This window comes from Staurois parvus, unplaced genomic scaffold, assembly GCF_062004578.1.
Source record: "Staurois parvus isolate SC_StPar_1 unplaced genomic scaffold, SC_StPar_1.0 ptg001411l, whole genome shotgun sequence".
NCBI lineage: Eukaryota > Metazoa > Chordata > Amphibia > Anura > Ranidae > Staurois > Staurois parvus.
The window spans coordinates 124,769-268,947 of NW_028319207.1; the positions used below are offsets into that span (position 1 = coordinate 124,769).

The window sequence follows — 144,179 nt, forward strand, 5'->3', positions numbered from 1 at the left end:
GTGCGAGTAACAATTCTGTGGCCCTAAGTAACAGTTCTGTGGCCCTCAGTAACAATTCTGTGTCTGTCCCTGAGTAACAATTCTGTGGCCCTAACTAAAGTTTCTGTGGCCCTAAGTAACAATTCTCTGGCACTCAGTAACAATTCTGTCTGTCCCTGAGTAACAATTCTGTGGCCCTAATAACGTTTCTGTGGCCCTAAGTAACAATTCTCTGGCACTCAGTAACAATTCTGTCTGTCCCTGAGTAACAATTCTGTGTCTGTGCGAGTAACAATTCTGTGGCCCTAAGTAACAGTTCTGTGGCCCTCAGTAACAATTCTGTGTCTGTGCGAGTAACAATTCTGTGTCTGTGCGAGTAACAATTTTGTGGCCCTAAGTAACAGTTCTGTGGCCCTCATTAACAATTCTGTGGCCCTAAGTAACGGTTCTGTGGCCCTCAGTAACAATTCTGTGTCCCTGTGTAACAATTCTGTGTCTGTGCGAGTAACAATTCTGTGGCCCTAAGTAACAGTTCTGTGGCCCTCAGTAACAATTCTGTGTCTGTCCCTGAGTAACAATTCTGTGGCCCTAACTAAAGTTTCTGTGGCCCTAAGTAACAATTCTCTGGCACTCAGTAACAATTCTGTCTGTCCCTGAGTAACAATTCTGTGGCCCTAATAACGTTTCTGTGGCCCTAAGTAACAATTCTCTGGCACTCAGTAACAATTCTGTCTGTCCCTGAGTAACAATTCTGTGTCTGTGCGAGTAACAATTCTGTGGCCCTAAGTAACAGTACTGTGGCCCTCAGTAACAATTCTGTGTCTGTGCGAGTAACAATTCTGTGTCTGTGCGAGTAACAATTCTGTGGCCCTAAGTAACAGTTCTGTGGCACTCAGTAACAATTCTGTCTGTCCCTGAGTAACAATTCTGTGGCCCTAATAACGTTTCTGTGGCCCTAAGTAACAATTCTCTGGCACTCAGTAACAATTCTGTCTTTCCCTGAGTAACAATTCTGTGGCCCTAATTACGTTTCTGTGGCCCTAAGTAACAATTCTCTGGCACTCAGTAACAATTCTGTCTGTCCCTGAGTATGAATTCTGTGGCCCTAACTAGCGTTTCTTTGTCCCTAAGTAACGATTCTGTGGCCCTAATTAACAATTCTGTGTCCCTGAGTAATAGTTCTCTGTCCCTAAGTATCGTTTCTCTGTCCCCAAGTATCGTTTCTGTGGCCCTAACTCTGTCCCTGTCCCTAATACAGAGCGGTCTGCCTCTGTTCAATGACTGCAGGCAAATGAAGAATTCCAAAATGGCCGCTATTTATAGCTCGACCATTACACAGTGCTAGCTGGCTGGCTGCTGATTGGCTGATGCGATCACATGTCATTGAGGAATGCATTATGGGTCAGCGCGCCTTGTCTGCGCGCCTTCCCAGACATCCCCGCTCCGTCGCCGCACATGTCAGCCGCCATTTTCGGAAAAATTTCGATTCGCGCGTCCGAATTAGGCTATTTTTCGGATTCGGCGCGAATCGAAATTTTTCCGATATTCGACTCGAATTCCACTTCGGCTACTTCGATTCGCTCATCTCTATTAATATCAATAGGGATTAGAGATGAGCGAAGTATTCAAAAATTCGATTCGGCTGATTCGGCGAATTTCAGGAAGAAATTCGATTCGATGCGAATTTATTCGCTACGAAGATGACTTATAAAAAGGGTTTCTAGGCTTCAGAGAGCCTTTAAATTAGTGCAGAACACTGTACCTTTAATTTAAATGCCCTTGGAGATGAGGAAGGAGAAGGAGAAGGAGAAGGATGAGAAGAAGGAGAAGGAGAAGGATGAGAAGAAGGAGAAGGAGAAGGATGAGAAGAAGGAGAAGGATGAGAAGAAGGAGAAGGAGAAGGATGAGAAGAAGGAGAAGGAGAAGGATGAGAAGATGGAGAAGGAGAAGGATGAGAAGAAGGAGAAGGAGAAGGATGAGAAGAAGGAGAAGGATGAGAAGAAGGAGAAGGATGAGAAGAAGGAGAAGGATGAGAAGAAGGAGAAGGATGAGAAGAAGGATGAGAAGAAGGAGAAGGATGAGAAGAAGGATGAGAAGAAGGATGAGAAGAAGGAGAAGGATGAGAAGAAGGAGAAGGAGAAGGATGAGAAGAAGGAGAAGGAGAAGGATGAGAAGAAGGATGAGAAGAAGGATGAGAAGAAGGAGAAGGATGAGAAGAAGGAGAAGGATGAGAAAAAGGATGAGAAGAAGGAGAAGGATGAGAAGAAGGATGAGAAGAAGGAGAAGGATGAGAAGAAGGAGAAGGAGAAGGATGAGAAGAAGGAGAAGGATGAGAAGAAGGAGAAGGATGAGAAGAAGGAGAAGGAGAAGGAGAAGCAGAAGGAGAAGGATGAGGAGAAGGAGAAGGGTGAGAAGATGGAGAAGGAGAAGGATGAGAAGAAGGAGAAGGAGAAGGATGAGAAGAAGGAGAAGGATGAGAAGAAGGAGAAGGAGAAGGATGAGAAGAAGGAGAAGGAGAAGGATGAGAAGAAGGAGAAGGATGAGAAGAAGGATGAGAAGAAGGATGAGAAGAAGGATGAGAAGAAGGAGAAGGATGAGAAGAAGGAGAAGGATGAGAAGAAGGAGAAGCATGAGAAGAAGGAGAAGGATGAGAAGAAGGATGAGAAGAAGGAGAAGGATGAGAAGAAGGACAGTTCTGTGACAGTTTCTGTCTATTTCTGACAGTTCTGGGACATTCACTCCATACAGCGGTTTCAACCGCTGTATGGAGGGAATGACATAGAACTGTCAGAAATAGACTATTTCTGACAGTTCTGGGACATTCACTCCATACAGCGGTTGAAACATTGTATCTATTTGTTTCCATAAATGGATCCATTTATGGAAACAAATAGATACAATGTTTCAACCGCTGTATGGAGTGAATGTCCCAGAACTGTCAGAAATAGACTATTTCTGACAGTTCTGGGACATTCACTCCATACAGCGGTTTCAACCGCTGTATGGAGGGAATGTCATAGAACTGTCAGAAATAGACTATTTCTGACAGTTCTGGGACATTCACTCCATACAGCGGTTGAAACATTGTATCTATTTGTTTCCATAAATGGATCCATTTATGGAAGCAAATAGATACAATGTTTCAACCGCTGTATGGAGTGAGTGTCCCAGAACTGTCAGAAATAGACTATTTCTGACAGTTCTGGGACATTCACTCCATACAGCGGTTTCAACCGCTGTATGGAGGGAATGTCATAGAACTGTCAGAAATAGACTATTTCTGACAGTTCTGGGACATTCACTCCATACAGCGGTTGAAACATTGTATCTATTTGTTTCCATAAATGGATCCATATAGTCTATTTCTGACAGTTCTGGGACATTCACTCCATACAGCGGTTTCAACCGCTGTATGGAGGGAATGTCCCAGAACTGTCAGAAATAGTCTATTTCTGACAGTTCTGGGACATTCACTCCATACAGCGGTTGAAACATTGTATCTATTTTTTTCCATAAATGACATTCTGCAAATACACTTAGAGGAGCTCTGCAGATACACTTTTTGCCGGCTTGGAATTAATCTTATTTTCATCCTACTTCTTCTTCTTCTTCTTCTTCATCCTCATTCTCATAAGAAGAAGAAGAGGATGAGGATGAAGAAGAAGAAGAAGAAGAAGTAGGATGAAAATAAGAATAATTCCAAGCCGGCAAAAAGTGTATCTGCAGAGCTCCTCTAAGTGTATCTGCAGAATGTCATTTATGGAAAAAAATAGATACAATGTTTCAACCGCTGTATGGAGTGAATGTCCCAGAACTGTCAGAAATAGTCTATTTCTGACAGTTCTGGGACACTCACTCCATACAGCGGTTGAAACATTGTATCTATTTGTTTCCATAAATGGATCCATTTATGGAAACAAATAGATACAATGTTTCAACCGCTGTATGGAGTGAATGTCCCAGAACTGTCAGAAATAGTCTATTTCTGACAGTTCTGGGACATTCACTCCATACAGCGGTTTCAACCGCTGTATGGAGGGAATGTCCCAGAACTGTCAGAAATAGTCTATTTCTGACAGTTCTGGGACATTCACTCCATACAGCGGTTGAAACATTGTATCTATTTTTTTCCATAAATGACATTCTGCAAATACACTTAGAGGAGCTCTGCAGATACACTTTTTGCCGGCTTGGAATTAATCTTATTTTCATCCTACTTCTTCTTCTTCTTCATCCTCATCCTCATAAGAAGAAGAAGAGGATGAGGATGAGGATGAAGAAGAAGAAGTAGGATGAAAATAAGAATAATTCCAAGCTGGCAAAAAGTGTATCTGCAGAGCTCCTCTAAGTGTATCTGCAGAATGTCATTTATGGAAAAAAATAGATACAATGTTTCAACCGCTGTATGGAGTGATTGTCCCAGAACTGTCAGAAATAGACTATTTCTGACAGTTCTGGGACACTCACTCCATACAGCGGTTGAAACATTGTATCTATTTGTTTCCATAAATGGATCCATTTATGGAAACAAATAGATACAATGTTTCAACCGCTGTATGGAGTGAATGTCCCAGAACTGTCAGAAATAGTCTATTTCTGACTATTCTGGGACATTCACTCCATACAGCGGTTTCAACCGCTGTATGGAGGGAATGTCCCAGAACTGTCAGAAATAGTCTATTTCTGACAGTTCTGGGACATTCACTCCATACAGCGGTTGAAACATTGTATCTATTTTTTTCCATAAATGACATTCTGCAAATACACTTAGAGGAGCTCTGCAGATACACTTTTTGCCGGCTTGGAATTAATCTTATTTTCATCCTACTTCTTCTTCTTCTTCATCCTCAGAAGAAGAAGAGGATGAGGATGAAGAAGAAGAAGAAGAAGTAGGATGAAAATAAGAATAATTCCAAGCCGGCAAAAAGTGTATGTGCAGAGTTCCTCTATTTCTGACAGTTCTCTGACAGCTTCTTCACATGTACAGCGGTTGAAACATCTGTATCCTAAATGGAAACTAATAGATACAATTTGTTTCTATTAGTTTCCATTTAGGATACAGATGTTTCAACCGCTGTACATGTGAAGAAGCTGTCAGAGAACTGTCAGAAATAGAGGAACTCTGCACATACACTTTTTGCCGGCTTGGAATTATTCTTATTTTCATCCTACTTCTTCTTCTTCTTCATCCTCATCCTCTTCTTCTTCTGAGGATGAGGATGAAGAAGAAGAAGAAGAAGAAGTAGGATGAAAATAAGAATTCCAAACCGGCAAAAAGTGTATGTGCAGAGTTCCTCTATTTCTGACAGTTCTCTGACAGCTCCTTCACATGTACAGCGGTTGAAACATCTGTATCCTAAATGGAAACTAATAGATACAATGTTTCAACCGCTGTACATGTGAAGGAACTGTCAGAGAAATGTCAGAAATAGCGGAGCTCTCTGCAGGGACACTTTTGCAGGCTGATCGGGAAAATTTCGATTCGCGCACCCGAAGTAGGCAAAATTTCGCATTCGACGCGAATCGAATTTTTCCTGAAATTCGTATCGAATTACGGTTCGCCTGGTTCGATTCGCTCATCTCTAATAGGGATGAGTGAAGCTGCTGGGGTTCAAATTAAAAAACATTTTGATTGAAGTACGAGGTTTGTGAACCCTATTGAAGTCTATGTGGGACAAATCTTGTTATGCAATTCTGGTCATTTATAGGTCTATTAATCCAGCTACTGTCAATTAAAGGCATGGGTAGCTGGGCACTGCCATGTGGGACATGAACCAATTTCAAATTAGAAAAAATTCTCCTTAAACAGAATTGCCAGTTCCCCCTTCATAGTTTCAATGTATGTGACAATAAGGCTGCTGGAAGCCCAAGTGTTATTTAAAAAAAAAGGGGGCAGAGTTATCCGATCCTTCAAATTATTGCCTCTTGAAACTCAGATGACCTGGGGCAAAGGCAATATGCTGCATTATAGGATATTCGTTACTTCTGGCAGCAAACCTTGAAACTTTTAGGTCAAACAAATTTGACCCATGATAGCAATGAATCCAACCCTCATCCCTAAATCTAGGATTTATATGTCAGTATTAGAACAAGGTCTCACTCTTCTCCTAATCAAATAATGATTTAGCTTCCCTGCATAGCTGACAGCTCGGAGCTATAATTGTGCCATGTGGGAAATGCTGAGATCTCTGAGGATTCCAACTGTCAGATGTGACAAGAAGCTCTGTGTCCCGTCTGTTCTATAAAACCAGTGGCGGTTCAGACATTGCTTTGAGCAGTTCCCATTCCCACAGGTTGCATATGAGACTGCAGTACAGTCCTTGGAGGATGAGAACTGGCATTACAGAGTGCTACAGACAATATGAACTGTGTCCAGGCCAATGACAGGTAATAGTCTGAATTATGAAGCTTCCACATGAAAACATAAAGGTTTCTTTCAGACAGACAACAGAAGGTTGTATAGCGTTGGTTGACAGGCCTTTAGGAGGTGCTACTGCCACTTCCTGATGCATTTTTTTATTATTCTTTCTTAATTGCTGAAAGTTTTCCCATGCACATTACATCTACATTGCACAGAATCATTTAAGTGCGTCAAATACGCAAAAAAAAAATCAGGACGGGGCACATACTTTTTCACATCACTTTAAATTGATGCTCTACCATTTTCAACCATTGCTGCATAGTGTTCTTTATGAGATGCAGAAGCCAGGGGTGTGACTACAGCTGATGGGACCTAATGGCTACATTTTGATGGGGTCCTCCTAGGCAACCTCCCTGCTGTCATGATCTTATCATAAATGCCATTTTCCAGATAACTACTACTTACAGATAAACTACTGGACTTCATGCTCTCCCACCCCACACCAAGCAAGTGCTGAAAGATGTGGTCTAGCAGTAAGAGTTGTAGCAATAATAATAATAATCACCATCACAATATTTTATATTATTCAGAAACAAAACAAAAAATTGTGTTTGTGTATGAAAATAAAATATTTAAAGAGCCGCAACTCCAGTATCAGATATTTGTCATAGAGAATATAAGTGTTTTAGTAAATGAGCTAAGCCAAAAAATGTGGGGCAAATGTGGAAATTTTTGTTATTTTCAAATTTATTTATTTATTTATCGAGTTTATATAGCGCCAAAGGGTTTGCTCAGCGCTGTACAATAGAGGGGGGGACAATACATTAAACAGTACAGTAACATCAAATAGCACACAAGGGGTAAGAGGGCCCTACTCTTTCGAGCTTACAATCTAGGAGGGAGGGGGTAGAGGTACAGGAGGAAATGGCTGTGGGGGATGGAGTGGTAGGAGGAGGGAAGGGCAGCGGCTGTTAGGTGAGGGTGGGGTAGGCTTCCCTGAAGAGCTTCAAATGTGCTCTAATGTCTAAATGTCTACTTTCATAAGTAGACAAACGTTAATCAAATAATGTATCCAAAATCCAGATAAATCACCAAAATATCTATGTGGTAAAGTCCTCTGTAATGTGCATAAAAGTAAAAGCACAATCCAATGTCAGTTCTCCTCCACCAAGATGTAGAAAGTCCGTGCTGGAATCACCACCAATGGAACAGATGTGGGCTTACAACCTATAAATGACCCTCTAACTAAAAATGTCATACACAATAGAGTTCATGGATAAAGACAGCACCAGGAACACATCACTCCTGTTGGTACTCTTCTGAAACATCAGGTATCCTCAAAGAAATCCTCCTCCCATCACCATACCAGCAGTACCCATGAGAAGATATGAAAGCAAACAACCCACATAGTGTAAAATCTTAAAAACATTAAACTATGTATTACACTCACATGGATAGCTGCACAATAAAAAAACGTTATCCGGTAGGCATATACTGCAAATCCACCCTCACTTCCAGGATCACTGGAATGCGATGACGTCAGCATGTAGCTCCTCCCTATGTGTTTCATCAGAAATTACTTTTTAGATGGTCATTTATACTTGGTAGGGCTTTTCCATTGGTGGTGGTTCCAGCTTAGACTCTCTCTGCCTTACAGGGTCTTAGAGTTCTTTCTCCACAGGATGATGGACTTTTTGGGTCTGATGGCCCTGTTTTGCATGTACTTTGGCCTGTAGGCCATATATAGGTTTAACCCTGTGTGGGGATAGTTTTGTGATGTCTAACAGATCTGGTTAGTTATTTATTTATTTTATTTTTCTAGTTTTGTATAAAATGTTTTTTGGATGCAAGATTTGTTCAATAAAAACATTTCCAGCTTAGACTCTCTTCATCTTGGTGGTGGAGAACTGACTTGTGATTTTACATTTATGCACATTATAGAGGACTTTATCACGTGGACTTTTTAGTAATTTATCCGGATTTCTGGATACAATATTTGATTAATGTTTGCTTTTGAAAAACTATTAACGCACATTTTTTTAAAAATGTTTCCACATTTGCTTCACTTTTTGTTAGCGCAGTTCATTTTTTAAAATATTTTATATTATTACATAATTAAAACTTACTAAAATTCTTTTTTTGTAGAACTGCAAACAACTATCTTGTCACTGGGCTTTTCACAGTCTGAAGAAGATTGCTTTAGACATATGCGGTTAATTTCAGTGCTGACCGAGTTGACCAGAGGGAATAAATCTACACTACAGCAGTGGCAGCTGAACACATTGCCCTTACTGCATAGCCTATAAAGGGGACCTGTGACTACAAACGATTCTGCGGTTTCCTCCTGTACGTCTGATGTCAGATCTCCTTGTTTGGAAAAGTCACCAGAGGTACAGAGTCAGTGTCAACAGCAACTTTTTCAAATCTTAAAAATACAGTACTGGATTTGTAATTTTTAAACATTTTCTATGTTTAATTTTTTCCGACAGTTCTTTTAATGGGACTCATATCCACCCCCAGACCCCATAGAAGCTATGTGGATTGCTATGGCTATTGTGACACCACTCACAAAAGCTTACATAGCTATTTCCATTGGGTCGCGCAATAAGTATTGTATATGTGTGACTTGTCCTTCGTTGTATTCGGCTTTGGTCTGCATAGTCCCTTTATTTTGTTAGTTGTGTGTTATGTCTATTTGACTTATTTTTTAAAACTAAATTTTCACTTTCTTCAGATGTGCTGCATCCAGTAATCTACGTGTTTTTGTCATATACATAACTGGTTAATATACATATGGAGCTTCATGAAAATAAGACTTTTTCTGGTTTTGTCCTGTTGGGATTTTCTGATATGCCTCATCTACTTTTGCCTGCCCTCTGCTTCTTCTTGACTGCGTATATCCTCTGCATTACAGGAAATCTGTTCATCTTTGTGCTTTTTATGTCACAGCACCAACTTCACACCCCAAAGTATGTCTTGATGAGCAACCTTGCCTTTTTGGATGTATGTTTTACCTCCATTATCATCCCCAGGGCCTTGTATGGTCTCCTGTCTGGAGACACCCACATCTCTGTCCAAAGCTGTTTTTGCCAGCTTTTTCTCTTCTTAGTAGTGGCCAACATGGATAGTTTTTTGTTGACCATCATGGCCTTTGATCGCTACTGTGCAGTTTGTTTTCCCCTACAGTACACTTTGATGATGAACAAGAGAACATGTATCTGTTTGGTGGCTTTTTCTTGGAGTATTGCTTGCCTCCACTCTACATTCACTGTTTGGGTGGCTTCTTCTCAGCTCTTCTGTGGTTGGGTAATCCAACACTTCTTCTGTGACTATCCCGTCATAATTATTCTATCCTGCTCTGACTTGCCAGTCACTTTGCAGACAGTTGACTTAGTTGCATCTTCCATTGATATCTTTACTCCAGTGCTTTTAATCCTTGGGTCCTATATACTCATAATCAAAGCAGTGTTGACCCTAAAGTCAACCCAAGGAAGTAGAAAGACCTTCACCACTTGTTCATCTCATCTCACCATGGTCATCCTCTTCTACAGCACGGTAATATTCATGTACTTTCGGCCAAAGTCCATCTACTCACCAACCTATGATCGAACCATCAGTATAGTCTTTACCATCATTAACCCGACTATCAACCCATTTATTTACAGCCTGAGAAATAAGGATGTCAAAACCTCTATAAAAAAAATTATAGGATAGACATTGTTAGTTTAAAGAGTTTAAAGCCAAACTACCCCTTTATAGCAAATAAAAACTGAAATGTGTAATTCGGAGATTTTATTAGTCTTGATCTAATAAAACTTTGGTGCTATTGAAGTGTCTATCATTATTATTATTATACAGGATTTATACAGAGCCAACAGTTTACGCAGAGCTTTACAACATAAGGGGGGCAGTACAAGTACAATACAGTTCCTTACAGAAGGAATAAGAGGACCTTGCTCATGGAGCTTACAATCTAAAGGGAGGGGGAGGTGGTACAAAAGGTAATTGCTGCAGGGGGTGATCTGAGGAAGGTGACTCAAGTACAGTTCTTAGGTGGAGGTGTGATAGGCTTCCCTGCATAAATTAGTTTTTAATGATCACCTAAAGATGGACCGGGTAGGAGCTGACCGGATATACTAGAGCAGGGAGTTCCAGAGGACTGGAGATACTCTAGAGAAGTGCCCTGTAAGAAATATTTACAGTTGGTCATTGAACAGTGTTCCATTGACCACCATAGCTTTGAAGCTACTGCTGCCAAATGCCTACCATTGCATTATTCAACAACTACTTGCATTCTTTAAAATGTAACTAAATGCAAAACCTTTTCAGTTTTTGGATACAATAGCACATGGGTTTTTTTTTATAGCTGTCTGAAAGGGCAGCAGTTGTGCATCGATGGCAATACAGCAGTTGTGCATCGATGGCAAACTCAGTGGCAAAGTTTAAAGAGATCGGCCAAAGGGGAGGGGGGGGGGGTAAAAAAAAAAAGTGCGAATACTAGCACAATAAGGAAATATCTACCTCTGCAGGAGAAAAGCCTGAGAAATACAAGAGAGATGGAGAAGGTCAGTTTTATGACTTGTAATGTTAAGGGACTAAATATACCGGGAAAAAGGCATAAGATCCTCAGAGAATTACAACAAAGATCTATTGGAACAGCATTTGTACAAGAAACACATTTATAACAGGAAACAAATGTAAAATTATATTCTAGATATTACCCAACCTGGTATTATGCTGATTCACGTACTAAGCGGGCTAAAGGAGTGGCAATTGGTATAGCGAAGAATTTAAGATTTAAATTGGAGGAGAGGCTGAAGGATCCCGAGGGGTGGTTTTTGTTTCTGAAGGAGAAATTGAGTGTACATTGGCAAATATTTACTGCCCCAACAGAAACCCGAGGCCTACCTCAAGAATATACTGGGAAGACTTCTAGATTATAAAACGGGTAAATTGATTGTGGCAGGAGATTTTAACTTTTGCATGGATCCTCAGATTGACACGTCGCATGTGCAGAGAGAGGGAAGTAGAAGTCGGAAAGCAATACGAACAATGCTATATTAGTGTCAACTAATAGATATCTGGAGGATTAAACATCCCAGAGATAGAGACTATACATTTTACCCTATGTGAAATATTCAAGAATAGTTTATATTTTGATGGAACATAGACTACTGGAGTCATTGGTTAAAGTCAATATAGAAGTCACAACAATATCGGATCATGCACCAGTTACAACAAAATTATTATGGGGTAGGGAGCAGGATAAAATAAATACGTGGAAGTTAAATGAGACACTCCAGGATCAGGACACGCAAGAGAGAATAAAAAAAGAAATAGAGCAGTACTTTGAAAAAAATGAGGCCGAAGGAATTTCAGTGGCCACGGTCTGGGAAGCCCATAAGGCATATATCAGGGGAATTCTGATAGCGATTGGGGTAAAAAAAAAAAAAAAAGGAACGGCAAAAGAAAGTTAATACGCTATTAAGGGAATTACACAAGCTGGAATAATATCATAAAAAAGAATAGCAGTTGACATATAGCAGCAAATAATAAAAAAGAGAGAGGAATTAGGCAATTTAATGGAGGAAGAAGTGCGAAAAACTTTTAATATGATGGCAATAGAGAGATATCAGTGGGGGAATAAACTGGGTAAATACTTAATGAGACTACAAAGAAGAAATCTAGGAAGTATATCGAGAAAATTAAGGATGACAATGGAGATCTGGTGTATTTGACCGCTGATGTCACTAAGATATTCAAAATGTATTATAGTAAATTATATGGCATAAACCGGAGACAGTTGAAAGGGGGGGAAGAGGAGAAAACAAGACAGAGGCAAAGGTATTTAAGAGAAGCGAATTTACCAATTTTAGGAGAAGAACTATTAAAACATCTGACAATTAGTCCCCAAATTGAGGGTATACATGAATGCATTAGGAGAAGGGACAGAGATCAGGGAAGAGTCATTGCAAGCATATATTACACTCATAATAAAAGAGGGGAAAGATGGAAACCAATGTGTTCGTTATCGGCCTATCTCATTGTTCAATACAGATACTAAATTATTCGCAAAGTTCCTGATGGATACACCGTGAGATATTACAAAACATTTCAAGGACAATTAGTCCCCAAATTGAGGGTATACATGAATGCATTAGGAGAAGGGACAGAGATGAGGGAGGAGTCATTGCAAGCATATATTAAGCTCATATTAAAAGAGGGGAAAGATGGGAACCAATGTGCTAGTTATTGGCCTATCTCACTGTTCAATACAGATACTAAATTATTCACAAAGGTTCTAGCAACTAGATTGAAAGATCTAATGCCAGAGTGGATTAATTTGGACCAAGTGGTATTTGTCCCTAGGAGGGAGGGAATAGATAATGGGTTAAGGTCATTACTCCTTATACAGAAAAGTAAGAGAGGAAAATCCCCTGTACTGATCTTGTCAGTTGATGCAGAGAAGGCTTTTGATAGGGTAGATTGGGGCTTTATGCTAGACATGTTGGAGATCCTGGGAATTGGGCCCAAGATGAGAGAGTGCATAGGGAAGCTTTATAGCCAACCTTCAGCTGCAGGAAAGGTCAATGGTTCGTTATCAGATTTTTTTTAAGATATATAACGGGACAAGACAAGGGTGTCCACTCTCGCCTGTTATTTGTGCTATCCTTAGAACTCCTCTTAGCAACAGCAAGAAACAGTATAAATATAAAAGGGGTACGGATAGGGGAGATAGAACACAAAGTGGCAGCATATGCAAATGATTTTACCTAACTTATTGAAAATAATGAATAATGAAATACTATGGAGAGATGTCAAACCTAAAAATTAACCTGGTAAAATCAGAGATATTGAATATTAACGTCCCGATAACGGAAAAAAAAATTTAGCAAAATGAATTTCCCTTCTCATGGAGGGAAAGAGAATTAAAATACCTGGAGGTTAAACTGACCTCGTCTTTAAAGAACTTATACAAAATAAATCACATCCCACTAATAAATGAGATAAAGGAGGAACTGAAAAGATTATTGGTAGGACCATCTTCTTGGATAGGACGAAAAAATTTGATAAAAATGATAATCGTCCCAAAAATCCTATATGAATTCCATATGTTGCCTATGCAACTTTCGGGGACCTATTTTAAAATAATTTAAATTATATTGAGATATATTTGGGAAAATAAAAAAAAAAATAAGCTATGAAGTATGTAGGGACAAGAATAAGGGAGGTAAACCCCTGTGTTTACTATCATGCAGTGTTACTTTCACATATTTTTTTATTGGACATAAAATGCACTGAAAAAGGCAAGAAAAAGTTGGGTGAATATAGAAAACACATTAAATGAGACACAATTGGATAAATTGGATAAGACAGTATGAATTCCATATCAATATCGTATATTAGGAGAAAGTACAAGCACTTATACATGAATTGCAATTAGGGTATGGGATATGATTCATAAACAAATGGGGTGGGGGCTTACTTCTCTGTTTATGCCGTTGGTAGACACAGATTTCCTCCCTCCAGGGAGGGAAGATATCTCAGGTAAATGAATAAGAAAAGGGAATGCACAGTTAAAGGATATAATGGATGGGGGGAAAATTTGCACCTTTCAGGAGTTAAAAAAAAGGAAGAATTGTTTTCCTCATTAAAGGAATGGAGATATCTCCAGTTAAAACATTTGGTTAGCTTGCTCCCTAAGTCCTTAAGACCAATGACGGATTTAAAATTACTAGAACAACTTTTAACACAAATAAAACATGGAAACATGGTACTTCTCGGATTTATAACATTCTTACCGAAATGATGGGGGTTGCCCCGCCTTTGTACATGGAGAAGTAGGAAATGGAACTGGGAATAACATTTGACAAGCAACAGAAAAAGAAAATATTTAGATTAGTACAAGGAGCAGTAGATGTGAGGGTGGTGGAAATGAATTACAAGTGTTTGGCAAGGTGGTACATTACACCAAGTGTGGCACATAAACAACAAATAGATAAATCACCTTTATGTTGGAGAGGATGTGGGACAAAAGGCACAATGGCACATATATGGTGGGAGTGCCCTAAAATTCAGGAGTATTGGGAAGAAATAAATTATTTAATTCAGGAGGTAACGGGGGTTGAGTTCCCGAAAGATCCAGGCACATGCCTATTCCATAAAACTGAGACTTCAGTAGAAAAATATAAGGACTCATTGGTATTTCATCTGATAAAATGCAGCAAAGGGGTTGATACCTACATTTTGTCAAGAGCGGGAAATACCAAAAAGAAAAGACTGGATAAGTAGGGTTGACTATGTACATAAGATGGAGGATGTCTAACATCAGGAAGAAGATAGAATGGAGAGATTCAGAGAAAAGTGGGAGGAATGGGATAAGTTCAAAGAGCAATAGAAAGAAAAATAGAAAGGAGTTAAGAAAGGAAAAAAGAGAAGGGAGCCTGGAGAGGGAAGAGAAAAGAGGAGAATAAAATTAGGGAGAAGAATGGGGAAATGTGGGTGGGGTTTTTCTTTAGAATAAAGAGGTATAAGGGAATTGTGTAATGTTGAATATTTTGGAATTTTATTGGTGTAATGTGATACATTGAAAATCAATAAAATATAAAAAAAAATCCCTGTATATATACCGCCATTTGTAAACGCTATAACTTTCACGTAAACCAATTAATTTACATGCATTGGGATTTTTTTTTTTTGACATGTGGCCTAAATTTATAAGGAAATTTGATTTTTTTGGCCATGTTTAATAGCAAAAAGTCCAAAAAATTATTTTTTCTCAAAATTGGCAGTTTTTTTTCTTTATAGCGCAAAAAAATAAAAAATGCACAGGTGATCAAATATCACTGAAAGAAAGCTCTATTCGTGGGAAAAAAAGATATAAATTTCATTTTGGTGCAGAGTTGCATGACCGCGTAATTGTAAGTTAAAGTAATGTAGTGCTGTAACGCAAAAAAAGGCCTGGCCAGGAAGGGGGGTAAATCCTCAGGAGGGCAAGTGGTTAAGCTATTTTTTTTGCGCATGTTTGCTAATTTATTTTGCAGTTTTCATTTACGTTTACTGGGGTCAAAAGTGCTTTAAATTTAAAGTAGCCCAAAAGAAGACCATGTACTTATTCGACCTAAAAGCTTCAAGTTATTCCTATGTGTGAACAGGCACATATGAAATATATGAGATTTTGGATGCTAAGTCTGGAGCTTTGAGCTACAAAATGCTTAGGTGTGAATGAGGCCTAAATATCTGTGTTACTGCTCACAATGTGGCTGGGCATTGTAAAAAAAGACACACCTATTCCTGAAGACTCCATACAGTGGGCTGAGTAAAAACATACCAATGGGAAGAGATTGGAGAGATTTTCTCTCATTTCCTGTTGGAGCTTTGTGACAGGAAGTAAAGGGAAATCTCAATCATACACAGGTTATTACCCTTTCTTATGTTCTTCAAAATGAAAAAAAACATTTTAAAGTATATGTCACCCTAAATAAATTTTTTTGCTATGTGTTTCTTCACATATGTGTATTTTATAAATCATATTCTTTATCATTTTTATGTACTTTTTCCATCTGAAGTACATGGTTGATCCTTTCAGTTACATTTCTTAGTTGTTCTAAACTGGGCATACAAAGCACAGAAGCTGATGGTCAGTTTTCATCCTTTGGCTGGCCATTCAGAGGTACAGGACACTGTGCAGACACACAGTATGCTTGTATTGGGTAATTTGTTCAGCCACCATACACCCCCCAACCAACCACAGCTTGCCTCTGGCTCATGCTCCCCAGTTTTTTCGTTTCCTAACGAGCATCCTTTTAAGAACAAGAGCCTGAAACCCCTTTTCTGTGTGCCTCTATGAAACTGGTCTTAAGGGCTCAACATTCCCTGATTTTAGGGCTACCCTACCCATTCTCTAGCCTCTGTCCAAAGAGTGCACCTTTATCTGCCAATGAGGCAATCGCATTGTTTACTTGGTAGACCTTGGAAGGTGGACTCCAGTTTAAAGGAAGAAACATCCAGCTTAGAAAACATAGAAAAGTGACAGCAGAAAAAGACCGAGTGGTCCATCGTTTGTTATAAATTATTTTTTTGGGGGTTGTTGGGGTTTTTTTGGGGGGGGGTTTGTTAACTTTTCCTGTCTGAGTATAAATCTATGCTTGTGCCATCCATCTAAGCAGCCTTGGACTGAGTTTTGAGAGAGGGGACAGTAAAAATTAAGAGCGGGGAAAACACAGCAGCGCTATCTGAGTGTAGTAAGTTGTTAAAGCACGGTTTATTAAAAACAACAGAGCAACTCACAAACAAAAGTTAAAGGACCATTTGTCATAGAGGTTCGTTGTCTCCCTGCAAAGTCTCTAACCAGATCGCTAGGGGTGGTGCGTCTCGCAACTCGTTCAGGTGCACTGGTGGTGTTCAGGGCTCCTATGATCATGCATGAATGCATGTACTTCCATTCCTCTGCTGACATCAGCACTAAAGAAGCTGAGGGTAAAGGTGATGGACTGGTCAAGCATGTCTCCAGACCTAAACCCTATAGAGCATCTGTGGGGTATCCTCAAACAGAAGATGGAGGAGCGCAAGGTCTCTAACATCCACCAGCTCCGTGATGTCTTCATGGAGGAGTGGTAGAGGACTCCAGTGGCAATACAAAAAAGTGGTCACTGCTGCAGTCTATAACTGGCTTTTACAGCAAGGAACATGGACAGGCATCGCATATCAAAAAAAGGAAAGAAAATACCCAGTTCAACTTGCCAGCCAGCTAGCCAACAACCAAATTAACCTGTCTAATAATGTGCATTTAAAAACAGGGTTTTAGTTAGCATTTGTAAATACATACGTGAGCCATGTCACGGCACCCCAATATTCTGTGGTCCTAACTCTACAAATTTTGAGAGCCCTCATAGTAGAGGCACTTCCTGTTGCTTCGGCTGCAATCCCATTCCTCCTTTGAATTATAAACCATGTCTGTGTTTATCTGGGCTGACATTGTTCGGTCTCCATCTAGTTGGAAGACCTATATTGGGGTCATTTGTGCCTCGCTGAGATTTCACTGCGAGACCCGCACTGGGAAGAACACCCCTCTACTAATGGTTCTGATGATTGAAAGTCATTTGTCTGTTTTCAATGTAATTGTTTTTCTATGACTTTGATACATGAATTTATATTTCAGAGCTCACCACCATTAGAGATGAGCGAAGTATTCAAAAATTCGATTCGACTGATTCGGCGAATTCGTGGAAAAAATTTGATTCGAGTCGAATATATTCGCTGTGAATTTAACTTATAAAAGGGTGTTTCTAGGCTTCAGAGAGCCTTTATATTAGTGCAGAACACTGTACCTTTAATTTAAATGCCCTTGGAGTCTGCTGGGGAAGAGAAATAATACTGTGAGTCAGTATGACATGCAGATGAGTGCCGTCGATCTTAGAATCACCGCACACTTCACTCATTTGGGCAGTCTTGGGGCCAAAACCAGAGTTTGGAGCCACAGTGTGGCGGTGGAGGCAGCAGCAATGGGAGGCCATACAGCACCCTATGACAAAATGGAACCCACCAGCAGTGTGAGGAGACCTGAAAGTGGCACATGGCAGAGTGTGGCGATGGAGACAGCAGCAATGGGAGGCCGTACAGGGACCCACGCTGCTGGTGGAGCTGCCACTGCTCCTACCACCCCACCCCTCCCCTGCTGCCATGGCAGTGGAACGTGAGCGCACAGGGCCCACAGTGTCTGAGGATGGACGTTGGCGCAGAAAGGTAGAGACCAACTGACTACATAGGTGGTTTTTATAGTACGTTATTTTGGCCTCCCTTTCAGTAGGTGTGAAAAAGGCCACCATTTTTGAACGGTAGCGAGGGTCCAACAAGGTGGACAGCCAAAAGTCATCCCTCTGTCTGATGGTTATTATTCGGCTGTCGCTACGCAAGCAAGCGAGCATGCTATGGGCCATTTGTGCCAAGGAATGCGAGGGACTCCCTGCCTCCATCTTCACAGCATACTGCCACGGTGCGTCTGGGTCCTCTGTCTCCTCCTCCTCCTCCTCTACCAGATGCTCCTGCTCCTCCACTCCTGTCCGCTGAGTGGAAAAACCACCCATTTCACTCAATAATTCCTGAGCACCAATGTCCTCCTCTACCTCCTCCTCTTCTTCCTGTCCTGCCCCCACAGGGGTCATGTGGCGTTGAGATCTGTGCGCCACGTCTACCGCACCCTGACCAGCCATTGTTAACAGCATTTGTTCCAGGACGTGCAACAGAGGAATGACGTCGTTCATCCCATAGTCCTGCCGACTCACGAATAGCGTGGCCTCCTCAAAGGGCCTGAGCAAGCGGCAGGTGTCACGCATGAGCTGCCAATGGCTGACATCGAAGTTACACAGGGGAGTACCTTTATCCGCTTGTAACATCAGGAAATCGGTGATGGCCTTTCGCTGTTCGTAAAGGCGGTCTAACATATGTAGGGTTGAATTCCACCTTGTTGCAACGTCACAGCATGAGGAGTCGGTACAGGGGCCCATGGCAGATTAGGGGCCTGGCCGTAGCAATGGGAAACGCCCGTAATCTGCCAGCACCCTATCACAAAATGGAACCCAGCAGCAGTGTGAGGACACCTGAAAGTGGCACATGGCAGAGTGTGGCGATGGAGACAGCAGCAATGGGAGGCCGTACAGGGACCCATGAGACACTGTGGACCTGGCAGCAGCGTGAGGAGGCGGTACAGGGGCCCATGGCAGATTAGGGGCCTGGCCGCAGCAATGTGAGGCCCGTAATCTGCCAACACCCTATGACAAAATGGAACCCAGCAGCAGTGTGAGGACACCTGAAAGTGGCACATGGCATGACACACTGTGGACCTGGCAGCAGCATGAGGAGGCGGTAAAGGGGCCCATGGCAGATTAGGGGCCTGGCAGCAGCTATGGGAGGCCCGTAATCTGCCAGCACCCTATGACAAAATGGAACACACCAGCAGTGTGAGGAGACCTGAAAGTGGCACATGGCAGAGTGTGGCGATGGAGACAGCAGCAATGGGAGGCGGTACAGGGACCCATGAGACACTGTGGACCTGGCAGCAGCGTGAGGAGGCGGTACAGGGGCCCATGGCAGATTAGGGGCCTGGCAGCAGCAATGGGAGACCGTAATCTGCCAGCATCCTATGACAAAATGGAACCCAGCAGCAGTGTGAGGACACCTGAAAGTGGCACATGGCATGACACACTGTGGACCTGGCAGCAGCATGAGGAGGCGGTACAGGGGCCCATGGCAGATTAGGGGCCTGGCCGCAGCAATGTGAGGCCCGTAATCTGCCAGCATCCTATGACAAAATGGAATCCAGCAGGAGTGTGAGGAGACCTGAAAGTGGCACATGGCAGAGTGTGGCGATGGAGACAGCAGCAATGGGAGGCGGTACAGAGACCCATGACACACTGTGGACCTGGCAGCAGCGTGAGGAGGCGGTACAGGGGCCCATGGCAGATTAGGGGCCTGGCCGCAGCAATGGGAGGCACGTAATCTGCCAGCATCCTATGACAAAATGGAACCCAGCAGGAGTGTGAGGAGACCTGAAAGTGGCACATGGCAGAGTGTGGCGATGGAGACAGCAGCAATGGGAGGCGGTACAGGGACCCATGACACACTGTGGACCTGGCAGCAGCGTGACCAGGCGGTACAGGGGCCCATGGCAGATTAGGGGCCTGGCAGCAGCTATGGGAGGCCCGTAATCTGCCAGCACCCTATGACAAAATGGAACCCAGCAGGAGTGTGAGGAGACCTGAAAGTAGCACATGGCAGAGTGTGGCGATGGAGACAGTAGCAATGGGAGGTGGTACAGGGACCCATGAGACACTGTGGACCTGGCAGCAGCGTGAGGAGGCGGTACAGGGGCCCATGGCAGATTAGGGGCCTGGCCGCAGCAATGTGAGGCCCGTAACCTGCCAGCATCCTATGACAAAATGGAACCCAGCAGCAGTGTGAGGACACCTGAAAGTGGCACATGGCAGAGTGTGGCGATGGAGACAGCAGCAATGGGAGGCCGTACAGGGACCCATGAGACACTGTGGACCTGGCAGCAGCGTGAGGAGGCGGTACAGGGGCCCATGGCAGATTAGGGGCCTGGCCGCAGCAATGGGAGACGCCCGTAATCTGCCAGCATCCTATGACAAAATGGAACCCAGCAGGAGTGTGAGGAGACCTGAAAGTGGCACATGGCAGAGTGTGGCGATGGAGACAGCAGCAATGGGAGGCCGTACAGGGACCCATAACACTGTGGACCAGGCAGCAGCGTGAGGAGGCGGTACAGGGGCCCATGGCAGATTAGGGGCCTGGCCGCAGCAATGGGAGGCCCGTAATCTGCCAGCATCCTATGACAAAATGGAACCCAGCAGCAGTATGAGGACACCTGAAAGTGGCACATGGCATGACACACTGTGGACCTGGTAGCATGAGGAGGCGGTACAGGGGCCCATGGCAGATTAGGGGCCTGGACGCAGCAATGTGAGGCCCGTAATCTGCCAGCATCCTATGACAAAATGGAATCCAGTAGGAGTGTGAGGAGACCTGAAAGTGGCACATGGCAGAGTGTGGCGATGGAGACAGCAGCAATGGGAGGCCGTACAGGGACCCATGACACACTGTGGACCTGGCAGCAGCGTGAGGAGGCGGTACTGGGGCCCATGGCACATTAGGGGCCTGGCCGCAGCAATGGGAGACGCCCGTAATCTGCCAGCAACCTATGACAAAATGGAACCCAGAAGCAGTGTGAGGAGACCTGAAAGTGGCACATGGCAGAGTGTGACGATGGAGACAGCAGCAATGGGAGGCGGTACAGGGACCCATGAGACACTGTGGACCTGGCAGCAGCGTGAGGAGGCGGTACAGGGGCCCATGGCAGATTAGGGGCCAGGCCGCAGCTATGGGAGGCCCGTAATCTGCCAGCATCCTATGACAAAATGGAACCCAGCAGCAGTGTGAGGACACCTGAAAGTGGCACATGGCAGAGTGTGGCGATGGAGACAGCAGCAATGGGAGGCCGTACAGGGACCCATGAGACACTGTGGACCTGGCAGCAGCGTGACCAGGCGGTACAGGGGCCCATGGCAGATTAGGGGCCTGGCCGCAGCAATGTGAGGCCCGTAATCTGCCAGCATCCTATGACAAAATGGAACCCAGCAGCAGTGTGAGGACACCTGAAAGTGGCACATGGCAGAGTGTGGCGATGGAGACAGCAGCAATGGGAGGCCGTACAGGGACCCATGAGACACTGTGGACCTGGCAGCAGCGTGAGGAGGCGGTACAGGGGCCCATGGCAGATTAGGGGCCTGGCCGCAGCAATGGGAGACGCCCGTAATCTGCCAGCATCCTATGACAAAATGGAACCCAGCAGGAGTGTGAGGAGACCTGAAAGTGGCACATGGCAGAGTGTGGCGATGGAGACAGCAGCAATGGGAGGCCGTACAGGGACCCATGACACACTGTGGACCTGGCAGCAGCGTGAGGAGGCGGTACAGGGGCCCATGGCAGATTAGGGGCCTGGCCGCAGCAATGGGAGACGCCCGTAATCTGCCAGCATCCTATGACAAAATGGAACCCAGCAGCAGTGTGAGGACACCTGAAAGTGGCACATGGCAGAGTGTGGCGATGGAGACAGCAGCAATGGGAGGCGGTACAGGGACCCATGAGACACTGTGGACCTGGCAGCAGCGTGAGGAGGCGGTACAGGGGCCCATGGCAGATTAGGGGCCTGGCCGCAGCAATGGGAAACGCCCGTAATCTGCCAGCATCCTATGACAAAATGGAACCCAGCAGGAGTGTGAGGAGACCTGAAAGTGGCACATGGCAGAGTGTGGCGATGGAGACAGCAGCAATGGGAGGCCGTACAGGGACCCATGACACACTGTGGACCTGGCAGCAGCGTGAGGAGGCGGTACAGGGGCCCATGGCAGATTAGGGGCCTGGCCGCAGCAATGGGAGACGCCCGTAATCTGCCAGCAACCTATGACAAAATGGAACCCAGAAGCACTGTGAGGAGACCTGAAAGTGGCACATGGCATGACACACTGTGGACCTGGCAGCAGCGTGAGGAGGCGGTACAGGGGCCCATGGCAGATTAGGGGCCTGGCCGCAGCAATGTGAGGCCCGTAATCTGCCAGCATCCTATGACAAAATGGAATCCAGCAGGAGTGTGAGGAGACCTGAAAGTGGCACATGGCAGAGTGTGGCGATGGAGACAGCAGCAATGGGAGGCGGTACAGGGACCCATGACACACTGTGGACCTGGCAGCAGCGTGAGGAGGCGGTACAGGGGCCCATGGCAGATTAGGGGCCTGGCCGCAGCAATGGGAGACGCCCGTAATCTGCCAGCAACCTATGACAAAATGGAACCCAGAAGCAGTGTGAGGTGACCTGAAAGTGGCACATGGCATGACACACTGTGGACCTGGCAGCAGCGTGAGGAGGCGGTACAGGGGCCCATGGCAGATTAGGGGCCTGGACGCAGCAATGTGAGGCCCGTAATCTGCCAGCATCCTATGACAAAATGGAATCCAGCAGGAGTGTGAGGAGACCTGAAAGTGGCACATGGCAGAGTGTGGCGATGGAGACAGCAGCAATGGGAGGCCGTACAGGGACCCATGACACACTGTGGACCAGGCAGCAGCGTGAGGAGGCGGTAGAGGGGCCCATGGCAGATTAGGGGCCTGGCCGCAGCAATGGGAGACGCCCGTAATCTGCCAGCAACCTATGACAAAATGGAACCCAGAAGCAGTGTGAGGAGACCTGAAAGTGGCACATGGCATGACACACTGTGGACCTGGCAGCAGCGTGAGGAGGCGGTACAGGGGCCCATGGCAGATTAGGGGCCTGGACGCAGCAATGTGAGGCCCGTAATCTGCCAGCATCCTATGACAAAATGGAATCCAGCAGGAGTGTGAGGAGACCTGAAAGTGGCACATGGCAGAGTGTGGCGATGGAGACAGCAGCAATGGGAGGCCGTACAGGGACCCATGAGACACTGTGGACCTGGCAGCAGCGTGAGGAGGCGGTACAGGGGCCCATGGCAGATTAGGGGCCTGGCCGCAGCTATGGGAGGCCCGTAATCTGCCAGCATCCTATGACAAAATGGAACCCAGCAGCAATGTGAGGACACCTGAAAGTGGCACATGGCAGAGTGTGGCGATGGAAACAGCAGCAATGGGAGGCCGTACAGGGACCCATGACACACTGTGGACCTGGCAGCGGCGTGAGGAGGCGGTACTGGGGCCCATGGCACATTAGGGGCCTGGCCGCAGCAATGGGAGACGCCCGTAATCTGCCAGCAACCTATGACAAAATGGAACCCAGAAGCAGTGTGAGGAGACCTGAAAGTGGCACATGGCAGAGTGTGACGATGGAGACAGCAGCAATGGGAGGCGGTACAGGGACCCATGAGACACTGTGGACCTGGCAGCAGCGTGAGGAGGCGGTACAGGGGCCCATGGCAGATTAGGGGCCTGGCCGCAGCTATGGGAGGCCTGTAATCTGCCAGCATCCTATGACAAAATGGAACCCAGCAGCAGTGTGAGGACACCTGAAAGTGGCACATGGCAGAGTGTGGCGATGGAGACAGCAGCAATGGGAGGCCGTACAGGGACCCATGAGACACTGTGGACCTGGCAGCAGCGTGAGGAGGCGGTACAGGGGCCCATGGCAGATTAGGGGCCTGGCCGCAGCAATGTGAGGCCCGTAATCTGCCAGCATCCTATGACAAAATGGAACCCAGCAGCAGTGTGAGGACACCTGAAAGTGGCACATGGCAGAGTGTGGCGATGGAGACAGCAGCAATGGGAGGCCGTACAGGGACCCATGAGACACTGTGGACCTGGCAGCAGCGTGAGGAGGCGGTACAGGGGCCCATGGCAGATTAGGGGCCTGGCCGCAGCAATGGGAGACGCCCGTAATCTGCCAGCATCCTATGACAAAATGGAACCCAGCAGGAGTGTGAGGAGACCTGAAAGTGGCACATGGCAGAGTGTGGCGATGGAGACAGCAGCAATGGGAGGCGGTACAGGGACCCATGACACACTGTGGACCTGGCAGCAGCGTGAGGAGGCGGTACAGGGGCCCATGGCAGATTAGGGGCCTGGCCGCAGCAATGGGAGACGCCCGTAATCTGCCAGCATCCTATGACAAAATGGAACCCAGCAGCAGTGTGAGGACACCTGAAAGTGGCACATGGCAGAGTGTGGCGATGGAGACAGCAGCAATGGGAGGCGGTACAGGGACCCATGACACACTGTGGACCTGGCAGCAGCGTGAGGAGGCGGTACAGGGGCCCATGGCAGATTAGGGGCCTGGCCGCAGCAATGGGAGACGCCCGTAATCTGCCAGTATCCTATGACAAAATGGAACCCAGCAGGAGTGTGAGGAGGCCTGAAAGTGGCACATGGCAGAGTGTGGCGATGGAGACAGCAGCAATGGGAGGCCGTACAGGGACCCATGACACACTGTGGACCTGGCAGCAGCGTGAGGAGGCGGTACAGGGGCCCATGGCAGATTAGGGGCCTGGCCGCAGCAATGGGAGACGCCCGTAATCTGCCAGCAACCTATGACAAAATGGAACCCAGAAGCAGTGTGAGGAGACCTGAAAGTGGCACATGGCATGACACACTGTGGACCTGGCAGCAGCGTGAGGAGGCGGTACAGGGGCCCATGGCAGATTAGGGGCCTGGCCGCAGCAATGTGAGGCCCGTAATCTGCCAGCATCCTATGACAAAATGGAATCCAGCAGGAGTGTGAGGAGACCTGAAAGTGGCACATGGCAGAGTGTGGCGATGGAGACAGCAGCAATGGGAGGCGGTACAGGGACCCATGACACACTGTGGACCTGGCAGCAGCGTGAGGAGGCGGTACAGGGGCCCATGGCATATTAGGGGCCTGGCCGCAGCAATGGGAGACGCCCGTAATCTGCCAGCAACCTATGACAAAATGGAACCCAGAAGCAGTGTGAGGTGACCTGAAAGTGGCACATGGCAGAGTGTGGCGATGGAGACAGCAGCAATGGGAGGCCGTACAGGGACCCATGAGACACTGTGGACCTGGCAGCAGCGTGAGGAGGCGGTACAGGGGCCCATGGCAGATTAGGGGCCTGGCCGCAGCAATGTGAGGCCCGTAATCTGCCAGCATCCTATGACAAAATGGAACCCAGCAGCAGTGTGAGGACACCTGAAAGTGGCACATGGCAGAGTGTGGCGATGGAGACAGCAGCAATGGGAGGCCGTACAGGGACCCATGAGACACTGTGGACCTGGCAGCAGCGTGAGGAGGCGGTACAGGGGCCCATGGCAGATTAGGGGCCTGGCCGCAGCAATGGGAGACGCCCGTAATCTGCCAGCATCCTATGACAAAATGGAACCCAGCAGGAGTGTGAGGAGACCTGAAAGTGGCACATGGCAGAGTGTGGCGATGGAGACAGCAGCAATGGGAGGCGGTACAGGGACCCATGACACACTGTGGACCTGGCAGCAGCGTGAGGAGGCGGTACAGGGGCCCATGGCAGATTAGGGGCCTGGCCGCAGCAATGGGAGACGCCCGTAATCTGCCAGCATCCTATGACAAAATGGAACCCAGCAGCAGTGTGAGGACACCTGAAAGTGGCACATGGCAGAGTGTGGCGATGGAGACAGCAGCAATGGGAGGCGGTACAGGGACCCATGACACACTGTGGACCTGGCAGCAGCGTGAGGAGGCGGTACAGGGGCCCATGGCAGATTAGGGGCCTGGCCGCAGCAATGGGAGACGCCCGTAATCTGCCAGTATCCTATGACAAAATGGAACCCAGCAGGAGTGTGAGGAGGCCTGAAAGTGGCACATGGCAGAGTGTGGCGATGGAGACAGCAGCAATGGGAGGCCGTACAGGGACCCATGACACACTGTGGACCTGGCAGCAGCGTGAGGAGGCGGTACAGGGGCCCATGGCAGATTAGGGGCCTGGCCGCAGCAATGGGAGACGCCCGTAATCTGCCAGCAACCTATGACAAAATGGAACCCAGAAGCAGTGTGAGGAGACCTGAAAGTGGCACATGGCATGACACACTGTGGACCTGGCAGCAGCGTGAGGAGGCGGTACAGGGGCCCATGGCAGATTAGGGGCCTGGCCGCAGCAATGTGAGGCCCGTAATCTGCCAGCATCCTATGACAAAATGGAATCCAGCAGGAGTGTGAGGAGACCTGAAAGTGGCACATGGCAGAGTGTGGCGATGGAGACAGCAGCAATGGGAGGCGGTACAGGGACCCATGACACACTGTGGACCTGGCAGCAGCGTGAGGAGGCGGTACAGGGGCCCATGGCATATTAGGGGCCTGGCCGCAGCAATGGGAGACGCCCGTAATCTGCCAGCAACCTATGACAAAATGGAACCCAGAAGCAGTGTGAGGTGACCTGAAAGTGGCACATGGCATGACACACTGTGGACCTGGCAGCAGCGTGAGGAGGCGGTACAGGGGCCCATGGCAGATTAGGGGCCTGGACGCAGCAATGTGAGGCCCGTAATCTGCCAGCATCCTATGACAAAATGGAATCCAGCAGGAGTGTGAGGAGACCTGAAAGTGGCACATGGCAGAGTGTGGCGATGGAGACAGCAGCAATGGGAGGCCGTACAGGGACCCATGACACACTGTGGACCTGGCAGCAGCGTGAGGAGGCGGTAGAGGGGCCCATGGCAGATTAGGGGCCTGGCCGCAGCAATGGGAGACGCCCGTAATCTGCCAGAAACCTATGACAAAATGGAACCCAGAAGCAGTGTGAGGAGACCTGAAAGTGGCACATGGCAGAGTGTGACGATGGAGACAGCAGCAATGGGAGGCGGTACAGGGACCCAGGAGACACTGTGGACCTGGCAGCAGCGTGAGGAGGCGGTACAGGGGCCCATGGCAGATTAGGGGCCTGGCCGCAGCAATGGGAGGCCCGTAATCTGCCAGCATCCTATGACAAAATGGAACCCAGCAGGAGTGTGAGGAGACCTGAAAGTGGCACATGGCAGAGTGTGGCGATGGAGACAGCAGCAATGGGAGGCGGTACAGGGACCCATGACACACTGTGGACCTGGCAGCAGCGTGAGGAGGCGGTACAGGGGCCCATGGCAGATTAGGGGCCTGGCCGCAGCAATGGGAGACGCCCGTAATCTGCCAGCAACCTATGACAAAATGGAATCCAGAAGCAGTGTGAGGAGACCTGAAAGTGGCACATGGCATGACACACTGTGGACCTGGCAGCAGCGTGAGGAGGCGGTACAGGGGCCCATGGCAGATTAGGGGCCTGGACGCAGCAATGTGAGGCCCGTAATCTGCCAGCATCCTATGACAAAATGGAATCCAGCAGGAGTGTGGAGACCTGAAAGTGGCACATGGCATGACACACTGTGGACCTGGCAGCAGCATGAGGAGGCGGTACAAGGGCCCATGGCAGATTAGGGGCCTGGCCGCAGCAATGTGAGGCCCGTAATCTTCCAGCACTCTATGACAAAATGGAATCCAGCAGGAGTGTGAGGAGACCTGAAAGTGGCACATGGCATGACACACTGTGGACCTGGCAGCAGCATGAGGAGGCGGTACAGGGGCCCATGGCAGATTAGGGGCCTGGCCGCAGCAATGTGAGGCCCGTAATCTGCCAGCACTCTATGACAAAATGGAACACAGCAGCAGTGTGAGGAGACCTGAAAGTGGCACATGGCATGACACACTGTGGACCTGGCAGTAGCGTGAGGAGGCGGTACGGGGGCCCATGGCAGATTAGGGGCCTGGCAGCAGCTATGGGAGGCCCGTAATCTGCCAGCACCCTATGAGAAAATGGAACACAGCAGCAGTGTGAGGAGACCTGAAAGTGGCACATGGCATGACACTGTGGACCTGGCAGTAGCGTGAGGAGGCGGTACGGGGGCCCATGGCAGATTAGGGGCCTGGCAGCAGCTATGGGAGGCCCGTAATCTGCCAGCACCCTATGACAAAATGGAACACACCAGCAGTGTGAGGAGACCTGAAAGTGGCACATGGCATGACACACTGTGGACCTGGCAGCAGCGTGAGGAGGCGGTACGGGGGCCCATGGCAGATTAGGGGCCTGGCAGCAGCTATGGGAGGCCCGTAATCTGCCAGCACACTATGACAAAATGGAACACACCAGCAGTGTGAGGAGACCTGAAAGTGGCACATGGCATGACACACTGTGGACCTGGCAGTAGCGTGAGGAGGCGGTACGGGGGCCCATGGCAGATTAGGGGCCTGGCAGCAGCTATGGGAGGCCCGTAATCTGCCAGCACTCTATGACAAAATGGAACACAGCAGCAGTGTGAGGAGACCTGAAAGTGGCACATGGCAGGGGCATGATTCATGGCGGATTTAGTCAGTTGTGTCAGGAACTGGTGGTTTGAAATCCAGACTAATCCACGCCTGATTCATTTTCACAAACGTGAGTCTCTCCACACTTTGGGTGGACAGTCGTGTCCTCCGCGGAGTTACAATACCTCCTGCCGCACTAAACACGCGCTCCGATGCCACGCTACTGGCCGGGCATGACAGCCTTTCAAGGGCAAATTCAGCTAGTTGGGGCCAAAGGTCAAGTTTCGTTGCCCAGTAGTCAAGGGGATTGTCTACCTCGGTTGGCAGGGTGCTGTCCAAGTAGGCCCAAGCCTGTTGTTTGAGCTCCTGCTCCAGGTCCACCTGATGCTGCTGCTGCTGCTGCGGCTGGTTAGTAGTTTCCTCACTGCGCTGGTGAAGAAAGCTACTCATCATCGACTGCAGACTGAGGCAGCCGCTGCTGGTGGAGCTGCCACTGCTCCTACCACCCCACCCCTCCCCTGCTGCTATGGCAGCGGAACGCGAGCGCACAGGGCCGACAGTGTCTGAGGATGGACGTTGGCGCAGAAAGGCAGAGACCAACTGACTACATAGGTGGTTTTTATAGTACGTAATTTTGGCCTCCCTCTCAGCAGGTGTGAAAAAGGCCACCATTTTGGAACAGTAGCGAGGGTCCAACAAGGTGGACAGCCAAAAGTCATCCCTCTGTCTGATGGTTATTATTCGGCTGTCGCTACGCAAGCAACCGAGCATGCTCTGGGCCATTTGTGCCAAGGAATGCGAGGGACTCCCTGCCTCCATCTCCACAGCATACTGCCACGGTGCGTCTGGGTCCTCTGTCTCCTCCTCCTCTACCAGATGCTCCTGCTCCTCCACTCCTGTCCGCTGAGTGGAAAAACCACCCATTTCACTCAATAATTCCTGAGCACAAATGTCCTCCTCTACCTCCTCCTCTTCTTCCTGTCCTGCCCCTACAGGGGTCATGTGGCGTTGAGATCTGTGCGCCACGTCTACCGCACCCTGACCAGCCATTGTTAACAGCATTTGTTCCAGGACGTGCAACAGAGGAATGACGTCGTTCATCCCATAGTCCTGCCGACTCACGAATAGCGTGGCCTCCTCAAAGGGCCTGAGCAAGTGGCAGGTGTCACGCATGAGCTGCCAATGGCTGACATCGAAGTTACACAGGGGAGTACCTTTATCCGCTTGTAACATCAGGAAATCGGTGATGGCCTTTCGCTGCTCGTAAAGGCGGTCTAACATGTGTAGGGTTGAATTCCACCTTGTTGCAACGTCGCAGATCAGGCGATGCTGTGGAATTCCGTTCTGTCGCTGCAGCTCAAGGAGGGTGTGCTTTGCGGTGTAGGAATGGCTGAAATGCATGCAAAGTTTACGTGACATTTTAAGGATATCTTGCAGTGGGATGGTGGATTTTAGGAACCGCTTGACAACCAGATTGAACACGTGAGCCATGCATGGCGCATGGCACAACCTTCCTTGACACAGAGCAGACACCATGTTCTTTCCGTTGTCGGTCAACATGGTTCCGATTTTCAGTTTGCGCGGAGACAGCCATCTGTCGATTTCTCTGTTCATTACACTCAGAAGTTCCTCCCCTGTGTGACTACGTTCGCCAAGGCATACCAGGTGCAGCACAGCGTGACACCGTTGCGCCCTGCACATGTGATATGCCGGTCGGGTAATGGGACTTGGCACGGGGGTGGCGGCTGAGGACACGGCGGAAGAAGAGGTGGTAGAGGCGGACATCTTTGCTGGACCAAGGACGTGCAAACGTGGAGGCAAAAGCGTCGTGACCTGTCCAAGTTGCTGGTGCGGCTGTGCTGGCACCACGTTCACCCAGTGGGCCGTAAATGACATGTACTGTCCCTGACCGTAGTTACAGCTCCACACGTCGGCGCTGCCGTGCACTTTGGCAGAGACCGACATGCTCAAAGACTGGCCCACCATCTCTTCTACATGTGAATGCAGGGCTGGCACTGCCTTTTTGGCGAAGAAATGACGGCTTGGCACTCTCCACCGTGGCGCGGCACAAGCCATCATTTCTCGGAAAGGTGCTGAGTCCACCACTTGGAAAGGGAGGGACTGCAGCACCAGCAACTTGGACAGGAGGACGTTCAGCTTTTGCACCGTCGGGTGCGTGCTCGCAAACTGTTGTCACTTGGAAACGGATTCCAAAAAAGACTGCTGACGGAATCCGTGAAGAGGAGTAGCAGGAGAAGGAGCATCTGAACGAGCGGAACAACTCCCCTCAGCAGAGGTGTTGGAGCCTTGACTGGCTGATAGAGGGCGATTGACGTCGGGTGACGGAGCAAGTAACGGAGCGGGGGCTGGGGCAGGCAGAACCGCCGTATCTTTATCACGGTTTTCCCAGGCCACCGAATGGCGACGCTGCATATGCTGACGCAACGCTGTAGTCCCAACATGGGCCCCCTGGCCACGCTTGACTTTCTGGCCACATAGTCGACATACGGCTACGTTTACTTCCTCGGGCGGCTTGACGAAAAATTGCCACACCGCCGAGTAGGAAACTTTGCCCCCGCTACTCCTCACTGGCTGACTGCTACTTCCTCCGTGCACACCGGCACCACTACTGGCCGTGGTGGTAGGCTGCAGTGGAGCTGGTGCTCTACTCCGTGGCCGTTTGCCTCCACTGACACTGCTGCGACCCTGCTGCCTCCTGGGCAACCCACCGACTGTTTTGCTCGCTGCCAAGCTGGCACCCTCTTCTCCTGATGATGCGGAAGAAATTGCCTGATGACGACGAGGCTGCCAAGTGCGATCAGCCTCATCATCATCAATTAGGGTCTCCGCCTCACTACTAGCCCCCTCGGCTGCGTGTGGGTCAGGAGACAGACCTGTCTCTAGACCGGCTACCGAGCCACTCTCCTCGCCAGTACTTCTTCGCCTGGCTGCTGAAGAGGCGGATGTCTCCCCCCGTTCCTGACCGCCCTCTGTTAGCTCTTCCTCACTGTACAGTGGGGCTGAGCCCACAGCATGCGATACTTCGCTTGGTGAGGGAACAGCAAACGACAGGGGCAGGTAGAGGACACGTGATTTCAGTGGGCTTGCTCCCGGGCCATGCCAACTAACAGTTGTGTCTGACGTACACACCGACCGTTGGCTGTAGGTGTCAGAGGTGACCTGGGAAGAGGAAGACGACCGAGCCAACCAATCGATGACGGTAGGGTTGTCGGTGGAGACACGACCGCTGGATGACACCGGGAGCACTGGCCTCTGGCTGCGACTAGTGCTGCCTCGACCCCTTCCTCTGCTGCCACGTCTGCTCGCTCCTAAAACATTGCCTCCTCTGCCACTCCTCTGCATGTTGTCTGACATACTCTTTAATTCAACGATTATGTGTCCCTGAGTAACAATTCTGTGTCTGTCCCTGAGTAACAATTCTGTGTCTGTCCCTGAGTAACACTTCTGTGTCCCTCAGTAACACTTCTGTGTCCCTCAGTAACACTTCTGTGTCCCTCAGTAACACTTCTGTGTCCCTCAGTAACAATTCTGTGTCCCTCAGTAACAATTCTGTGTCCCTCAGTAACAATTCTGTGTCTTTCCCTCAGTAACAATTCTGTGTCTTTCCCTCAGTAACAATTCTGTGTCCCTCAGTAACAATTCTGTGTCCCTCAGTAACAATTCTGTGTCCCCGAGTAACAATTCTGTGTCCCCGAGTAACAATTCTGTGTCCCCGAGTAACAATTCTGTGTCCCTCAGTAACAATTCTGTGTCCCTCAGTAACAATTCTGTGTCCCTCAGTAACAATTCTGTGTCCCTCAGTAACAATTCTGTGTCTGTCCCTGAGTAACAATTCTGTGTCTGTCCCTCAGTAACAATTCTGTGTCCCTCAGTAACAGTTCTGTGTCTGTCCCTGAGTAACAGTTCTGTGTCCCTGAGTAACAGTTCTGTGTCCCTGAGTAACAGTTCTGTGTCCCTGAGTAACAGTTCTGTGTCCCTCAGTAACAATTCTGTGTCCCTCAGTAACAATTCTGTGTCTGTCCCCGAGTAACAATTCTGTGTCTGTCCCCGAGTAACAATTCTGTGTCTGTCCCTGAGTAACAGTTCTGTGTCCCTGAGTAACAGTTCTGTGTCCCTGAGTAACAGTTGTGTCCCTGAGTAACAGTTGTGTCCCTGAGTAACAGTTCTGTGTCCCTGAGTAACAGTTCTGTGTCCCTGAGTAACAATTCTGTGTCCCTCAGTAACAATTCTGTGTCCCTCAGTAACAATTCTGTGTCCCTCAGTAACAATTCTGTGTCTGTCCCTGAGTAACTATTCTGTGTCTGTCCCTGAGTAACTATTCTGTGTCTGTCCCTGAGTAACAATTCTGTGTCCCTCAGTAACAATTCTGTGTCCCTCAGTAACAATTCTGTGTCTGTCCCTGAGTAACAATTCAGTGTGTGTCCCTCAGTAACGTTTCTGTGGCCCTAAGTAACGTTTCTGTGGCCCTAAGTAACAATTCCGTGGCCCTAAGTAACAATTCAGTGGCCCTAAGTAACAATTCCGTGGCCCTAAGTAACAATTCCGTGGCCCTAAGTAACGTTTCTGTGGCCCTAAGTAACGTTTCTGTGGCCCTAAGTAACGTTTCTGTGGCCCTAAGTAACGTTTCTGTGTCCCTAAGTAACGTTTCTGTGGCCCTAAGTAACGTTTCTGTGGCCCTAAGTAACGTTTCTGCGTCCCTAAGTAACGTTTCTGTGTCCCTAACTCTATCCCTAATACAGAGAGGTCTGCCTCTCTTGAATGACTGGAGGCAAATGGAGAATTCTAAAATGGCCGCCATTTATAGCTCGACCATTACACAGTGCTGGCTGGCTGGCTGCTGATTGGCTAATGCGATCACATGTCATGAATGAATGCATTATGGGTCAGCGCGCCTTGTCTGCGCGCCTTCCCAGACATCCCCGCTCTGTCGCCGCACATGTCGCCGCCATTTTAGGAAAAATTTTGATTCGCGCATCCGAAGTATGCTAATTTTCGGATTTGGCGTGAATCGAAATTTTTCTAATATTCGAAACGAATTCCACTTCGCCTACTTCGATTCACTCATCTCTAACCACCATATTGACTCTTTGAAGATTGTACAATTTGAGAATCAAAACTCTTGACATGTGCAAAATGAAAAAATTTGTCTTGTTTGGTTCCAGTTCATGGGAATGCAGGCCGCACCTTTTCTCCCTCTCCCGAATACCCAATATATAACTATCTAAATAAATAGACACACACAATCTTTAATGGCAAAATTTTGGCCGCGGCACTTTATTGGTTTAAATAAATAAAAAATAACAAATACTATAAATAATGTCACGTCTATGGTAGTGAGCTCTATAAAACCACAGCTTGGGGTTCCCCAGGGCGCGGAATCTAAGCCCCAGTCTGCTTGTTCACCAGGGCCCCTGATGGTGGGGAAGGACTTGCAGCAGGCTGGGACCAGGTCGCAGCCCCCAGGTACACCCAGCTGAGGTAGAGGAGACCGCTAGCAGGATCAGGGTGCAAGGGAATCCAATGGGCAAGCCGAGGTCAGGACAGGCGGAAATCTAGCAAGGTTAGGAATGAAGCCGGGGTTGGTACACAGATAGATAACACAGGATACACACGAAATTTTTCCTAAAATGGCGGCGACATGTGCGGCGACAGAGCGGGGATGTCTGGGAAGGCGCGCAGACAAGGCGCGCTGACCCATAATGCATTCATTCATGACATGTGATCGCATTAGCCAATCAGCAGCCAGCCAGCCAGCACTGTGTAATGGTCGAGCTATAAATGGCGGCCATTTTAGAATTCTCCATTTGCCTCCAGTCATTCAAGAGAGGCAGACCTCTCTGTATTAGGGATAGAGTTAGGGACACAGAAACGTTACTTAGGGACACAGAAACGTTACTTAGGGCCACAGAAACGTTACTTAGGGCCACAGAAACGTTACTTAGGGCCACAGAATTGTTACTTAGGGCCACGGAATTGTTACTTAGGGCCACGGAATCGTTACTTAGGGCCACGGAAACGTTACTTAGGGCCACGGAAACGTTACTGAGGGACAATAGTTTTGTCCAAACCCAATTTTGCGGCTTCAGTTGCTGCTCCTATTCTAAATGAATGTGACGTGAATCTAAATTGTTGAAGCCCTAACTTATTTATGCAGGCTTTAAAAACTAAATCAAATTGATATCTCGTAAGATGGGAACAATCCTCATGAATGAGAAAAAGACCATTACAGGTTGGACTAATAGATAAATATTTTTTATGACAACTAAGGGGCAAATTTCAGCATCCCCACATGAGTAAAGTGATATCCATGTACCTTTTTTAAACTGGTCTGTTTTTGAATGGGGAATAAATAAATGTATCCCGACTCCAAAAGAGCTACATTATGATGCATTAAACCAGCAGATGACTTTTTATTGTGAGGTAATAATTCTGAAATTCGCATGGCTCCAAAGAATGCTAATATAAATGACGTATTAAATAATACACTTTCAAATTTGGAAAAACAAATGAATGAAGTGGCTTTACAAATATTTTTTAACAAATCAATTGTAATTGGCCTTCTAGTATCTGGGAAATGATGTGACTTCTTGTAACCTTTAAGGGCCTGCTGTACTGAAAAGAATGAATTGCACGGGGCTAAATTTCAGAGTTTAAAGAAAAATGACACTCCTGCCAATATTTTTACTGTATGGCTATAGGAAAAATTCAAGTGCATTAAGGAACCTAGAAAGCTCAAAATTGCTGCCTCAGAAGGAGAATCGAACTGAAATCCAAAATCTTTGGAGAATTTTATCCATTTATCCCATGCGGCTGAATAATCAACCCATGTACTCATGTGCTACTGAATTTTTTATAGATTCTGTCAAGACTTCTAAATTAAGTCCCATAGATGTTCTGGACACACGAAACCTTCCTTGTCCACACTGGGCAGCAATTGCCGAAATCTTGATATCTGAAATCGAGATAAAGCATCCGCAGTTTGATTCTCCTTCCCTGGTATATGTCTAGCTTTCAACCAAATATTCCAACGTAAACATAAAAATAGTAAGTGCCTCAGTAATTTTATAACAAAAATTGATTTGGATGATAAGCAATTAACTGAGTAAATGACTCCTTTATTATCTAAGTGTATTAAAATCCTCTTATTAGCAAAGTGCTCTCCCCAAATTTCTAATGCCACTACTAAAGGGAATAATTCTAATAATACTATGTTTTTATTCACTTTCGTGTAAATCCATTTAGCAGGCCATTTTACCACAGCACCAATTCGTTTTCCAAATGGCAGCAAATCCACATGACCCTACCGCATCTGTGAACAATTCCAAATATGATGAAATTATAAATTCATCCTGAAAAAATGACTTATCATTGTAAATGTCAAAAATTTTTAGCCATACTAGCAGGTCCTCTTTTAAGTCAGCAGTTAATCTGACATGAGAAAATGGTGATTTAAGACCTGACATAGCTAATGAAAGGCGTCGAGAAAATATCCTGCCAACTGGCATAATTCTTGTTGCAAATGCTAATAGTCCCATTAAAGACTGAAGCTCTTTTAACAACACTTTCTCCGTTTTCTATTTTGGACAAAGGCAATTGAAATTGTAAAAGTTCCCAAAAATTAAATTTTTTTAGATGGAAAAATTGTTTTTTCTGTGGCCAAAGGTACGCCCAAGTGCAGCATGTAATGGAACCGGACTCCGACTGCACTAGGGTATTTCCGTTGAACTCCCACTTCCCTGTCTGAACACAGATCCACGGACGCCTCCGCTGACTATACAAGTCTAGACAAGGCCAGTCTTGAAATAAATCAGGAAATAGACTCCTTTATTTTAACACAGATACAAGATATATACACAGGGAGGGGCAATACAAACTCAATAACAAGAAACACATCAGCAGACAGTCCCATCAGGGGGAAGGGCTGCCGGAAACACCCCCCACCAAGCCAATACACAAACACATACATCACATAATAGTTTGCTCCCAAGCGAGACACACAATAGAACAATGGGATACAACCACATGGCATTAAACAATGAACAACCCCCACCTATACATGTCTGCACAATATCAGGACATTTCACACTGCACCCCTAACAGGCACAGGGTGACTTACACATAATATGGGGAGCTGAGACAGGGGTCTCCCCACCTCTCTAAAGTGAGCTGTGTTCCATAGGCCCCCCACCCAAAGTCACTCCCGTCACACTGCGTGACCATATTAAATAATTGTAACATGAAAGAACAAAGATGATTCTGCTGGATTCAAATCCTGCTTCAAAAGAAACAATCCATTGAAGAAAAGTAGCACATTTTTCAAATTAAGCACACGAAATAGAGCATCCCATAGGAAGACACTTGTCATAATATTCTCCTTCAAAATATATTCCCATATAATTAAAATAAGAAGGGGCTATTGGCAACAGGCGGAAAGCCGCCTTAATATCAGCTTTTGCAAGTAATGCTGCTTTCCCAAATTTTCTTATCTTATACATTGCTTCCTCGCAAGTACAGTAAGAAACAGAGGACAACTGTAGATCAATTTCATCATTTAGAGATGATCCTTTGGAAAGGATAAATTATATATCAGATGGAATGAATTTGGCTTTTTTTTTTGGTATAACACCAAGTGGTGATATTCTAAAATTTTTAAAAGGTGGATTTTTAAAGGCAAATTTGTCTTTATTAGATTTTGTATCAAATTAAACAATATATAGCAAGAAAATAATAAGAACATCGACAATGGAATGGGCAAAAAAACAACAACATAGGTATCAGTATGATCCATGGGGATGAAGGAAGATGAATCCAAACATAGATACAAGGGGGGCATCCTCAGACAGGCGATATTCAACAGTAATGAGATAATTCCATAAAACCAAGAAAATACACCCAGACAGAGAGGAAAGAGAAAAGGAGAGAGGAGAAAAAAAAAGGGGGGGGGAAGGAAAAGGGGGAGGGGGGGAGACACCAGATGTAAAGATATTGAAGGAAGAGAGGAAAGAAAAGGAAGAGGGTCGGGAGACGGGCACGGCAACAGGTGGAGACAAAGTGATCATGAAAAAGGTGGATTTGTAAATGGTCCGGCCATACGGCCTTCTAGAAGTTCTTTGTTTAATTTTTCCCTAACTATATGTGGAAATTGTGAAAAGGACTTCAAATTGTTAACTAAAACACAACCTGATCCAGAAAATACAGGTAACTGGAAACCGTTTGTAAAGCCTTCAGTTAAAAACTTGACTATCTCCTTGTTTGGATATTGTGATGGAGGGTAAGCGGGACAGAACACACAAGGCAGATGGCAAACACTTAAAGCTTTATTAAAACAGACAACAGTCACTGAATGGGGAGTAGTGCAGAGAGAGAGCCCAAAATACTTTGTAATTCAGCCCCGGAGGGCAAAGTTAAAGTCTCTACAGCACTTTGTAATCCAACAGGGAGGTAAGAGGCAGTTCATAAACATGTCAGACAACACAGGAGAAGCATACACTCATGCAGGGCTGATGTGATAGTCCCAGATAGAACTGGCAGCGTCTCAGACAAAGCTTGTGTGGTGGTCTCAGGCAGAGCTGATGTGGCTTCTGGGGTCCCCCTTACTCCAATGGAACTCAGGCAGAGTCTGGGCCACTAGAGTCCAGCCGCAGCTGGATCCCTCAGTGGCTGCAAAGCAGAATGGAACATCGGGAGAGACCAGCACTGACCTCTTAAACCCTGGGGCAGGACGAGAGGTGGAGGGGGGTCATTAGCAGGATGACAATGGAGGGAAGGCCTTAATTGAGTTTAGGGACATTTTGGGTGACAATGGAGGGAATGGATAGGAAAGGAAATACAGTAATTGAATTTGTAGCTGTAAACAGGAGGGCAGTGGGGAGGATATTACAGTTGGGCAGAAAAGACAGGATGGTCAAGGAAACACAGTAATTAGATTTGCAGCTGTAAACGGGATAACAGTGAGGAAGAATATACATTTGGATACAAACCAGGATGGGCAAGAAGGATAGGGAAGGAAACACAATAATTGAATTTGTAGCTGTAAACTGGATAACAATGGAGAGAATACACTAATTGAATTTGGGACCTTTTGTGGAGAGGGCGCGATAATTACAGCTAGGGACCTTGGGCACACAGGAGAATACTAAGTGGAGGATGCTCTTCCTATGGCCAGGAAGGACTAAAAGGAACAAGGAATTAATAACTGGGAATTAATAACTGGGCTGGCAGAGAACCCATATCGTGACACTCTGGATCATTAAGCAGGAATTAATAATTGGCCGGGCCCCTATACCGTGACAGGTATATTTCCAGCCAATTAAGCATATAATATATTGGATGTGTCGCGCTCCTCAAAGTGAATGTTTACTTAGAAATATGTGATATATATAAAATAAATAAATCTAAATAAATATTACATAAATATTAATACATTGTGATATAATATATATTAAAAACTCCCAGTGTTGTAATTAATTGAATTGTGATTAAAAAATTTTTTATTGTGCATAAAATTAATTTGTATAACATAAAAAATGTGCAAAGAAACCCTCCTTGCACCGTGATGTATATGTGTGCAAAAATAAATATGTGCAAATTTGCAAGTATTGCCCCAAAACACTAATGTAAGATAAATTTATATGTAATGGAGTGTGATAATCAAATTAATATATAAAAAATAAATAACAATAAAAATAGACAGTAAATAATGATGGATAACTGTGCAAACGATACTTCACTTATTGCAACAAAGGATAATGGTGTCAGCTGTGTATTGCTTATCCTTTGGCTTTAAATGACATATGATAGTCCCAATTAATTTGTGCAAATATATGGAAAGTATATTATTATTGAGGTAGTCTGTGGTTCTACTTTCCTTCCACTAGATGGCCTCCCAATTCCTTCTGGGTTATGATGGCTGGATGGATGGATATAGATATCTCCCCTCGTGTTGTCGGGGGTCTATTTCCTATTACCTCTTCCTCCCCTGTATTCCTCCGGTTTAGGCCATAGAAGAAAAAGATATCCACATGGTGTTTTATCCTTTATAAAGGGGTTTAATGCGTTTCCAGACAAATGCGAACTCACATTCCACAAGATAAATACAGAGCGTTTTTATATAGATGTGTGCCCTCACACAAAGACAGTACTCGCCGTTCCGCTGCTATTGGCGTCGTGACGTCAGAGCCCCTCCCCTACGCGTTGCGCCACAGGGTCACGTGGCTTCCTCAGGGGGATGTAACAAGACGCCATGACGTTTCTGCCCTTATATAGACCTTTCCAGCGCCATTTTCCCGGAGACCGCACACGGGCGGCCATCTCTATGGGGCCAGATGATTACTTCTATGCATGTAATGTGTGCACACATGGGGCACATTACTATGATTATGTTAACAAAATTACTTAATGAACACCCTTTTTACTCTGACTTAATGCCACAAATACTGTGATTGGGCTGGACACCATCAATTGCAATGAGTTTTGAAACAAAACCTTTACTTAAACATATTAGTTATTGTGGTACTTGTTGTGCTACAGCATTTGTGAAAAAACTTTTAATCAATACTTTTTAATTTATATAAAATTATTAAAAATTATATTATTATATTAATACAAGAAGAAACTTATTTTATTTGTTACATGGAGAGAAAAGATTAAAATATAATATAAGTGTGAATATAGTATTAAAATACAAATAAAATAAATAATAATAAAGAGAAATATGAAAATAGAAAATATATATAAAAATGAATAAAGATAAAAATAATAATAAAAGTAAATAAAAATAAAAATAAAAATAAAGATAAAAATAAATATAAATAAAAATAAATATAAAAATAAAAGTAATAATAGAAATAAAAATAGAAATAAAAATAAATATAAATATGAATATAAATAAATAAAAATAAAAATAGAAATAAAAATAATAATAATATAAAAATAAAAAATATAAAAACGAAAACAAAAAATAATAAAAAATATAATAAAAAATAAAAAATAAAAATAAAAATACAAAATGAAAAAATAACTTTTAATAGTGTTTTTAAAATGTTATTTAAAATTATGTTTTAACTTTATCCCCTTGCTATCTAATCCTTTAATCGATATTGTACTACATGCATATCTCTATATATTTATAGAGTTTTTTACATTAGAAAAACTTATGTGAATTTGTTTGTAGATTGTAAGGCAATATTTTGGGAAAACATTACCATCTATACATCATCTTTAAATAAATTAATGCCGCAATAACGCTGTGCGCGCATGTGCACGCGCACCCCCTTGAACGCCCATGAGCGCACAGTGGTTGCAGCATGCTGTTGTTATGTATCTCAATAAATCTCATAAAATGAGATACTCTCCATTAGTAATTGCTGATAAAACAGGATAAATCAAATTCCTTATTTAGGCCTTTAGGATCCAAACAGTTCATTTCATATATCCATTTTGACTCCTTCTTACTGATCTCTCTTATTATGTTATCCCCTCTCCAGTGCTTAGTATGCCTTTCTATTCCCCAGAATTGTAAACAAGAAGCATCTGAGTTCTGGAATAGGCGAAAGTGTTGTGATACATGATGATACTTATAACTTCTATTTATGTTATACACATGTTCTTTGATCCTTTATTTTAAAGCTCTTTTAGTTCTGCCTATATATATATATAAGGTCACAAGGATATTTTAAAGCATAAATGACTCCTCTCGTGTCACATGAGATGAATTGTTTGATCTTATATTCTTTATTGTTCTGAGTATTGGTAAACGTGTGTCTGCGTCTAGGATTATTCCGAACTCTGCTACAACTGTAGCAACGTCCACAAGAATAAAAGCCTGTACCCTGAAAAAAACTTGTAGTCTTGGAGTGAGGAGGTTCCAAAATATTTTTGACTAGTCTATCTCTCAGATTTGGTGCTTTCTTATATATATATTTAGGTTTATCTGGTATAATGTCTTTTAGATGTTTGTCTAACTTGAGAACTTTCCAGTGTTTGGAGATGATATTTTGTACCGCTTTATACTGTTTATTGTAACCCAAGACTACTGGTACCTCAATGTTTTTAGTGCTTATCTTGGGTTTATCCCTTAACATCATGTCTCTATCCATACATCCTACTGTGTTTCTTTCAATCTCAATTTTCTCAGGTGCATATCCTTTATCCATGAGTCTTTGTTTTAATACCTCACTTTGTGCTCTATAATCACTATCCTTAGTGCAATTTCTTTTGAGCCTTATAAATTGACCTTTGGGCATATTGTTGATCCAAGGACGGTAGTGACAGCTTGTAGTTGGTATATAAGCATTACGATCTGTTTGTTTGAATGAATTTTTTGTGTATATCATATTACCTTCTTTTACCATTAGTATATCTAAGAAATTTACAGCTACTTCACTTATGTTCCAACTCAAGATTATATTATTTTCATTCCTGGTAAGATTCTCATAAAAATCCTCTAAATCTTTCCTGTTGCCATCCCATATAAGCACTATATCATCAATATACCTATTATATATTTGTATTTCATTTTTCAAACTTCTGTAGATATATTCCTCCTCCCATTTTGCCATGTATAGGTTGGCAATGCTAGGGGCGAACTTGGCGCCCATAGCAACCCCCCTTATTTGTAAATAATATTCATCACTATACCAAAAATAATTGTGGTGTAGACAGAACTTCAGACCTTTAATAATAAATCTTCTATGCTTTCTAGAGGTTGCTGGATCATCTTTTAGTGCCCATTTAGCTGCCTCTAATTGCCCCTTCATGGTTTATATTGGTGTATAGGGATGAGACATCTGCTGTGCTTAATAGGGTATTTTTGTTTGCCCTTATATTTTGAGTCAACTGGATAATGTGTCTTGTGTCCTTGAGGTATGCTGTGGTTTTTTCAACTAATGGCTGCAAGTGGGTGTCAATGTATTCACCTAGCCTAGATGTCATTGAATCTATCCCATTAATGATTGGCCGTCCTGGGGGGTTTTTACTATCTTTGTGTATTTTCGGTACTGCATACATAATGGGTAACTTGCATACTGATGGTATCAAGTATTTTTCTTCCTTTTTATTCAATATTCCCTTCATACTTCCATATTGTATTAATTTCACCAGTTCTTTCTTATATGCCTTTGTTGGATCACTACTTAGCTTTTTGTATGTTGATGTGTCACTTAGTAGATCTGTCATAGTCTTTTCATATTGATCCTTGGACATGACCACTATTCCCCCTCCCTTATCTGCGGGTCTAATCACTATATTTTTCTTTTTCTCCAAACTTCTGATACCTTTTTGTAAAACCTTATCTTCTTTATATGTTTTTATTTGTAAAGCTTCCAAATCCTCGACAATTAGTTTTTTAAAAACATCTATGTATTTATTATCAGTGATTTTAGGATTAAAAGTCGATTTATTCCTAAGGGTAGTGTGATGAGTGATGACCTGTTCTTCAGAATGGTTCTTAATAATGGGGTTTTGGGCATAATATTTTTTGAGATTTAAGTTCCTTATAAGTTTTTGTATGCTCACATATGTATCAAATTTATTTAGGCCCCGTGTGGGTGCAAATTTTGCCTTTATCTAATGCATGGATTTCTTCCTTCTCCAAGGGGATACCACTAATGTTAAAAATTCCTTCTCCTTTTAATCTCTCCTTTTTTTGTTTGTTCCTTCTTCCTCCTCTACACCCTCTCCTGTTGTTTGTCCTTTTGTTTCCCCTCGTTCCATTTGAGGGTATTGGCTCCATCCTAAAAAAGGATTTGGTATCGACATATCAGGAGCCAGTGATGCCAATGGTGAATACCTATTATATTGAGGTGGGACGTAAGATTTGTGCTCTGGTTTATTGTAATATTGAGGTCTTTGTGGTTTAGGTGGGTGTTGTTCGTATCCATAATTTCCACGATTCACTGTATTATAATCTCCTTGTCTATAATTATGATTAGAGATGAGCGAAGAAATGAAAAATTCGATTCGGCTGATTCGGCGAATTCCAGTGTGAAATTCGATTCGATGCGAATTTCTCCGCTACGAAGATGACTTATTTAAAGGGTTTCTAGGCTTCAGAGAGCCTTTAAATTAGTGCAGAACACTGTACCTTTAATTTAAATGCCCTTGGAGATGAGGAAGGAGAAGGAGAAGGAGAAGGATGAGAAGAAGGAGAAGGAGAAGGATGAGAAGAAGGAGAAGGAGAAGGGTGAGAAGAAGGAGAAGGATGAGAAGAAGGAGAAGGATGAGAAGAAGGAGAAGGAGAAGGATGAGAAGAAGGAGAAGGAGAAGGATGAGAAGAAGGAGAAGGAGAAGGATGAGAAGAAGGAGAAGGATGAGAAGAAGGAGAAGGATGAGAAGGAGAAGGATGAGAAGGAGAAGGATGAGAAGAAGAAGGCTGAGAATAAGGAGAAGGATGAGAAGAAGGAGAAGGAGAAGGATGAGAAGAAGGAGAAGGATGAGAAGAAGGAGAAGGAGAAGGATGAGAAGAAAGAGAAGGATGAGAAGGAGAAGGATGAGAAGAAGAAGGATGAGAAGAAGAAGGATGAGAAGAAGGAAAAGGATGAGAAGAAGAAGGATGAGAAGAAGGAGAAGGATGAGAAGAAGGAGAATGATGAGAAGAAGGAGAAGGATGATAAGAAGGAGAAGGAAGAGAAGAAGGAGAAGGAGAAGGATGAGAAGAAGGAGAAGGATGAGAAGAAGGAGAAGGATGAGAAGAAGGAGAAGGATGAGAAGAAGGAGAAGGATGAGAAGAAGGAGAAGGAGAAGGATGAGAAGAAGGAGAAGGATGAGAAGAAGAAGGATGAGAAGAAGAAGGATGAGAAGAAGGATGAGAAGAAGGAGGAGAAGGATGAGAAGAAGAAGGATGAGAAGAAGGAGAAGGATGAGAAGAAGGAGAAGGAAGAGAAGAAGGAGAAGGAGAAGGATGAGAAGGAGAAGGATGAGAAGAAGGAGAAGGATGAGAAGAAGGAGAAGGATGAGAAGAAGGAGAAGGAGAAGGATGAGAAGAAGAAGGATGAGAAGAAGGATGAGAAGGATGAGAAGAAGGAGAAGGATGAGAAGAAGGAGAATGATGAGAAGAAGGAGAAGAAGGAGAAGGATGAGAAGAAGGAGAAGGATGAGAAGAAGGAGAAGGATGAGAAGAAGGAGAAGGATGAGAAGAAGGAGAAGGAGAAGGATGAGAAGAAAAAGGATGAGGAGAAGGAGAAGGATGAGAAGAAGGAGAAGGAGAAGGATGAGAAGAAGGAGAAGGATGAGAAGAAGGAGAAGGATGAGAAGAAGGAGAAGGAGAAGGATGAGAAGAAGGAGAAGGAGAAGGATGAGAAGAAGGAGAAGGATGAGAAGAAGGAGAAGGATGAGAAGGAGAAGGATGAGAAGGAGAAGGATGAGAAGAAGAAGGCTGAGAATAAGGAGAAGGATGAGAAGAAGGAGAAGGATGAGAAGAAGGAGAAGGATGAGAAGAAGGAGAAGGAGAAGGATGAGAAGAAAGAGAAGGATGAGAAGGAGAAGGATGAGAAGAAGAAGGATGAGAAGAAGAAGGATGAGAAGAAGGAAAAGGATGAGAAGAAGAAGGATGAGAAGAAGGAGAAGGATGAGAAGAAGGAGAATGATGAGAAGAAGGAGAAGGATGATAAGAAGGAGAAGGAAGAGAAGAAGGAGAAGGAGAAGGATGAGAAGAAGGAGAAGGATGAGAAGAAGGAGAAGGATGAGAAGAAGGAGAAGGATGAGAAGAAGGAGAAGGATGAGAAGAAGGAGAAGGAGAAGGATGAGAAGAAAAAGGATGAGGAGAAGGAGAAGGATGAGAAGAAGGAGAAGGAGAAGGATGAGAAGAAGGAGAAGGATGAGAAGAAGGAGAAGGATGAGAAGAAGGAGAAGGAGAAGGATGAGAAGAAGGAGAAGGAGAAGGATGAGAAGAAGGAGAAGGAGAAGGATGAGAAGAAGGAGAAGGATGAGAAGAAGGAGAAGGATGAGAAGGAGAAGGATGAGAAGGAGAAGGATGAGAAGAAGAAGGCTGAGAATAAGGAGAAGGATGAGAAGAAGGAGAAGGAGAAGGATGAGAAGAAGGAGAAGGATGAGAAGAAGGAGAAGGAGAAGGATGAGAAGAAAGAGAAGGATGAGAAGGATGAGAAGAAGAAGGATGAGAAGAAGAAGGATGAGAAGAAGGAAAAGGATGAGAAGAAGAAGGATGAGAAGAAGGAGAAGGATGAGAAGAAGGAGAATGATGAGAAGAAGGAGAAGGATGATAAGAAGGAGAAGGAAGAGAAGAAGGAGAAGGATGAGAAGAAGGAGAAGGATGAGAAGAAGGAGAAGGATGAGAAGAAGGAGAAGGATGAGAAGAAGGAGAAGGATGAGAAGAAGGAGAAGGAGAAGGATGAGAAGAAGGAGAAGGATGAGAAGAAGAAGGATGAGAAGAAGGATGAGAAGAAGGAGGAGAAGGATGAGAAGAAGAAGGATGAGAAGAAGGAGAAGGATGAGAAGAAGGAGAAGGAAGAGAAGAAGGAGAAGGAGAAGGATGAGAAGGAGAAGGATGAGAAGAAGGAGAAGGATGAGAAGAAGGAGAAGGATGAGAAGAAGGAGAAGGAGAAGGATGAGAAGAAGGAGAAGGATGAGAAGAAGAAGGATGAGAAGAAGGATGAGAAGGATGAGAAGAAGGAGAAGGATGAGAAGAAGGAGAATGATGAGAAGAAGGAGAAGAAGGAGAAGGATGAGAAGAAGGAGAAGGATGAGAAGAAGGAGAAGGATGAGAAGAAGGAGAAGGATGAGAAGAAGGAGAAGGAGAAGGATGAGAAGAAAAAGGATGAGGAGAAGGAGAAGGATGAGAAGAAGGAGAAGGATGAGAAGGAGAAGGAGAAGGATGAGAAGAAGGAGAAGGAGAAGGATGAGAAGAAGGAGAAGGATGAGAAGAAGGAGAAGGATGAGAAGGAGAAGGAGAAGGATGAGAAGGAGAAGGATGAGAAGAAGGAGAAGGAGAAGGATGAGAAGAAGGAGAAGGAGAAGGATGAGAAGAAGGAGAAGGATGAGAAGAAGGATGAGCAGAAGGAGAAGGATGAGAAGAAGGAGAAGGATGAGAAGAAGGAGAAGGATGAGAAGAAGGATGAGAAGAAGGATGAGAAGAAGGAGAAGGATGAGAAGAAGGACAGTTCTGTGACAGTTTCTGTCTATTTCTGACAGTTCTGGGACATTCACTCCATACAGCGGTTTCAACCGCTGTATGGAGGGAATGTCATAGAACTGTCAGAAATAGACTATTAATGACAGTTCTGGGACTGTCCTTCCATGCAGCGGTTGAAACATTGTATGTATTTGTTTCCATAAATGGATCCATTTATGGAAACAAATACATACAATGTTTCAACCGCTGCATGGAAGGACAGTCCCAGAACTGTCATTAATAGTCTATTTCTGACAGTTCCATGACATTCCCTCCATACAGCGGTTAAAACAGCTGTATGCAGTGAATGTCCCAGAACTGTCATAAATAGTCTATTTCTGATAGATCTGGGACATTCACTCCATACAGCTGTTTTAACCGCTGTATGGAGGGAATGTCATGGAACTGTCAGAAATAGACTATTAATGACAGTTCTGGGACTGTCCTTCCATGCAGCGGTTGAAACATTGTATGTATTTGTTTCCATAAATGGATCCATTTATGGAAACAAATACATACAATGTTTCAACCGCTGCATTGAAGGACAGTCCCAGAACTGTCATTAATAGTCTATTTCTGACAGTTCCATGACATTCCCTCCATACAGCGGTTAAAACAGCTGTATGCAGTGAATGTCCCAGAACTGTCATAAATAGTCTATTTCTGATAGATCTGGGACATTCACTCCATACAGCTGTTTTAACCGCTGTATGGAGGGAATGTCATGGAACTGTCAGAAATAGACTATTAATGACAGTTCTGGGACTGTCCTTCCATGCAGCGGTTGAAACATTGTATGTATTTGTTTCCATAAATGGATCCATTTATGGAAACAAATACATACAATGTTTCAACCGCTGCATTGAAGGACAGTCCCAGAACTGTCATTAATAGTCTATTTCTGACAGTTCCATGACATTCCCTCCATACAGCGGTTAAAACAGCTGTATGCAGTGAATGTCCCAGAACTGTCATAAATAGTCTATTTCTGATAGATCTGGGACATTCACTCCATACAGCTGTTTTAACCGCTGTATGGAGGGAATGTCATGGAACTGTCAGAAATAGACTATTAATGACAGTTGTGGGACTGTCCTTCCATACAGCGGTTGAAACATTGTATGTATTTGTTTCCATAAATGGATCCATTTATGGAAACAAATACATACAATGTTTCAACCGCTGCATTGAAGGACAGTCCCAGAACTGTCATTAATAGTCTATTTCTGACAGTTCCATGACATTCCCTCCATACAGCGGTTAAAACAGCTGTATGCAGTGAATGTCCCAGAACTGTCATAAATAGTCTATTTCTGATAGATCTGGGACATTCACTCCATACAGCTGTTTTAACCGCTGTATGGAGGGAATGTCATGGAACTGTCAGAAATAGACTATTAATGACAGTTCTGGGACTGTCCTTCCATGCAGCGGTTGAAACATTGTATGTATTTGTTTCCATAAATGGATCCATTTATGGAAACAAATACATACAATGTTTCAACCGCTGCATTGAAGGACAGTCCCAGAACTGTCATTAATAGTCTATTTCTGACAGTTCCATGACATTCCCTCCATACAGCGGTTAAAACAGCTGTATGCAGTGAATGTCCCAGAACTGTCATAAATAGTCTATTTCTGATAGATCTGGGACATTCACTCCATACAGCTGTTTTAACCGCTGTATGGAGGGAATGTCATGGAACTGTCAGAAATAGACTATTAATGACAGTTCTGGGACTGTCCTTCCATGCAGCGGTTGAAACATTGTATGTATTTGTTTCCATAAATGGATCCATTTATGGAAACAAATACATACAATGTTTCAACCGCTGCATTGAAGGACAGTCCCAGAACTGTCATTAATAGTCTATTTCTGACAGTTCCATGACATTCCCTCCATACAGCGGTTAAAACAGCTGTATGGAGTGAATGTCCCAGAACTGTCATAAATAGTCTATTTCTGATAGATCTGGGACATTCACTCCATACAGCTGTTTTAACCGCTGTATGGAGGGAATGTCATGGAACTGTCAGAAATAGACTATTAATGACAGTTGTGGGACTGTCCTTCCATACAGCGGTTGAAACATTGTATGTATTTGTTTCCATAAATGGATCCATTTATGGAAACAAATACATACAATGTTTCAACCGCTGCATGGAAGGACAGTCCCAGAACTGTCATTAATAGTCTATTTCTGACAGTTCCATGACATTCCCTCCATACAGCGGTTAAAACAGCTGTATGCAGTGAATGTCCCAGAACTGTCATAAATAGTCTATTTCTGATAGATCTGGGACATTCACTCCATACAGCTGTTTTAACCGCTGTATGGAGGGAATGTCATGGAACTGTCAGAAATAGACTATTAATGACAGTTGTGGGACTGTCCTTCCATACAGCGGTTGAAACATTGTATGTATTTGTTTCCATAAATGGATCCATTTATGGAAACAAATACATACAATGTTTCAACCGCTGCATTGAAGGACAGTCCCAGAACTGTCATTAATAGTCTATTTCTGACAGTTCCATGACATTCCCTCCATACAGCGGTTAAAACAGCTGTATGCAGTGAATGTCCCAGAACTGTCATAAATAGTCTATTTCTGACAGTTCTGGGACATTCACTCCATACAGCGGTTTCCGGCAAAAAGTGTATGTGCAGAGTTCCTCTATTCTGCAGATACACTTAGAGGAGCTCTGCAGATACACTTAGAGGAGCTCTGCACATACACTTTTTTCCGGTTTGGAATTATTCTTATTTTCATCCTACTTCTTCTTCTTCTTCTTCATCCTCATCCTCATCCTCTTCTTCTTCTGAGGATGAGGATGAAGAAGAAGAAGAAGAAGAAGAAGAAGTAGGATGAAAATAAGATTAATTCCAAGCCGGCAAAAAGTGTATGTGCAGAGCTCCTCTAAGTGTATCTGCAGAGCTCCTCTAAGTGTATCTGCAGAATAGAGGAACTCTGCACATACACTTTTTGCCGGCTTGGAATTATTCTTCTTTTCATCCTACTTCTTCTTCTTCTTCTTCTTCATCCTCATCCTCAGAAGAAGAGGATGAGGATGAGGATGAGGAAGAAGAAGAAGAATGAAAAGAAGAATAATTCCAAGCCGGCAAAAAGTGTATGTGCAGAGTTCCTCTATTTCTGACAGTTCTCTCACAGCTTCTTCACATGTACAGCGGTTGAAATATCTGTATCCTAAATGGAAACTAATAGATACAAATTGTATCTATTAGTTTCCATTTAGGATACAGATGTTTCAACCGCTGTACATGTGAAGAAGCTGTGAGAGAACTGTCAGAAATAGAGGAACTCTGCACATACACTTTTTGCCGGCTTGGAATTATTCTTCTTTTCATCCTACTTCTTCTTCTTCTTCTTCTTCTTCTTCTTCATCCTCATCCTCATCCTCTTCTTCTGAGGATGAAGAAGAAGAAGAAGTAGGATGAAAAGAAGAATAATTCCAAGCCGGCAAAAAGTGTATGTGCAGAGTTCCTCTATTTCTGACAGTTCTCTCACAACTTCTTCACATGTACAGTGGTTGAAACATCTGTATCCTAAATGTAAACTAATAGATACAATGTTTCAACCGCTAAACATGTGTTCCTTCTGTCAGAGAACTGTCAGAAATAGCGGAGCTCACTGCAGGGACACTTTTGCCGGCTGATCGGGAAATGTTCGATTCGCGCACCCGAAGTAGGCAAAATTTCGGTTTCGACACGAATCGAATATTTCCTGAAATTCGACTCGAATTCCGGTTCGCCTAGTTCGATTCGCTCATCTCTAATTATGATATGGTCCTCTTGGTTGGTAGCCCCCATTAAAATTTTGATTATAATAGGGTCTACCTCCTTGTGGTGGGTATTGAGGTGGTCCTCTCTGTTGATTGTAATTCTGTTTCCAGTAGTTATTAGGTCCCCTATATTGATGTGGTGTGTAATTGGAGTTATTTGGTCCCCTATATTGGTGTGGTGTGTAATTAGGGTGATTCTGTGGTTTGGATTCCCTTTGCTCTCCTTTAGGGATATTTTTTGCTGGTGTTTTAAAATTCAATTCTTTTTTCTTATTAAGAGGTATAACTACTGATTTCTCTGGTGTAGTTTCTGTAGATCTTACTTCGTTTTGAGTTAGCATCGTTTGCCATTTGAAAACTCTTTTTTGTTGATAATCTTGATGTACCTTTTGAAATTTTTTCCCTTTTTTTGTTTGGTTCTCTAGATCTTTCTTCTGAACATTTTTATTTAATTCATTCATGTATTTATCAAAATTTGGGTTCCCTTTAAATGTTTCAATTTTATCTTTATACTCCTGAATGGTTGTTTCTATCTTCCTAATTTTTCTCTGTTTTCTTTTAATGAGAAAGTGTAGGACTTCCATCCCCTTCTCACTAAAGAAATCATACCACTCAATATCATCTTCTTCTGTTAATCCATCAGCTATCGGTAATTCCCACCTTAATTTTCTCGGGATCATTTTCTCTTGAATATATTTTTGCATGGTCATGATGTCCCACCATGTATTTACTTTTTTATCCATAATATGTCCAATTTTTCTAAATGTCATATTAATATTATTATCTGGGTTTTCTTCTCCTATGAAAATATTTTCCATGTTTATATTTTTGTTTTCCAAATATGAAAATACCTCCATAATTTCTCTAAACAAGTAAAATGAGTTTAAGTGATACAAATCTTATATAAGTGTATACTTGTGAGCTACTATGGTGGCACAGAGATACTTATAAAAAATTAATTAGCTCCTTCAAATATAATGGTGCATCAACACATAAAACACACTCAAAAAAATGTGTGACAATGAACAAATAATATATTGGATGTGTCGCGCTCCTCAAAGTGAATGTTTACTTAGAAATATGTGATATATATAAAATAAATAAATCTAAATAAATATTACATAAATATTAATACATTGTGATATAATATATATTAAAAACTCCCAGTGTTGTAATTCATTGAATTGTGATTAAAAAATTTTTTATTGTGCATAAAATTAATTTGTATAACATAAAAAATGTGCAAAGAAACCCTCCTTGCACCGTGATGTATATGTGTGCAAAAATAAATATGTGCAAATTTGCAAGTATTGCCCCAAAACACTAATGTAAGATAAATTTATATGTAATGGAGTGTGATAATCAAATTAATATATAAAAAAAATAAACAACAATAAAAATAGACAGTAAATAATGATGGATAACTGTGCAAACAATACTTCACTTATTGCAACAAAGGATAATGGTGTCAGCTGTGTATTGCTTATCCTTTGGCTTTAAATGACATATGATAGTCCCAATTAATTTGTGCAAATATATGGAAAGTATATTATTATTGAGGTAGTCTGTGGTTCTACTTTCCTTCCACTAGATGGCCTCCCAATTCCTTCTGGGTTATGATGGCTGGATGGATGGATATAGATATCTCCCCTCGTGTTGTCGGGGGTCTATTTCCTATTACCTCTTCCTCCCCTGTATTCCTCCGGTTTAGGCCATAGAAGAAAAAGATATCCACATGGTGTTTTATCCTTTATAAAGGGGTTTAATGCGTTTCCAGACAAATGCGAACTCACATTCCACAAGATAAATACAGAGCGTTTTTATATAGATGTGTGCCCTCACACATAGTATTTATCTTGTGGAATGTGAGTTCGCATTTGTCTGGAAACGCATTAAACCCCTTTATAAAGGATAAAACACCATGTGGATATCTTTTTCTTCTATGGCCTAAACCGGAGGAATACAGGGGAGGAAGAGGTAATAGGAAATAGACCCCCGACAACACGAGGGGAGATATCTATATCCATCCATCCAGCCATCATAACCCAGAAGGAATTGGGAGGCCATCTAGTGGAAGGAAAGTAGAACCACAGACTACCTCAATAATAATATACTTTCCATATATTTGCACAAATTAATTGGGACTATCATATGTCATTTAAAGCCAAAGGATAAGCAATACACAGCTGACACCATTATCCTTTGTTGCAATAAGTGAAGTATTGTTTGCACAGTTATCCATCATTATTTACTGTCTATTTTTATTGTTATTTATTTTTTATATATTAATTTGATTATCACACTCCATTACATATAAATTTATCTTACATTAGTGTTTTGGGGCAATACTTGCAAATTTGCACATATTTACTTTTGCACATATATACATCACGGTGCAAGGAGGGTTTCTTTGCACATTTTTTATGTTATACAAATTAATTTTATGCACAATAAAAAAAATTTTAATCACAATTCAATTAATTACAACACTGGGAGTTTTTAATATATATTATATCACAATGTATTAATATTTATGTAATATTTATTTAGATTTATTTATTTTATATATATCACATATTTCTAAGTAAACATTCACTTTGAGGAGCGCGACACATCCAATATATTATTTGTTCATTGTCACACATTTTTTTGAGTATGTGTTTTATGTGTTGATGCACCATTATATTTGAAGGAGCTAATGAATTTTTTATAAGTATCTCTGTGCCACCATAGTAGCTCACAAGTATACACTTATATAAGATTTGCAGCCAATTAAGCATGTTTGTTAATTTCACTGGTGTGTAAGCTTTTTGGAAAGTTATCTCTTTGGTTTTGAAATGCGACATTTAAGTACAGAGTGTTGTCCTGAACAAAAGGAGCGTTCATGTTTGTATTTACAAGAATTTCCCCACTTACACTGGTTTCGTTAAAAGCATAGCAGTAACCTCTTTATAAGGAGAGATGGCGGGTGTAGATTGTAGTGTTACATATGCAGCTTTTGTGGAAGAATTAGATTAAGTCACAATCCTACATCTTTCATTCCCCATTATAAAGAAGGGTAAATAGATCATTTTTGTCTAAAAGACTCGTCATAGTGATACCAACCTAATCTGCCAAAGCTTTTCTATGCTTCCAACACACATTCCAAATGTTGGAATAAACCGCTGCAGTATTCTGGGTGTTTTTCGCCCAAAACACTAGAATAAATAGTGAAAGCCTGTCACCAATTGTTAAATGATCTCACCATTGGTCTCCGTCTGTCATCATCAGTTTTTTCATCCAATTTTTTTTCCAATTTATGTGTAAAATGGGAGTAAAGACAAAATAACTAACAAAAAATCCCCTTTCCAAATGTTTTCTTTTATCTGAGCTGAGAGGTGATAACTTAGCGGCGATATTTCACAAGGCAATCCCTCCTTTAGACACGTCTCAGGAACTACTGAATTATTAATAGACAAATTAGGTGTTGTAGACTGTACCAAAGGCAAAGCATTGCTCACAAAATTTCCTATAGAATGATTAATGGGAAAAATATTATCCCTTGAATTGGAATTACCTAACGCATTTGACCAAACAGCCGCATAATTAGTATCAGTATTAACAGAAGCAGGAATATTGGTTCCTAGATTGTAAGCTCGAAGGAGCAGGGCCCTCGAACCCCTCGTGTATCATATTGTATTGTTATTGTACTGTTGCATGTTCTGTCTCCCTTTGTAATGTACAGCGCTGAGAGAACTGTTGGCGCTATATAAATACTGTATAATAATAATAATATTAGCTATTTTTTTTTAAATAATCCAAAATACAATGCAATAAATATGTTAACTCACCACTAGATGTCTCTGTCTCGATGGCTTGTTCCATAGGAGCCCTGTGCTGACCAATTCTGCCCCCGCTGGTTATGGCCGGGATAACATGCACAGGCTCTTCCTCTGTGTCAGTCACCTGACCTTCCCGCCCTGAGGAAAGCAGTCAGTTGCCTAGCAACCTCTTCAGTGGCTGCTGCCGCCACAGCCACCTCATGTGAAGCTGAGTGTTGGGCCCTCCTACCTGGCCTTCTGGGCGGGGATGGGGACTGGCCCCTCTTCTTCTCACAGGGATTTACTCTACTGCGTCCCACACTTGGTGCTGCCTCATCCTGCTGCTCCGGACCGGCTTCCTGGTGACCCGTTGAAGGATGTGAACGCAGCGGCGGGCCACGCCGGTTCTGTGGGCGATTCTGTGGACTCCTAGCTGCTGGTCTCCCTCTGTCCCGACAACATCCTGGTGAGTCTTCAGCCTCGTCTTCCGCTGTCTCTTCCACTTGCTCCCGCCGCTCCTCATCCTCTTCAGCCATCTGTAGGCATTTTCTGAGCCGTTCTCCTCCTCCGCTGGTGCCCGCTCCCTCCAACACTCTCCTCATCAGCGTCTTCATAGTCAGGTGCAGGTTCCCTGGAGCTCGTTGTACTGACACCGACCAGCTGGCAATCTCCCGCCGATGGAGCTCCTATATATAATGAGCCCCACTTTCTACAACTTTCCACTAGTCATGTGACCTTCTGGAATGTTCTCCCAGGTCACGTGATACTTGTTTTCCCGCCCAAACTAAGGCACAGTAACCTTAAATGTATATACATATCTTTTTTTTTTAACCACTTGCCCTCCACCCGCTGTACATAAACGGCCGGACGGTGGCAGTCCAGGGACGGGTTGCCATTCTCTGGGAGTGCGCAGCACCGAGATCCGGTGCCCACTGTGTCCTCAGTGGAACACCGATTGTCATAGGGGACCTCTTTGCGAGGTCCTGATCATGTGATCATTGATTGGCCAATCAGTGATCACATGCAGAGTAGTAAGCAAGATGTCACTTCTGACATCATTGCTTACTACGTGTGAAATCTGTGAATGATCACCGAGATCACATGGTACAGGGCTATTCGCAACAGCCTTGTACCATGTGACAAGCTGTGAGCAATCGCAGCTCACACAGTAGTTCTCAATGGCTGCAAGAATGCAGCTAGAGAGAAGGAGAAATGATTGCTTTTATAGCCTTTATGGGTGAAAAAGCAATCAGTGTAAAAAAACCCTCCACAAGCAGTACAGTGTCACCATGGTGATAACTAAGATAGTTGTAACTCTTCTTTATATGATGTGGAAAGGGCAGCAAATTCAGCACTCCTGCCCACCCAAGACATGCACCCGTCAGGGCTGTACACATGCCACGGCTGCAATGTCAATGGTGACCCATTCAAGTGAATGGGGCTGTGATGCACCTGCCCAGCAGCCGTGTGCAATGCATGCAGTTGCTGTGAAGTGGTTAGCTATTTTCAGGGTTAAAACAGGCAGAGAGGAGGTGACATATCCCATCCCAGCCGCCTGTCACTGCTTTTCAGAGAGGCAGCGAGCGCTGCCACATGTCCGGTCAAGCCCTAATAAGGCCGGTTTGTAATGTATACATCATACCCTCCTATATCTATGTCCGTTCCTTAGGAGGTGTAACGGAACCGGACCCCGACTGCGCTAGGGTATTTCCGTTAAGACTCCCACTTCCCTGTCCGAACATTATCCACAGACACCACCGCTGACCATACCGGAAAATAGACAGCACCAGACTCTTAAGACAGGAAGTAGAACTGCTTTATTTCAACACAAACACAAGATATATACACAGGGCGGGGAAATACAACCAGGAACAGGAAACACATCAGCAGGCCGACCCATCAGGGGGAAGGGCTGCCAGAAACTCCCCCCACCAAACCAAGACACACAATAGAACAAAGGGATACACCAGGTGGCAGGAACATACATCCCATAATAGTTTGCTGGCAAGCAAGACACAATAGAACAATGGGATGCAGCAACACATGGCAGTGAACAATGGACAACCCCCCACCCCACCTATATATGTCTACACAATATCAGGACAGATCACTGTGATGAACTCTTCTTTTGTGATAACATTTTGCCCTGTTTCAGTTTTCTCCCCTTAGTAAAGCTGTATATGTTTAGCAGCTGTTATGTAGACAGGCATTCTACACTGTTTAGGGAAATGTGACCTTGTAGTCTTTCACTTCTATAGAGTTCATGCTGTATTGTTGGTGGTAGGGTTTAGTTGTGGGTGGGGAAAACCCGGTGCCAGGTTGTTGGGTTGGGGTGGGGGTGGAGCTGTATATACTGAGCTGTGTTTAATAAAGATTGATTAATTTCACCCTACATGAAGTTCCGACTCGTGGTTTGGGATAGCAGGGAAGGATTGGTTTTGAGCTCGCATCGCTCCGCACGAGGAAGCCCAGGCGGAACGGTTCCACCATACCCACCCTGTACCCCTAACAGGCACAGGGTGGGTTACACATAAGAGGAATCTGGGGAGCTGATACAGGGGTCCCCCCACCCCTAAAAGTCACTCCCATCACAGAAGGTACATATGCTTTAGGACATGAGAAAGTTTGGGTAGACATTACAGTGAAATGATTCGGAGCTTCACAAATTATTTTCATTTCAAACCCAATAAAACCTCACAACATGTTCATGGTTTAGGCTTCGGATTGCTGTTGTCTAATAGGTGTCATCATAGAAGAAGAGAAAACCCTGCTGAACAATATGATAGGTTTAGTATATTCAGAGCAGAAGGATGTTAGGCTGGGGGGATGTACGTCTTTATCCAATCACAATACATATAATGCAGACACATTTTTATATTTGTGGTCTCAAACACCCTGCTATCAAATATAATAGAGACTGCTACTTTCAGAGTTCAGGGCGAAGTGACAGGGTCTCTTTAAAGCTCACTCCCCCAACTCATTTACACTCCCCTTTGCAGTGATACTTCACTCTGTTGAAGCCCCCCAAAAATACCTGGGTGTGGAACAGGACGTAACATCCTCCCAGAATGCAGTGCTTGGGGATGAGTGACCAGCCAGAACCCTGACAAGTGAGAGTAGGGTGACATCATCATCCTATAAAAGAGTCAATACCATCTGACATGGAGCCTACACAGAGGTAAAGACTGCAAAGCAATGGAGTCGGGGAAATGATGAGGTATGTTGGGTGGCCTTTAAATTGACTGTTACTTTGTTCTGAGCAGGCAAAGTCAGATTCTCTTTATAGGGATCCTCAAACATGTAGCAGATCATTAAAGTGACATGCCCTCACCAAGCCTGCTGCTGTATGGATTGAAGGATCAATACAGATTGGAAGTGGCTACATACACCTAGTGAGGTGACTGGCCTCAGGTGATACACGGAGATGAAACAAATCCTCCTACATAAGTTGCACAGTAAATGATGTAGCGCTATATTAAATATATGCATATGTGAATAACATAACCAGAATATCCAAAAATTAACATAAGTAAAAAAATATATAACAAAATACAAAAACAATGTATTACCTATGTGACTTAGTCCTCAAACTCCTAACAATACTACTATGGTGTCCGAAAGTGACTTGATCCTCCAGGGATCTTTAAGGTGAGAAAAGTGAATATCAATCCACAAAGTGATAAAAGAAAGTGGCTATAATAATCACACAATAATGTCTGTGAATTGATCCTAATTGGGATCTAAAAGTGATGGTGAACATACAAATAGTCCAAATGGGACCAAGCATAAACTCTGTCCAAAATGGGAATGAAGATGAATGAACAAGGCACGTAAATCAAAACGATGCAAAAAAACCTCCCAAATAATAATATTCTCCAAAAACATTCCCCAATTCAAATATTAACTCCAAAACAAAAATTGTGCAAACAAAACACACACGTGACCACAAGTGTGTTTTGCATATATAACGGTCACAAAAAATAAATAAACATAAAAAATGATGAAAAACGCATTACACTAAAAAAATATTGTGTATAGAATTAAAATACGTAAACAAATGTCCAAATTGGTGTTGAAACACCACGTAGTCCAATGTATCAAACACCCGTGAACGTGGGCGGTGAATGTGCGTGACCACAAAAAGATATCCACAAATAGCTGTAATACCTGCTCACCTCCTTGCTTTGACCCAAAAACGGCCAAAACACCTGTAGGATCACCAAACTAGATCCTCCATGAATAAGACACCTCTGTCACTGCGTCGCTCTCCCATCTGCCCTGAGTCCAGAGAAAAGATGGCTAACAAAACACACAAACAGCACCACGCCAGGACAGCTCATGGTCAACCAGCTCGTTACTCCCTGGATCTTGCAACTACTATAGCCTGGGCTCAAACTGGCAGCAGCATCGGGAAGAAGAAGGAGCCGCGGTCCGCTCTCCGAACATCAATCAGACGTGTGAGGTATGTGATATACATACATACATTGATCTAAGCCAGGCCAATGTAACTGTGCAAGAAAAAGCAAACCTAGTATTCAACTTAATAATAAAACAGGATTTGTTCATTCTTCCCATCTACTCTGCAATACACAGATCTGATTTCACATATGGCAAAATCAGTTTAACAGAAATACTTTTATTAAACACTTTTTTTTGTTTATTATAGACAAAGTAGGGAAGAGTTGGGACTATAAAATTGTTATTGCTGTGTGGACCCTGTCAGGGAAATTTCCCTGCAGTTCCTTTCTTTTGAGGAGTGTCAGACAGAACAGGAAGTATGATAAAATCGTTCAATCAGGTAATAGACACCAATAAAAATTCATCCATCCAAAATGAATACAGGAAGGGGAGGTCCTTAAACAGAATGCTAAAAATAAATTTATATCTAAAAATGATCCAAACATCCTGAACAAAGTGCTCATTATTCAATAGAAGACGGGTCCACCTGAAAGTAGAGAATAAACGCTAAAACAAGCCGGCAGATTGAAAGCAGAACGGCTCAATATCTTCCGTCTCCTTTTTGATGATCTTCAGACAATTGTCATCCTGTAAAGACAGATTTTTATTTTTGGTTGTACTCCAATGTAAATGTTACAATATAAATGACAGAAGTCTTTGTACTAACCAGGACCTCTGATCTGACACTTTGTCACCTTTCTCTCGATGGGGCCCAATGTCACCAATGTAGAGGAGAATATGTGAGCTGATAGTATTAGTTATTGTTATATTTATGTTAAATAATTTTATATACCTTTAACCGCTTCCCGCCCGTCCTATAAGAGAAGTACTACTACAGGGCGGAATGGGTGCGCAAAATCAAGTATATATACACTTGTTATTTTGCAGTTCTGGGTAGGGGGTGAGCCGGTGATTGTCTAGCATCTACGGACGGGGGGGAGAACTGTTTCTGTCAGCTCCTGCACACTGCTTTGCATGGCTTTGCATAGCACAGTCATGCAAAGCAGTGTGCTTACAGTGAAACACACACACAGTGCCATAGTAAAACAGCACACAGTTAACCCTTTGATCGCCCACATGTTAACCCCTTCCTGCCCAGTGCCATTAGTACAGTGTCAGTGCTTTTTATTAGCACTGATCACTGTATTGGTGTCACTGGGGATGTCAGAGACACCAAGTCAGTCCCCCCCCCCCCCCAGTGTCAGAATGCCTGCTGCAGTCCCACTATAAGTTACTGATCGCCGCCATTACTATTAAAAAAAAAATTCCAGTTTATATACCACCATTTTAAATGCTATAACTTTCACGTAAACCAATTAATTTACATGAATTGGGATTTTTTTAGCAAAGACATGGAGCAGAATACATTTTGGTCTAAATTTATGACAATTTGATTTTTAAATTTTTTTTACTGGACATGTTTAATAGAAAAAAGTAAAAAATATTGTTTTTTTTCAAAATTGTTTCTTTTTTATAGCACAAAAAAAATAGAAGAACACATATGCGATCAAATATCACCAAAAGAAAGTTCTACTTGTGGGGAAAAAAAGGGCCTAAATATAATTTGGGTGCAGTGTTGCATGACTGTGTAATTGTCAGTTAAAATAACGCAGCGCCGTATTGCAAAAAAATGGCCTGGTCAAGAAGGGGGGTAAATCCTCTGGAGGGCAAGTGGTTAACATTTCACATTTTTATGTTTGCTGCACCATATTTCCAACGCTGCAATATACTGTACATTGTACAGTAAGTCCCTGGGTGGCAGGCTTGTAGACGGTGGATACAGTATGTGTCACCTTGGGTTTTCGCCTACACATGGTGAGGGGCTCCAGGGTTTGTGTTTAATATGAAGAAAAAAAACTTCTATTCTCAGATCTTAAAATACGTTCTATTGTCACACATAATCACTCTGCCCTGTTTATAGGCACTGCTGTGTCACACATTTCACAGAGCCTGCCTTCTGAACTGGTTGCTGGGAGGAGGAGTCTCAGGAGGCGGAGTCAGTACAATCACTGCTTGCAAGCAGCAAGGTACCATGGGATATGTAGTCCTTAGAAATGGAAAGCAAACAGCAGAGGAGAAGCTGCAAAGCATGCTGGGAATCCAAGAAGTTGTGTAAATTGAGGGCCAGCAGACAGGCAGCACTCATAACAAGAAAGGAGATGTTTGAAGTACACTTATATTGGATTGTCAATAATAACAGTTGGTTGTATTGTTATTACAATTACACGTTTGAATTCACCAAAAAAATTCCAAAATACTGCATGAGTTGTTTTATATTTTATCAAGTCATGCAGAATTTTAGTAGTGAAAACTATGCGCTAATGTTTCAGCTGTCAGAGGGGTTTCCCACCGACAGCTGAATGTAAAAGATAGAATTGCCAGCAATTAAAAAAATAATTGACAAAACGGTGTGGGGCCCCCCTCCATTCATTACAAGCCCTTCGGGTCTGGTATGGATTTTGAGGGGAACCCTCATGACAGAATTTTTTAAAAAATGGGGGCCCCCCAAAATCCATTCCAGACTCTTATCCGAGCATGCAGCCTGGCAAGTCAGAAAAGGTTGGGGGGGGCCGGGACGAGCAAGTGCCCCCCTTCCTGAACCATACCACATGCCCTCAACATGTTGATGAGGACATGGGCCTCTTCTCACAATCCTGGCCAGTGGTTGTGGTGGTCTGAGGGCAGGGGGCTTATCGGAATCTGGAAGCCCCCTTTAGCAAGAGGGTCCCCAGAAATCACGCCCCCCCCATGAGGAGTATGCAGTACATGGTACCACTACCCATTCACAAAACAAAATAGTGTGAAAAATGACAGGAGACAGTCTTTGACAAGTCCTTTTTTTTAATTTTTTTATTTTTACATTCAGCTATCAGTGGGGAACCCCGCTGACAGCTAATGACTGATTGTTAAGGAATGGGTGGCCATAGAGTCCTTAACAACCCATGACAGTACTGAGAGATACCAGTACATACCGCATGCCTGGACCACTACTTACCGCATGCATTTAACTATTTTTTTATTTTCTGAATTGACTTTAAGGTCTCTATATGCGGTATTTACCGAGTGTTTTTGCAGTACATACCGCATACTAGCAATAGTGAATTGACATTTTCAGTATCACATGTGATATGTGGTCATGTGACTGACTTAACTCCTCCGATAGGCTTTAGTGAATTGTGCCCACACTTTCATAAAGAATATCAGATGGAGTTTTTTCTCCTCAAAATATCACTCAGGTTGGCAATAGATGTGAGTTTCAATGAGATGTCTACTGAGAAGAGCAGGGAGAAAAGCTGTTCAAGGTGGTGATAAGGGAACATATGAAATAATATAGGGTGGTAATTAAATAAACAGGTAATGTTCAATTCATGAGGATAAAGAAAGATGTCACAGCAATGTGATAATCAGTGACATAGAATACAAACATGCGTACTACTGTACATAACTAGACAGGAGACAGACTTATAATAGTAATACAAAGCAGACAGCTGGGTAATGACATTCAGGGACTCACATTCAGTTGTTGGAGGAGTTAGGAGCATTCTCTTCATTGTCTGCAGATAGAATGTGTTGGTAACTATGGTTAGTTTCAGCCTACAGAAATATGAATGCCTGCCCTCAGACAGCCTCTTGTACACAGATAGCTTGACCCATCAGTACCAATTCCCACAGGAATCCTGTGATCGGGGCATACGTCCACCCGCCATGTCATTTTACCTGCCATAGATCTGACCGGCTGCTGGCAGCAGAGGAGGATGCTGCACCTATGCCTCCCGGGAGTCCAAAAACACAGATCTGATGCTGATGGGCCAAAGCACCCGTGTGCATGTAGCCTGACCAAACAGAGAAAATTCTGAAGAAAGCAGGTAAGTCATTGACCTCTATCACACCATGTATGTATGAATTGGCAGTTAGGAAATATATATCATAACAGGTGATGGGACGAATAAAATCACATTTTCACTACTTCATGCTGAATGAAACATTCCCTTTCTTCCCCCACAATGTCTTCTCACCCATCACTCTCGCCTTTACAACAGTCACTGTCACTGAACCCGGCCATGGACGGAGCGATTTTCTTTCCTGCAAAGAAAGTCACTTGACAGCCGGATTGTACTCAGGTTGATCGATCAATCAACTCGGTTACATTCAGCCCGCTCATACATGGTTCAAATCTGGACTGGTTTAGCAGGGACCGGACGGGATTTGAACCGACAATGGTCAGCTTTACTCATAGTATCTTTAAAGATGCCAAACCTGCAGAGAAGCCAAGGAAGGCCGCAGTAACTCTCCTACTACCTGCAGCTTTCCCTGCTTCCTCCTGATGATCACAAACATCACTACTGTATACTGTAATGAGTAGAAGAGGTAAGTGTTCCTTTTCTTTTCTGCAGATATGGCATTTGTAATGATACTTTGTGTAAACGAAATCCCTTTACCCCCCCGAGGAGATCAGTCCATCTACGTGTATGTACAAAATATCATTCACAGAGCACCAATAGAGAAGGATGAATGAAAGACAACACTGCAGGTCCAAGTGAATTGGGATGTATAGGAAACCTCTGGTGGATGGAGATCTCTGTGTGTTCCTACATGGGGGGTACCAAGCAGGGACTCACTTTGTAAAGAGGCTCCGATAGGATATCAAAAATGCCCCACTATGCCCACCCAGCTATTTCTATCTGTACTGCAGCTTATATGAATGAAAAAGATGTATGAATGGAGGGAGCAGACCGTTCAATCACCAGCCTGTCCTCTATTCACATATCACACTTCTTCATAATATGTCTTTTATGAATGGAAAAGGGGGGGCATAAAGGATGGGCATAGTCAGCACTCTTCATTAGTATGATATACCCCTATTGAGTCAAACCTATTAGTCTGCAATCAACAAAGTTCAAGTTCCTCTGCTGATTGGAGAGCTCTGGGTGTGACTCAGCAAGTTAGATTCAAACTCAACATTCATTTAGCTTTTAAAAGCTAACATTTCATATTCCTGATATGCACCTGCTGTACCACATACTTGTATGAACAAGTATCCGGTTCTCTTTGTATTGCTTCTATTGTGTGAAATCCCTGCTGTTCCTGCCAGTCCCTCTGCTTTCCAATCAAAAACTGACCACACTAGGCATGAGAGTACAAGCGTAGTCAGTTCTATAGCTGTGCTGGAAACTCAGCCTGCTCGCCTCCTATGATCAGACTTGTCCTGAAATGCCACCCCCACTGGGAAGTTCAGTGTGTCACTGTTTCTCCTCCCCCAGCTCACTGAGCTCCTTATGCAGCTGAGAACAGAGAGAATGTGATCACTAAGACCTCTTGCACACAGGACATTTAAAAAAAACCCCAAAAACTCCCCTAGAAGCTGTCCTCCTGGCAGCAGGGTTTTTGAAAAAACAAACCTGGCGCTCAATTAACGCTCAAGCACTAAACACGCCTAGAGTTCAGATGCGTTTACTCACGTCAAGTCTTTTTTTCTGCCAAAAATGCTGCTGCTCCTTGATGCACTGACCCTGTTTTTTTTGTTTTTCCTGCTACTAAAAGCTGCTAAAAGTCTATGTGTGCATGGACACATAGGATAACATGGAGGGCTGTTTTGAAGAAAAATAAAATCTAATAATACGCCTGACGCCCCTAAACGTGGCTGTAAAAAAACGCCCTGTGTGCATGAGGCCTTATTAAGAACAAAAAAAACTGTATTTATAATGGTTTTTATATCTATACACAAATGTTTTGCCTTTCATTTATATTTTAAACTGAATTGGGTTGTTTTACAAGGGAGGGTTCACATTTACTTTAATGAACTGGAAAATAGATCATCACAGAATGAACCCGCAGCATGCAATCTGTTTCTAGATCATTTTCACTCCTGTCCCCAGTGCGATCTCTGTAAACAATGTTGCCTCAATATCAGATCAATATGCATCACTCTACAGCTCAGCCCCCATAATATAACACTGCAGAGGGGACAGAACACATAATAATGTTACTTACTGGGAGCCGGAACATAAATATTGCGATCAGCAGGCGTCTTTCCTAAAGTAAACCAGAATTTGATACATTAGGAACCAGAAAATTGTTTTTGAAACTCTTCATAAATAATAAGTCACGCAAATATCTCCAATTAATTATCACATTAAAAAGTATACATCTCTATTCTGTATTTGCTGGTACTTTGTTTTTAATGAAGTGGAGACCTTCGGATGGTTTTCACTGATGCTGGTCGGTGAGATTTCCTGTTACAAATGACATCAATGGTCTTCACAAATTGCCCTAAACTTTAGATAATCCTGACCAATATCTGTACAATATCTGTTCCAGCCGTTTGCCTGTGTTACCGGAGCCACCCTGGACTTCACTGTGAGGGACGCGGTTTATGAGGATAATAGCAAGAAGCTGTTCTTGTTGTGAACTGTTTACTGAAGTGATGATTCTCAGCCAGACTTCTAATAGAGACTATACTATACAGCCACATGTTACCATGACTGAGCCACATAGACATTGCTGGGAGGACTCCATGTTAGTGCAGCTTTCATCATCTATTGTGTATTATTCTGCAGTGTATTCATGCTTTCCCCATTCTGCACCTGTTTTGCATTATAGATTCTAACATTGTACCTGTTTAGGCTGGCCATACATTATACAATTTTCCTTTAAATTTACCAAAACCATATCATATGAGGTCAAACCTAAACACTTTCAATTTGTATGCAATCAGGCAGGCCCTTGCACTACATAATTCAAGGTAGATCTAAATGAAATTGAACAAGAAAATTGTATAATGTATGGCCAGCTTTAGTGAACTGCGAGTTACTGCCACCGTCTGGCCAATTACCAATTCTGTTACAACTTTAAAATCTAGCATACTGAACTAGGGACTGTAATTAGAGAGCTTGCCTTTAGAAATGTTTGATAACAGAACCATATGAAGGCCTTTAAAAGGGATACTAAAAGGTTCTTAGTAAACAAACATGTTATACTTACCTGCTGTGTGTAGTGGTTTTGCAAAGAGCAACCTGGATCCTCCTCTTCTTGGGTCCCCTGCCGGCGTTCCTCCTTTCTGTCAGGTGTCCCCCATAGCAAGCAGCTAGCTATGGGGGCACCTGAGCTCCTGCTTGCTGTCTCAGCCAATGAGGAGGCAGAGACCCGGGACAGCCAAGGCTGTTGTGCAAATCGCTGGATCTCGATGGGGTTCAGGTAAGTAATGAGGGCGCTGGGGGCACTGCTACACACAGGTTTTTTTCCCTTCATGAATACAACCACCTTAAATTTCCCTCTGTGCTGACATATCATTTTCTTCGTTGTCCGTATACAAGGGCTTCCTGCTGATCAGTGTGTAGGACTCATGTCTGGTTCTCCTATATGATGAATAGAGCTCTGGAGTGTAATGTGCAGTAATCTCACCTGAAGCGGAGCGTTTCCTGTATATGACGACTCCAATAACGGCCCCGATAATCAGCGCTACAGCAACGACCACAACAACCCCGATAATTATAGGAGTATTGTCCTTAGGGGGATCTGGGGAAACACAGAAGTAACATGATGTGAGATCTACTGACAGTCTTGTGTATTTAGTCCCAGAATCAGCTGATTGCAGGTCATAGAAGCACATTGTTCCTGCATTGTTCCATCATATCATTACAAGTGCACATTATAATTCACTAAATGAGATATAATGGTCTATAATGAAGGAACAGACTCACACATGGATGATGTCAGTGCCAGGAGGATGGATTTGAGCTCAGCCAGGTCCACAGAGATTTGGGTTTGTGGAATGTGTAGAACAGACCTGACACTTCATAAACATGTGTGCGGTGTTGGGGGGAACATGAAGGATAACAATCACCAGTCCACCATAAATAACACAGTGCAGTCAGCAGGCATTAGTGTGATCATCGTGGAAGGAACACCTCGGGAAGGGTGCAAATACTTCCAAATCATTTGCAAAGACAAGGTGTGCTAAAGAGATTCTATATACAGTATTGTGAAGGGAGTCACTTTGGGTGGGGGGCCCATGGAACACCGCTCACTTTGGAGGGGTGGGGGGACCCCTGTCTCAGCTCCCCATATCCCTCTTATGTGTAAGTCACCCTGTGCCTGTTAGGGGTGCAGGGTGAAATGTCCTGATATTGTGTAGACATGCATAGGTGGGGTGGGGGGTTGCTCATTGTTTAATGCCATGTGGTTGTTTCCCTTTGTTCTATTGTGTGTCTTGCTTGGTAGCAAACTATTACGGGATGTATGTACTTGTATATTGGCTTGGTGGGGGGGTGTCTGCTGATGTGTCTCTGGTCGCTAGATTTGGTTTGCCCCGCCCTGTGTCCTTATGCAGGGAGGGGAGAATTGTTCCCTTGAATATATATATCTTGTGTCCGTGTTAAAATAAAGCAGTCTATTTCCTGGTTTAATACAAGACTGGTGTTGTCTATTCTTGTATGGTCAGCGGTGGTGTCCGTGGATCTGTGTTCGGACAGGGAAGCGGGAGTTTAACGGAAATACCCAAGTGCAGTCAGGGTCCGGTTCCGTGACTTTGTTGGCAAGCAGTGGGATTGTGCTTCCAAGCTGTGAACACGTCCAAACCAAAACCGGGATTCAAGATGAGGAAAGATGACCTCATTGCACAAAAAAAGGTCCTGCACCATTACTATAAAGCCCAGCTACAGGAATTAGTCAACATCTACCCCTGTAGTGGGAGTAGGTCTAGGGGGTAAAATCAAACAATACAATTAACCCTCACCCCCAGTCCAGTGTTGTCCTCTTCTCCACCCAAAGCTCCAGCCTATGTGTGGTCCTTTCACTATTAACTGTCCATGGGGGGGGCAAGAGTGCGACCACGGCCATGAGCAGTTTAGCCACTTCTGGAGTTTCTGGTGGTTGTACCAGAGTGATTCCTGCAGCTGCAAGCATCACCCCGATACAGATTTTTAGAGCTGGCGGTCAGCTCTCTTGTACAAGCAATCGGAGCAGCTAACTAGCCGCTCAATTGCTTGCACAAGAAGCAGGAGGGGAGCCCCCCCACCCCTCCCGCTGCCTTCCACTGCCCTCTCGAGATTTCCCATCCCAGCGGGAGTCCTGAGCAACCAGCCGGTGTGTCCAACATTTACTTGGCTGTCATGCTGACCCTCTGGTTTCATTATTTTCTATGTTATTGACCTGGAACAAAATATGCAAATCAACTAAGTCAGAGTAAAATTTGGACTCTTCATTTGTATACCTGTTCTAGGTTTGTGAAGCCAAAAGGGTCAGTGTGACAAACAGGCAATTATCAACCAGTCAGCAATGGCAGCCTCTATGGCCTCCTTTAAAGTGTTACAAATCCCAGTACCCTGCATTCACGATATCTGGTCTCCCCGGACCCTGCATTCACGATATCTAGTCTTCCCAAACCCTGCATTCTCTATATCTGGTCTCCCTGGACCTGGCATTCACTATATCCGCTCTCCCTAGACCCTGCATTCACTATATTTGCTCTCCCCGGACCCTGCATTCACTTTATCTGGTCTCCTCGGACCCTGCATTCACTATATCTGGTCTCCCCAGACCCTGCATTCACTATATCTAGTCTCCCCGGACCCTGCATTCACTATATACGGTCTCCCCGGACCCTGCATTCACTATATCCGGTCTCCCCGGACCCTGCATTCACTATATCCACTCTCCCCAGACCCTGCATTCACTATATCCGCTCTCCCCGGACCCTGCATTCACTATATCCGCTCTCCCTGGACCCTGCATTCACTATATCCGCTCTCCCCGGACCCTGCATTCACTATATCCGGTCTCCCCGGACCCTGCATTCACTACATCTGATCTCCCACATTACACACAGCATGGAAATGCAATTATTTTAGTAAATATAAACTGCTTAATACTTTTTCTCACCAGCAGTATGTAGCAGTCTTGTGACTTCTATCAGTGTCTGGCTGAGCACTGGCTAATCTTATAGGAGGAGTTTTCATTCTCCTCTGACTATCCTACAAGGCTGCATAACCCCTGACCCTCTGTCTGGACAGCACGGATTGGCCCTGTGCTGATCACATGCACCCTCCCAAAAGAAAAAACAAAAATGAAAAACACACCTATCAATACACAGTAAACAGAGCATGTGTAGACTTGCCAGTGCTGCTCTATCTATAGCTGATGGATTGGGGACAGCAAAAAAAGGGCAGGATCAGAGAAGATGGGATAAAACAGCCATTTTTACACAAGGCAGAGGATTACCCTCTTAAGTTCCACAGTGAGTATAATAAGTATGATTTACAACATATACAGACTGATTTTACTGTTGTGGGTTTAGTAACACTTTATCTGTAAATTCTCAGTTATGTATGAACTAACCCTTTAAATCCAGAGTTACCGAGGTACAAAAGAAGAACAAATCCCTCCATTGGCAATGTTACAGAACAGAACATGGGAGAAATACTTTTACTAATGATTAATATATCAAGAACAATATATCTTCTATATCTGATAGTGATCATTGGTACAATATGAAATGATGACATGCCAATGACATGGAGATTCTGGAATTTTCTACAGATAACCATACAAAGGCAGATCTTTCATTGTAACTGGATTTCAAATCTCAACAAATCACCGACCAGCCACAGTGCAGGAAATACTACCCCAGATACTGCTGTGTACGGTCTGAATGCTATTTCTGTATTTCAGTACTTTGTTTTGTTCCTCGGTTGCACTCGTTCTCATTCATTTAGTGACACAAACACAGCCGGCTTATTACAAAGGATGTTTCCATTTTAGCATTACTTGTGATAAACACACAGGGGGAGATTTACTAAAACCGGAGCACTCAGAATCTGGTGCAGCTGTGCATGGGAGCCAATCAGCTTCTAACTTCAGCTTGTTCAATGAAGCTTTGACAATAAAACCTGGAAGCTGATTGGTTTCTATACAGAGCTGCACCAGATTTTAGTAAATAACCCCGTGGTGTATGGACAGATAGCAGAAGTCCTACTTACTCACCCCATTTCACACTGAGAGTCTCATCCCCCAAGCTGCTGTGGTCCACATGACAGAAGTAAGTGTCTCCCTCCTTGGTTGGCACTTCCACACTGACTCTGATCTGATAGGTGCCATCAGGATGGGGGAGAATTGGAGTCATTTCATCTGAAGGAACATGGTCCTCCCCATTCCTCATCCACTTCACATCCACAGGTCGGGGGTGAAACCCGTACACCAGGCACTGAAGTCTGGCCACATCATCCGACTGACGACGGCCCCACACCTTCACCTCTGGACGCACTGAGAGAGAGAAAACAAGGTATGTGATCTACTGACAAATGTAATCTATGTTCTCCTATGAGATGAATGTGGACACATACAGTATGATGATCTCCAGCATAGAATTATGAGGTCACAGTCCCCACCATTCACTCTAATAGAAGGTGAGCTGTCAGTGATGTCAGTGGGGTGTAGATCCATCAACACAGAGCAGTCCTGAGGACATTCCTTCAGAAGACGATCCATCATGCATCTCATTGACAGGAAGCGGCCTGTCTGACTCCCAGGATGGCTCACACTGATCAGCGCTTTTGTCTTTTAACCACTTGCCCTCCAGAAGATTTACCGCCCTTCCTGACCAGGCCATTATTTGCGATACGGAGCTGCTTTACTTTAACTGACAATTGCGCAGTCATGCAATGCTGCACCCAAATGAAATTTATGTACTTTTTGCGCTATAAACAAAAAAAAGAGTGACAATTTTGAAAAAAATATTTTTTATTTTCTGCTATAAAACATATCAAATAAAAAAAATTAAAAATCAAATTTCTTCATAAAATTTAGACCAAAATGTATTCTGCTACATAGTTTTTGTAAAAGAAAATCCCATCAAGCATATATTGATTAGTTTGTGCAAAATGTATAGCATCTACAAACTATGGTACATAATGGAATATTTTTTTCATACTAGTAATGGCGGTGATCAGCAGCTTATAGCGGGACTGCGATATTGCGGTGGACATTTTTACACTGACATTTTGTGGGAACCAGTGACACTAATACAGTGATCAGTGCTAAATATATGCACCGACACTGTACTAATGACACTGGCTGGAAAGGGGTTAACATCTAGGGTGATCAAAGGGTTAAGTGTGTGCCTAGCTATGTGCTTGGTGTACACTAGGTGGTGCTTTTACTAGGGGAAGTGATGGATCGTGTTCTCAGCTCTGCAGACATGATCAAGGCCGTCTTTAGCCTGTTCCCGTACGTCCAATAGAAGAATGATGGCCAAGCGGGACTCTCATTGATCCGAGTGAGCGTCATGACGTCCTTCCAGGATCGCGCTGCACTGTGGCGACATCTGTCACTGGCTGTGTACCTTCGACCCAGCCAATGACAGATCTGTCTACCGGTCCATTGCCAGTATCATGTGACCTGCTGTGACCAATCACAGCAGGTCACATGATAATTGTAAACAATGACTTCCATTCATGCCATCCATTATACACAATTGTGTCACTAGCTGTGATTGGTCACATGTACAGACTGGGCCAATCACAGCTCATCTGTGTCATGTGATTTAGCTGTGGCCAATCACAACAAAAAAAACCTGAATGAATCGATTTAATTCAGTTAAATGCTTGTTTATAGCAAATAAATTCTTTCCTATAAGCAATCATAATGTGTAAAAAAAAAAATGAATACTGATGACTTCTCCAAAGTATTACAATGTTACTATGGTAGCATTATACTACTCTGGTCATTGTGTATTATGAAAAAAAAATCTTAAAAAAAAAATGTAATAAATAAAAAAAACTGAAAACACAATTTTTTTTTCATTTCTTCGTACTGTCACCAGTGTCCCTGATCACCGCCACACCAGTTATATGATGATGCTGTACTGCATTGGTGACAGTATATAAAAAAACCCACATTTGCGAAAAAATGTTTTAATTTCTTTATTTTCCAAAAAATTCTGATAAAAAAAATTACAACTTCAAAAAAACTCACCATGCCCCTTACTAAAAACCTCGGACTGTCTACTTTCAAAAAAAGGGGTCATCTGTACTGTTGACATTATTGGGCCTCAAGAAATTAGATCGGCCATCAGTACATCAGGACTGATCGATTTTCAGATATAGAACATACTTTGTGGACTCGATAACTTTAACTTTCCTACAGACTAAATAATTGTAAAGGAAATTTGTAAATTCTGCATTTTATTTTGTGTGCTTTGCTTATGTATTGTACACTGCACTCATTGTGCACACGGCACTAATAACGTTCTCATTACATGTTTGCATTCTTTCAAGTCCTGATTAGAAATCAGCCTGCCTATGTAATTCCCGTTGTTACCATAAAAGTACAATTGTAATTGTAGGGAACTGTTATTTTATACACTAGTTGTGGTTTGTTTACATTCATATACAGCCACTACCATAGAGGTCCCATTACAGACAAGTCCCTAGGTGTGCTTCCTGCCCCTGCAAGGAGGTCAAGAAACCCCAGGATGTGATATAGTTTGTTTTTCCAGAAAGTATCAGGCAGAGGGTGTCAGCCTGCCATGTGCTGTGTATCTGGGGAGAACTGTATGGTGATTCTGTGAGTAATGATCCAGATTAACAAGGCTGTTATCTATCTAGTTGTTACTGAAGCAGATTAGGTCTGCCTCTGTTATATTTCAACTTCTGTATTGGAACCCTAATATCTCTGTAAGAGAGAGATTTGTGGTTCATTATCATTATTCTATTTACACACTGCAGAATCCTTATAGTTGTCTATATAGATAGATAGATCAGTGTTTTCACCTGCATAAGACTGTCAGGTGAACTTTCTGTTAATTGCAGTGTATCTTTGCAGCCTCTTTGCTTAAAGCCACAGCACCCCTATTGGTCTGGATCTCTCTTTAGCTAGGATTAGCATAGGGAGCGTTGGATAGATTAGGCTAGAGGTAGGTTAGGCATCCGACGGCCACTTAGACAGATAGAGGCCCGGTTGCGGTGACAGCCCAGTTTACGGACAGGGACTAAGAGTAAGGAGAGATAGGGCATTTTATCCTTTTAGGTGATGCATCGCTGATCGTCAGACAAGCAGGGCAATCATCCGCATAGAACGTGTTACTTGGACGCCATCGCAGCATTTGAAGTGGAAGCGTGCATTTTATTGACTCTCACCTCTCTAGGGGCCCCTGCAACTGGACTGCGCTATAACCCATGGTTGGAGGTATTCTGTATACTACATGCACATATACCCGGGTATAATTGCAACCTCCCAATTTATGGTAAATTGTAATTCCTGAATGTTATTCTTATGCATCCTGTTTTATGTGGCTGCTTTATATAAAATTTGCATTAATCTCATACAGGTGTGGTGACATGTTTTCATGTTAGAAATATAAGCTGGGTGCATTAATACTGCTATGTATAGTTACTTTAAGTTGTTTACCTGTTACATTCCTAGAAAGGGGTGAGTCTCCTCAATTACAGGATCCCTATTCTAGGTGGAGGCACTGCCATTTGTATTATCACAACCCCCTCTTCCATATAGCGAAGGCTCAGGATTGCCTACTCATATACAGGTTAGCGCCATAGCTTGTTTGGTGTGGGCCATTTCACATAACCCCCCCAAAACAGGGCTACATAATATTAATGTGATACCTACATAATCATGTGTATAAAAATACTTCAAATACAAATAAACAGAACAGTTATTTGGAAAGATGCCGAGTGTATCGTTTTGTGTCTGTTCCCCACTGCAGTAGTTAGTAATTTGGAACCACTAATTAGAGATGAGCGAAGAATTGAAAAATTCGATTCGGCTGATTCCAGTATGAAATTCGATTCGATGCGAATTTCTCCGCTACGAAGATGACTTATAAAAATGGTTTCTAGGCTTCAGAGAGCCTTTAAATTAGTGCAGAACACTGTACCTTTAATTTAAATGCCCTTGGAGATGAGGAAGGAGAAGGAGAAGGATGAGAAGAAGGAGAAGGAGAAGGATGAGAAGAAGGAGAAGGAGAAGGATGAGAAGAAGGAGAAGGATGAGAAGAAGGAGAAGGAGAAGGATGAGAAGAAGGAGAAGGAGAAGGATGAGAAGAAGGAGAAGGAGAAGGATGAGAAGAAGGAGAAGGAGAAGGATGAGAAGAAGGAGAAGGAGAAGGATGAGAAGGAGAAGGAGAAGGATGAGGAGAAGGAGAAGGATGAGAAGAAGCAGAAGGAGAAGGATGAGAAGAAGGAGAAGGAGAAGGATGAGAAGAAGGAGAAGGAGAAGGATGAGAAGAAGGATGAGAAGAAGGAGAAGGATGAGAAGAAGGAGAAGGAGAAGGATGAGAAGAAGGAGAAGGATGAGAAGAAGGATGAGAAGAAGGATGAGAAGAAGGAGAAGGATGAGAAGAAGGAGAAGGATGAGAAGAAGGATGAGAAGAAGGATGAGAAGAAGGAGAAGGATGAGAAGGACAGTTCTGTGACAGTTTCTGTCTATTTCTGACAGTTCTGGGACATTCACTCCATACAGCGGTTTCAACCGCTGTATGGAGGGAATGTCATAGAACTGTCAGAAATAGACTATTTATGACAGTTCTGGGACATTCCTTCCATACAGCGGTTGAAACATTGTATCTATTTGTTTCCATAAATGGATCCATTTATGGAAACAAATAGATACAATGTTTCAACCGCTGTATGGAAGGAATGTCCAAGAACTGTCAAAAATAGTCTATTTCTGACAGTTCTGGGACATTCACTCCATACAGCGGTTGAAACATTGTATCTATTTTTTTCCATAAATGACATTCTGCAGATACACTTAGAGGAGCGCTGCAGATACACTTTTTGCCGGCTTGGAATTAATCTTATTTTCATCCTACTTCTTCTTCTTCATCCTCATCCTCATAAGAAGAAAAAGAAGAAGTAGGATGAAAATAAGAATAATTCCAAGCCGGCAAAAAGTGTATCTGCAGCGCTCCTCTAAGTGTATCTGCAGAATGTCATTTATGGAAAAAAATAGATACAATGTTTCAACCGCTGTATGGAGTGAATGTCCCAGAACTGTCAGAAATAGACTATTTATGACAGTTCTGGGACATTCACTCCATACAGCGGTTTCAACCGCTGTATGGAGGGAATGTCATAGAACTGTCATTAATAGTCTATTTCTGACAGTTCTGGGACTGTCCTTCCATACAGCGGTTGAAACATTGTATCTATTTGTTTCCATAAATGGATCCATTTATGGAAACAAATAGATACAATGTTTCAACCGCTGTATGGAAGGACAGTCCCAGAACTGTCAGAAATAGACTATTAATGACAGTTCTGGGACTGTCCTTCCATACAGCGGTTGAAACATTGTATCTATTTGTTTCCATAAATGGATCCATTTATGGAAACAAATAGATACAATGTTTCAACCGCTGTATGGAAGGACAGTCCCAGAACTGTCATTAATAGTCTATTTCTGACAGTTCTATGACATTCCCTCCATACAGCGGTTGAAACCGCTGTGTGGAGTGAATGTCCCAGAACTGTCAGAAATAGACTATTTCTGACAGTTCTGGGACATTCACTCCATACAGCGGTTGAAACATTGTATCTATTTTTTTCCATAAATGACATTCTGCAAATACACTTAGAGGAGCGCTGCAGATACACTTTTTGCCGGCTTGGAATTAATCTTATTTTCATCCTACTTCTTCTTCTTCATCCTCATCCTCATAAGAAGAAAAAGAAGAAGTAGGATGAAAATAAGAATAATTCCAAGCCGGCAAAAAGTGTATCTGCAGCGCTCCTCTAAGTGTATCTGCAGAATGTCATTTATGGAAAAAAACAGATACAATGTTTCAACCGCTGTATGGAGTGAATGTCCCAGAACTGTCAGAAATAGACTATTTATGACAGTTCTGGGACATTCACTCCATACAGCGGTTTCAACCGCTGTATGGAGGGAATGTCATAGAACTGTCAGAAATAGACTATTAATGACAGTTCTGGGACTGTCCTTCCATACAGCGGTTGAAACATTGTATCTATTTGTTTCCATAAATGGATCCATTTATGGAAACAAATAGATACAATGTTTCAACCGCTGTATGGAAGGACAGCCCCAGAACTGTCAGAAATAGACTATTAATGACAGTTCTGGGACATTCCTTCCATACAGCGGTTGAAACATTGTATCTATTTGTTTCCATAAATGGATCCATTTATGGAAACAAATAGATACAATGTTTCAACCGCTGTATGGAAGGACAGTCCCAGAACTGTCATTAATAGTCTATTTCTGACAGTTCTATGACATTCCCTCCATACAGCGGTTGAAACCGCTGTATGGAGTGATGTATGGAGGGAATGTCATAGAACTGTCAGAAATAGACTATTAATGACAGTTCTGGGACATTCCCTCCATACAGCGGTTTCCGGCAAAAAGTGTATGTGCAGAGTTCCTCTATTCTGCAGATACACTTAGAGGAGCTCTGCAGAATCACTTAGAGGAGCTCTGCACATACACTTTTTGCCGGCTTGGAATTATTCTTATTTTCATCCTACTTCTTTTTCTTCATCCTCATCCTCTTCTTCTTCTTCTGAGGATGAGGATGAAGAAGAAGAAGAAGTAGGATGAAAATAAGATTAATTTCAAGCCGGCAAAAAGTGTATGTGCAGAGCTCCTCTAAGTGTATCTGCAGAGCTCCTCTAAGTGTATCTGCAGAATAGAGGAACTCTGCACATACACTTTTTGCCGGCTTGGAATTATTCTTCTTTTCATCCTACTTCTTCTTCTTCTTCTTCTTCATCCTCATCCTCAGAAGAAGAGGATGAGGATGAAGAAGAAGAAGAAGTAGGATGAAAAGAAGAATAATTCCAAGCCGGCAAAAAGTGTATGTGCAGAGTTCCTCTATTTCTGACAGTTCTCTGACAGCTTCTTCACATGTACAGCGGTTGAAACATCTGTATCCTAAATGTAAACTAATAGATACAATGTTTCAACCGCTAAACATGTGTTCCTTCTGTCAGAGAACTGTCAGAAATAGCGGAGCTCACTGCAGGGACACTTTTGCCGGCTGATCGGGAAATGTTCGATTCGCGCACCCGAAGTAGGCAAAATTTCGGTTTCGACGCGAATCGAATATTTCCTGAAATTCGACTCGAATTCCGGTTCGCCTGGTTCGATTCGCTCATCTCTACCACTAATCAATAGGAGGTTAGGAGTTACCTATAACATTTTCATTATTAATGTCCAGAACAATAATAAACACTGATTTGGGTTATTTTCACCAAAGAAATGTAGCAGAATACATCTTGGCCTAAATTTATGAAGAACATTTATTTGCAAAACTTTATAACAGAAACAAAAGAAAAATATTTTTTTCAAACCTCTTGGTCTTTTTTCATTTATTTAGCAAAATAAAAACAAACCCCGTGGTGATTAAGTACCACCAAATGAAAGCTCTAGTTGTGTGAACAAAATGCTAAAAATGTAGTTTGGGTACAGCGTTGCATGACTGTGCAATTGTCATTCAAAGTGCCAGAGAGCTGGAAGCTGAAAATTGGCCTGGGCAGGAAGGGGGCAAAAGTGCCAGGTATTGAAGTGGTTAAGTCTGGGCTCTGACCCGGCCATGCAAGGGGGGTATGATCTCCATGTATAATACATAAGGGGGGATATGATCTCCATGTATAATACATAAGGGGGGATATGATCTCCATGTATAATACATAAGGGGGGATATGATCTCCATGTATAATATATAAGGGGGGATATGATCCCCATGTATAATACATAAGGGGGGATATGATCTCCATGTATAATACATAAGGGGGGATATGATCTCCATGTATAATACATAAGGGGGGATATGATCTCCACGTATAATACATAAGGGGGGATACGATCTCCATGTATAATACATAAGGGTGGATGTGATCTCCATGTATAATACATAAGGGGGGATATGATCACCATGTATAATACATAAGGGGGGATATGATCTCCATGTATAATACATAAGGGGGGGATATGATCTCCATGTATAATACATAAGGGGGATATGATCTCCATGTATAATACATAAGGGGGGATATGATCTCCACGTATAATACATAAGGGGGGATACGATCTCCACGTATAATACATAAGGGGGGATACGATCTCCACGTATAATACATAAGGGGGGATACGATCTCCACGTATAATACATAAGGGGGGATACGATCTCCACGTATAATACATAAGGGGGGATACGATCTCCACGTATAATACATAAGGGGGGATACGATCTCCACGTATAATACATAAGGGGGGATACGATCTCCACGTATAATACATAAGGGGGGATACGATCTCCACGTATAATACATAAGGGGGATATGATCTTTATGTATAATACATAAGGGGGGATATGATCTCCATGTATAATACATAAGGGGGGATATGATCTCCATGTATAATACATAAGGGGGGTTATGATCTCCATGTATAATACATAAGGGGGGGATATGATCTCCATGTATAATACATAAGGGGGATATGATCTTCATGTATGATACATAAGGGGGGGTTATGATCTCCATGTATAATACATAAGGGGGGTTATGATCACCATGTATAATACATAAGGGGGGATATGATCTCCATGTATAATACATAAGGGGGATATGATCTCCATGTATAATACATAAGGGGGGGATATGATCTCCATGTATAATACATAAGGGGAGATATGATCTCCATGTATAATACATAAGGGGGGATATGATCTCCATGTATAATACATAAGGGGGGATATGATCACCATGTACAATACATAAGGGGGGATATGATCACCATGTATAATACATAAGGGGGGATATGATCTCCATGTATAATACATAAGGGGGGATATGATCTCCATGTATAATACATAAGGGGGGATATGATCTCCATGTATAATACATAAGGGGGGATATGATCTCCATGTATAATACATAAGGGGGGATATGATCTCCATGTATAATACATAAGGGGGGATATGATCTCCATGTATAATACATAAGGGGGGATATGATCTCCATGTATTAGTGGTTCATATAGTGAACTCGGTGTAGAGTTATTCACCCTGAGCTCATCACAGAGGACAAGGGGGCACTCTTCAAGTCTGGAGGAAAATAATTTTAATCTACAAACACGGAAAGGTTTCTTCACAGTAAGAGCTGTGAAAATGTGGAATAGACTCCCTCAAGGGTTGGCTCCGGCCAGTTCAGTGGATTGCTGTAGGAAACTCCTGGATTCTATCTTAGATACACAGAATATAACTGGATATAACATTTATAGGTAAAGTTGATCCAGGGAATATCCGATTGCCTCTTGGGGGATCAGGAAGGATGTTTTTTCCCCTCTAGGAGCAAATTGGACCATGCTTTGCTGGGTTTTTTTTGCCTTCCTCTGGATCAACTGTGGGAATAGCCTTATAACTTTTTTTTTCTATAGTTGAACTGGATGGACTTTTGTCTTTTTTTCAGCCAGACTATGTAACTAGGCATCCTATGCATGAAGGTAAAAAACCTGTGTGCAGATTCCCCCAGCCCCCCCCCCCATATACTCACCTAAGCCCCCCTCTCATTGGCTGAGACAGAAGCAGGAGCTATTGGCTTCCAATGCTGTCAATCACAGCCAGTGAGCAGAGGGGGCAGGGCCAAGCCACAGCTCTGTGTGCAAATAGACAAATGGAGCAGCGGGGACCTACATAGCAATAGGCTGCTTTCACACTGAGCAGTTTTTGCAGCACTTTTGAGTAAAGAAAAAAAAAAGAAGGCGGCACAAGGAAAGCTCAAGAAAATGCATCCCTTTAAATTCAATGTATGTCTTCACACTGGTTCGTTGCGCTTCCCTTGTGGTGTTAAATCCTGCTTGCCGCATTTCTTGGTGCATATTTGGGGAGTACAAAAAAAGGCGCAACAAAAATGCACCTCCCCATTGAGGCCTGACTCACATCAATGCGTTTTTTACGGCTTTTTTTGCAGAAACGCACTACAGTCCATTAAACATGGCTTTCTATGGGACACGTTCACATCTATGCTTTTTCGAGCTGCTGCATTTATGGAAAGGGTCAGGGACTTTTTTAAATGCAAAACATTGCATTTTTGGTGCAAAAGAAATCAACAGAGATGAAAAAAACGCATGTAGTGTGTTTTTGACGCATTTTCACAAGTTTTGCTTTTTAATCTGCCCAGCAACAAGTTGGCCACCAAATTTTTTTTTTTCTATTATTTTAAAGAAACCGCATAAAGAAAAGAAAAAAAAAGGTTAAAAACAGTGAAAAAATGCAAAACGCACTAAAAAAAAACTGCAAAATAGACAAAATACAAACTGTATTGGTATAAAACAGACCTTAAATGCATTGAGAACGCATAAAAACAATCGTGTTGTGTTTTTGCTGCATTTTGCATCTGTCCACAAGCTGACAAAAAAAAAAAAAGATTTAAAAAATGTATCAAAACATGCATGCAATAAAACACTGCAAAAACAGACAAAACAAACTGCTTTGGTGTGAACCAGGCTTGAAATGCACTGAAAGCGTATAAAAAATGTACACGTGTTGCGTTTTTTATGCTTTGTGTTTTTATTCAGCCCAGCAACAAGTTTGGCAAACAAAAATGCTTTAAAAAGCACATCAAAAACGCACAATGCACTGAAAAAGAGGTGCAAAACAGACAAAAGGCAAACTGCATTCGTATGAAACAGGCCTGAAATGCACTGAAAATGCATAAAAAATGCACATGTTGTGTTTTTGATGCATTTTGTGTTTTTAATCCGTCCAGCAACAAGTTGGAAAAAAAAAAAAATTAAAAATTAAACGCACTGCAAAATGGAAAAAAAAAATGTAAACTGCATTGGTGTGAACCGGACCTGAAATGCGTTGAAAATGTATCAAAATACACACATGGGACAAGTTTTTGATGTGTTTTTAATCTGACCTGCAACATGGTGGGTAGAAAAAAAAAAAAAGGTACTAAAAACATAAAAACCGCATCAAGAAATGTGTCAAAAACGTGCGTGAATAAAACACAGAATGAACTGCAAAAAGGACAAAATACGTAAATTGCATTGGTGTGAAACAGGCCTGAAATGCATCGAAAACAGCAAACATGCATCAAAAACTCATGAGTTTCATTTTTGATGCATTTTGCGTTTTTAATCTGCTCAGCAATAAGTTGGTCAAAACAAATTAAAAAATGCAAAATGCATTGCAAAAAAAAGGTTAAAAAACGCACATGCAAAACAGCCAAAAACGCAAACTGCTGGTGGGATCCAGGCCTGAAATGCATTGAAAACGCCCACGTGTTGCATTTTGAAGCTTTTTTTGAGTCACAGGACTATGAAAAACGCACCCTAATCGCTGTAAAATTGCACGTTTTCAGTGGCCATTATCGGCTCCTTTTTCCCATCGGCAAAATACTAACAATATCTTCGGCAGATACATTTCAGCCGCTGGAATATTGGTGCATCCCCAGTATACAGTGTATAGAAAGTATATAGGGAGGAATGTGTACATAGGGTGTAGCATGTCTACAGGGTGTAGCGTGTATACAGTGTACAGCGTGTACATAGGGTGGAGTGTGTATATGGGGTGGAGCGTGTATATAGGGTGGAGCGTGTATACGGGGTGGAGCGTGTATACAGGGTGGAGCGTGTATACAGGGTGGAGCATGTATATAGTGTATAGCGTGTATATAGGATAGAGCGTATATATAGGGTGGAGCGTGTATATAGAGTGGTGTGTACATGGGGTGGGGCGTGTATACGGGGTGGGGCGTGTATACGGGGTGGAGCGTGTATACGGGGTGGAGCGTGTATACGGGGTGGAGCGTGTATACAGGGTGGAGCGTGTATACAGGGTGGAGCGTGTATACGGGGTGGAGCGTGTATACAGGGTGGAGCGTGTATACGGGGTGGAGCGTGTATACAGAGTGGAGCGTGTATACGGGGTGGAGCGTGTATACAGTGTATAGCGTGTATATAGGATAGAGCGTATATATAGGGAGGAGCGTGTATATAGAGTGGTGTGTACATGGGGTGGGGCGTGTATACGGGGTGGAGCGTGTATACAGTGTATATAGGGTGGAGCGTGTATATGGGGTGGAGCGTGTACATAGGGTGGAGCGTGTATACAGTGTATAGTGTGTATATAGGGTGGAGCGTGTATATGGGGTGGAGCGTGTACATAGGGTGGAGCGTGTATATAGAGTGGTGTGTACATGGGGTGGAGCGTGTATACGGAGTGGAGCGTGTATACGGGGTGGAGCGTGTATACGGGGTGGAGCATGTATACGGGGTGGAGCGTGTATATGGGGTGGAGCGTGTATATGGGGTGGAGCGTGTATACAGAGTGGAGCGTGTATACGGGGTGGAGCGTGTATACAGAGTGGAGCGTGTATACGGGGTGGAGCGTGTATACAGGGTGGAGCGTGTATACAGTGTATAGCGTGTATATAGGATAGAGCGTATATATAGGGTGGAGCGTGTATATAGAGTGGTGTGTACATGGGGTGGGGCGTGTATACGGGGTGGAGCGTGTATACAGTGTATATAGGGTGGAGCGTGTATAGTGTGTATATAGGGTGGAGCGTGTACATAGGGTGGAGCGTGTACATAGGGTGGAGCGTGTACATAGAGTGGTGTGTACATGGGGTGGAGCGTGTATACGGAGTGGAGCGTGTATACGGGGTGGAGTGTGTATACGGGGTGGAGCGTGTATATAGGATAGAGCATATATATATAGGGTGGAGTGTGTATATAGAGTGGCGTGTATACGGGGTGGAGCGTGTATACGGGGTGGAGCGTGTACACGGGGTGGAGCATGTATACAGTGTATAGTGTGTATACAGGGTGGAGCGTGTATATAGTGTATAGCGTGTATATAGGATAGAGCGTATATATAGGGTGGAGCGTGTATATAGAGTGGTGTGTACATGGGGTGGGGCGTGTATACGGGGTGGAGCGTGTATACGGGGTGGAGCGTGTATACGGGGTGGAGCGTGTATACAGGGTGGAGCGTGTATATAGGGTGGAGCGTGTATATAGGGTGGAGCGTGTCTATGGGGTTGAGCGTGTATACAGAGTGGAGCGTGTATATGGGGTGGAGCGTGTATATGGGGTGGAGCGTGTATATGGGGTGGAGCGTGTATACAGAGTGGAGCGTGTATACGGGGTGGAGCGTGTATACAGAGTGGAGCGTGTATACGGGGTGGAGCGTGTATACAGTGTATAGCGTGTATATAGGATAGAGCGTATATATAGGGAGGAGCGTGTATATAGAGTGGTGTGTACATGGGGTGGGGCGTGTATACGGGGTGGAGCGTGTATACAGTGTATATAGGGTGGAGCGTGTATATGGGGTGGAGCGTGTACATAGGGTGGAGCGTGTATACAGTGTATAGTGTGTATATAGGGTGGAGCGTGTATATAGGGTGGATCGTGTATATGGGGTGGAGCGTGTACATAGGGTGGAGCGTGTATATAGAGTGGTGTGTACATGGGGTGGAGCGTGTATATGGGGTGGAGCGTGTATACGGGGTGGAGCGTGTATATGGGGTGGAGCGTGTATATGGGGTGGAGCGTGTATATGGGGTGGAGCGTGTATACAGAGTGGAGCGTGTATACGGGGTGGAGCGTGTATACAGAGTGGAGCGTGTATACGGGGTGGAGCGTGTATACAGGGTGGAGCGTGTATACAGTGTATAGCGTGTATATAGGATAGAGCGTATATATAGGGTGGAGCGTGTATATAGAGTGGTGTGTACATGGGGTGGGGCGTGTATACGGGGTGGAGCGTGTATACAGTGTATATAGGGTGGAGCGTGTATATGGGGTGGAGCGTGTACATAGGGTGGAGCGTGTATACAGTGTATAGTGTGTATATAGGGTGGAGCGTGTATATGGGGTGGAGCGTGTACATAGGGTGGAGCGTGTACATAGGGTGGAGCGTGTATATAGAGTGGTGTGTACATGGGGTGGAGCGTGTATACGGAGTGGAGCGTGTATACGGGGTGGAGTGTGTATACGGGGTGGAGCATGTATATAGGATAGAGCATATATATATAGGGTGGAGTGTGTATATAGAGTGGCGTGTATACGGGGTGGAGCGTGTATACGGGGTGGAGCATGTATACAGTGTATAGTGTGTATATGGGGTGGAGCGTTTATACGGGGTGAAGCGTGTATACGGGGGGGAGCGTTTATATGGGGTGAAGCGTGTATACGGGGGGAGCGTGTATATAGAGTGGTGTGTACATGGGGTGGAACATCTATACGGGGTGGAGTGTGTATACAGGGTGGCGCGTGTACATAGGGTGGAGCATGTATACAGTGTATAGTGTGTATATGGGGTGGAGCGTGTATAAAGGATAGAGCATATATATATATATATATATATAGGGTGGAGTGTGTATATAGAGTGGTGTGTACATGGCGTGGAGCGTGTATACGGGGTGGAGCGTGTATACGGGGTGGAGCGTGTATACGTGGTGGAGCGTGTATACGGGGTGGAGCGTGTACATAGGGTGGAACGTGTATACAGTGTATAGTGTGTATACGGGGTGGGGCGTGTATACGGGGTGGAGCGTGTACATAGGGTGGAGCGTGTACATAGGGTGGAGCGTGTACATAGGGTGGAGCGTGTATACAGTGTATAGTGTGTATATGGGGTGGAGCGTTTATACGGGGTGAAGCGTGTATACGGGTTGGAGCGTGTATACGGGGTGGAGCGTGTATACGGGGTGGAGCGTGTATACGGGGTGGAGCGTATATATAGGGTGGAGCGTGTATATAGAGTGGTGTGTACATGGGGTGGAGCATCTATATGGGGTGGAGCGTGTATACGGGGTGGAGTGTGTATACGGGGTGGAGCGTGTATACAGTGTATATATGGGGTGGAGTGTGTATATATAGAGTGGTGTGTACATGGGGTGGAGCGTGTATACGGGGTGGAGCGTGTACATGGGGTGGAGCGTGTACATAGGGTGGGGCGTGTATACAGTGTATAGTGTGTATATGGGGTGGAGCGTTTATACGGGGTGCAGCGTGTATACGGGGGGAGCGTGTATACAGTGTATAGTGTGTATATGGGGTGGAGCGTGTATAAAGGATAGAGCATATATATATATATATAGGGTGGAGTGTGTATATAGAGTGGTGTGTACATGGCGTGGAGCGTGTATACGGGGTGGAGCGTGTATACGTGGTGGAGCGTGTATACGGGGTGGAGCGTGTACATAGGGTGGAACGTGTATACAGTGTATAGTGTGTATACGGGGTGGGGCGTGTATACGGGGCGGGGCGTGTATACGGGGTGGAGCGTGTACATAGGGTGGAGCGTGTACATAGGGTGGAGCGTGTATACAGTGTATAGTGTGTATATGGGGTGGAGCGTTTATACGGGGTGAAGCGTGTATACGGGTTGGAGCCTGTATACGGGGTGGAGCGTGTATACGGGGTGGAGCGTGTATACGGGGTGGAGCGTGTATACGGGGTGGAGCGTATATATAGGGTGGAGCGTGTATACGGGGTGGAGCGTATATATAGGGTGGAGCGTGTATATAGAGTGGTGTGTACATGGGGTGGAGCATCTATATGGGGTGGAGCGTGTATACGGGGTGGAGCGTGTATACAGTGTATATATGGGGTGGAGTGTGCATATATAGAGTGGTGTGTACATGGGGTGGAGCGTGTATACGGGGTGGAGCGTGTATACGGGGTGGAGCGTGTACATGGGGTGGAGCGTGTACATAGGGTGGGGCGTGTATACAGTGTATAGTGTGTATATGGGGTGGAGCGTTTATACGGGGTGCAGCGTGTATACAGTGTATAGTGTGTATACGGGGTGGAGCGTGTATACAGTGTATAGTGTGTATATAGGGTAGAGCGTGTATATAGAGTGGAGCGTGTATATGGGGTGGAGCGTGCATATAGTGTATAGCGTGTATATAGGGTGGAGCGTGTATATAGAGTGGTGTGTACATGGGGTGGAGCATGTATATGGGGTGGAGCGTGTATATGGGGTGGAGCCTGTATACGGGGTGGAGCCTGTATACGGGGTGGAGCGTGTACATAGGGTGGAGCATGTATACAGTGTATAGTGTGTATATAGGGTGGAGCGTGTATAGCATGTATATAGGGTGGAGTGTGTATAGCATGTATATAGGGTGTATACAGGTTGTAGCGTGTATATAGAGTGGTGCGTGTATATAGGGTGGTGCGTGTATATAGGGTGGAGCGTGTATACAGGGTGGAGCGTGTATACAGTGTATAGTGTGTATAAAGGGTGGAGCGTGCATATAGGGAGGAGCGTGTATACAGTGTATAGCATGTATATAGGATGTAGCGTGTATACAGTGTATAGCATGTATATAGGGTGTAGCGTGTATACAGTGTATAGCGTGTATATAGAGTGTAGCGTGTATACAAGGTGTAGCGTGTATAGCATGTACATAGGGTGGAGCGTGTATACAGTGTATATAGAATGGAGTGTGTACATGGGGAGAAGCATGTATACAGTGTATAGCGTGTATATAGGGTGTAGCGTGTATATAGGGTGTAGTGTGTATAGCATGTATATAGGGTGTAGCGTGTATACAGTGTATAGCGTGTATATAGGGTGTAGCGTGTATACAGTATATAGCATGTATATAGGGTGGAGCGTGTATATAGGGTGGAGCGTGTATATAGGGTGGAGCGTGTATATAGAGTGGAGCGTGTATATAGCGTGTATATAGGGTGTAGCGTGTATACATTGTGTGTGGATAATAAACATGTATACAGTCACCTCTCCTCTCCAGATCTTCTCTCCCGTACTCTATGAATTGCTTGAGCTCCTCCAGACATTGATTCTCCAGATAATTCTTCCGTCTCTCCCCCTCTCTGACCTCCGGACTGTTCCATCTCTGTGTGGTGATCTGAGCCTCATTCATGGTCGGGATCCAGATCCATCTCTGTGTGTCCAGAGACATGAATTCTCTCCCATCATATCCGTACTGACTATACCCCGCAGTGGTGCCGTCATCTCTCAGCTCACAGCCAAACATCTGCTGGACGATATGGATCCCTGCAGAGAGAAGAGGGAGATGTGAGCCGAGATCAGAGGGTGTCATGTGTGTGATATGTAGGAGGTGATGGTATAGGGAGGAGATATGTACAGGGCAGGGGCACTGCCCGAGGGCCCGGGGTTACTAGAGGGCCCCATGAGAGGCTCAGTCCTCCCTGTATGTGCCGATGCTGAAAGGAGGGAATCAGAAAGCCTTGAGGGGACGGACAGTGAGGTTCATGTAGTAAGTGGGGAGGAGGAGCGGATGACTACCATTGGCCGGGCTGGATCAGAAAGTGTTGGTGGGTGGGGCAGCGCCGGGGCGGGGCACTACAGACACCTCTCCTCCTCGGAGTTTCAGCAGAGGGGCGGGGCCACATCCCTGCCACGGGGGCTGAAGATGGAGAACTGGAGGGGCGGGCAGAGCAGAGAGCGGAGTCATCATGGAGCTGGAATGCCTTGTATCCTGCAGCAGGTCAGTGTGTGATCCCCGACCTCCTGTGACAGCAATGCAGCTTCATGGGGGGGGGGGGGGGGGTGAAGAGAGAGAGAGGGGGGGGGGGAGAGAAGGGAAAAGAGAGAGGTGGGGGAAGAGAGAGAGATGGGGTGAGAAGAGAGGAGGGAGATGAGGGGGAGAGGGGGAGGAGGGGGAGAGGGGGAGGAGAGGGAGACCAGAGGGGGGGGGGGGAGAAGAGAGAGAGAGGGGGGAGAAGAGAGGGGGGGGGGGAGAGAGAAAGATGTAGCCTCTATCTGACAAGTAAAGGAGCACATATCTGGGGTCCGTGGTGTCTGCAGCTGCACTGATACCTGAATTGCAGCGATGGTCTCCTCTCCTGCACCCCCTCTTCACGGTCAGCTGACATCTAGGCTCCGCCCTTTGGCCCTATGCAGTGAATGGAATAGAAGGCCGGCTGGCTGCAGGGAGGCCGGGTGGGCGGAGCATAGCTGTGAAGGTCAGTCCAGGCCGGGCTTCCTTCCTGATCTTAGCCAAGTCAGTGGGTGCAGCAGGGAATCAGCGCTCCGGGAGGCACAGAGAGGGTAAGACAGCAGGCTTACCATTAACATTAACCGGATACTGCCCGGCCAATAGCACAAAGGCGGCCGGGCGAGCAGCTCGCCCCTCCAGGTGGACGCCATATGGCGGCGTCCTTTCACGGCACGGCCAATGACAGATCTGTGTACCGGCCCCGTTTCCAGTACCATGTGACCTGCTGTGACCAATATTTTTTGAGCGAACTGGAGTGAACTTTGTGAGCGAACTGGAGGCGGCCAAGAAGAGTCTGAGTGAAGCTCTGGGTGAAAACGTGACGGCTCCTCACACAAGGAAATGTCCGCTCCCATAATCATCTCCTCTTGGCTATTCTTACTCGCTGCTAAGTATACACTTATTGTTTGGTAAAGTATATACCAGTTGATATTGAAGGTAATACACTATTTACTCTTTCATTTTTTTGAGGTACACATCTTATCTGGATTTATGGGGATGTTGAAGTTGGACACGGAGGATCCATTTATTTGGACTATAATTTTGGATTTTAAACATTGACTGGCACAAAAAAGGTTTTTGTATAATATAATTTACTTTCAAGGGTGAACGTGTGACTTTTTTGGACATTACACGGGGCATTTTGCATAATATCTATTTTGGATACGGAATAAATGTATTTATTACTCCAAGGTATTTGCTAAGAGGCATGGTGAGTGTTTTGCAGATCTCATTTGTTGCCACGTTTTTAGAAATTGAAGAAAGAAAACAAAAAAATTATTTTTTTATTTTTCAAAACCCTGTGACAAAAATGATATCTGTAAAATACTCACCATGCCTCTTATCAAATTCCTTGGGGTGTCTACTTTCCAAAAAGGGGTAATTTGGGGGGTGTTTGTACTATCCTGGCATTTTAGAGCCTCTGAAACTGTGATAGGTAGTGGGGAAGGGATATGAGGAAATATGCCCTTTGAAAGCCTGGAGGTGGTCATTGGATTTTGGGGGCTTGTATGTAGCTAGGGTGTCAAAAAGTCTCTCACATGTGGTATCCCCATACTCAGGAGAAGTAGAAGAATACATTTTGGGGTGTTATTCCACATATATCCATGGCATGCATGAGCAATATATCATTAAAGTGACAACTTTGTGTAAAACAAAATAAAAAATTGTCATATTCAAAAAATTGTGGCAAAAAATAAAATGTTCCACAGACTCAACATGCCTCCCTGACAAATTGTTGGGGCATCTACTTTAGAGAAAGGGGTCATGGGGGGGGGGGTTGTACTGTCCTGGCATTTTAGCACCTCAAGAAATGTGATAGGCAGTCAGAAAGTAAAAGCTCCGTAAATTCCAGTATATATACCATAGTTTATAGACGCTAGAACTTTCACACAAACCAATTAATATACATGTATTGAGATTTTTTTTCTTACCAAAGACATTTAGCAGAATACATTTTAGCCTAAATTTATGACTAACTTTGAGTTTATTGGATATTTTTTATAACTAAAAGTGAAAAATATTGGGGGTTTTTTTCAAAATTTTTAGGCATTTTTTGTTTATAGCACAAAAAATAAAAACCGCAGAAGTGATCAAATACCACCAAAAGAAAGCTCTATTTGTGTGAAAAAAAGGACATAAATTTAGTTTGGGTACAGCGTTGCACGACCGTGAAATTACCAGTTGAAATAGCGCAGTGCCAAACAAAAAAAAATGTCCTGGTCAGGAAGGGGGGTAAATCCTCTGAAGGGCAAGTGGTTAAGGATATTTATTATATTGCTCATGCTTAATCTATTGATTCATATCCCATTACAATTATAATTCTTTGCCCCCCTCTGCCCACAATAGTGTACTGTACCCCCCCCAAAGCAGTGTCCTATGCCCCCTCCCACACCACACCCCCCCCCCATTGTCGTACCCTCTGCCCCATTCCCCCCAGATGTGTTCTGTACCCCCCCAAACCAGTGTCCTCTGCCCTCCTTTACATCACCCCCCGTGTAGTGTCCTCTACCCTGCCCCATAGCAGTGTTACACGCACGCACGCATACACACCTGTCTCCACATTCCCCAAAGCAGTGTCCCCTGTTCTTTTCTCATCAAAATCCCCCCCACTGTCGTTTACTCTGTCCCCCCTCCCAACAGTCTCTTAAACCCCCCCTCCCACAGTGTCTCCTAAGCCCCCCCCCCAGTGTCTCGTGTCCCCCCCATATCACACACGGGTAGCACTGCCTACCTGTCAGTGTTTGTAGAGCAGAGTGGAGATCAGAAGACAACACAGTGCTGGGTGGAAGGTGGGGGCAGGAGCTGCCGGAGTTCACAATACCAAGCTGGTGATTGGTTACTAGGACAGCCTAGCAACCAATCAATGAGCAGCTTCCGCCCCTGACCCCGCCCTCCATCCAGAACTATGGTGCCTCCTGCTCTCTGCTCTGCCGATAACATGAGAGCGGCGGAGGCTGGGGGGAGGCAGAACCGCGGTCATCATCGACCTCTCGGCTCCCCGTGGTCGACCAGTCGATAGAGATTGACGGGTTGCGACCCCCCATGTATACCATACTCACTGAGCATTCAGTAAACGGCCCCCAATCTTTTCATACATCAGACACATTTCTGGCACATTTGTATACATTTTATTCCATGTTTGTATTTGGTGTAATAAAGAAATAGAAATGTAAGAATTGTCTCACCTCCAGTCTGGTTGAATCGGCTCATCACTGTCTGTACATTGCGCTTAAACACAGCCTCATTGTTCCGACCGTTTTGTGTGCTGCTCTCCCAGTAGTCAGGTTCCACTTTCTTCATCCACTCAGTCTTAGGAAGACACTGCCGAGTGTCGCTGTTATAATTCTCTATCTCCTTATCATCCACATATCCGACTATAGAGAACACAGGGAGCCCGGATCCCGGAGAGGAGACTGTAGTGTAATAATACCGCATAGAGTGACTGTCTGATAGAGAGACATGGAGGGTATTCAGTAACACAAATAGCCAAGTTCTGAATGTAACAATCCATAGTAACCAATCAGATCTCCTCTCTCAGTCACCTGACAGCTGTAAAGTGAAATCAGATTGGTTGCCATGGGTTACTGCACTTAGCAATAATAAAAGGAATAGACAATTCCCCATTACACAGCACTGTATATATTCAGCCCAGACCGACGTCCTCATGGGAGAGGAAATACAAATCCCAACACACATTTCCAGGACATCACCTGCAGGAGTGCTATGAGGATCAGTGTGATCACCCAGCAAACTATCAGACTGAGAAGATTTCCAAACATATGCTGACTGCACTACCTGTACAGCCAATGAATCACAATCAGGGTGGCCCTATACAACCGATCTGACAGGGGCCCTCTTGGGTACTCAGAGGAGAAGAAAAAGGCAGCAAGCATAGTGACAACCAGGTGCCATCCATAGTGCAGGGGTCAGGAGTGTGTCATGTACACAGAGCACACCATGGGATCTAGGCTGCCCAGGCTTTGGGTAAAACAAGGGAGAAGGTTTTTTATTCTCAGCAAATTATTTCTTTTACTTCCGTTATAATCCCACCAATGATTGTTATTGTTAAGTTGGGTAACGAGTCTGGAATGATGACAGATGGGAGGTTTTATTTCACAATTTACAATCCTGCTGAGTCCTTATTGGAGAGATTTCTCTGCACCTGTGAAGGCCAAACTCTCCGGACCCGTTCACACCATAGAAACGCCGTCCAGATGTGTTCCGGATGTGTTTCTGCATGAGCATTTCTGATGCGTTTTTGGCACGTTCCAGTTCATTTTTGATGCGTTCCCGTTCATTTTTCCCCCTCTCAATTTAAATAGGGGCATGTGCGTTCAAGCGCGTTTTTGATGTGTTCCGGTGCATTTTTACCGCGTTCCAGTTCTGTGCAGAAAAAAATGTAGTCCGTTCTACTTTTTTTTTCTGCAACCGGAACGCACTGGAACTGCGAGCACTGATGTGAACTATGACATTGACAACCATATCACCTACTTTCTGTGTATTTTGGATGCAGGAAAAAAGCAACTGAAATGCATGGAGTGTGAACCGGCCCTCCAACAGGGACTCAGGAAGCAACAGAGGTCTGACAGATGATCGAACCATTAAAGTGACACTAAACTGTATCTTTTTCTCTGAAAATAATCCATTTACATCCACTACTTACAAGTCCTGTAATCTATTTGTCATGATTTTTTTTCTGTTATATTTCTTCCTCTGTATAATGTCCTCTGTGAGCTCCCACACTTCTCCTTTTCCTCCTCACTTCCATTTCATGTTTGGAATGAGCAGTGCATGTTAGTGGCAGTCATGTACACTGCTCTCTGCACACTACAACTTCCATTGTCCATAGTCCCTAGTTCATCTTAGTGCAGCAAGGATGGGTAGTCCCTACATCCAGTGGGACCATAGACAATAAACATGGCTACCCTCTAACGGGAAGTTGGATCACAGCAGCAAAAATAGAAATCTGAAGATTTGGAGGAGGCTGAGAGCAAGAGAATGGACTTTTCTGAGGGCCGGTTCAGTCTATAGAAACACGTTCCGGATGCGTGTTATTGATGTGTTCCGGTGTGTTTTTGATGCTTTCTGGATCATTTTTTTCCTCTTTTCCTTCAATCTACATAGGGACATGTGCATTCCAGTGCATTTTTGGTGCGTTTCACTGCGACTGCAGACAGACTGACCGCTCTAAACATTAGTAGTGCTCTGTGCACCATCCAGCAGCTGTCAGAATCCTATAGAGTTGTACAGGCGGCCAGCAATGGGGCTGAATGGGGCACCAGTGCCTTCTGTCTGTACCTATATGCTGGAGTGTCATGCCCCCCCGCGGATACATGCCCAGTGTACATGAGGCCTAAACTGCCCCCTGCCAGGCAGAATAGTCTATGTAAGTGTCGGCAGCAAAGACCTCCCCCGCAGTAACTGTGAGGTCAATGAGGGGGGGCAGCCTAGGCTCAGGATTATTCTTGGCACACCCCTAGAACATTGCCACATCACAGATCAATATTCTGTATACAAGACAAAGCTGGAGTTCCTGCTATTCACTGCTGGGTGCAAGTAAGGCGATGACAAGTCCGAGCTTTACTTGCTGCACTCCTCTGATCACTCAGCCAGCACCGAAGCCTGTGGATGTACATGACAGACGAGCAACCAGAGTCCTCAGAAGAAATGCCAGTAATGGTAAAGGTGCAATTCGTACCGAGTACACAGGGGGGGATTTACTAAAACTGGAGCACTCAGAATCTGGTGCAGCTGTGCATGGGAGCCAATCAGCTTCTAACTTCAGCTTGTTTAATTAACCTCCCTAGCGGTCCGATTATGTCAGTATTTCTGTGCTCAAAGCGGTACATTTTTTTGCATGGAAATATGTCGTTTTTTTATTGTAGGCCTGTAATTCTTAGGAATAACTCACTGAAATCTGTCCGAACAAGAGTCTAGTAAACATCCCGGGGAGGATACAATTTGAAACACGAAATCATAAATTATAATATAATAAATAATATAATAATAATAATAAATTTAATTCAATAATGTAATCAAACCAAAAACACTGAAATTTGAAATATAGCACCAAGTTCGCACATCGCTGAGCAAAGTCAGTGTCTGATGATGAATTTCCCCCACAAATCATTATCACTCAATTCTGCAAGTGGTTCTGATTTACTATCGCTGTTCTCTAGCCGGTCTAAAACCGCTTTTGACCTAAAGGGACGCTTTTTGGACACCATGGACGTTTCTCAGTTTCCAGGCAGAAAGAACAGTAAAAATGCAGGCAGGGCGCCGGACAAAGCACTCGGGACAAAATGTATGTGAAATGGTTTGATACAGGAATGTTATACTATGTGATTTTAGTGTATTTAGTGAATGTCACTTTTTAACATTTTTAAATTTCCCGCCGGTTCCATCCCCCGTACGTCCCGACGTCGCAGGGAATGGAACCCGGATACTGGCATCGGCCGAAGGAGATGGCCAGGGACACTGCAGGGGGGACATCACGGGACCGCAGGACAAGGTAAGTGATACAGGGATCACGGAGCAACGCTGCAGGGTGATCCCGAGTGTAGCTCGGGGTTACCGCTTTTGGTACTGAAAGTTTTCCCCGAGCTACACTCAGGAATACCGCCAGGGGGGTTACACTCTACAACCTGGAAGCCGATTGGTTTCTATGCAGAGATGCACCAGATTTTGCACTTTCCAGTTTTAGTAAATCCCCCCCACAGTGTACTCAGCATTCCTAACCTTCTGCACATGCAGCCCTGCTGCCTAACTCACCCCCTCCAGAGAGGAGACTCTTTAACCCCTCACCATCCAGAGGATTTACCCCTCTTCCTGACCAGGCCATTTTTTGCGATACGGCGCTGCGTTACTTTAACTGACTTTAATGGTCATATAATAAATCAAAATCCACTCCAATACTCAAACCAAATTATTTTTTTTTGTTTACAAACGATTTTATTGTACATGAGTAGACAGTAAAACAACAGCACACTTTAAAAGTGATATTGTCAGCAAAAACAAGGCACTTTTGAAAAGTACAATACATAAAAGTATATTAACATAACAAAGAAGATAAGAAAAAAAGAGGAAGTTACAAGTGCATGAAGTACGTAAACGACAAAGTAGGTCAGGTGATACACCTGTCAATAGTACATGCCAGCCAACTTTTACTGGGGTTGTTATTAAGCATGTAATAAGTGTCTGCAATCTCTCCATGACTCCCATTTTTTATCGTATAAGTGCATCTTATCCAGTAGGGTATAATGAATGCGTTCCATAAGCATTACAGCGTCAATTCTGTGTAAAACGGAGTCCAAGGGTACAACATTGGACCTCCAATGTAGGGCAATAGACCGTAAAGTGGCAATACATAATGTGTGTATCAATCTCAGATTGGCATCAGAGACCCCTGGGATATGGGCCCCCAATACACAGGTCTGCATGGACAATCGTATCGGGGTACCCGACAATGAGGCAGCGACCTCAGAAATCCTACGCCAGATCAAAGATATGGTTGGGCAATCCCAAAATATATGAACCAAAGTACCTGTGCAGTCACAGCCCCGAAAACATAGAGGGGACGTTTGTGGAAACAGTACATGTAGTCTTGACGGGGTATAATACCATCTGGTTAGAACTTTAAGGGCCGTCTCACGAACCGAAAGAGATCTAGAGCTCTTGCATATATTATCCACCATGGAATCCCAATCCTCATCTGAAAAAGTGATGCCACAATCCTCCTCCCATTTTCGTCTGTACAAAGGGGGAGCATGAAAAAGACAGATCAAAAATTGGTGATAAAGATTTGAGATAAGACCCCTACCCCTGTGAGAGTCACGGCTGATACGTTCAAAAAAGGAAATCGGAGAGGATGGGGTAAGGCCAAAGTGCGCCTTAAAAAAGTGCCTAATCTGTCTATAACGAAGGTACTCACGAAGAGGAACATCAAATAACACGCGCAGCATATCAAAGGTAATGTAAGATCCTCCTCTTTGGAAATCAGATAATCTGATAAAAGATCGATCATACCACCAACGAAACATATGAGGGGAAGAAAAGGCTACAACAAAAGTAGGATCACCAAAAAATGACACACCTGGGGGAATAGGAGAGACTAAACCCAATTTAGATTTGTGTTTGGACCAAAGCGTCAGTGAGTGGGTCACTATGGAGTTATGAAAAATAGTCGATCGGGGGGAGATGTTACACCATAAAATTCCTGGTAAATAAAAAGGACGTATCGACTGAGACTCAAACTTGATCCACGGGATTTGAGAGTTAATAGTAGCCCATTGTGACAATTGCGCAAAACGAGCCGAGAGATAATATAGCCAAAAGTTAGGAAGACCGAGACCTCCCGACCGTTGTGAGCGATACAAAATGGATGAGGCAAAACGTGGATGCTTATTTCCCCAAATAAAATTATTAATAGTCCGCTGAAAGTGATCCAAAAACGTTTTTGAGACCGGAACTGGAAGTGCTCTAAAAAGATAAAGCAATTTGGGCAAAATATTCATTTTAACCGCCGTGACTCTACCCAGAAAGGAGATATGATAACCATGCCAGATCTTCAGTAGAGTAGAGAGACGCGATACACATGGTTGATAATTAGCTGCAAATATATCCGAGTATCTGGGAGTGAGATTAATCCCCAGATAGGATATCCTGTCCTTGACCCAGCGAAATGGGAAAGAACTACGGAGAGATGCACTTAGGGAGTCAGGAACATTAACAGGCATAATCACAGATTTGGTAAAATTAATGGTGAGACCTGACACTTTGGCAAAATCGTTCAATACAGCACACAAGTTAGGTAAAGAAGTCAACGGGTTAGTAATAAAAAGCATAACATCATCAGCATACATGCTCAGCTTAAAATGTGAAACTAATAATGAATAGCCAGAAATATCCGAATGTGATTTAATCGCCAATGCCAAAGGTTCCAACACCAGCGCAAATAAAAGGGGTGAAAGAGGACAGCCCTGGCGGGTACCTCTACCCAATGTAAAGAAGTCAGAGTTACAGCCAGGAAGCCTAATTCTTGTTTTAGGAGAGTCGTACAGGGCATGTATGCCTGCCAAAAACCCCTCACTGAAGCCCATTTTCTGTAGCAAGGAGAACAAGTAGGGCCAAAGAACACTATCAAAGGCCTTGTTTATATCCAAACTCATCAACAGAACCTCTTTGGAATGTAAATTGGCGTCTTGAATAACATTTAGAGTGAGACGAATGTTATCAGTAATAAATCTGTCGGGAATAAAACCCGACTGGTCTGGAGAAACCAAAGAGGAGATGATAGGGGCCAACCGGTCCGCCAAAATACGGCTAAATATCTTTAGATCATTATTCATGACTGAGATTGGTCTATAGTTTTGTGGCAAACAGTGGTCCTTCTGTGGCTTGGGTATTAGAGACATGTTAGCCAATAACATCTCCTCAGGGAACTTACCCCCCTGCAAAACATCATTAAATAAAGTTATCAAGTATAGAGCCAATGTAGAGGCAAAATGTTTATAATAGCTAGCGGTAAATCCGTCAGGACCCGGCGCAGTAGAGCGCTTAAGCGCGCCTATCGCACATGTTATTTCCACTAAAGTACAGGGGGCATTAAGAGTGACAATCTGAGAGGGTGTAATGGCAGGGAGGGGTATAGAGTCCAGCCAAGAGTCCGACAGAGGGACAGAATCCGACTGCGGAGGAGCTAGTAGTTTAGAATAAAAATTTTCGAAAATACCCAAGACTTCCTGAGGTAGAGATGAGATAGCACCCGAATTTGTGCGTAATTTATACACGTGTGGGGGGCGCAGAGAGTGGTTCAACTTCCTTGCGAACATGGTAGATGCCGAGTTACTATGTAATAGGAATGAGGCCTTCGACCAGCGAAGGGCCTTTTCAGTTTTTTGGGAAAGCAGGGCATTCAGTTTCAAGCGCTTTTGGGACCGTAGCTGTTTATTAAGTAGAGATGGATTAGCGACATGGCTTCTATAGTGTGCTTCTAATTCTCGGGTTAGAAGTAGTATTTGCTGCCAACGTTTTCTATTTCTGGATGAGGCCATGGAGATAAGTCGGCCTCGTAGGACCGCCTTGTGGGCTACCCAGAGTGTGGCTGGGGAAATATCAGGGGTTAAATTAGATTGAAAATATTCCTGAATAGATGTAACCACTTCCTGGCGAGAGTCAATATCGGTTAGCATAGAGTCATTAAGTCTCCAAGAGAAGGGAGTAGGTGCCAATCCCACAAATGTGATAGATAAGGCCATAATACTGTGATCCGACCAGGGGCTCAAATGAATGCAAGCTACCCTAGAATTAGCTAGTAAAATCGGGGTACAATATATATAGTCTAATCTAGCATAAGAGTCATGTGGGTGGGAATAAAATGTGTAATCCCTGGCTCCGGTGTTGTGCGCTCTCCAGGCATCCACCAACTGGAGGGTATCTAATTTCTTAGTAAGGGATTTTGGGAAAGCCTGGGAAGAATGCGAGGGGGAACTACGGTCCAAAAGAGGATTTGCCACCAGATTAAAATCCCCACCCACCAAGAGATGAGGGGACAAAAACCTATCCAGAGTACCAAAAATTTTTGAAAAAAAGGTAGCTTGTGCTGAATTCGGTGCATATACATTAGCAATAGTAAGTTCTCGACCTGAAAGGGTGCCTTTAAGAATGATAAACCTACTGTCCGGATCACGATACACATGCTGAACCTCAAAGGGGAATGAGTTATGTAGAAAGATGGCCACTCCCCTACTCTTGGAGGAATGCAGGGTATAATACCCCTGCCTATAAGATCTATGAAAATATGTCGGGTGTTTTGCAGCTGCAAAATGTGTTTCCTGTAATAAGATAATCTTGGCTCCCAGTCGTTTATATTGAAGAAAGGACGTTTTGCGCTTGTTTGGCGAATTGAAACCCTGGACATTATGCGAAATACATTGAATTACCATAGTAAACAGAGCTTGTTACTATCATCATAAAAGTACACATTACAAGGATATCCCCTAAAATTAATTGGCTAGACATAGAAATCCGCAGGTCTATAGCAGACAGACGTACAGGTGACAGAACCAGCCCAGGGGACCCCCCGGCCCCAACATGGGGGCCATGATGTCCACAGACCGACACAACACCATCCTCATGCACTAAAGTTTTGAAAAAAAAGAAGACAAAAAACAATAGAGAGGAGATTTGAAGAGCTCCTACAAATAAGAGGGTAACTGAAGAACATGGATCAAGCTGAAAATTTGTCATACCTGATAAAACAAAAAGTTCAAATATTAAGGGGCCAAATGGGCCCAAACCCTGTCTCCCTAAAACATGGAAAACGGAACTGCCACCCCTCAATCGGGCGGCGACACCTCCGGCCATGTCAGGAGGCAGGGTGGGGTAACGTGTCAAAGAGTTGTGAAACCATAAACCAATGGGCGCAATTAAGAGGGACCAAAGACCCTTGTTATACCTTGACTCGTCCAGCTATCAATGCAAGGCACACACATTACTCAGGATTATAAAATTAACATAGCAGTAACCATAGAAATACACATCCTGACAGCGTAAGATATAAGAAACAAAATCCCTGTGTCTCAATTCTCGGTAAAGTCATAAAAGACAATAGGCAAGACCAAAGACTGTCAAACAATAGGTAATAGGCAAGTGAGAATGGACCTGTCAACCCGGATCCTGTCTGACTCTCCTTCTATCTCTCCGTGGAGATGGGGTATGCCAAATGGGAGAGACACGAGGGGTGGAGGGTGGACGTTGAGGTGATGAGGCATCCGCTAGGCCCAGTTTGGCCAAGATTGCTCTACCTTCAGAAGGGGATGTAGCTATATATGTGCTCCCATTATGTGGAACAATCAACTTAAAAGGAAAGCCCCATTTGTAGCGGATACGAGCTGAGAACAGGACCGTTGTGACTTCTTTCATTTTTCTACGCTTCTCCAACGTGGCCGGGGAAACATCCGGAAAGATTTGTAAGACCGAGCCTTCAAAGGAGATCGTAGGGGTATTGCGAGCAGCTCTGAGTATTTCCTCTTTGGTCAAAAAGTCCCTCATGCACAGGACAATATCCCTAGGTGGCTTGTCAGTAGGAGGTTTAGGGCGCAGGGCTCTATGGATGCGGTCACAGGCAAAAGACCCAGGGTCACGATCCGGGAGGAGTGATTGAAATAATTTGGTCACGATTAAGGAGAGGTCAGACATAGACTCCGGGATTCCCCTGATTCGCAGATTATTCCTGCGATTGCGATTATCAAGGTCCTCCACCTGCGCCTGTAGTTGAAAAAAGGCTGTTTGTAAATGATCATGCTCTCTGGAAAGTTCACCATAGGCCAGGCTAAGTTCATCGTGTTTGGTTTCTAAGCGGTCTGTCCTGGAGCCCAATGTGGCTATTTCCTGAGAGAGAACATTAGTGCTTTTATGCAATTCTGATTGAAATTTGGCGGCTAGTTTGGCGTACATAGATTCCAAGCAGGACTCCAAGTCCCCTTTTGTAAGTTGCTGTGTATTTTCACTGACCAAGGCCGATAAGGGAGCGGTGGTATCCTGTGTGGGATCGGACAGGGATGCTCGCTCTGTATTGACTGGAGACATGCCGCAAATCTCGTGTGCCTTAAGTAGGTATGTCGTGAGGGACTTCTGGGCTTGTCCCTTTTTTTTCTTTGTGGACGGCATACAGGGAGTCTCCTGGGGGTGATCAACTGAAAATAGGATAATGAATGGAGATTATAACCCCAGGGGACCTATAACGCCCAAAATAGGTTTAGGGTTGTAGTTACATGAATGCGGTTAGATCCATCTGCGAGGACATTATATTGTAAAGATATTTAGCAAGCCATGGAAAGGTAGAGAGGACATAGATCACAGCAACACGCAGAGATAGCACACCGGAGCAGGATGATGGCACCAGGTCCCAACCTAGGACACAAGAGGGACAAGTGGGAAGCAGAGGACCTCCAAAACCAAGCACAGGGCCCTCCAGGGAGACACTCCACGGGGCAATATTAAGGCCCCAGTAGGCCTCTGAGCCCAACAGGGGCCGTGGTTACGGGAGATGGCAGGCTCCGGGGTCAGCAACGTGAGGCCCACTCCCCAAGTCACTGTTGGGGGAGCTAATGATAAGAGGGCACCCGCACCCCCCACTCACTGTGTCCAGATGGAGGCTCCAGACAGATGATGTAGGCCACAGATGCCGCCGCCACCGGAAGCAGCAAGGCTTAGCGGCGTCTCTCCCCCAGTCCCAGCAATGCAGAGGGCGCCGCGGATGTCCCCAGGCGATCTCCCACAGCCCGGATGGCAGCAGGTACGGATGGGAGAGCTGATGGGTGGCGCCGGAGCCCCGGCCCACACGGCCGCACCAGGCCGCGGACGTCAGCCGCCACGAGGGGCGGAAATATCACATGGGTTCTGACTCCCCGGGATCGGGGATACTACCCGGGTCCTCCGCCGTCACTCCATGATCCGCTGCCGCACGGATGGCAGCGGATTTAGAAGCTTGGCACCGGAGCTCCGGATTATGCGGCCGCTCCGGTCGCCATCTTGGACACGCCCCCCTCAAACCAAATTATGTACAAAGCAGCAAACACACCAAGAGGAAATCCTCTCTAAATCACAAATACAAATAAATCTCTAGTGTTGCGCTAAAAAAAAACCAAAAACAAAATAATACAGAAATAGTGTACAATTATTACATAACCAATGATAAACAGGGAAAAAAGTGCTCAATGGTGAACCAATGCCAGAAGTTGTGGTGTGAATAGGGCTGACATATGTGTAACAGTCCCTAGAGGGTCTATAGAACAGTCCCCTTGTTTTGAGCCAAAAATCTTCATTCCAATATAACCACCAAGGTGAGTCCTGCACCACCGTGATGACAAATTGGGGGCTTACCAGATCCTTTGACCCCTTAACTATAGGGGGGTCAACAAACACCTGTTCTGAACACTTCCATCCAGACTCATATAACTCAAGTCAGACCGCATACATCATCAAAGACTCCTCAGACCGTCCCGATCTCGTAGGGTTGACATGAACTCATGTAAAAATAAAAAAGGTGCCTCTCATAGTGCACATAACTTAAAAAGCCATTTATTGAACAAAATGAACCGCACTTACAACCATCATGAACTTTATAGCGATCATAAATTCCTCAAACAGCAGGGAACGGTAAAAATGGCAGTTCTTACGCGATGACGTCACAAGGGAGGCTCTGCCCGCTGCGTTTCTGAAAACGAATTTAAATATTTTTGTGCATTGGCATATCAGGTGGAAAAGGTCACTTGGGGGAAGCCCACATTTAGAGCAATTAGGGGAGTCCTGTATACCTATCCTGTGGAGGAATTCCAGGGGGCTGATAAGCCATGTGGACTATTACAAATCATGACATGGACTATTACTCTGTAGAGACAAGGGGCTCCAACTATTCCATCTATGCAGAGTTCAGTCCTATGACACTGTGCCGTGTTCTCTGTATACTTGTACCTAGTTGGCTATTCCTTGTGCCTTACTCAGTCCTCTGTCTTATCAAATGTCTGTAACTCTTTTTTCTTTTCTACTAAAACAATAAAAATGATGGAAAGTAAAAGTTGTGGCAATTTGTGACTAGCAGACAAAGAAACGCTAGTTTGGACCCATAAAACTTCCTCCATTATTCCCTCAGGTCTGACCCCCACCGGGCTCTAGAGAGTGATAGAAGAGAACCCAACAAAAGGTGTGATGGATTGAGGTATTGGGAGGACATTACCAGACCCTTCATACAGTCAGACCGAAGGGGGCCGTCCAACACCCCGAGATCCACAAATGTCAGATATCGAGAGATACATTACACCTGAAGTGCATGGCACCATTACAGGCACCGCAAAAAGGTCTGATTAACCCCTTCCCTACCGGGCACTTGTACCCCCTTCCTGCCCAGGCCAATTTTCAGCTTTCAGCTCTGTTGCACTTTGAATGACAATTGCGCGGTCATGCAACACTAAGCCCATATGAAATTTTATGACTGGCGCAACTGCTGGGCACTGACTGGCGGCAATGCTGGGCAGCACTGATGAACACAGGTGGGTGGCACTGCTGGGCACAGGTGGCGGCACTGCTGGGCACAGGTGGGTGGCACTGCTGGGCGGCACTGCTGGGCACCGATCATCAGGGCACTGATCATCAGTGCCCTGATGATCGGTGCCGATCCCTGCTCTGACAACGTGAGGAAAGTGCAGCCGAGATCTCCTCTTTAAGGTGACCACACTTTATACCACGGGTACTGAATTAAATTTCACGGGAGGTCCGGTTGGTTCTTCCTGCAAAGGTCCGAATCTGATTTTTCTTCTATTACTCAGGTCTTTCACATCACAGCCCCTAATAGCTTCCCAACTGCCCTATAGCAGAAATACAGCTACAGGGCGGCACGGGTGTGCAAAATCACATATACAGTTGTGTTCAAAATGATAGCAGTCAGACATCACTAACCGGATCAATCACTGTTTTTGGTAGAAATGATATTTCTACATGGCAAATAATTTCCTAGCAGGTGTAGTAGAGTAATAGAAATCCAACAGACCCAACAGTCATGACATGCATGCTGCTGATTCTGTGTCATTGAATCACTCATTGAAAGGGGCATGTTCAAAATAATAGCAGTGTGGAGTTCTATTAGTGAGGTCATTCATTCTTTAAAAAACAGGTGGCAATTATTGCCCTTATTTAAGGAAGGAAGGCAGCAAATATTGTACATGCTGGTTACAGTGCATTTCTCTCTGAAATTCTGAGGAAAATGGGTCGTTCCAGACATTGTTCAGAAGAACAGCGTACCTTGATTAAAAAGTTGACTGGAGAGGGGAAAACATATAAAGAAGTGCAGAAAGATCGGCTGCTCAGCTAAAATGATCGCAAATGCTTTAAAATGGCAACCAAAACCTGAAAGACGCGGAAGAAAGCGAAAAACTACCATTCAAATGGATAGAAGAATAGATAAAATGGCGCGGACTCAGCCAACAATCAGCTCCAGGAAGATGAAAGAAGGTGTGACGTTCCCTGTGAGGACTGTTACAATTAGAAGACGCCTATGTGAAGCCAAGCTATCTGCAAGAAGCCCCCGCAAAGTCCCACTGTTGAAAAAAAGACATGTACTGAAGAGGTTACAATCTGCCAAAGAGCACATTGACTGGCCTAAAGAGAACATTTTGTGGACTGATGAAAGTAAGATTGTTCTTTTTGGGTCTAGTGGGCGGAGACAGTTTGTCAGACGACCCCCAAACACTGAATTCAAGCCACAGTACACTGTGAAGACCGTGAAGCATGGTGGTGCAAGCATCATGATATGGGGATGTTTCTCATACTACGGTGTTGGGCCTATTTATCGCATACCAGGGATCATGGATCAGTTTGAATACATCAGAATACTTGAAGAGGTCATGCTGCCTTATGCTGAAGAGGAAATGCCCTTGAAATGGGTGTTCCAACAAGACAATGACCCCAAACACACCAGTAAATGTGCAACATCTTGGTTCCAGACCAACAAGATTGACGTTATGGAGTGGCCAGCCCAATCCCCGGATCTTAATCCAATAGAAAACTTGTGGGGTGACATCAAAAATGCAGTTTCTGAGGCAAAACCAAGAAATAGAGAAGAACTGTGGAATGTCGTCCAATCATCCTGGGCTGGAATACCTGATCACAGGGGACAGAAGTTGGGTGACTCCATGCAACACAGATGTACAGCAGTTCTCAGAAACAGTGCGACTACAACCAAATATTCATGAAGTCATTCAAAGGAAAGCAAATCTTTTTTTCAGTTTATATAGTGAATGTTTGAGTTTGTAAAGAAGAATACAAACACTGCTATTTTTTTGAACAGCCTAATATTAACTTTTCTTCAATTTTTTTAGAGGAACAACACAAATTTGATGTATTTTTCTTCATGTTTTGCTTTGGAATAGAATGTGTCGTGTTCCCAATGCATTTGTGTGGATGGAAATAAAAGCTATTAGAAGGATTTTCAGCTTTATTCACTTTTTTCAACACACAGCTATTATTTTGAACACATACGTGTTTTTAAATTTCCGGGATGGGGGCGTGCACCCTACCCGTCATTCGCAGCCACGGGTGTCAAACACTGGGTACCAGCCGGTGATTACTCGCTGTTGCCCGGTAATTGCCGAAGATCTCCGATGGGGAGGAGAACTGTTTTGCTAACTAATGGCTCTCCTCCCTATCAGCTCATGCACACTGCTTTGGATGGCTGTGCACAGCACAGCCATCCAAAGCAGTGTGTTTACAGTGAATCACACATATCTCGCCCCCTAGTAAAACACACCCAGCACACAGTTAACCCTTTGACTGCCCCACATTAACCCCTTCCTGGACCAGTGCCATTAGTACAGTAAACAAAACAGTTCTCTCTCCTGTCAGCTCCTGCACACTGCTTTGATTGGCTGTGCATAGTACAGCCATGCAAAGCAGTGTGCTTACAAGGAAGCACAAACACACTGCCCCACAGTAAAACACACACAGCACACAGTTAACCCTTTGATTGCCCCACATGTTAAACCCTTTTATAGTACAGTGTCAGTACTTTTTATTAGCACTGATCACTGTATTGGTGTCACTGGAGATGTCAGTGACACCAAATCAGTTCCCCCCAGTGTCAGAATGCTCACCACAGTCCTGCTATAAGTCACTGATAGCCGCCATTACTAATTTAAAAAAAACAAAAAAAATTCCAAAATATATACCACCATTTGTAGACGCTATAACTGTCATGTAAACCAATTAATTTACACGTATTGGGAATAAAGACATGGAGCAGAATACATTTTGGCCTAAATGTATGACGAAATTAAATTTTTTAATTTTTTTTTACTGGACATGTTTAATAGCAAAAAGTCCTGACGAAGTCACGAGTTACGTGACGCAACGCGTCGACGTTAATAGCGTGGTGACGTATTTCCGGCGTGGCGCCATTTTGGAACACCTTCTGATCATGCTGTACACCCAATCCATGGGGAAAGTAACTGCCGTTATGTAAGTGTATGTTTTTTCCTGTTTTTCTTGGCTTACTGTGATTGTCTGGCCATTAAAATCAGTAATACACTATGAGGATTGTGTTTCTCTCCTCATTTATGAGCATACGAGCTTTCTGACATCTGAGGAGGGTACATTCTGTATGTCCGCTGGTCCGGCTGGAGGTTATTCATATTCATGTGATGTCCGCCCATGCCATTTCTCTTTGAGGAGCTACTGGTTGGAAGGACCCAGAGGTGATCTGCAATATGCTTTGTGGCCCTGTGGGGTCATAGAGTGGAGGTGAGAGGCCATTGCAGCCAGACTGCCTTGGATCACGTTTGGAGTGTGCTGTGACTCACCTGCACGTTTTAAAGATATGAACTATGGACACTGTATTTTGCACTAAGCCACTATTATCTACCTGTTAAGGGTTTTGCTTGTTTCCATATCCCCCGGTGGATTTGGGTTATTTGCTATCATATTTAGTTTATTATATGTGTTTTATTGTTAGCGCTGCATCATTTTTATATAAAAAGTCAAAAATATTGTTTTTTTTCTCAAAACTGTTGGTCTTTTTTTTATAGGATAAAAAAACCGCACAAGCGATCAAATACCACCGAAAGAAATCTCAATTCATAGGAAAAAAAGGAGGTAAATTTCATTTGGGTGCAGCGTTGCATGACCGCGCAATTGTCAGTTAAAGTAACACAGCGCCGTAATGCAATGTCCTGGTCAGGAAGGAGGGGGGGGGGGGGAATCCTCAGGAGGGCGAGTGGATAAAGAGTAATGTATAGAAACCAAAATACGGTAAAACACGGAATCATCGGGTTCAGATTACATAAAGTATAACTAAAGGCAAAACGTTTGTGTTACAAGCCGCTCACACCAAACCCGACTCTGAAATCGTACAACTTACAGTGAAGTCGGATGACAAGCTGATTTCAGGTGCGATTTGTAAGACATGACACAGATCTCTATACAAATCGCACCAAAAGCAGCGCATGGACTAGTCCAGGAATCGGGGCGGCTCCGCTCTAATTGCGGACAATGGGGTGCGACTCGGCATGTGATTCACAAGTCACACGGCATACAAATCACATGGCAATTCACATCCAATGTGATCGGGGACTTAGTGTTGGACAGAGTGGAGATGGATTAGAACCCCGCTCAGGTGTTTGTTGCTGTCTGTGCCCCCCGATAGGGAGACCCCCCTCTCTATTTGTCCTGATTACCATCATCATTGAAAGTGAAAGTAAAAGAAATTCCCACATTTTGGGTTATCCCCAGAACAGTAATAGAGGGGAAATCTTCCAATGGGGGCACTAGTCCTGGTGACCTGGGGGGCCCCAAGGAATTCCCTTTATTTGTAGGGATTTCCTCTCACTTCCTGTTTTGGCTATGGGACAGGAAGTGAAGGGAAATCTCCCCAATGGCAATGCTGTGTTTCTTATTGGTGGAAGAAGGGAATTTATATGTCTGATTTTTGACTATTTTCATTCAATATTTGACATTTATAGATATTTTGTATTTCCTTCATTGGACTTCGTTGTGTTTGATACGCGGCGTGTGTCCTGTGGGATCAGCTTCCCTTCACTGTATCCCAGTCACCTTTCTTCTTCTGTATTAATACACATGCAGCAGGGAGCGCGCTGACTGAGTGAGTTGGCAGATTTCTGCGGTTTAAGAGTCGCTTCACACTATGGAGACGCAGTCCAGATGCGTTTCTGCATGCGCGGTTTGGATGCATTTTTTATGCGTTCTGGTGTGTTTTTGATGTGTTCAACTTCATTTTTCCCCCTCTCTTTTTCATCAATTTAAATAGGGACATGTGCGTTCCGGTGCGTTTTTGATGCATTTTGCCACGTTCCAGTACAGTTCTGTGCAGGAAAAATGCCGCGTGTTCTACTTTCTTTTTGCATCCGGAACGCACTGGAACTGCAAGCACTGATGTGAACTATGACACTGACAACCATATCACCTACTTTCTGTGCATTTTGGATGTAAAAAAAAGCAGCTGAGCTCGAGTTCACACTGATGTGGTGCCGGATTCACTCCGGTTTCTGTGAGATTCCCGCACCGCATCTTGATCGCACCCCGTTCATGTGAACCCCGGTGGGTGTGAATGTGAAGTTAACACCCCAAAATTGTATCGCAGAACGCAGTGCGATGTGCAGAATCGGATCACATGGGTGAGAATATCCTGCAATCTGATTCTAGTGCAGATGAAAAAAGGGTCCTGCACTATTTTGGTGCCGATGCGGTGCGATCTGAGACATAAAAAAAATGTACACTGCACCGCAGAGACCGCATGTGGTTTGCACAGGAATGCAGTGTGGTTCCTGTGTGGATCCCATGTGATGTGTCGCACCGCATCAGTGTGAACCCGGCAGAAACGCATGGAGTGTGAACCCGGCAGAAACGCATGGAGTGTGAACCCGGCAGAAACGCATGGAGTGTGAACAGGGCAGAAACGCATGGAGTGGGAACTGGCCCTAAACCATTTTACCTCTTTATTAGCAATAAAAACTGACAGGGGTTCTAATCCTTCCCCACTGTATCCATCCCCCTGGATATCACGTCCTGAGATAAATGCCGCACGCCATGTCTTAGTATTGTTCTTTTTTTGTGAATTGCAAAAACTGTTAGAAAAACTCTACGAGATATTTTATATCAAATTGTAACGCAGAAAATACGGCTTTGTGAGGATTCCGGCTGAGCGGTAGAATGCTGAGCGAGCGTGTGATATGTCTAGAGGAAAACTGCAGCATTTCCTGGTACAGCATACAGCTGGTCATAGAGGGGGGGCTGTACACCCCTGTACATTTATATCTGTGTGTGACATCACTGCCTCCCATATACAGGAGATATATGTACAGGTGTGACATCACCACTCCCCATATACAGGAGATATCTGTACAGGTGTGACATCACCACTCCCCATATATAGGAGATATCTGTACAGGTGTGACATCACCGCTCCCCATATACAGGAGATATCCGTACAGGTGTGACATCACTAATATATAACATTGTCTCTCCTAATATCAGGAAATATATGACATCATATTTATAAATAACAGCCCCTACCCCCAGACTCACCTCCATACACCCCGGAGACCCCGATAATAATCAGGATGAGGGGGATCATCTTCTTCCTCACAGGGACCCCAAAACTCAACTCCGTCCACCTCACATAGCTCGGGAAGAGTCACACGGTGAGTCAGGACTCTGTGTACAGGAGGTCGGAACTGTGCGCTGATTGGATGATTTTGGCTTTCTGTCCAATAGGAAAATTAACTCAGAGCTGATCACCAGTTGCCGGGTAGAGGGAGTGTGTTCAGGTTGGCTCAATGCAATGTATAGAAGAGGAAAGTGAAAGAGAAATGTGACGTACACAAATGTCCAATCTCCTCCCACCAGAGGACCACCGCCCCGCCCACTAATACCACCCCGCCCACTGACACTGCAATGTGATGTACACAAATGTCCAATCTCCTCCCACCAGAGGGCCACCGCCCCGCCCACTGACACGCCCCGCCCACTGACACTGCAATGTGATGTACACAAATGTCCAATATAAGAAAATAATAAGAACATCGACAATGGAATGGGCAAAAAACAACAACATAGGTATCAGTATGATCCATGGGGATGAAGGAAGATGAATCCAAACATAGATACAAGGGGGGCATCCTCAGACAGGCGATATTCAACAGTAATGAGATAATTCCATAAAACCAAGAAAATACACCCAGACAGAGAGGAAAGAGAAAAGGAGAGAGGAGAAAAAAAGGGGGGGAAGGGGGAGACACCAGATGTAAAGATATTGAAGGAAGAGAGGAAAGAAAAGGAAGAAGGTCGGGAGACGGGCACAGCAACAGGTGGAGACAAAGTGATCATGAAAAAGGTGGATTTGTAAATGGTCCGGCCATACGGCCTTCTAGAAGTTCTTTGTTTAATTTTTCCCTAACTATATGTGGAAATTGTGAAACGGACTTCAAATTGTTAACTAAAATACAACCTGATCCCGAAAATACAGGAACTGGAAACCGTTTGTAAAGCCTTCAGTTAAAGACTTGACTGTCTCCTTGTTTGGATATTGTGATGGAGGGTAAGCGGGACGGAACACACAAGGCAGATGGCAAACACTTAAAGCTTTATTAAAACAGACAACAGTCACTGAATGGGGAGTAGTGCAGAGAGAGAGCCCAAAATACTTTGTAATTCAGCCCTGGAGGGCAAAGTTAAAGTCTCTACAGCACTTTGTAATCCAACAGGGAGGTAAGAGGCAGTTCATAAACAGGTCAGACAACACAGGAGAAGCATACACTCACGCAGGGCTGATGTGATAGTCCCAGATAGAGCCGGCAGCGTCTCAGACAAAGCTGGTGTGGTGGTCTCAGGCAGAGCTGATGTGGCTTCTGGGGTCCCCCTTACTCCAATGGAACTCAGGCAGAGTCTGGGCCACTAGAGTCCAGCCGCAGCTGGATCCCTCAGTGGCTGCACAGCAGAATGGAACATCGGGAGAGACCAGCACTGACCTCTTAACCACTTGCCGCCCTGCCACTGCATATATACGTGTGCAGGGCGGCACTGGGGTGCAAAAGCACGTTTTAAAACGGGCTCCGCGCTCCCGACGTTTTCGCGGGCAGGGGGCGCGCACGTTCCTGCCGACCCACGGATGACACCATTTGATCCTGGAGGGATCAATCATTCGATTTCAGCCAGTGATGTCTGACTGAAATCAGATGATTGGTCCCTGTCCTATCCTGTCCTGTGTTGACAGTTACACAGGACAGGATATGATGTCAATCTTCTCTGCCTGGACACATTCTGTTCTAGACAGAGAAGACATACAAACAGTGAGTAAAACAGCACATACCCACAGTTAGAACACTCTAGGACACATTTAACCCCTTGATCGCCCCCCCCCCCCAGTTAACCCCTTCACTGCCCTGTCACCAGTGTCACTGATTAGTGAACCAATTTTTACTGATCACTGTATCAGTGTCGCTGGCGACTTCCGATAGTGTTAGCGCCCCTCCCAGATAGCGCCAGTTTGCCCGCTAGTACACCAGTAATCCCATTTAACCCCATTTAACCCCCTGATGGCCCCCCCCGAGTTAACCCCTTCACTGCCCTGTCACCAGTGTCACTGATCAGTGAACCGATTTTTACTGATCACTGTATCAGTGTCGCTGGCGACTTCTGATAGTGTTAGCGCCCCTCCCAGATAGCGCCAGATTGCCCGCTAATACACCAGTAATCCCATCTAACCCCTTGATCGCCCCCCCGAGTTAACCCCTTCACTGCCCTGTCACCAGTGTCATTGATCAGTGAACAGATTTTTACTGATCACTGTATCAGTATCGCTGGCGACTTCCAATAGTGTTAGCGCCCCTCCCAGATAGCGCCAGTTTGCCCGCCAGTACACCAGTAATCCTATTTAATCCCTTGATCGCCCCCCCCAGTTAACCCCTTCACTGCCCTGTCACCAGTGTCATTGATTACAGTGAACAGATTTTTACTGATCACTGTATTAGTGTCACTGGTGACTTCCGATAGTGTTAGCGCCCCTCCCAGATAGCACGAGTTTGCCCGCTAATGCACAGGATTTTTTTTTACCAAAAACATGTAGCAGAATACATTTTGGCTTAAATTTATGACTAACTTTGAGTTTAGGATATATTTTTTATAGCTGAAGGTAGAAAATATTGTTTTCTTTCAAAATGTTCATTTTTTTTGTTTATAGCGCAAAAAATAAAAAGTACACAGGTGATAAAATACCACCAAAAGAAAGCTCTATTTGTGTGAAAAAAAGGACGTAAATTTCGTTTGGGTACAGCATTGCATGACCGCGCAATTATCATTTGAATTAGTGCAGCGCCAAACAGCAAAAAAAGGCCTGGTCATTAAGGGGGGTAAATCCTCTGGGGTTCAAGTGGTTAATGAGACAACCCCTGCCTCAAAGTGGGCTGCTTCTGCTCTGCTGTCTCTTTAGGTATCCCCTAGTGCTCTGTAAATCCTTTGCAGTGTATTAAATGCTCCATTATCTATATATAAAACATAGCTCCCAACTATATGAGATGGGCAAGAGAGACACATTGGGGTTCATTTACTAAAACTGGAGAGTACAAAATCTGGTGCAAATCTCCAAAAGCCAAAAACAGCCGCTGTAAAAACGTCTAGTGTGCATGAGGACTTAATGTCCAGATATCAGGCAAAATATATATTTTTAAATTTTTGTTGAAAGTTTAACATGGTTTACAGGGAAGAAACCATTAAATGTCAACCCAGGAAAAGTCCCTTCTCCCAACCAACAATTGTCCCACCAATGGGCATGCAATTATAAACACAAGCCAATAGAACGTGAAGGCAAAAGAAATATATTAAATCGCTGCACACTGTGCAAGCCCTTCCTTCACACAGATAATAGCAGCCTCAGGATAGCTCCATCCAAGCCACACACCCCGACACCCACTGGGGTTAATCATGGATAGAACTTAACATAAATGATCAGAGTAGTGTGGGTACATATCGTTGGCATATAATCCACAGTACCAAGAAGATACATGCTAATAACCATACCATGTACCATATTATATGCACCTGCTATGAATATTATGACATCCAGGTCAAATGATAGAAAAGTTCTTCGAATGGTTTAACGGTGGTGTGCCCTAATGCAGACAGAGCAGATATTTAAAAATAATTCTTACCATCGTCCTATTTCCTCATAAGAAAGAAAAGCCCACATACTACATTAAGCCTGCACAACACAGTTTCTGCAAAATGGTGTACGGGTGAGGAAAAGATCTCTTCATTGAGAATAGTTACATAATTAGTCTGGCTGAAAAAAGACAAAAGTCCATCCAGTTCAACCATTTAAAAAAAAGTTATAATCCTATACCCACAGTTGATCCAGCTGATGTTGAGTAAAAAAAGCTCTTCAAAAGGTCAGTCAATAATTTGTTGTGGGTGACTTACCAAAATGTTGTATTACATGAAATAAGGATACAGAGATCAAGTGTTATTCTTCTTCGACAGTGAAATATATTTTCATTTGACTTGGCTAGGCACAGGGTTGAATTGAGTAAATGAGGAGAGGATTCATTAATCGTAAGCCCCTAGTCTGCAAATTAGCTTCCTGAAGATGCCGATGACGGTGAAACACATTGAGCCGAGGTCACATAGCCATTGATGTCACTTCCAGTGGCCAGTGGAATGCATGCCACTTCTCCATGTTGGTATAGAGGCAGCAGTCTTACTGGTGATTGATACATTGCTGGGATTTGCTGGGTGCTGGTCTTGGCAACAGAGCATGTGAGTGTTTTTTTACCTCTTTGTCTGTGATACATTTTGTTCTATTAACCTGGTTGTGCAATGATCCTGTTTATGGCCTTTTATCCCTGAGTTGATGAGTGCATACAAGGGGACATAGAGGAAGATAGAGATACAGATCCTGGAAACAGTACACAAGCTCATATAGACCCGTTTACTGCTTGGGTCTAAAGGTTTGGTGAGTCTCAGGGAAAGGAGTGGGACCACTGAAGATCACTATTTGAAGAGCACTTTTTTGCAAGCAATGTTTGGAGCACATTCAAGAGTGTTGCATAGATCCCTACTGGCACCATAGCTGGTTTATTGGTTGTGGACATTTATGGACACATTGGCTTTTTTGATAGCACAATATTTGTAGATCTTTTTCCGGAAAAAATATTTCTTGTTTAAAAGTTTTTTTGAAGTTGTATTTTTTGGTAGTATACACTGATACCTAGCGCTCTTTACATTTTTCAGTTTAATGCCTAGTCCGCAAGTGTGTTGCAAAATCTAACCTATGGACAGACTGTCAGTAGGAGGTTGGTAAACGTGTTGTGTACTCCGCGTATGGTTGGCTAATAGTTTACCGAAGGTAATTTTACTGATTAGCTAAATTCTTAAAGTTAAAAAATGCATGAGAAAAACGAGACAATGTTGACCTTCTTCATTCTTAATGGGCTTTCGGATTACCCCCAATTACAGGTTCCTATATTTTTCCTGGTTCTTCTCATTTATCTCATATCTCTTGGTGGCAACATGTCCATTCTTCTATTGGTTTGTCTGGATCCTCAGGTCAACACTCCAATGTATTTCTTCCTTTGTAATCTGTCTGTTGTCAACATTTCTTCTACCACTGTAACAGTACACAGGATCCTTGTTATCTTTGTAACAGGAGATAATGTAGTATCTTTCAATGACTGCATGGCACAGGTGTATTTCTTTGGATGCTTATTTCTTTGGATGGTTATGCAGCAATGAGTTAATCCTTCTTACTATCATGAGCTACGATCGTTTTGTTGCCATCTGCAAACCATTTCATTATTCAACTGTCATGAATTGTAGAGTCTGTGCTGGTTTGGCCATATTCTGTTGGTCATTTAGTCTTCTACAAATTCTACCCGCAATGGGTATATTTTCAAGATTCTCATGCTACATTTCCGATGAAATTAACCATTTCTTCTGTTACCTTGTAGGACTGATGAAACTTTCCTGCAGTGACACTTCTATTTTAGAGCTGTTGATGTTCACACAGGGGGGTTTACTCTCAACCTTTACCCCCATTTCTCCTCACCTTCATCTCCTACTCATTCATCATTGCCACCAGAATGAGAATGAAGACTAGTACAGGGAGATCTAAAGCTTTCTACACTTATTCCTCACACCTAACTGTTGTTACTCTTTACTATGCAAGTCTTGTTTGTCAATACTTAACCCCAATCAGCACCACTAAGTGTAGCAAATTTTTGTCTTTGCTCAACACAGCTGTGATTCCCAAGCTAAATCCTTTCATTTACAGCATGAAAAATAAAGATGTGAAGTCAGCTCTACAACGGAAACTCAAGTATTTTATGACCATTTTTTAAAGAGATTGGGCTTAAAGATTTACACCCACAGGTCACTGTATTAGGTACACCTGTTCAATTGCTCGGTAACACAAATTGCTAATCAGCCAATCACATGGCAGCAACTCAATGAATTTAGGCATCTAGACGTGGTGAAGATGACTTGCTCAAGTTTAAAATGAGCATCAGAATAGGGAATAAAGGGGATTTAAGTTAACATTTGGCACCTTTGGCACCTTTGGTTTGGTTGTTAGTGCCAGTCGGGCTGGTCTGAGAATTTCAAAAACTACTCATCTACTGGGATTTTCACGCACAACCATCTCTAGGGTTTTTAGAGAATGGAGCAAAACAGAGAAAATATCCAGTGAGCGACAGTTGTGTGGAGGAAAATGCCTTGTTGATGTCAGAGGAGAATGGGCAGACTGGTTGCTGCGATATTCAGATGATAGGGTCAGAATTTGGCGAAAACAACATGAAAGCATGGATCCATCCTGCCTTGTATCAACCATTCAGGCTGGTAGTGGTGTAATGGTGTGGGGGATATTTTCTTGGCACTAGCAAGGTGTACCTAATAAAGTGGCTTGTAAGTGTAAATGTATTTATTAGGAAATATCACGGAGTTCACATGAAGCAGCATTACAACCGAAAAAATTTATGTTTGGGAAAACATAAGCTTTTGTAAATGCAGACAAGATATATTTCTCAAGCCTTAAATTTATTAATAACAAACTGTACAATGTACGCGGTGTGACAACTTAATACCAGGAATGGGCTGTAAAAAAAAACAATATTTGCTTACGAATACCCTAGCGGCTGTTCTCATCCTCTCAAAAGGATGCATTTTCCTAGATGGCTGTGCCACTGCCGAAAACATTCCTGGAATTTGTTTACCAGAACACTGTCCAGCTAGATGTCCAGAATGTCATCAAATCTATATCCTTTTAAGAAGTTTTTTAATTTTGGAAACAGCCCAAAGTTTGCAGAGTGCTAAGTCAGGGGAATAAGGTGGTGGGTCAAGTTTCAGACTGGAGTTCTGGGCCAGGAACTCGCAAACACTTAATGCATCATGTGCAGGAGCCTTGTCGTGGTGGAGAATCCACTTGTTAGGCCAGAGTTCTGGTCTATTTCTCCAGATTCCCACAACCTTTTCATTTTTCACATTTGAATGCGTCCTTTGCATTTTTTGCTGCCCACTTCTTGCATCATCGTGGTCATCTTCTTTTTAAACCATTTATGCCATTTAAAAACATTTGATTTCTTCAAGGAATGTTCACCATAAGCCTATTGTAAGACAGCTAAAGTTTCACTTGCACTTTTGACAATTTTCATTTAAAATGTGATGTTAATCCGCTGCTCCAGATTCTTGTCAGACATTTTCTGCCAACAGCGCAAAACACACACATGTTATTTCCTCTACTTTTCCAAAAAGTCAACCTGTCTGCGACTCAGGCAAGTGCAGGTTAGAACATGTTAGAACACGCTCGAGTGAGAATGGCTCTTTGAGTCACCACCATGGAGCAACGCCAGAGTCTTAAGGAATTAAATTGTCACACCTTGTACTGTATATAATGCTTACATTTTGTAATCCAAGGGATATTCCATTAGTGTAAGGGCCTTATGGTCTTAACTGATATATGACTGGAACAGAACTAAGCTCATGGGAAAGACTGTCTTTCACAAACCCATTGGCTTTCATTTCTGTAAGTGTAACATTTTTTAAATATATAAATAGTACAAAGGCAAAGTCAAAATCACATTGACCCCATACAGCTGGGGTACTGAATTAAAATTCATGGAGGTCCGGTTGGTGACATTTTCTTTCTGCAGAAGTCCAAATCTAATTTTTCTTCTATTACTCAGGTCTTTCACATCACAGTCCCCTTTACATTAATGTCCTCAGTCCCCCCTTTCCCATCGCAGCCTCCATACATCACAAATCCCTTTCACATCAGAGCCCTCCAACATTATAGCCCCACTTAGATCACAGCCCTCCTTCACATCACAGTCCCCCTTGCAACCACAATCCCCCACATGACAGCTCTCCCCCTCCTGACATTACAGACCCTTCATATCACAGCTCCCCCTCTACCATCACAGTTCCCCCATATCACAGCTCCCCCTGTTGGATTTTAGACACATATATTGCTTCTTTTAGTGTCTTGAGGCGATTATGAATGAAAGAGCCGTTTGAAATAAAAAATAAAGCGTGATTTTATTTTAGCACACAATGGCTTAAAATAACAATGTAAAGCGTATCATGAACAGTTCCATGTAGATAAAACTACTGTAGAAATATCAAGCAGAAGTTTAAAGGAAAGTCACCATTATTCTCATGGCTGTCTGACCATGTGCACCATGTCCATGCTCTCCTTGTCCTTCTCGAGACTTTGTGAAGAAGCTGGAAATAGACGGAAGTGACGATCTTGTCTTGCAGCATGCACCTGTTGCAGTCTCTCAGAAGGTTCTCAGACGTGTGTGTGTGTGTCAGCGAGAGAGTCTCTGTCCACTGTCCTTTATGGACCTTTTATGCAGCGAATGAGTGTCATAGCTTGTAAGGAAGTCAGTACTGCTAGCAAAGCAATATCATAGAAGACGGGACACTATATATATGATGTTTGATGGACAGGTACATGCTGATGTACATAATACTATAAGCCTCAGCTATTCATATTTAAATGATAATATAACTTAACATATCTTTACAGCATATCAATGTATAATCACTAATCTATATATGTATCAATATTGTAAATTATACTAAATACACACAGATGCTATTAAAAATACATTAACCATTTCAATACCGGGCAATTTCCCCCCTTCCTGCCCAGGCCATTTTTCATGTTTCAGCGCTCTCACACTTTGAATGACAATTGCGCGGTCATACAACATTGTACCCAAACTAAAATTTTATAATTTTCTTCACACAACTAGAGCTTTCTTTTGGTGGTATTTAATCACCGCTGGGGTTTTTATTTTTTTGCTAAATTAACAAAAAAATACCAAACATTTTGAAATAAAAACACGTTTTTCTTTGTTTCTGTTATAAATGTTTACAAATATATAATTGTTCTTCATAAATTTAGGCCGAGATGTATTCTGCTACATGTCTTTGGTGAAAATAACCCAAATTAGGATGTATTATTTAGTTTGTAGGAAAGTTATAGAGTTCACAAACTATGGTATAGATCTGAATATTGATCAATCCTGAAGTACTGACAGCCAATCTCATTTCTTGAGGTCCAAGAATGTCAGAACAGTACAGATATCCCCCAAATGACCCCTTTTTGCAGAGTAGACAGTCCGACGTACTTCATAAGAGGCATGGCGAGTTTTTTGAAGTTGTTTTTTTTTGTCATAATTTTTCGGAAAATGAAAAAATTAAAAAAATTATTTTCACTATTTTTTTTTTACATACTGTCACCAGTGCAGTACAGCGTTACCATATAACTGGCATGGCGGTGAACAGGGACACTGACTGGTGACAGTATGAAAAAAAAAATATATATATATTTTTTATTTTTATTTATTATTTTAAAGTTTTTATTACATTTTTTTTTAATTTTTTTAAAGATTTTTTTTTCTTATTTTACTATGACCAAAGTAGTACAATGTTACCATAGTAACATTGTACTACTTTGGGGAAGTGATCAGTATTTTTTTTTGTTTTTTTTTACACAATTTGCTTATAGCAAAGAATTACTTTGCTATAAGCAAGCATTTACCTGAATGAAATAGATTCATTCAGTTTTTGTTTTTTTTTCTTTTTGTGCTTAGCTGTGATTTGGTCACAGCTAATCACATGACATGTGCATGTGATTAGCTGTGACCATTCACAGCTAGGCACTAGTATACAATGGATGGCATGAATGAAGCCATCCATTGTATACAACTGTCATGTGACCTGCTGTGATTGGTCACAGCAGGTCACATGGTACCAGGAATGGGGGCCGGTACTTAGATCTGTCATCGGCCGTGTCCGAGGTACACGGCCGGTGACAGATCGCGCCACTGCGTGGCTCTGCAAGCGCGAAAACTGCGCATGTGCGGGAGCACGCCAAATGGCGTGCACCCGGAAAGCTACAGCGCTTTTGCGGCCGCCAAACGGCCATTGGCCGGGCGGCTAATGGTTAAGTAATAGTAAGTCACTTCTAATACCTTTGACATTTACTAGAGACATTTAACCAGCTATGCCTAAATATAGTCTTCAGCTGGTTTAGCTGGTCTCAGCTTAACTAACTCATATTTTACTGTCTTAGCTATTACTGAAGAATTAAATAATATCATCGGCTTAAGGCGACCATTCAAACATATTAATATTAATTATGATTAATCATAAAAACCAAATATTTTGCAAGCTTGCCATCAATATAAGTGCTGAATTATAAATTTGATTAATTAATTTCTTTCACCCCCCATATCACAGCTTTCCTTCTAACAGCACAGCCCCCCCATATCACAGCCTCCCCCTCTCACAGCCCCCATTTCCTAGCTCCCCCATCACTTCACAGCCCCCCATTTCACAGCTCCCCCCTCACTTCACAGCTCCCAATATCACAGCTTCCGCTCTCACTTTACAGCCCCCCCACATCAAAGCTCCCCTCTCCCATTTCACAGCTCCCCCCTCACTTCACAGCTCCCAATATCACAGCTCCCCCTCTCACTTTACAGCCCCCCATATCACAGCTCCCCCTCTCACTTTACAGCAGCCCATATCACAGCTCCCCCCTCTCACAACCCCCAATTTTACAGCTTCCCTTCTCACTTAACAGCCCCCCATATCACAGCTCCCCTCTCTCACTTCACAGAACCCCCATATCACAGCTCCCCCCTCTCACAGCCCCTCTATTTCACAGCTCCCCCCTCACTTCACAGCCCCCAATATCACAGCTCCTCTCTCTTACTTCACAGCCCCCCATATCACAGCTCCCCCTTCTAACAGTCCCCATATCACAGCTTCTCCTTCTAACAGCCCCCCCACATCAAAACCCGCCCATATCACAGCTCCCCCATATCACAGTTCCTGTCTCTCCCAGCCCCCCATATCACAGATCCCCCCTCTGACATCACAGCCACCTTCTCCCAATAATCTTCCCCCTACCTTAACTCAGCATTGTGGAGGGTGGGAGAAATGGCAGGGTGGACTCCTGTTCTACATGTACTTGCCTGCTGCAGCCAATGCTGTTGAACTCACAGCAGGGAAGAGGGCAGGAGGAATGGAAGAAAGGATTCCTCCTCTGAATGTACCGCCTTGCTGCCACCACCGCTGAACTCAGAGCAGGAAGGACAGCGGGAGACACTGCAGGTCTACAGAGGGAGCGGGGAAGGGGAGCCAACCTTTCAGATTAACAAGACTTTAATGTGAACAAATCACCAGGACCAGATGGCTTACACCCAATAATCTTCAAGGAACTTTTCCAGGTCCATGCTAGAATGTTATTCCTATTTTCTAAGGACAGCTTACTGACTGGAATGGTACCAGCTGTCACACTTCTGTACACATCGATCTGGCGCCAGGTTTTGTCTCCTGTCAGAGTTGTTCTTGTTCCTGCCTATTCATAATTACATAGTTAGTCTGGCTCAAAAAAGACAAAAGTCCATCCAGTTCAACCATAGAAAAAAAAAAGTTATAATCCTATACCCACAGTTGATCCAGAGGAAGGCATAAAAACCCAGCAAAGCGTGATCCAATTTGCTCCTGCTGGGGAAAAAAATTCCGTCTTGATCCCCCGAGAGGCAATTGGATATTCCCTGGATCAACTTTACCTATAAATGTTATATCCAGTTATATTCTGTGTATCTAGGAAAGAATCCAGGACTTTCCTACAGCAATCCACTGAGCTGGCCAGAACCAACTCTTGAGGGAGTCTTATCCACATTTTCACAGCTCTCACTGTGAAGAAACCTTTCCGTGTTTGGAGATTAAATTTCTTTTCCTCCAGACGTATTCGCCCTAAACCTAGGTATTATTAAGCCTTTGCACCTGAGTGTTAGTGTTCGAGCGACATGTTTTCATGTGGAAGCTGGAACACGTTTGTTCCTGTGGTGTTCACTGCCACTTGAGTATTTCCATATTCTGTGTGTTGTTTGATCCTGTCTTTGTTCTCAATGTTTTCCCTCTGGCGGTGCAGTTATATTCCCTTTGGATTCTGTCCATGGATCCCTTCAGTTCCTGTTGCTGTGTGTGTCCTTCTCAGCATTGTTTCCTGTTGTTGTTTGCCCTGCAGCTCTTTCCAACTTGCTCTGCACCGTTGATCAGCATCCTTTTGTCTCCAGCACTTCATGCTTGTTTCCTGAGTCCTCTCCCCTGGCGTCCCCTCCTAGCTTGCTGCAGTAGGTTACCTTGGTTACTAGTATTGTGGTAGCACCCAGATATTGTAGATTTCCCCTTTAAACTGTAACATTTCTAGCAGTATCTGCTTGCAAAGTTTTCAGCTAACTCTCCTCCTCCCTTTTTTCCTGTGAGTAATATGTACCAGCTTGTAACTAGTACCCTTATCTGCAGCTGCTGTTCAAGGTCATATTTTGCAGAGTTTAGAAAGACATTTGAGTGTATAGAAAGTGAAATAAGGAATGTATGCATTGTGAGTAATCATTGGTATATACGCTTGTACAAAGTTTTGTATAACTCACATAGCAGATGAGAACATGAGCCGTCTGTTAGGTCAAACAGCGCTGTTTTAGGCTCTGAGGAAGAGGCAAGTCCTCGAAACACGTCAGCCTATTGGATGTCTACACTCCCTATTGCGGACTGTCACTCAGCGCAGTGTTGACCCAGCTGTTCTTTATGATGTGCCTTGACTATATTGTCGTTTGTGAGTACAACACCTACTTTATTTTTTATTAAACATTTTTTATGGTAATGCACTAGGCCTGTGCGCCCTCTGTTTTTTCTTTCCTCATTCAGCGCTGTTTTAATAAATCGCTTGTTTTCCTCAGAAGTCCGTGTCCGGAGTTTCCTGGTTTCCAAAATTGCTACTACAGTATCCTGCCCATACCTGTGTCCTTCCAGCATGCTATTTGGTTGCACTGTGTCCGCATGGATGTGTTAGAGACCTGCAACCTGGGGGCTGCCACACAGTGCAACATTCACACCTCCAGTGGCTCTGGTGAAGACCGGGTGGCTCCTTAGATCCTGCGACTCTGACACACCACTGTTTGCATGCAGTCACACTGCTCCTGCATCTGCAAGAACCGGTACCCAGGTACACCTGTTTAGTTGTTCTCACTGGCCTGCTAGATCTTGAGATTACAGTCTCAGGTGGTCATTTCCTCTGATCAAGACACCAGCGGACTGGCAGAAAGCTAACATGGTACCAGTATTCAAAAAAGGGCAGAGATATATACCTGGAAACTATAGGCCAGTCAGTCGAACATGGATAGTTTGTAAACTATTGGAGGGAATGATAAGGGAGCATATCTAAAAATTTGCTGATGAAAATAGTATAATTAGTAGTAACCAACATGGGTTTATGAAAGATCATTCTTGCCAAACCAACCTAATAAAATTATTTTAGGAAGTAAATGGTAACCTGGATAAAGGAGGGCCTGTGGATGTTGTGTATCTAGACTTTGCCAAAGCATTTGACACGGTATCCCATAATCTTCTAATTCACAAATTGAGTTCTGTTGGCATTGACAATAGTGTATGTTCCGTGATAGAAACTGGTTAGAGGGGCATCCAAAGGGTACTGATAAATAGAATAGCTTCTGAATGGTCTGGAGCTTTAAATGGGGTGCGCCATGGCTCTGTCCTGGGACAAATTATGTTTAACTTGTGTATAAATGATATAGAGGTTGGAATAAATAGTTCAATCTCGGTATTTGCTGACGATACAAAGCTAAGCAGGGAAAATAAAGTCACAACAGGATATTGAAACTTTACAAGATGACTTCGATAAAATAAAGAAGTGGGCAACTACAAGGCAAATGATGTTCAATGTAGGGAAATGTAAAGTGATGCACTTGGGGGCTAAAAATATGAATGCACGCTACATGCTAGTGGAAGAACCCCAAGGGGTATCAATAATGGAAAAGGTTCTTCTGGTCCTAGCTGATGATACTCAGCAATAACATGCAATGCTGCAGCAAGCAAGGCCAACAGACCATTAGCATGCATTAAAAAAGGTATTTACTCAAGAGATACATCTATAATTCTACCACTTTACAAAACTCTACTTTGGCCGCATCTTGAGTATGCCATCCAGTTCTGATCACCAGTCCTCAGGAAGGATGTAGTGGAACTGGATAGGGTCCATAAAAGGGCAAGAAAACTAATAAGCGGACTAAAGGATCTCAGTTATGAGGAAAGGCTACACACGTTAAACGTATTTTCCCTGGGGAAGAGAAGCTTAATCACTTCCATACCAGGCACTTTTACCCCCTTCCTGCCCAGGCCAATTTTCATGTTTCAGCGCTCTCACACTTTGAATGACAATTGCGCGGTCTTACAACATTGTACCCAAACTAAAACTTTATCATTTTCTTCACACAACTAGAGCTTTCTTTTGGCGGTATTTAATCACCACTGGGGTTTTTATGTTTTGCTAAATTAACAAAAAAGACCAAACATTTTGAAAATCCACTTTTTTTTGTTTCTGTTATAAAAGTTTGTAAATAAATAATTGTTCATCATAAATGTAGGCCAAGATGTATTCTGCTACATGTCTTTGGTGAAAATAATCCTAATTACCGTATATACTCGAGTATAAGCCGAGGTACCTAATTTTACCACAAAAAACTGGGAAAAACTATTGACTCGAGTATAAGCCGAGGGGGGAGGAATAGTGCCCCATCGTTGGTGTCAGTGGGGGGAGGAATAGTGCCCCATCGTTGGTGTCAGTGGGGGGAGGAATAGTGCCCCATCGTTGGTGTCAGTGGGGGGAGGAATAGTGCCCCATCGTTGGTGTCAGTGGGGGGAGGAATAGTGCCCCATCATTGGTGTCAGTGTGGGAGGAATAGTGCCCCATCGTTGGTGTCAGTGGGGGGAGGAATAGTGCCCCATCATTTGTGTCAGTGTGGGAGGAATAGTGCCCCATCAATGGTGTTAGTGGGGGGAGGAATAGTGCCCCATCGTTGGTGTCAGTGGGGGGAGGAATAGTGCCCCATCGTTGGTGACCCCTGCTCCAGCCTGGGCTCGCTCGCTCCCTCCCTCTCCCATGGTACACACTTACCGGTCAGATGTCTTCCTTCTCCGGCCGCTCTCCTCTTCACTCGCTCGATCTTCGCTGTGCCGCTCAGCTCCTCCTCTCCAAGCTCCACCTCCTCGCCGGTGATTGGCCGCCGGAACTGTAGCTCAGGAGAGGCACACAGGCGCCCAATCACCGGCGAGGAGGTGGAGCTTGGAGAGGAGGAGCCGAGCGGCACCGCGAAGATCGAGCGAGTGAAGAGGAGAAGAGCGGCCGGAGAAGGAAGACATCTGACCGGTAAGTGTGTACCATGGGAGAGGGAGGGAGCGGCGAGGATTGATCCCGGGGGTATGTCCAGATGACAGGGATGGCATGTCATCTGCAGACGTTGACTCGAGTATAAGCCGAGGGGGCCGTTTTTCAGCACAAAAAATGTGCTGAAAAACTCGGCTTATACTCGAGTATATACGGTAGGATGTATTATTTAGTTTGTAGGGAAGTTATAGAGTTCACAAACTATGGGATATATCTGAAAATTGATCAATCCTGAAGTACTGACAGCCAATCTAATTTCTTGAGGTCCAAAAATGTCAGAACAGTACAGATATCGCCCAAACGATCCCTTTTTGCAAAGTAGACAGTCTGACATATTTCATAACAGACATGGCGAGTTTTTTTGAAGTTGTAATTTTTTTGTCAATTTTTTGGAAATGAAGAAATAAAAAAAAATATTTTCACTGTCACCAGTGCAGTACAGCATCATCATATAACTGGCATGGCGGTGATCAGGGACACTGACTGGTGACAGTACGAAAAAAATATTTTTTTTTTAATTTTTTATTACTTTTTTTCTCTTTTTTAAAGATTTGTTTTCATATTTCACTATGACCAAAGTAGTATAATGTTACCATGGTAACATTGTACTACTTTGGGGAAGTGATCATTATTATTATTTTTTTTTTTTTACACAATTTGCTTATAGCAAAGAATTACTTTGCTATAAGCAAGCATTTACCTGAATGAAATCGATTCATTCAGGGTTTTTTTTTTTTTTTGCTTAGCTGTGATTTGGCCACAGCTAATCACATGACACAGCTGGGCTGCCTGACTCATTGACTCTACAACCATATACTCCAAGCATCTCTTTCATTTGTGTGAAAAAAATGATAAAAATGTCATATGGGTACAGTGTGGCATGACTGCGCAATTGTCATTCAAAGTACAAAAGCGCTGAAAGCTGAAAATTGGCCTGGGCAAGAAGGGGGTAAAAGTGAATTGAAGTGGTTAAAGTAGTTCATCTTCACATGCAATTTGTAATATGTAACATGTGCTAGTTATGTAAATAAAAATCTTTTTTTAAAGTTTTCGTAAGTTTCTGATATTTATATTTGCCTAAAGATAAGCTTTAAATAAAACTTACCTGTGGGTAAAATGAATCTCCTAAATATGCACCGTTTAGGAGATATTCTCATGCTTGGCAGCTGGTGACGTCATGAGGAGAGTGACATCATCGTGGCTCGGCCATTCAAACAGCGTGCAGCGCGCTAACCCGTAAGGAAGACCGGGTGAATATGGAAGCCTCTGCAGCAGCGACAGTGCACTGCTGGAGGGCTTCGCTTTTAGGTAAGTTATTCATAATTTACTAGTATGTGATACATACTCGCACATTTTGCCTTTACCTTGCAGGGAGAATTTTTTCTTTTTTTTATGTGTACTGCTGCTTTAAATTATATTCTTTTAATTTTGGACTTAAAAAAAGTTCAAAAACCATTATATAATCCTTTTAAAATGTAATATTTTCACACTAGGTTGTGAAAAGCAATTCTTTGAATCCACTTCTGCTGTGCTGTGTTGGACATACAGTAACTTACTCAGGCCATCAGACAAACCACTAAGGGTGTACAGTATAAACAGTGATTGATTAACAGGTAATTATTTTTGAAATATTATGTTTTGAATAATTGCTAGTTATGAAACTTTGGTCTTTAGAGAGCCTAGTCCTTTGAGAGCTTGTTACTAGGCTTGTCGGGGGAATAGAAAGCTCTTATTTATGGAAAGAAAATGTGACTTCGGAACACTGGCACCAAGCTGTGACAGGGGAATATTTCATTTAATATAATATTTAAGATGAATTAATATATTTCAAAATTCATTATAAATATAAGATGAATACCTGATGTTACAGTGTATTTCTCATTATAAATGTTAAATGAAACTCTTTTTTTGGCGTAATTTGTTTCTTTTATTATCTGTTTAATTATATCATTTTCTTCCTAATTCATTTTGGTTACACATTTTCTATGAAAGAATATTCCATTTTCAGTTTGGTTGTATGAGTTTTCCACACAATGAAACATTGTTTTCACCTGATGTGAAAAGTTTTGATGCCTTTATTAATAATTTGTAATGTCTATGTTGGTAGTTGATAGTCGATGAACTCTGAAGGTAAACTGTGGAGAAAACTACTGTTTAAAGTGTTACAAACTGTATATGTTTTATGGTTTCCCAATTTCTTTCCATCTTGGATCCAACAAAATATATTCACTGCCTATGGCATATATTTGCAAACTGATGTACTGAATCAATAAAGGATCTTTGTGTAAGTACTACATACACATTGAGGTTGGCAAATAGGTTGCACTTAGGCCCCATTCACACCTGGGCGATTTGTATCTCGAAGCTCAAAACTCCAAAACGCCACTCCAAAATCTCCACTCCAAGTCCCCTGAAGCCAAAGGCCTGAAGCTCAAACAAGTTCTGGAGCTTTTTTTTCCCCCTAAACACGGGCAGATTTGTGTGTGTGTTTTTTGTTTTTGTTTTTTTTGGGTTTTTTTTAGCGTTTTGAATTCCATAGCATGATTTTCTGACCAAATGAAATTTCTTTTTATCATATATGAATAAATAAATGTAAAATAAATACATAAATAAATAAAATAAGTGAATAATATAAAATAATTAAACCCTTACTTTAACCCCCCCAAAAATATTAAATAAATTACTAATATTAACAATAATCATAATAATAAAAAGAATCACCCAAAGCTGAACAAAAATTTAATAATAGTAATAATAATCTAGTTATTATTGTTATCAATAATAATTATAATAATTTCTTTACTTTTTTAGGGTTAGGGGGTTGAAGTTAGGGGTTAATGATTATTTCATTATTATTACGTATTATTCATTTGCTGTATTTAATTATTATTTATGATTATTTTTAATTATTTGTGTATTTATTTTACATTTGTTCATTCATTTATTATTAGTAGTATTGTTATTAACACCCTAGCAAAAAAAAATAAGAATAAATAAATAATAAAAAGACAATAAATAAAATATTATCCCCTATTCCAAACCCTAAGGCCTAATCCTAACCCTAATCCCTAACCCCAACCCTTAATCCTAACATCATTTTAACTCTAACCCCTTACCCTAACAACAAATGATGCAACAGATGATATTTTTCTGTATTGGCTAATATTCTAGGTGGATTGGATCGGAGGCCAGTTGGGTGTAAACAGACAACTGAACCCGTTTACTCCAGGCCACCCATAAAGCGGAGAGGGCTCTAAACTTTATAAGCAAAGGGCTGGTTTACTGCCCTTCTGACTTTAAGGGGGCCAGGCTGTGGCTAGTATGAGTAGACAATGCTTCAGGCTTGGTGGTCAGTGGAGGAAAAATATACATAGCACCTGTGGTCAGGAGGAGGAAAAGTGCCCCATTGTTGGTGTTAGTGGAAGGAACAGTGCCCCATTGTTGGTGTTAGTGCAAGGAACAGTGCCCCATTGTTGGTGTTAGTGCAAGGAACAGTGCCCCATTGTTGGTGTTAGTGCAAGGAACAGTGCCCCATTGTTGGTGTTAGTGCAAGGAACAGTGCCCCATTGTTGGTGTTAGTGCAAGGAACAGTGCCCCATTGTTGGTGTTAGTGCAAGGAACAGTGGCCCATTGTTGCTGTTAGTGCAAGGAACAGTGCCCCATTGTTGCTGTTAGTGGAAGGAACAGTGGCCCATTGCTGCTGTTAGTGGAAGGAACAGTGCCCCATTGTTGCTGTTAGTGGAAGGAATAGTGCCCCATTGTTGGTGTCAGTGGAAGGAATAGTGCCCCATTGTTGGTGTCAGTGGAAGGAATAGTGCCCCATTGTTGGTGTCAGTGGAAGGAATAGTGCCCCATTGTTGGTGTCAGTGGAAGGAATAGTGCTCCATTGTTGGTGTCAGTGGAAGGAATAGTGCTCCATTGTTGGTTTCAGTGGGAGGAATAGTGCATTGTATCAATGGGAGGAACAAAACCTCAGGGGCTGGAAAAGGGCAAACAAAGGACCGTATCTGTCCTGCAGGTCGCAGTTTGGAGCCCACTGCCCTAGATTGCTGCATTTGCAATGATATACACAGTGCTATGAAAAAGTATTTGCCCCCTTCCTGATATATATTTCATATTTGTCACACTAAAATGATTCAGATCAAGCAAATTTTAATACTACAAAAAGATAACCCACGTAGTGGCACTAATACAGTAATCAGTAATACTGTACACTGTCACTGTACTACACCGGCTGGGAAGGGGTTAACATCTAGGGGCAATCAAAGGGTTAACTGTGTGCCTAGCTATGTGTAATGTGCTGCTTTTGCTTTTACTGATAGATGTGGCTGTTTTTCTCCCTGCTGTGCAGGGAAAATGAAAAACAGCCACATCTCTGCTCTGTGTACAGAGCCCTATGTTGTTAGTAAACACAGAGCTCTGTATTGTGATTCGCTAAGCTGATTAGCAGGTCCTGGCCATAAATCATTGGCTGGGACCTGTTGACTACTTTGTGCTGTACCGAATCCCAGCACAGAGAGGGCAGGGGGCGTGCGCTCAGCACCCTATACCCAGAAATGCTGGATCACATGCAGTACAAGTATGTGATCCAGCGCAGTGGGCCACCCGCCCGCAGTAAAAAGACAGTGGGCGTCCCTTAAGTGGCTAAAGAGCCGCTCCTGCTTAGGGCAGGGTGGCTACACTTATTTTCAAAAAAGTTCGTTTTTTTTCAGATGAGTCCAATTATATTTGAAAAGTACACTCACATGATTGAAGATATACATCCTTTTATGGTAAAGTAGAAGTAAAGCAACACTTGTTTTTTTTTTCCATTTCGAAGGGAGTAAAGAAGGGTTATGACCCCTTTCAGTTTTTTTGCCCTGTTTGTCCTTATGGGGAAATGTCTTTTTTATTTCCTGTCCCAAAGGCAATACAGGAAATTAAAGTATATGTGAAACCATCACTTGGTAAAACAGCCCATTCAGTTTAAAATAGAAATGAAAAGTAAAACATTTGTGTATACATAAAAAACATTATAAATGTATTTTTTCCCTTTTTTAAGTGATCACATATGGGTATGTGGGTAAGTGATCACATACTCTATGTTCTCAGTGCCCTGATGATCGGTGCCGATCCCTGCTCTGACAATTGCCGGTTCTCGGCAGTACTTTCCTCGCGCTCTGACAGCATGAGGAAAGTGCAGCCGAGAACCGGCAATTGCATTTACCGGTGATCAGCGTGTCATTGGACACTGCTGATCACGTGGTAAAAGGCTGCTGTGATTGGCCTTTTACGACATCACGTTCAGATGTGTCCGTAGGACACAGTGTTCACAGAGATCGCCAGGTGCGCACCCCCGGGGGCGCGCAGGAGAGCGCGTTCTGGGAGGACGTCATATGATGCCCTCCCAGAACTGGCCGGCTGCAGTGTAGATGTCATTTGGCTATCTGCGGTTGGCAACTAGTTAAACAAAATCCCTCCAAATTGAGGGAATACCTTTTGGTCACCCTAATGTTCCCATTGGAAGATTTCCCCTCAATGCCTGTTCAGGAGGCAATCCAAAATGTAAGATTTTCACTTTCTGTAATAAAGGTAAACAAGACAAATAGAGAGGCCAAATCTCCCAACGGAGGAAGGGGGGGGGGCTCAGTGATCAAAACCTTGCAAGTGTTCTAATCCTTCTCCAATCTATCAAAAACTAAAAAAAAAAAATTCCTTTAGTTATACTGGACGTTAACCTTTGTGAATTGTACCCAAGTCATCAATAGGGAAAGGATCAGCTGGAGACCACAGGCAATAATGGGGACTTTGTCCTCTGCTTACCTTTTTTTGGGCGCAGCTTCCAGAGTTCAGGTCTTCTTCAAGTGTTTTCTCTGATTTCTACTTTAGCATATGTGAATATTCTACCAGAAGAATCATGATTTTTTGTTTCCCTTAAAAAATAAAACATGTATGAAAACAAGACGATGGTGGCCTATTTCATCCTTAAAGGAATTTCCGATTTCTCCAGACTGCAAGTTCTAATCTTCCTCCTGGTACTTCTAATGTATCTCATCACCATTGGTAGTAACTTGACCATCCTTCTACTGGTTTTCCTGGATTCTCAGCTCCACACTCCTATGTACTTCTTTCTATGTAACCTGTCCATTCTTGACACATGTTCTGCCACAGTCACCCTACATAAGATCCTCATTATCTTTGTAACAAGGTATAAAATAGTATCTTTTAATGAATGCATGGCGCAGGTATATATCTTCTCATGGCTATCTGGCAATGAATTGATATTGCTGACTGCCATGAGCTACGACCGTTATGTTGCCATCTGCAACCCATTGCATTATTCAACTGTCATGAGTGGTAGTGTCTGTGCCGGTTTGGCTGTATTTTGCTGGTCATTTAGTTTTCTACAGATTATTCCCGCAATGATAATGCTTTTAAAATTGTCTTGCTACACTTCCAATATAATTAACCACTTTTTCTGTGACATTATGCCTCTAATAAGTCTTTCCTGCAGTGACACCTCCATGTTGGAACTGCTGATTTTCACAGAGGGGGTCCTACTTTGTGCCTTCACCCCTTTTCTACTCACCTTTGTCTCCTACATGTTCATCATTGCGACCATATTGAAAATTAAGTCTAGTACAGGAAGATCTAAAGCTTTCTACACATGCTCATCGCACATAACAGTGGTTACTCTTCACTACACAATTCTTGGCTGTCAATATTTTACACCAAGTGGAACTCTCAAGTTTGGTAAACTTTTGTCTTTGGTCAACACAGCTGTGGTTCTCATGCTAAATCCCCTCATTTACAGCTTGAAAAACAAGGATGTGAAGTCAGCTCTACAACGACAACTCAAGTACTTTATGACTCAATGCCAGTCAATGGCATTCTGATTGAGAAGATTCCTATCAAGCAGTTCTTGATGATGGTTTAATAAATGCACAAACACTGGTGGTATTTAAAGTGGAACTTTAGTCAGAAAATTAAGTTCTGCTAGATCACTTCAGGCTGGCTCCTTTTGCAGGTATAGCTACAGTCATGGCCAAAAATATTGGCACCCCTGCATTTCTGTCAGATAATGCACCACTTCACCCTGAAAATTGTTCAATTACAAATGTTTAGGCATTCTCATGTTTATTCCTTTTGTTTGTATTGGTATGACACAAAAAAATGGGGAAACAAAATGAGCCACATTTCACGCAAAAAACGCAAAAATGGACTGGTCAAAACTATTGACACCCTCAATTTAATATTTGGTAGCACACCTCTTGGAAAAAATAACTGAATTCAATGGCTTCCTGTAACCATCAATGAGTTTCCTCCACCTTTCTACTGGAATTTTGGAGTGCTCTTCTTACAGCAACTGCTCCAGGTCTCCCAGATTGGAAAGGTTCCTTTTCCCAACTGCTGTTTTGAGATCTCTCTACAGGAGCTCTATGGGATTGATATCTGGACTCATTGCTGGCCAGTTCAGTCCTCTCCAGCACTTTGTCTGAAACCATTTCTGGGTGCTTTGTGATGTGTGCTTTGAGTCATTGTCCTGCTGTAAGACCCATGACCTCTGATGGGAGACCCAACTTTCTGACACTGGGCCTTACATTACACCCCAGTATTCTTTGGTAGTCTTCAGATTTCATAATGCCATGCCAAGACATCCAGTGCCTGAAGCAGCAAAGCAACCCTAAAACATCAGTGACCCTCCACCATGTGTGACTGTAGGGACTGGATTCTTTTCTTTAAAGGCCTCATTGCTTTTTCTGTTAACAGTAAAATGATGGGCTTTACCAAAAAGATGTAATTTTATTTTGTCTGTCCATATTGGCCCAAAGGGATTTTAGCTTCCTCAGGTAATTTTTGGCAAACTCCAATCTGGCTTTTTTATGTTTCTGTGTCGGCAGTGGTGTCCTCCTGGGTCTCCTACCATAGTGTCCCTTTTCATTCAGATGGCAACGTATAGTGCGAACTGACACAGTTGTACCCTGTGTCTGAAGGTAGTCTTGATTTTGTCTGGAAGTTAATCAAGGTTCTTTAACCACCATTCGAACAATCCTTCCTTGCAATCTTTGATCAAGTTTTTCTATTTCTTCCACGTCCAAGGAGATTAGCTACAGTGCCATAGGCTGTAAACGTCTTGACAATGTTGCGCACAGTGGACACAGGAACATTAAGATCTGTTGACTGATACAGGTAAGTTTAATTAAAAATTACAAGAACTTCACAAACTTGGAATGCAATTATTGGTGCCAATAATTTTGTCCAGTCCATTTTTGCATTTTGCATGGAATGTGTCAGATTTGGCTTTTTGTTTCTACACTTTTTGGTGTCATACCAATACAAACAAAAGAAACAAACATGAGAATGCTAAAACATTTGTAATTGCAACAATTTTCTGGGCAAAGTGGTGCATTATCTGACAGAAATGCAGGGGGGGGACAAGATTTTTGGCCACAACTGTATGTAAAACATTAAAAGTAAGTGCCTATACTGTTTACAATCCAATAATACACTGTCTCACCCTGCGCTGCACATACTCAGTTGCTCTCTTTTTTTTAGGCACTGCCGAATTTGTAGAGGTCGATCTGCTGACAGCCCTAAAGTGGAATTATACCGTTCCATCCTTTAAAGTCAAGAAAACTGATTCTGTTTGTTCTGCAAATGCTATGGTACGGCACCATGTGATCAGGTATGACATCAGCCATTTGATGGTTTGGCAGTTTGGCTAAGGACACAAGCAAATGTGACAGTAAGCAATCCCGGTATTCCAGGAAAGTAACTGTTTTTTTTTAACCTCCCTGGTGGTATTCCTGAGTGTAGCTCGGGGTAAAGTTTCAGCACCACAAACGGTAATACCAAGCTACACTCGGGCTTACCATGCGGCGCTGCTCCGGGATCTCTTCTGCACTTACCTTGTACTGCGCTCCCGCAATGTCCCTCCTGCAGTGTCCCATATAATGTTCTCCGGCTGATGCCGGCATCTGTCTTCCGGGTTCCATCCCCTGCGAGCGTCGGGATGTATGGAGGACGGAACGGGGGAAATTTGAAAATGACAAAAAGTGACATTCACTAAAATCACATAGTAAAACATTACTGTATCAAACCATTTCACATACATTTTGTCCCGAGTGCTTTGTCCTGCGCCCTGCCTGCATTTTTACTGTTCTTTCTGCCTGGAAACTGAGAAACGTCCATGGCGTCCAAAAAGCGTCCCTTTAGGTCAAAAGCGGTTTTAGACCGGCTAGAGAACAGCGATAGTAAATCAGAACCACTTGCAGAATTGAGTGATAATGATTTGTGGGGGAAATTCGTCATCAGACACTGAAAACGATTTTGCGACTTTGCTCAGTGATGTGCGAACTTGGCGCTATATTTCAGATTTCAGTGTTTTTGGTTTGATTATATTATTGAATTAAATTTATTATTATATTATTATTTTTTAGGATTATTTATTAAATTATTATTTATGAATTTGTGTTTCAAATTTTATCATACCCGGGATGTTTACTAGACTCTTGTCGGGACAGATTTCAGTGAGTTATTCCTAAAAATTACAGGCCTACAATAAAAAAATTACATATTTCCATGCAAAAAAGTACCGCTTTAAGCACAGAAATATTGACATAATCAGACCGCTAGGGGGGTTAAACCAATAAATCGATGGGTTTAGTTCTGCTTTATAATTTACTGCTGTTCAGGGGCTCTGGGCTTCAGCAAAATGGCCGCCTGCAGCAAGAAGAAACAGGAACGATGCTGGAGGCAATTTACAGCACACACTAATAATATTACATATGTATTACATGGTCCTTGCTAAAGAACATTATTTTTTTTTATCAAGTTGTGGGTAAAGTTCCGCTTTAACCGCCTCCTGCCCGCCATATAGTAATAGTAATAGGTAATAATAATAGTAATAGTAATAGTAAAAGGTGGTTCTCTTGTTCTGGGAGGACGTCATATGACATCCTCCCATTCTAACCGTGCACGCACGGCTCCTGGAACGCGGCGATCGGTGGTGCACTGTGTCCATCGGACACAGCGAATCACCGATCCACGGAAAGAGCCGAAGATGTCGGCTCGGTCATGTGATCAGCTGTGTCCAATCACAGCTGATCACATGTAAACAGGGAAATGCCGGTTATCGGCATTCGTCTCCTCACGAGCAGTCACGCTAACAGCTCGTGAGGCGAGGAGAGCCGGTAATCGGCATTCCTCGGAGGGGACATGTACACAGATCATCAAAGCACGGATGATCAGTTTGGCCCCAACAGCGCCACCTGTCAGTGTCCATCAGTGCCAGCTCTCAGTGCTCAATCATGCCACCTGCCAATGCCCATCAGTGCCACATTTCAGTGCCCATCAGTGCCCATCTGAGCTGCCTTTCAGTGCCCAGTGCCAGTCAGTGCCACCTATCAATGCTGCTAATCAGTGCCACCTATCAATGCTGCCTATCAGTGCCAGTCAGTGTAGCCTATCAATGTGCATCAGTGCCGTCAGTGCTGCCTAACAGTGCCAGTCAGTGCCGCCTATCAGTGCCATATATGAGTGCTGCCTTTCAGTGCTCATCAGTGATACTTGTCAATGCTCATCAGTGCCTCCTCATCAGTGCCACCTATCAGTGTCCATCAGTGCAGCCTATCAGTGCCCATCACTGCAGCCTCATTAGCGCACATCAGTGAAGGAGAAGAATAACTTATTTACAAAATTGTATAACAAAAACGAAGAAAAAACTTTTTTTATCAAAATTTTCAGTGGTTTTTGGTTTGTTTAAGAAAAAATAAAAAACCCCGAGGTGATTAAATACCACCAAAATAAAAATTTTAAAAATTTCATAAGGGTACAATGTTGCATGACCGCGCAATTGTCATTCAAAGTGCAACAGCGCTGAAAGCTGGACATTGGCCTGGGCAGGAAGAGGGTATAAGTGCCCTGTAGACTAGTGGTTAATTAAAGCCAATTTTTCAGTAACTTTACAACTCAGTATTATTAAAGCAGAATAAAGTCTCTCAATCAACAATAAAGCCGAGCTCCAGTCAAAATGAAAAAAAAAAATAGAGGTCAGCAGCTGCAAAAACTGTAGCTGCTGACTTTTAAAAAACAGCCAATCACCTATCCCTTGATCCTGCGGTGTTCTCACACCGGCCGTCCTGTATTCGCGGCATCTTCACTGTGGTCACCCGGCCATGACAACTTGTGACTTGCGCAAGTAGCGCTGCCTTTTGCAAATAGTCCCGTAGTGTTCTGGGAACTGTCACGTGTCCCAGAAGACTAAAGGGAGGGAGTGGGGGTAGGAAAACTTCCATTTTCAATTGCCAAATTTGGGTCCCCCCACTCCCCAAAAGTGCCAATCCTTAACAATGGGAGTGGGGGATGAAGCTTTAAAGCAGAACTTCCCATTTTGGATGGACCTCCACTTTAACTATTTTAATCCTTATGCTGCTAGTATTAGTGAATAAATAAGAAGATATACACGGCTCAAAAAACTTAAAGGAAGACTATTTACTCAGAGTCTAGCATCAAGTCAATGAAACTCCTGGGATATTGATCTGGTCAGCTAAGTAGCAGAGGGGGTTGTTAATCAGTTTCAGCTTAATGAAATTAACAACAAGTGCACTAGATGGGCAACAATGAGACGACTCCCAAAACAAGTATGGTTTTACAGGTGGAGGACACTGACATTTTTTCCATACTCATCTTTTCTGACTGATTTTTACTAGGTTTGCAGTTGGCTAGGGTCAGTGTCACTACTGGTAGCATGAGGCAATACCTGGACCCTAAAGAGGTTGCACAGGCAGTCCAACTCCTCCAGCATGGAACATCAATATGTGCCATTGCCAGAAGGTTTGCTGTGTCTCCCAGCACAATCTCAAGAGCATGGAGGAGATTCCAGGAGACAGGCAGTTACTCTAGGAGAGCTGGACAATGCCATAAAAGGTCTGTAACCCATCAGTAGGACCGGTATGTGCTCCTTTGTGTAAGGAGGAACAGGATGAGCACTGCCAGAGCCCTACAAAATGACCTTCAGCAGGCCACTGGTGTGAATGTCTCTGACCAAACAATCAGAAACAGACTTCATGAGGGTGGCCTGAGGGACAAACATCCTCTAGTGGGCTCTGTGCTCACTGCCAGGCACCATAGAGCTCAACTGGCATCTTCCATTGAACACCAGAATTGGCAGGTCCCCCACTGGCGCCCTGTGCTTTTCACAGATGAGAGCAGGTTCACCCTGAGCACTAGTGACAGACGTGAAAGGAACTGGAGAAGCCGTGGAGAACGTTATGCTGCCTGTAACATCATTCTGCATGACTGTTTTGGTGGTGGGTCAGTGATGGTCTGAGAAGGCATATCCATGGGAGGACGCACAGACCTCTACAGCCTAGACAATGATACCCATTAGGTATCGGCATGAAATCCTTGGACCCATTGTCAGACCGTATGCTGGTGCAGTGGGTCCTGAGTTCCTCCTGGTGCAGTGGATCCTGGGTTCCTCCTGGTGCACGACAATGCCCGGCCTCATGTGGCGAACGTATGCAGGCAGTTTCTGGAGGATGAAGAAATTCATAAAATTGAATGGCCCCCATGCTCGCCTGACCTAAATTCAATATAACACCTCTGGGATATCATGTTTTGGTCCATCCGCCGCCGCCAGGTTGCACCTCAGACTGGAAAGGAGCTCAGTGATGCCCTGGTCCAGATCTGGGAGGAAATACCCCAGGACACCATCCCATGTCTCATTAGGATCAACATTGTCAGGCATGCATACAAGCACGTGGGGGCCATAGAAACTACTGAGTACCATTTTCAGTTGCTGCAATGACATTTCAGCAAAATGGACTCGCCTGCTGCATCATTTTCTCACTTAGATTTTCGGGGTGTCTTTGATGGGGCATTCTTATGTTCCTAACACATTACCCGTCCATGTCAGTATAGAGATCCAGCAGGAGGTTTTTCCCCATTGAGATCTGATGTGTTTTCAAACTGTTCCTTTCATTTTTTGAGCAGTGTATTATATTTAATTGTTTTAACCTTTTTTTTTTTTCATTTCTTCAGTTGTTTCCTGGTTGCTGGCCTATGCCAAAATGATTTCATACATCCCTGGATTTTATTTTTTCCTTTCATTTCTTGTCTAAAAAGCAAAGTACCAAGAAAAGAGATTTTTTTTATTGGGATATAAAGCAAAGACATATTTTTGGACTGTAAAAAAAAACCTCTAACATTCCAGTGGTTATATAATAATTTGCTCAAAATGTAGCTTCTGCTACAGAAGTCATCACATGTTGAAGATGCTTTAATTTTTAGTGAGGCACCCTCCTAGTTAGCTGGCTGGTGATAGCTGATTATTTATTAGTTAGAAAGGTTGAGTAGCAGCCTGGGCAATAGTCAGTTGGGTCAGGACTGAGAGGCTCAGCAGATCAGTAACTTGAAACTTGTCCCTGCTCTAGAATCTTGGAGATTTTAAAAACAGTGGGTGGGGGTGAGGAGGGGCTGGTCTGCACATTTAAGGGATCCTGACCAGTCATCAAGCAGGTTTGTCATGGGGTCAGAACAGCCCTTAAAGTGGTTGAGCCTGCTCAGTGGCAGGGAGAGTTTGGGTGGTAGATGTGAGGAAGCTGGGCCAGGAATCCCTGGGAGTGAGGGGACCTGGGAGGGGTCTCAGTGGGAAGGGGCCTACCTACAGGCAGGGCGCTGGAAAGGAGGATCACTCAGCTTCACTGGCCCCCAGAGCGAGGACCACCTGTAGAGCCAGGAAAGGAGTCAGTCCATCGGAAGGCCTAATGGCAGCCAACTATGTAAACCTGCTCACAGGACTGAGACTGATTGAGTAGTCCTACACCCCGTGGACCAGTTAAGGGAAAAAGAGCATTCTGGTGGGAAACCTGATAAGCTCCTTACCCAGGACTGTTTAATTTAAAGTGGCAGGCACTGGATTCCCTTGCCCAGGGATTCCCTCAGGCAGCTGGAAAAGAAGAGGATTATCTGGGGTCTCGGGCGGTACACCCGGAGAGGCTGGAGAGCTTTTGAAGAAGAGTTTCTACTGAGTAAAGACTTGTACATAGTTGCTAAGGAGTTCATCCTTGGTTTGTAGTTTCATTGGGCATCCCATACACCCCTTTCCCCATCCAAGTTTAACACCCCTTAATAAAACATAAAACCAAGCTCAAGGACTATTTACTGACTCTGAATGCAAGTCTGTGACAAATGCGTGTTGCCTGGCTGTGCAGGACTATAGTCAGGCCTCATGTCCACAACCAAACATAGGATTCCATGAAGGACCTTTCTCATTTCAGTTTGCTGTATTTGCTACAGTAGGCCAAGTATGCGGATTAGAGAAAGTCCAATGCTTTCAGTGGTCTATGCTAACAGCAGCATGTTGCTTTGAGATGTATTGGGGAAACACTCTGTTTCCCTTTTGGAATTTGCAGTAACAGTACCTCCTGTTGAACACTGACATCCCTAAGCCAATGCACCGCAACTAACAGCAGCATTGTCAACCTGCCTTGCAAGCATATTCAGTTGTCAGTTCGGCTGCCTATCCAATAAACTTAACGGTCAGAAAAATGGCTAACTGAAGAAGCGCATGTTGGGGGGTGGCCAGCTGCCTTGTGTTGTGGCTATAGCAAACAGCTGAGCCAACCCCCCAATGTAAAACTGACCTTCAGAGCAATACGATACCTTTGCCCATGATTCTTCCCAATGTGCAGGTGGCAGGCAGAGACCGACTCTACAATCCACCCTCCAGGCTGTGCGCCTTCGCCCCCTCACTCCCAGGGATTCCTATCTTTCTAAGGCCCAACAACCAGGGGACATCAGTGGAATTCACTCTCACTCTCTTCAGAGTAGCATTCTGACCGAATAAAAGCACCACAAGGCTGGATGTGGTTAACATCTTTACTTGAAAATCTCAATCAATAACATGACTCCAGTGGGTCACAGACTCCAACACAGTTCCAACAGCAATATGGACTCTTGGCACTGGGCCCTGCCGGTTGTTGCTCAGGTCCCTGCAGAAAGGTACTCATTCCTTGTAGGCCTGTTACTCTTCCTGGGCTAGGGAGGGGAGGGACTGAGGGGTAGATCAATTTCCAAAGTCCTCTCCTGGGCATGCACCCGGAGAACAGGCGTCAGCAGATGGATGTTGCCTCTTCCTCTGGCCCAACTCCCTCCTAGGTCCTGCCCAGACTCCCAGCCTTCTGCTAGGGGAGGGTGCACCTTAAGAGGGAACCTACATTACCACCTGCCAACACACACATGGCAGGCCAAAAACACTGCTGTTAATTGCAAGGCATCAACTTAGCTTTGTTAGCTTTCAAAAAAGAAGTGCTGTTCCTGGCAGGATTACCAGATAAGAAACTTTGCAACACATTTCCAAAAAATTAATGTGCTTCAAGTGGTTCTAAAGTCTATAGTTTTTTAATGCATACTCTGCATTAAGGTATAATAGTTGAAAGAAACCCTAACCAAAAAAAAACTAATGGGGCTTTAAAGGTACCACACCATATCAATACAAGTGAAATAGAAACGTGAGAACAATAGATATCGATATTGATATGGTGTGGTACCTTTAAAGCCCCATTCGTTTTTTGGGGGTTTTTTGGTTAGGGTTTCTTTCAACTATTTTCCATAGAGGTTTAGTACCAGTCAGGGGCGGACTGACAACTCATGGGGCCCCTGGGCAATAGGGGATCATGGGGCCCCTGTGTCCTCACCCACACCCAAAAAAGCCTATGAAAAAGCCAATGAAAAGGTACTAGGGGCATCTCATGGGGCCCCCTACTGACCCCGGGCCCTCGGGCAGTGTCCGAGTGCTCGAATGGTCATTCTGCCCCTGGTACCAGTAAAACCAATATACAAGGTTAGGTAGAGTTATTTGCTCTCCATCTCCCACCCTCCCCATATTCTCTGCAGTTAGGTAAAAAAAAAAAACACTACTTGTCCTACCCACCACCATCCCTAAACACTTACCTGACTCCTCTCACTGCTCCAGCGCTGTCTCATTTCCAGCACTGCTTTCCTCACTTTCAGCTTTCACAGGAGAAACTGAGGGCATCAAAACCACTGCTGTCAGTCAAACTCCTGAAAGGAGGAAGCAAAGGCGTGGCTCACATATGCTGTGTGTGTCTACGGACACACAGCCCAGCTCAGGAGGAGTGTGTACACTGGGGTGCCTTCTTTTCATGGGCTTACTATGGAGCATTGGTGGGGGATTTCCAGAAAAGGAGTTAAGGGGCCTTTCTGTGCAATATTGTTGCACAAAGTATTATCTCTTTTATTTTAAACAAAAAAAAATAGGGTTAACCTTTAGTATCACTTTAAGAAAACTGTATAGAATAAGCAAAGCTCCAAAAATATTGAAAAATAGATTCAGTTTTTAAATAAGCCATGCATGAGATATTTCAAAATGCTTAAAAATGTGTATAAAACATGCCCATGTTAATGTTCAGTAAATGTATTAAAATGTATGCAGCATTTGGTCTGTCTGACATTTTTTTATGAGTCGTCAAGTGTTAACTGAAAAAGCAGTCCCAGGAATTCCTAAAGGGAATGGCAGTTGTGTCAATGGGCTCTGACAACTCCCTTTGTAGTTAATACAGGACATTGAGAGGATGGTTAGTTAATAACGCCTATGAGACCTATCAGTACTGTAACTGGTACAATGGTGTTCATTGTGTTAATTAGTTCCTAAGAGTCCAGTGTAAATTCTACATTTTATTTCATGAAACAATTAGTTGAAGCATGCAATTATTCAGTCTATTTTAGACATTTTTTTTTTTGGTTTGGAAATAAACTGAGCTAAATTGCTATGCAATATTAAAAGTGTATATAGTCTAAAATTCGCCAACAAAATAAAGAACTTTCAATGACTCGATGTACACTCCACATCTATTAATTGTGGAGGAGTATTGACTAGGCTATGGATGGTTTTTGCTATGCTGAGACATTTTGGACTGATTGAGATAGGCTCCCTCCATCCAATTCCGTTCACCTTCCATTCCCATCTAGCAATGTAAAATGATGGCAGAGAAGGAGCACTATAATCTTGGTGTAACGGAACCGTCTCCGACTGCACTAGAGTATTTCCGTTAAACTCCCGCTTCCCTGTCTGAACACAGATCCACGGACACCACTCGAAGTAAAATCAGGAAATAGACTGCTTTATTTTAACACAGACACAAGATATCTACATTCAAGGGAACAATTCCCCCCTCCCTGCATAAGGACACAGGGCGGGGCAAACCAAATCTATCAACCAGAGACACATCAGCAGACACCCCCCACCAAGCCAATACACAAACACATACATCCCATAATACTTTGCTCCCAAGCAAGACACACAATAGAACAATGGGATGCACCACATGGCAGTAAACAATGAACAACCCCCCAACCCTCCTATACATGTCTACACAATATCAGGACATTCCACCCTGTGCCTCTAACAGGCACAGGGTGGCTTACACATAATAGGGATATGGGGAGCTGAGACAGGGGTCTCCCCACCCCTCCAAAGGGGGCTGTGTTCCATGGGCCCCCCACCCAAAGTGACACCTGTTTCTACTTCATATGACATCCACCCAGTTGCACGTCTCATGTGTACTCTAGGGGCTGCAGAATGGCGTGATCTGTTACCTGCTGTGTCCACCAGACACCGCGGATAACAGCTCCTTGTACTGGGACAGCCCTGGTACCATGTTTTTCGCTGAGACCAATTACAGCGATCACATGTCAAATTTACACAATTTTTATTATTATTATACAGGATTTATATAGCGCCAACAGTTTGCTCACCGCTTTACGGTATAAAGGGAGACAATACAGCAAAAAAAACAGTTCAATACAAGAGGGATAGGAGGGCCCTGATCCTTGGAGCTTACAATCTCACAATTAATGGCTTTCATTCATAGCCATTCATTTTGTACTGTTATGATCTCTGTGATTGGTCACATTGATCACATGGTACAGACAGGGTCAATTACAGCACACCTGTACCATGTGATAGCTGTGAAATTCAATAGCAGCTATCACATTTGTATATAAAGGCACATTAATGGATGCCATTCATAAAAATGACTTCTTATAAGAGTTATCATCTCTGTTAAAAAAAAACCTACTCACCTCCCCAAAGTAGTACAGTGTCGCTGTAAAAAAATTACAACTTCAAAAACTTCACAATGCCTCTAATTAAATATATTGGGGTGTCTACTTTCCAAAAAGTGGTCATTTGGGGGGGAGGGGGGTATTTGTACTGTCCTGACATTTTGGAGCCTCAAGAAATTAGAGTGGCCATCAGTACAACAGGATTGATGCCTTTCAGATATATATCCCATAGTTTGTAGACTCCATAACTTTCACCCAGACTAAACAATATACAATGATTTGGGGTATTTTAACTAAAGAAATGTATCAGAATACTGTTTGTCCTAAATTTGTGAAGGAAGATTATTTATTGCAAAAATTTAAAACTGAAACTAAGAAAATATGTTTTTTAATTTTTGGTATGTTTTTGTTTATATAGTGAAAAAATAAAAAAAACAATTGGCGATTAAATACCACCAAATGAAAGCTCTATCTGAGCTGATGATAAAAATTTTATTTGAGTACAGTGTCGCATGACTGAGTAATTGTCACTCAAAGTGTGAGAGCGCTGAAACCTGAAAATTAACCTGGGCAGGAAGGGGGTGAAAGTGATGGTATTGAAGTGGTTAGGCAAACATTTTTTAAAGTGGAGCACACATTAAAAATCCTACCAGAGTCTCAGAGGGTCCAAAAAATCTCTCTGTACATCCAAAAGAAATAAGTTGGTGGCACACTATAAAATCCAACACAAGTGAAGCTTTATTATTGTAGAAAACCAACTGGGCTTCATATTAGAGACTCTGTAATTTTTTTATGGTGTGCTTTTTATTTTGGAATTACAGACAGTTTGGGGTAAGGGTGAGCCCCTATTTGGTTTCGGCACTCACAGTGGTGAATAATTGTCCTGCTTGTATGATCGTTCTGCATAGTTTGCCTTATTGGGGTTCCTTTCACATAATTAGGAGGCCAAATATTTAACTCTTTAGAGGGGCGGACTGACAACTCATGGGGCCCCCAGGCAATAGGGGATCATGGGGCCCCTGTGTCCTTGCCCAAACTCAAAAAAGCCAAAGAAAAAGGTACCAGGGGCATCTCATGGTGCCCCCTACTGACCCCGGGACTGACCAAATGGTCAGTCCGCCCCTGGCTCCCTTTAAACAGAACCTTTTTTCTGTATAGTCTTGATTGTACATTAAAAAGCTATGTTTCACAGAACTTTTTTTTAAAAAAGCTACAAACTGTCCATAGAAAGCAGAATTTATTATCATTATCATTTATAAATGTACATTTCTAGAGGAATGCTTGTGTATACAGAGCTAGATTACCAGCTAGGTTAATCAGGGTCAATTGCAAAAGTGTCCCTCACATTGGGGGTCAGTAGGAAGAATGCACCCCTTACCTAATGTCATGCTGTAGTCTGGTGTCACACATGGAACTAACTAGGCACCATCAAATAGGAGGTCAATTAAAGGAGAATTTTGGGGTTCTCAAAAAACAAACATCTATACTCCCCGCCACACTGCAGCATCAGTCTGAGATGTATGGGGTTACTAAAAAAAACATACCCACCTCTATGCTGCAGAATTGCAGGTGCCACATTCAGAGCACCCCCATAGATCAGAGTACCCCAACAGTTCAGTTGCCCTCATCAGAGTACCACCACAGATCAGGTGCCCCAATCAGAGTACCCCCATAGAGTGCCTCTACAGATCAGAGTACCCCACAGATCAGGTACCCCAATCGGAATACCCCCATAGAGTGCCTCTACAGATCAGAGTACCCCCACAGACCAGGTGCCCCAATCAGAGTACCCCCATAGATTAGAGTGCCCACATACATCAGAGTACCCCCACAGATCATTTGCGTCATCAGAATACCCCCCATAGATCAGAGTTCCCTCATAGATAAGAGTAGCCCCATAGATCAGCAGAGCCCATCACAGTGCCCAGTGCCTGATCAATATGTCCCTGAAGAAGGGCAGACAGGGTTGATGGGAACTGGGAGGAGGTGTGCTACAGGGGACAAGGCATACACATGACATCATTGGTTGCTAAGAAGTTGTTAAGTACGCTGGGGTCCCTAGCAGTCATTGACTGCTGCTCAGTGGGGATCCAGCACTGCAGACTGGCGGACTGACAGTCCTGGTCTGCCATTTCCTGAAGAGCTTTCAGTAAGTTTGAAGGATTACAGAGCCTGAGAGGTGGAGCCAAGGATGAGAGGTGGAGCCAATGATGGGAGGTGGAGCTGAGCACTCCAGCGGCCATCTCTTTTATGGTAAAGTGACCCTTTCACTCCGATGTCTGGTGTTGGCAGCAGGGAATGTAGTGCAGAGCAGTAATAGCCGCAATACACCCCAGAGGGACCCCTAATGGCTGTTGCCATCATCCTTAATCATCCATGAATAGCAGTTTTGGTACAAAGTGGTCATAATCTGCCAGCCCAGCACAATGTTGCGGGGTGGAGCCGAGCGCTCAGAGCTCT

General features: G+C 43.7%; 3 protein-coding genes across 5 annotated transcripts; 2 read left to right on the forward strand and 1 right to left on the reverse strand.

Annotated features, from left to right (window-relative positions):
- The first annotated feature begins 8,992 nt into the window (after positions 1-8,992).
- On the forward strand, positions 8,993-10,166 carry LOC149436163 (olfactory receptor 1L6-like). The gene has a single exon (XM_089661934.1). The coding sequence runs from the start codon at positions 9,134-9,136 to the stop codon at positions 10,052-10,054; it is 921 nt and encodes a 306-aa protein (XP_089518060.1). The 5' UTR covers positions 8,993-9,133; the 3' UTR covers positions 10,055-10,166.
- A 46,011-nt stretch (positions 10,167-56,177) lies between these two features.
- LOC149436164 (class I histocompatibility antigen, F10 alpha chain-like) lies at positions 56,178-108,643 on the reverse strand. 3 transcript variants are annotated; one of them, XM_089661943.1, is made up of 8 exons: positions 108,425-108,631; positions 90,520-90,780; positions 86,590-86,868; positions 69,822-70,100; positions 66,243-66,356; positions 64,833-64,874; positions 62,356-62,395; positions 56,178-59,429 (listed from the first exon to the last, which is right to left on the reverse strand). In XM_089661943.1, exons 1-7 carry the CDS (start codon positions 108,471-108,473, stop codon positions 62,358-62,360), a joined length of 1,062 nt encoding a protein of 353 aa, XP_089518069.1. In that variant the 5' UTR covers positions 108,474-108,631; the 3' UTR covers positions 56,178-59,429; positions 62,356-62,357. The 3 variants fall into 3 exon arrangements, with proteins under 3 accessions (XP_089518069.1, XP_089518070.1, XP_089518068.1); XM_089661944.1 differs by lacking the exon at positions 62,356-62,395 and having other exon boundaries at positions 108,425-108,635; XM_089661942.1 differs by lacking the exons at positions 56,178-59,429; positions 62,356-62,395 and adding an exon at positions 62,839-62,924 and having other exon boundaries at positions 108,425-108,643.
- A 20,934-nt stretch (positions 108,644-129,577) lies between these two features.
- LOC149436165 (olfactory receptor 6C3-like) lies at positions 129,578-130,525 on the forward strand. The gene has a single exon (XM_089661938.1). It carries the CDS (start codon positions 129,578-129,580, stop codon positions 130,523-130,525), a length of 948 nt encoding a protein of 315 aa, XP_089518064.1.
- Positions 130,526-144,179: the final 13,654 nt, after the last annotated feature.

What these genes read in the sequence shown, in the direction of transcription:
- LOC149436164 (XM_089661942.1), bottom strand. Translation starts at nt 108,473, where the DNA reads ATGATCCCCCTCATCCTGATTATTATCGGGGTCTCCGGGGTGTATGGA. An exon ending in GACTCTCAGTGTGAAATGGG is followed by an intron (nt 66,357 to 69,821) that starts GTGAGTAAGTAG and finishes GTGTTTCCCCAG; the next exon opens with ATCCCCCTAAGGACAATACT. An exon ending in CAGGAAACGCTCCGCTTCAG is followed by an intron (nt 64,875 to 66,242) that starts GTGAGATTACTG and finishes GGTTTACTTTAG; the next exon opens with GAAAGACGCCTGCTGATCGC.
- LOC149436165 (XM_089661938.1), top strand. Translation starts at nt 129,578, where the DNA reads ATGTATGAAAACAAGACGATGGTGGCCTATTTCATCCTTAAAGGAATT.
- LOC149436163 (XM_089661934.1), top strand. Translation starts at nt 9,134, where the DNA reads ATGGAGCTTCATGAAAATAAGACTTTTTCTGGTTTTGTCCTGTTGGGA.